Genomic DNA, 118,107 nt, shown 5'->3' on the forward strand with positions numbered 1-118,107 from the left:
TCCTGTTTGCCAGAATCGACAACCCTGAAGTGAAGGTTCAGCCAAGGAGTACTTTACGCCTACGCCATGTGTTTACTTTTGAGGACACTGTTGGAGGCAGAGTTGAAGAGGAGAACAGTGTAAGGCTGTGTCCAAGCTTATGTCATTTCTGACCCTCAAATGAAGTCTTAAAGCAATAGAGCTGCTTTTGGAGGCAAATGTAGTTGATTATGGTTCTCTTCTCTTACACTGAATCATAATGTGAAATACAAAATGCTTTAGATAGATAACTGCTGTTGAGAGATGTGGCCTACATTTAGCATATCTTAATTGGTGCTGGCAATTAATCGACTATGGTATTCAAAGCGGGTGAGCAGACATAATTTTTGTGTAAACAGAGGTAACTATGCAATGAATGATGTTGGGGAAGCTGCAGTAGATGGCTCTACACTACAGCCTCCATGGCTACAGTAGTTAGGTCCCACATGCAGCTAGCTCTCTGGGAAGAAACAGACCCACTTGATTCAGTGAGACAACTGAATGCAAATGCATTTACTGGAGCTCTAAATATATTAATCTAATGCAGCATGCAGAACATTCTACTAGCCTTAGTCATAAAGTATTTACAGGATAGGTCTACCACACCTTGCTTGTTAGTCTGCAGGGCTGCATATTGCAAAATGGAGTAGGTTATGCGTGTTAACATCCAATTAGGCAAGCCCGGCATAGTGGAGGAGAGCAAAAACAAAGCTGCAGAATTTGAGCACTGGGCTTGTGATTTCCAGCTTTGCACATGCTCAGTTGGGGGGGGGGGCTCATCGGAGCACATTGTATTTGCACCACATGACTTGCACAAGTGCATGCTTGCCAAGCAGCTCTCTGGAGCTCACATTAACCAATACTTGTGCAAGCAGGAAATTCAAATAAGATGCAAATGAATGAATTCCTTGAGCTTGAACCAAAAATCGAGTAGTATCAGATTGAGCAGAAAAATGTTCACTAAGGGCTAGTCTGAAGACAAAATGGAAATATCTGTTTTTCTGCTAAGAATATTAGACAATACTTAAATCATTCAAAATCAACAAGTAACTAATTGATCAACATAATATACATTTTAAAACTATTAACACCATCTATCATTGGGCTTGCATAATTAAGGATACAAAAAATAACTACAACAACAATAATATAGGATTACTACTAGCCACTAATCTCACCATATCTGGCCCAGGCTATAGGAGTTTTGAGTCTATTTTTAGTGAGTGCAAACTGAGAAGTCATACAAGGGACAGGGCTTACAGAGATACAACATAAAAGTGTCCTGAGCCTGACATTGTAGTGCAGGGATCCCCAATTTGGCCCGCATGTGGTTTTACTTAGCCTTCTGATTTCATTGTTGGACATAAAAATACATGTAAAAACACCAGGAAATTAATTTTAATTTGTAAAATATGTTAAAGTATTTCCACTCATATTAGACAAATAAATAAAACAAATGTAAGCAAGGTTTGAAATGATTATGTTTCAGTGAAATATGATATCTGTTTGGGCTTCCTGCGGTCAATTTTCAGTCAACAAATGACTTGTAATTATGCCTCGGCCCGCCGACCATCCACTCAAGGGGAGGGGGAAAAAAGAAGAAGTATCCCGCGGCTGAATCTATACTGAACCAAAATATAAACATGCAGCAATTAATGATTTTACTGAGTTACAGTTCACATAAAGGAAATCAGTCAACTGAAATACATTTATTAGGACCTAATCTATGGATTTCACATGACTAGGCAGGGGTGCAGCTATGGGTAGGCCTATGAGGGCATAAGCAATCCACTGGGGAGCCAGGCCCAGCCAATCAGAATGAGTTTTTCCCCACAAAAGGGCTTTGTTACAGAAATACACAGTTTCATCAGCTGTCCGGGTGACTGGTCTCAGACAACCCAACAGGTAAAGAAGCAAGATGTGGAGGTCCTAGGCTGGCGTGGTTTGCTGTTGTGGTATGCGGTTGTGAGGCTGGTTGGACGTATTGACAAATTTTCAAAAACAACGTTGGTTTATGGTAGAGAAATTAACATTAAATTCTCTGGCAACAGCTTTGGTGGACATTCCTGCAGTCAGCATGCCAATTGCATTGCTCTGTGGATTTGTATGACAAAACTGCACATTTTAGAGTGGCCTTTTATTGTCCCCCAGCATAAGGTGCACCTGTGTAATGATTGTGCTGTTTATCAGCTTCTTGATATACTACCGTCAGGTGGATGGATTATCTTGACAAAGGAGAAATGTTCACTAACAGAGATGTAAACACATTTGTGCACAAAACCTTAGACAAATATGCTTTGTGTGTGCATCGATCATTTCTGGGATTTTTCATTTCAGCTCATGAAACATGGGACCAACACTTTACATGTTGTGTTTATATTTTTGTTCAGTATAGTTGATCAATGTCATAGTGCTTTGTTTACTTGCAAATAAGAAACCATGTCCAGCTAAACTTTCCCATACCTAATAAGTAAAGTGCAATGAGCTGTGGGCATTGAACTCCACGGTCCAACCGGCCTCACAACCATTGTGAACAGAGTGCCCCATGGTGGTGGTGGGGTTATTGTATAGGCAGGCATAAGCTACAGTCAACGAACAAAACTGCATTTTATCGATGGTAATTTGAATGCACAGAGATGAGATCCTGTGGCCCATTCATCTGCCGCCATCACCTCATGTTTCAGCATGATAATGCACAGACCCATGTTGCAAGGATCTGTACACAATTTCTGGAAGCTGAAAATGTCATTGTTCTTCCATGGCCTGCATACTCACCAGACATATCACCCATTGAGCATGTTTGGGATGCTCTGGGAAGACGTGTACAACATCGTGTTCCAGTTTCCGCCACTATCCAGCAACTTTGCACAGCCATTGAAGATGAGTGGGACAACATTCCACAGGCCACAATCAACAGCCTGATCAACTCTATGCATAGGAAACATGTCGCGCTGCATGTGGAAAATTGTGGTCACAACAGATACTGTTGGGTTCTGAGCCACACCCCTACTTGTTTTAAAAAAAACATTTTTTTTTAAAGGTATGTGTGACCAACAGATACATACATATCTGTAGTCCCAGTCATGTAAAAGCCATAGATTAGGACCTAATGAATGCATTTCAATTAACTGATTTCCTTATAAGAACTGTAGTAAAATCTTTGAAATTCTTCCATGATGCATTTAGAATTTTTATTCAGTAAAATGTATAAAATTAACTAAATCCACTGAGCAGATAGGGCACTTTCTCATAGGAAAGCAAACAGGCAGGTGCTTGAGCACTGGTTGAGCCGTATCTGTGCACATGCCTGCTCCAGTGGTGTTTTTGCATTTTGTATTTGTTTTAAACATGAGCTGGTAAAAATGTTTAATTAAAAGAGGAGGACCATGTCTTGCCAGTCACTGGTATAGCAGCGGTTGCAAAAAGCTGTACTGTACTGCCAATGTTATGTCAGCACTACTGCCCGTGTCTAAAGGCAGATGCACACTACAAGATGTTGGCCACGATCTAGCTTCCCAGACAACTTTTTGAGATCGGAGATAAAATCCCCATGTCGTTGCCTACTTGGGGCGTCTGTCACCGACGCTCACTTAATGTGAGTGGGTCAAAGATGCAATCTGAGGGCTACCAAACTCATCTTTGAGAAGTTCCGAACATCAATATATTTTCAAACATGTTTGATTTTATCAGCACAAAGTCTGCAATGCTCTTGTAGAGTGAGATGTGCAATGACACGTTTTGAGAATGGTGATCAGCAACAGCCAATGAGAGTTTGCCAGAGGAAGCCAGTGAGATGTTTCACATCACCCAGAATGTGTAGACTCTCGAGCAGGAGCGATGACTACTACTAGTATGCGTTTGTACTTGCCTTTATTAACCAAAGCATCAAATTGTTACAGCTCTGATGATCACAAGCTATGTTATTCAATTCAAAATGTTGGCTAGATATTTGAACTCTGTATGGCAAGCATGAATGTCTGACAAAGTTCACGAGGCTGCTTTGAGCCACAGCTCGTAGCTACATTAAATCTTATCACATTGTTTTCCCGAGAAAGCATGGTATCGAGAATCCTCATGACCAAGTGAAGAATCTTGTAGTGTGTGACCATCTCTGTGCCACATCGTTTAGTGTGTGCACCACTACGTTGGCAACACACACAACACTACTGGAAAGACAGTCATTTAATGTGTGAGGCTGAGCAATAGGAGGATTTAGAAAGTTGTGTAGTGTTCCCCCGGTTGAAGCTGGACGCAGTGATATAGGCTGGTGTGGATAAAATGCCAGGGCCGAATTCTTGTCCCAGTCCGCCACTGCAATTTACCACACTGCTGTCACCGGGCAGCATAGCCCGCGCTGCCAGTGTGCCACCACCAATCCATACCGCGGAAGGCGTCACCACATTTAACGCATCTGCCTGCCTGGTTGGCTAACTGCTGTAGCCAGGCTGCTAGCAAGCTAGTTTCAACCAGCTACGAGACAAATAAAACCAGAGCTATATAACAGCAGCAAGTAAAATGTACAATAACTAATTAGCGATAAGTAACGTTAGCTAGTTACCTAATCCAAATGGTGCCTCTTGTTACACAATACATATAACTAACGAATGCACGGTGACAATTAAGGAATAAAATAATATTCACATAGTTAGGTACTGTACGTTTCGCTGGTGACAATAGGAAGGCTGTCTAATATGTAAGGTTTATTCACATTACTGTCCTATAGCTAGCTACTATAGTATAAACCCATAACTTGTCAACAAGCTTGACAAACGGAGGCCGAATCTTAAAATAATGATGGCACTATTTAACGAGTTAGCTAACTATGTAAACATAGACATTATAAAGCTAACCAGTTCAGAAGTAGTGTTGAAGCACGAATCTTTGTTTAGCACGTTTTCAAACTTCAGAAGTGAGCTGCTTGGTCGCTAGCTAGCTAGGTGACAAGGCAAGCTAAATGTCTAGCGCCAATACATTAAAAGGTGCCCACTTCACAAATGGGCACAAAAAAGTTAAAAACGTCAAACTAAAAACATTTACTTAATTCTAAATGGTTAAATATGTACCTAAACGAAAAGTTAATGTATGTAATTAAAGGGTAAACTATACTTTTAAGGTTTTATTGGCATGATTTGATGGCAAGGTGATTCTAACTCAAGTGTGACAGCGCGCGAGTAGTGATGAAAGGGATGTCGCTAGCATAACCACACGAACCGGGCAAACCAGGCGGCTAGTCTCGCTTGCTACCAAACCGTTTATAACTTCATTTGAGGAATTTATTTGGCCAATATTCTTCACCATTGTTGAAAAACTGTTTAATATAGTATTCTTACCTGCCTAGAGCCTTTTGTTGCTGGGACGATAAGCTAGCAGTAAAATTCCCAATTGTAAGTAGTCGGTGGTAACGCGCATATTCCGCTGGTAATTCTAAAGATTCTGGCATAACCTAAAGACAACAGTAAAAAAAAAAGTAGTCGTTCATGATCTACGACAAAAACCACATGATGTTTTACGTCAGCATATATTTGCATACGACGCCAAAAATATGTTTCAGTCAAGTGCCATGAAAATGTATTTAAAAGTTAGATATGGCAATATACATTTGACAATTGAAGACAATTAAACAAAATGTCTGAATTCCTCTGGTGAGTGGATTATATTCGAACGCATGTTCAAACATTGACCATACTACATATCAAATAACTTCGTGTGTATACCATAACCTACATAAGAAATAAAGTGTCACATCTACGCTGAAATACACAATATAAATTCAATTCATTTTCACATTTTCTCCATTGATTGGTTATATCCAATAAATCTTCATGAATCATGTTTTACTCAGTGGATTCTATGGGTATAGACTGCCAAAACTGTTAATTCATAATGTAGACTACCATGCATTGAAATAAGATATAGCAAAATAAATATAAGGCAGACGAGACTATTTAGGCATAATATGAATACTATAAACCTAGCATTAACAATATTATGGGACATAAATCACATTAGAGATATGTTATATTAAATATATAGACCTGATATGGAAAATTGATTGTCAGGTATGGTCATCAGTGCAATTTACTTTGATGGGAGAAAGGCATCAGCCTAAAGCTCAGTGTTTCAACAATATCATTTTGCAATTTATATTGTCTGTGAACTTAATGTACATGACCAAATTCAACATAATAATGCAACATCAATGTGTCCACTGTCAAGCTCTAGTGAAAACGTGACTGATAGCGACATCTTCTGTCCATACGGAGAATAGCAGGCAAGATGTATATACATTTATACAGTACACACAGCCAAGTCTAGGGATACCACCGTGTCATACAATTTTAACTCTTAAAATGTCTATTTTGATATAAACAAATTGAAGAGGAGTATGTAGCTGACTGTCACTGATGATTAGGCATTGATACTACAATAGGAATGTCACAAAAAAACCCTACAGTCAGTCTTAGGCTACTCCTCTGGATTCAGTGACCTTAAGACCAGGGGTGACATTGAATAAGCAGAGAGGTGGATGGCTACACTTTTGATGAAGCACAGGGAGTTGGCCTCTAACTCTTTTTGTTATGATCTGATGAATTACAGAGGGGGGAAATAGGTGTGATAAATTGGGAGAAGAAGTTCTTTGCACTTCACTGCAGCACGGGTTGGCTCTCCTCATGCATAATTCATGAGGCCAAACTGGATCGCCATGGTGTCTGGGCACATTTACATACAAATGAGCTTTGAATTCATTATTTATACACCCCTCTGCTGCTGTCTTCGGCCAGCGTCTTCTTCCTCAGCTCCACTGATGTAGTGGATGCCAATTATAAATGTCACTACACAATACAGTATCAGTGTTATTGTAAGGCGAAGGAGTATGTTCTCTGCTAGTGTGTTTGAGCACTTAATCAAGTTTGTTGAAGTGATCATTTGCCTTCTTGTTTACAGTAACATTGTCAATTTATTGGTGCGTGGAGCAGGTTGACTGCACTGTGTATTTTCTGCACGGTTGCGTCATCAGTCTTTTGATATTGTGTTTATTCATATTCATGCAAGGATCCACATGGTCTGCATAATAAGGCCTCTCTCACCGGGCATACCCGCCAAAACACACGCACCCACGCTGTTTAATGTTTATGATCGCATGCACTGTATAGGGTCTATTAATAATATTTTATCTACAGTGCCTTGCAAAAGTGTTCATCCCCCTTGGCATTTTTCCTATTTTGTTGCATTACAACCTGTAATGTAAATTGATTTTTATTTGGATTTCATGCTTTGGACATACACAAAATAGTCCAAATTGGTGAAATTAAATGAAAAAAATAACTTGTTTCAAAAAATGTAAAACCAGAAAAGTGGTGGGTGCCAATGTATTCACCTCCTTTGCTATGAAGCCCCTAAATAAGATCTGGTGCAACCCATTGCCTTCAGAAGTCGCATAATTGTTAAATAAAGTCCACCTGTGTGCAATCTAAGTGTCACATGATCTGTCACATGATCTCAGTATATATAAACCTGTTCTGAAAGGCCCCAGAATCTGCAACATCACTAAGCAAGGTGTGCCACCAAGCAAGCGGCACCATGAAGACCAAGGAGCTCTCCAAACAGGTCAGGGACAAAGTTGTGGAGAAGTACAGATCAGGTTTGGGTTATAAAAAAATATCCGAAACTTTGAACATCCCATGGAGCACCATTGAATCCATTATTAAAAAATGAAAAGAATATGGCACCACCACAAACCTGACAAGAGGGGGCTGCCCACCAAACCTCACGGATCAGACAAGGAGGGCATTAATCAGAGAGGCAACAAAGAGACCAAAGATAACCCTGAAGGAGCTGCAAAGCTCCACAGTGGAGATTGGAGTATCTGTCCACTTTAATCCGTACACTCCACAGAGCTGGGCTTTACGGAAGAGTGGCCAGAAAAAAAATCCATTGCTTTTGGTGTTAGCCAAAAGGCATGTGGGAGACTCCCCAAACATATGGGAAAAGGTACTCTGGTCAGATGAGACTAAAATTGATATTTTTGGCCATCAAGGAAAATGCTATGTCTGGCGCAAACCCAACACTTCTCATAACCCCGAGAACGCCATCCCCACAGTGAAGCATAGTGGTGGCAGTATCATGCTATGGGGATGTTTTTCATTGACAGGGACTGGGAAATTGGTCAGAATTTAAGGAATGATGGATGGAGCTAAATGCAGGGAATATCTTGAGGGAAACCTGTTTCAGTCTTCCAGAGATTTGAGACTGGGACGGAGGTTCACCTTCCAGCAGGACATTGACCCTAAGCATACTGCTAAAGCAACACTCAAGTGGTTTAAGGGGAAACATTTAAATGTCTTGGAATGGCCTAGTCAAAGCCTAGACCTCAATCCAATTGAGAATCTGTGATATGACTTAAAGATTGCAGAACCCGTCCAACTTGAAGGAGCTGGAGCAGTTTTGACTTGAAGAATGGGCAAAAATCTCAGTGGCTAGATGTGCCAAGCTTATAGAGACATACCCCAAGAGACTTGCAGCTGTAATTACTGCAAAAGGTGGCTCTACAAAGTATTGACTTTGGGGGGGGGGGTGAATAGTTATGCACGCTCAAGTTTTCTGTTTTTTTGTCTTATTACTTGTTTGTGTCACTATAAAAAATATTGTGCATCTTCAAAGTGACACCAGGCCAAAGAAAAAGTTTAGCAATTTTTTTTGTATGTCCATTGTTACATCAAGATTTTCTCTCCTTTTTGGAATATCTGAGAATATATTATTTATCTTGCTGTCTCCTTCACAACCTTCCTCGACTAACCTGTACCCCTGCACATTGACTCGTTATTGTTATTTTGTGTTACTTTAGTAAATCTTTTCTTAACTATTATTTTTTATTGAAACTCTATTGTTGGTTAATGTAAGTAAGCATTTCACAGTTAGGTCTACATCTATTGTATACGGCACGTGACATTATGTTTTTTATTTCATGTATGCTTTAAAGTCCGACATCTAAACGAAAATGATTTAAATCTCACTTTTTCTTCAGACAATCCACATCTATTTGTATTATCTATGGTAAACAGTAACATCCTTTGTTGGACCCAGTAATACCGTAAACAGGCACAACATCAGATTACCCCAAATCACGTGCTTTTTTATAAATTGTCTAAAGGGAGGCTAATTTAATTGAATGTGATTATGAAAATGTACTCTAATTACCCATGCTCTGATATATTAGAATCCAAATGACTACCCTATTGAAAATATTAGATTGTTTTCCAGGTTCAGTTTGGCCCTTCTAATGTCTTGTTCAAAACTGAAGAATGACTGTGGTAATCACATTCACCAGACCTATAGTCATGTAATCATCTGAGATAATGAAGTCCTTCAAATGTATGTATCCCATATATATAAAATATATGAATATAATATATGCAGTATGTACGTATAGTACAGACATTTCTTTCCCGATCATGAATTATCTGAAAATCCACACTAGGTGGGGCACTAGGTTCAAACTTTACACTCTCAAGCTTATTTTCAGACCTGCCGATGTACGTTTCTCACATTCTCTGACAGTTAAAGTAGAAGTAACAATAACATGTACATTTACAAAATGCTTCTGTACAAAATGCTTCAACCGGATACTGTTCACTGGGAAAAACAGGTCTAAAACATGGTGATTGTGGCATCTTTATGTAGCGCCGTGCCTCAATATGTCCTCGGGAATGTACCTGTAAATTGCCTGGTTGTTAGCGTTGACAGCTCACACAGTAGCGAGCGAAACATCTGCCACTGTATCCTTCCCCAGGATGAGACTTCTCTTTCTTCACTTGACCCAAATACTTGGTAACCTAGTAGTGATCGTGACATGACTTGTCTGAAATCAGATAAAGAAAATCCTTATAGGGTGTATGTTTTTTGTGTGCTTGGGGTTTGTGATAAGAGGGAGAGGGGGAGGGAGGGAGAGAGAGCAGGATACATTTATTTTAAAAACTTTTGACCGTAGTGTATATATACAGTACCAGTCAAAAGTTTGGACACACCTACTCATTCCAGGGTTTTTCTTTATTTTTACTATTTTCTACATTGTAGAATAATAGTGAAGAAACCAAAACTATAAAATAACACATATGGAATCATGTAGTAACCAAAAAAGTGTTAAACAAATCAAAATATATGTTATATTTGAGATTCTTCAAAGTAGCCACCCTTTGCCTTGATGACAGCTTTGCACACCCTTGGCCTTCATGGTCAGCTCGTCATTAATTCGCCCCCACTTGGAGCGAAAAGGCAGACCTATGTACAGGGGCACCTGTCTGTCTGTCTGTCTGATCTGGTCTGGTCTGTCTGTCTGTGTCACTTAGCAGCGTGACCCCAGGGGATCTAACACCTGGCCTGGAGACTTCCTGGGTGCAGATCATGTAATTATACCTCCCCTCAGGACGCGGCAGAAATAATAGCGAGGCAGACACTACTCTCACTCAGCAATTTGACAGAGGAAGAAAGTTTCTGGCTTCACAACGTTTCGGTGTGTGTCAGTTCCATTTGGTTGTAAGTAGGGCTGTGGCAGTCACTACATTTCTTCAGCCTGTGATTGTCAAGCAAATAACTGTCAGTCTCACGGTAATTGACAGTTAATTAACATAAACACATTTAGCATCTCCTGGCTTCCACAAGCCACTGATGCAGACCTTTGGAACATCTACATTCTAAAAAGTCTAATAAATCCATGTAATATAGCCTACACATTCACAATAAATCCATTATTTATTTTAGACAGGTCTAAAGAAGCATGATATGAAGAAAAAGTAGTCTATTTCAGAAGAACAGAATAGCATAATCTGAGTTGTCCTTATGTTAGGTCCTGATCTGGCTATGCCAAATGGCTGTGGGCTACACTAGTTAATTTAGCAGACAAGATTTGCTTAGAATTACGTGGCATTATTTTATATTATGAAGAACACAACTGAACAAAGCTGAATAAAAGAGAAAGGATATTTTCTCCAAACGATTTGAGGGAGTGCGCACATACGGCTATTCTGTGTTGAGTGGTTAACAAAAAATAATTATTCCTATATGCTTAATTTAGAGTTATTAATGTAACTTACGTTGGGCTATATGTTTTCATTTTTAATACATTGTAAGGCTGCATGATGCGACTCTAATGATGATTTGAAGAAAGTCGCTTGAAAGGAACGAGCTTTGCTTTGTTTTTTGCACAGGCTGTACACACTACTGTGTGTCTGTCACTCAACAAGCAGGCGGTATCCCTTTTGTGTGGCCGTAATGCACCCTCATAAGGGCAAATGTTCCATTAGAACAGCATTCTTAAAAGCGACCGCAAATACAATTATGCATGTAATTCTGCATTTTTATAGTGAAAATGATCTTCCCCAAACTTGAAACTCACGCGCTGATTATGTATGCCAATTAGGCTCTACACCCCTTGTAAAGTGGATTAATGAGCTACATTTTAAGAAGTTATTTGGCCACTTTAGTTGTGATACAAACCATATCAAAACATTTAGGCCTATGGTCTAGGCTACATGAGGTGTGCAGACTATGATTAGAAAAAGTTGCAAAAAAAAGCGTTTTTTCTTATGCTGGACATAACTCACAAGTGATAATATATCATTCACAAGTAATAGGCTAATATTGTTACCCATCAGTCTATACTTGATTTAAGCTTGTCTTTACCTATACTAAATAGTTTGTGTGTGAAATTTGTTTTGATTTAGAATGGACCATTATCATGGAAACGAATGGAGGAAGCTTTTTTTGAGTGGTTAATTTTCCTGCCAGCCAGTTTGGTTATATTTACAAAAGGAGTATAGCCTATGTGCTTAATATTGGGAAAGTGGAGAAATAAATATACTAGGCCTAGCTGATGGGATCCTCCTCTTTTTAATAGAGGCCATCACTCTGTTTTCTCGCGCAATTGCGTTGCCTATAGAAATGTTGCGCAACATGAGCTCATGGGCTCTCATGAAGTGTTTGATTAGATTTTCGATTACATTTGCATTGATGTCAGAGTGATTAGAGGGACAATAGTGTGCTGAGTACCAGGCAGTTAGCATGTTTTGTAGGCTACTAATGACCAGCAGCATCAGAGCTTGGAGAAGCCTAACTACTGTGACAGTCACATGGAATTTGATTGCCTTCATGACTCGTGACCGCAGGTGTTGCAGTAATACGGTCACCGCAAAGCCCTAGTTGTAAGTCCTATGCGGTTCACGGATTCAAAAATAATTAAGTATTGCACACTGCTTGCTTACAAAGTTTCAGTGTGTGTGAGTGCATCCCTTTTCAAGTCCCGATAGCTGAGAGAACCACAACAAGGATTAAGGATGTCATCTAGAAGACTCTCAGCTATAGCAAGTACACATTGCTTTGGGGTTGCCATCTGTGTGTACACATTGATTTGGGGTTGCCATCTGTGTGGGTCCTTTAGTAATGAAACGTCTTATAACTGATCATGTAATTGAAGTTCTGCCATTGGTCCAATTGAAGTGCATTTTATTACTTGTAGGAGAAAACAAACACATCCATATGAACAAAGAAGCAGTGTTGAGAGTACCCACCGCAAATAATGGTTGTACTTCAATTTTATTGTTTGAAAAACCAATACCAAGTAAAAAATAAATTACTTCCTTGATTGAAACGTGTTCTGATGAGAGACACTACAGTGGCCTGTTCCACATAGTTAGTCTCTGGAGCTCTGCAAGGTGAATAGACCACAGGCCTAACAACTCATCACAATACTGTAGGCTGAACGTTCCTGTTCTGGAGACCATATTCCGAGACACTTGCAATAACAATAAACATACATTAAAAAAAGAAATATATTTTTCACATATTTAACTCATAATCTTGTTATATTACATGTTTAGCACCTTCTCAAACACCCTTTAAAGACATACATGTATCGTAAAAATACAAAGAGCAAAATGTTTGTACTATAACACTGCAATGGGGGTATTAGTTGGGCTATATGGCTGGTAGCTTGAATGACCCTGTCAAGATATGAAAGCATATATTTATGTTGATATGTTGTTTCCCATGGGTGGGTAAAAATAGCATTATAAATTGATATGGAATAATTATATGTGAAACAAACACACATGCAAATATTACATTATGGGACATTTCATCAAAATAAATAATAATAGTCAAGTTTTGAACAGCTGGAGAATAACTGGTCATATTGAGTCTATTTATAATGTTAGTTGGATAGTTATCAATATAGGTAGTTATATTCACTACAAATATCACCAAGTAGTATATCGTTAATATTATATTTTCAAAATGTTGAAATAATACTTGCTATTCACTCTTGCGTAATATCCTAGCAATAAAAGCTACAATTGAACAAAAATATTACTACTAAACTATACTATATTATACTATAATATACACTAGACTATAATATACTACACTACAGGCCTATGTTCTTCCAGTATTTACTAAGCTCATAAACAAGCACTTGAAGTAAACCGTGACCAGGAATTTGATCATTTGCATGAAATTAGATGAATGAACCACAGAGGTGGTAGGCTGAAAACGAAAAGAAAATAACAATACAATTGTATCTCTTGAAGTAACCGATTAACACACACAAAAATCTGACCACGCTACAACCAACAGTACAGATACCATATCTACACCACCAACCACAACACTTCCAGAAAGAAGAGGAGAAGATGGTCCCTCCCACTCTCTCCTCCAACCTCCTCCACCCTTCCTCTCCCTTATGTCCCTTTGACATTGACATCAGGCACTTAATGATAGTCCTTAGAACCCCCTTTGGATATTTCTCCCTTTAACTGAACAGTCCCAACTCCTCAGTCGTGTGTCCCCGACCTCCTCAAGGCTCTCCTTAGCCTGCTCTCTCTCATGGGACCAACCATTTTCCTCTCCTCCGGCCCCTCTTTCTCTTTCTTCTTCTCCTCCTCCTCCTCCTCTTCAGCCAGGCTCCTGGAGGAGCGGTGGATCCCGGGGGACCTCAGCACCTCGTCGCCCTGGGTCAGGGCTGGGTCCTCAGGCTCGACTGGTCGGGGCGCCGGGTAGTTGGGCTGATAGTACTCGGAGGGGTAGCCCCCCGCGTCGTACCTATAGGGGTCCTCCTCCCCCGCCTCGTCATAGTTCTGGTAGACGTTGGGGGGCAATTGGACTAAGGGAACATTGCGGTGGTCAGATGGGTCACCACCGTTGCCACCCTCTTTAGCCACCGCGGCCACCCCCAAAGCGTGCATTTGTTTGTTTGTTTTCGATTGGGTTAGCGGGACAGGACAGGAAGGAGGAAGAGACACACACGAGGAACAGTGTTAGCGACGACATCAAAGCGGCCAGAAGAGCTAAAGAGGGGTATGGATGAGCTACACTGACAGGGACAGGAGGTCTAATCTCTAATTAAATGTATGTGACAGCTCAACTGAGTAATGCATCAAATGACAATCAGTATTCAACTATTGGCTCCTTATAGAATATAAAAACTGTACACATTCGCTGCAGAAGCATAGAGAAGCCTCGGATAAAATACAGTTGAAGTCGGAAGTTTATATACACTTAGGTTGGTGTCATTAACACTCGTTTTTCAACCTCTCCACAAATTTCTTGTTAACAAACTATAGTTTTGGCAAGTCGGTTTACTTTGTGCATGACACAAGTCATTTTTCCAACAATTGTTTACAGATTATTTCACTGTATCACAATTCCAGTAGGTCAGAGGTTTACATACACTAAGTTGAATGTGCCTTTAAACAGCTTGGAAAATTCCAGAAAATTATTTAATGGCTTTAGAAGCTTCTGATAGGCTAATTGACATAATTTGAGTCAATTGGAGGTGTACCTGTGGATGTATTTCAAGGCCTACCTTCAAACTCAGTGCAATTTCAAAAGCCTGAAGGTACCATGTTCATCTATACAAACAATAGTACGCAAGTATAAACACCATGGGACCACGCAGCTGTCATACCACTCCGGAAGGAGACGCGTTCTGTCTCCTAGAGATGAACGTACATTGGTGCGAAAAGTGCAAATCAATCCCAGAACAATAGCAAAGGATCTTGTGAAGATGCTGGAGGAAACAGGTACAAAAGTATCTATATCCACAGTAAAATGAGTCCTATATAAAATAGATGGCATCATGAGGCAGGAAAATTATGTGGATATATTGAAGCTACATCTCAAGTGTAACGATCGTCGTATGAAGGACTGGACCAAAACGCAGCGTGATAAGTGTCCATGATAAATGTAATACTCAAAACACTCGAACAAAATAACAAAGAAGGAAAACGGAAACAGTCCTGTCAGGTGCAGACACTAAACAGAAAACAACTACCCACAAAACCCAAACGAAAAAGGACAACTTATATACAGTATGATCCCCAATCAGATACAACGATAGACAGCTACCTCTGATTGGGAACCGCACCAACATAGAAATAAAGAAACTAGAATGCCCACCCTAGTCACACCCTGGCCTAACCAAAATAGAGAATAAAAACCTCTCTATGGCCAGGGCGTAACATCAAGACATCAGTCAGGAAGTTAAAGCTTGGTCGCAAATGAGTCTTCCAAATGGACAATGACCCCAAGCATACTTCCAAAGTTGTGGCAAAATGGCTTAAGGACACCAAAGTCAAGGTATTGGAGTGGCCATCACAAAGCCCTGACCTCAATCCTATAGAAAATTTGTGGGCAGAACTGAAAAAGCGAGTGCGAGCAAGGAAGCCTACAAACCTGATTCAGTTACACCAGCTCTGTCAGGAGGAATGGGCCAAAATTCACCCAACTTATTGTGGGAAGTTTGTCTACCCGAAATGTTTGACCCAAGTTAAACCATTTAAAAGGCAATGCTACCAAAAACTAATTGAGTGTATGTAAACTTCTGTCCTACTGGGAAGGTGATGAAAAAAATAAAAACTGAAATAAATAATTCTCTATATTATTATTCTGACATTTCACATTCTTAAAATAAAGTGGTGAGCCTATCTGACCTAAGACAGGGAATTTTTACTAGGATTAAATGTCAGGAATTGTGAAAAACTGAGTTTAAATGTATTTGGCTAAGGTGTATATAAACTTCCAACTTCAACTGTATATGGTGAGCTAAAAAAATGCATTTATGGCTAAATTAGTTTTTGTGTCAGGCAGAATGTGTTTCTACAAAGAGAGGGATGGCTTTATAGGAAACAAGGCAGTAGTCATTGCTGACAGTGGTATAGTGAGGGAGTAGGGCCAAGGGACAAGCCTATCTACCCTAACACCTCCACTACAACCCTTTTGAACGCTGCTCACTACCCATACTGTTTGACTTGAGTAGGAGAAAGTAGCGAGAGAGAGAGAGAGAGGGATGACAGAAGCAGAGAGAGAGTGAGACACACACACATACCACAGGTCAGACAGATGAGACAAAATCATAAAGTCACCATGCTGGTATTACTCACACTGTGGAGTGCATGGAGAACACCGCGGGCCTTTTGAGCCATACAGTGTGCTCACCGTAATGCCTTTTCCTCAGAGAAAATGGCCGATAGAGAAAGACATCATTGATGGGTGTCCATGCACACATGCATTTACAGTTCGGGCACTATAGATTGTATCCACACTCACAATAACCATGTGTATTAGATAACAAACTATTGTTGAATAAATCATGATCACATGACTGTAAAGATGCAGAATTTTCTTTTTGAAACAATGTAGCCAAACTTGATGCAATAGTGTGGTCTGTTCATGCAAATACTGAAACATGACTTATCGTGATAAGACTTTGAGAGTTGATAGATACTTTGTTGGAATAACTATATCGCACATGTCACAAGCATTCACATATATCTGTAGGGTCTATAGACGTTTAAACAAGCAGGCTTGTTTAAATTCAACTCCACAAGCTAAGATACTGGGATACTGAGATGGCAACATTTGAAAAAATATTCTCAGGTGTAAGTCACATTGTAAGTCATTGTTTCCAAGCTGAATTCTGCATCTTGGTTACATTTTGTATTTCAAGGCTTAAATGGCAACAGGAACTAATGGATTCATAAATAAGCCATATGCTCACGGCCATCTTACTGTAAACCATCAGATAATAGAATGGGCTCATTATTTTCCTGAGCTGTCGTAAACAGAGAATAAAGAGCTCCCACTCATTTATTTTAATGAGGTTTGGTCCTGAGGTTAATCAAGTGGGTCTCAATACATTAGAATTCAAAGTCTATTATGCATAAAGTAAATCAGAAAACAAATGACAATTGCTTAAATATATCTCAGTATGGGCAACCAAACTAAACTTGGTTAACTGGTAAGTTAGTCATACTATAGTGTAGGCAATTCTGAGAACTCCCTTTTCAAGATAAGTCAGATAGGTCATGTTGTCTTAGCTTCACCTTGAAATACAGTGTGGATAAGGGTGTGATTCGGGTCAACCCCCTGGCGGATTTAACCCAATGAGACCTCTTTGCTCAGGTCTCCCTTTCAAAGAGCTTTAATTGGATTAAATGAGTTGATGATTGATTGACAGGGTATGATACAATAGGTCATAGACATGGAAACCCATTCTCAGAGAGTGCATTCTCAGGTAAAGGTTATCTACACAACAAGCTGATGGCAACGCCAATGGAGTTCACTATGGCTAAACAATTAGATCTAATGTATCGGACTTTGATATTATAAAAATCTCATGCTGCCTTGTGGTGTTTTGGTGTGTTTACAGTGGTAGGGGAGGATGAGGGTCATAATTACCTCCTACGTTGTAGCCCACGCAAGAGTTCTGGTCACAGTATCCAGGAGGTCCAGCCGACCCCACTGGTCCAGGGATACCCGGCCGCCCAGGAGTTCCAGGGTTCCCCGGCCGACCAGACGGACCCTGGCTACCTGTCCGCCCCTGACCCGTTGGTCCTGGAGGAGAACGGAAAAAGAGTGATGAGAGGGCGGAGAAATGTGGGGAGTGTGTTTTGATACAACAAATACATTTTCAATGAACAATTAAGGTTTTAACATTGAGCTAAATTCCAAAGTTAAATCATTATATGAAACGTTATGGCAAACCAATAAAACATTATAGCAATATTATTGTCTTCATTGTGACTAAGAACACTGCATATGGAGGTAGAATTCATGAAGTTAAAGGGATAGTTCACCCAAATTACAAAATTACGCATTGGTTTCCAAACCCTGTAAGCAGTCTATGGAAAAGGTATGACAGCAATCCATGCTTTGGTTTAGTTTCCCTGGCACTGTTTCCACATGCTAACGTTTTAGCATTTGTGGCGCAAATCCCATTATTGTAAAGCTCAACAGTCACTTATAGATGTTTTGAACATAATGTGTGAAAAATGCTACTATTCAATTCATGGGACCAATGTCCCATGAATTGAATTCAATTTATGCCCAAAAACGATAAAACATTACCATGTGGAAACAGTGCCAAGGAAACTAAACCAAAGCATGAATTGCTGTCATACCTTATCCATAGACTTCTTACAGGGTAAGGAAACGAATACGTCAACTTGTAATTTGGGTGAACTATCTCTTCAAATCTAGTAGTGTGCTTTGAAATAGAAAACTAGCTAGAGTCCATAATTAGGCCACTGATTGGCCAAACATCTCTCCACAAAAGGAAGAGATTCAGCATATTTATCATTTCCCAGCAGTCAGTATAAGCTTTTGTGCCTTTTCATCAGACCCAAAATGCTATTATAACTGAGCTGTCTCCATCAGAAAATGCAAAGGCTATGAATGTCCTTTTTCAAATATCCTTGGAGGCACTGATCTCGCGCATGCCAGACACCTACATGTTCTCCCAGTAGCGCTCCAAGTTCTCTCATGTAGGCCAACCTGGCAACCACTCCAGGAGTTCAATCAACACACTGCGTCAGCTAGACTACAATCAATAAAGGAGTCAAAAGCTATGCCCCCTAATCATGTTTAATTAAACCAGAATGGGCAGCTTAATGAAAAACAACAAACAAAAGTAAATTAAATCCAACTTGGGCTATCCTCTTCGTGTCATATTCTCCCCTTGAATCAAGAGGGAGACGCTTAATCAAAAAACAGATCGGATGACTTCCCATTTTCTAATCCACCCCCTTAACAGATGTTGATTTCCTCTGCAGATGTTCGGTGGCAAAGGAAGTCCCTGGAGAAAAATTGAAGTTGGACATTTTGGGGTGTTTTTCACCAGGCATTGTTTTGGTTACCTGGGGGTCCTACGGGGCCTCTGGGACCCTGGACTCCTACACCTGGGCTTCCCTTGTCACCCTTCTCTCCTGACAAACCTGGACAAACAGAGACAGAGGGGACACACACTTTGACAGAATTCAGACAAGTGGGCATGCTTGTCTCCTTTCCATATTATATGACCTTAAGCACTACACGTGTCATGTCCAATAATGTAGATCTAGCCTAATATGTAATCATCTTTCTGATTCTATTAGTGATGTTTTCTTACATTACCTGCCGGTATCATTTACTGTAATATCTTCTCTTACAAGCTTATGGCACAGGCTACATCTTTGCTCGATAGCTTGAGTTAAATCTGAGTCTCCTCTATTCAGTACCTCTGGCTCCTGGTTGTCCATTCTCTCCGTTGGACCCAGGGAACCCTGGTCTGCCCGCAGGCCCCTGCTCTCCCTGTGGTCCTTGGCCGCCCTGCCGACCGGGCTCTCCTGGGGGTCCAGGAATGGTGCGGACCGAAACGGGTGCACTGGGGATGTGGTTGAGGATGGAACTGTAGCGAGCCATGTGACCTGTGGGACAGACGTCAGACTGAGGTCAGTGGCGCATGAATGGATGCCAATGGCAAAATACATTTACACCATCACAGACAACACTCCCTTTTTCAAACTTCTATAGAATACAATTACACTCAAAGACACAAGACCTGTGCAAACTAACATCAATACACACAAACCCGCACAAACACACACAGGAAGAGGGTCAGCTGCAGGATAAAAAAAATACTCACTCTGTATCAGCTGCTCACAGACCTGCCGGGCGATTGCTTGGACCGATGCCTGGGATTGCAGGTCACCCTGGAGGCAAAAACACATGGTGACACCAAGACCATGGCTACAGATAACACTGTGTGTTTGATGTGTCCAACCTGTTTCATCGATCCCACAGGTGACATTTCCTCCACCATTACTTGGGTAGAAAGCCTGCCAGTCGTGATTTTGGCATCAACTCTTTCGATTGGAAAACATGGCTGTTGTTGACAGGCATAGATGTTGCTTTTTGAGCCTTGTATAAAAACCTTATTACCCATTCGCTGTTCGCTGTTATGGGCGAAACCAATCCATAAAGTACTTAACACTAGAACGATAGCTCTTTAAAAATATAACTGCTGTAAAGTAGAAAATAATTTCTACAGCTGAGTAACACAGCTCTAGAGCTTTAGCTTATAAAGTATGCATGAATAGGTCTTCTACAAAATGTGTTCTGGGTGCAGTACACCGTGTGATATTGCTCTTCAGAAAACTTGTTGTAATGGTAATTGTATACTGTCAGGCTGTCAGAGAACACCTACTGTATACCACCAAGCTGAGGAGCAGCAATTACTTGAAAGGAGGGCATTATTTATCTCCAACATTGATGTTAAGCATCGAACACATACTTCACAGAATTACACTACATGACCAAAAGTATGTGGACACCTGCTTGTTGTACATCGCATTCCAAAATCTTGGGTATTAATATGGAGTTGGTCCCCCCTTTATATATAACAGCCTCTAGCCTCTAGATGTTGGAACATTGTTGCGGGGACTTGCTTCCATTCAGCCACAAGAGCATTAGTGAGGTCGGGCACTGATGTTGTGCGTTTTGGCCTGGCTCGCAGTCGGAATTCCATTTCAATCAAAAGTATTTATAAAACCCTTTTTACATCAGACGATGTCACAAAGTGCTATACAGAAACCCAGCCTAAAACCCAAACAGCAAGCAATGCAGATGTAGAAGCACGGTGGCCAGGAAAAACTCCCTAGAAAGGAAGGAACCTAGGAAGAAACCTAGAGACGAACTCGGCTCTGAGGAGTGGCCAGTCCTCGTCTAGCTGTGCCGGGTTGAGATTAAAACAGTACATGGCCAAGATGTTCAAACGTTCATATATGACCAGCTGGGTCAAATAATAATAATAATCACAGTTGTTGTAGAGGTGCAACAGGTCAGAACCTCAGGAGTAAATGTCAGTTCATAGCCGAGCATTCAGTTTCATCCCAAAGGTGTTCGATGGGGTAGAGGTCAGGGCTCTGTGCAAGCCAGTCAAGTTCTTCCACACCGATCTCGACAAACCATTTCTATATGGACCTCACTTTGTGCACAAGGGCATTGTCATGCTGAAACAGGAACTGTTGCCACAAAGTTGGATGCATAGAATGTTGTCTAGAATGCTGTAGCGTTAAGATTTCCCTTCACTGGAACAAGGGGCCTAGCCTGAACCATGAAAAACAGTCCCAGACCATTATTCCTGCACCAAACTTTACAGTTGGCACTATGCATTCGGGTAGGTACCAGATTTGACTGTTGGACTGCCAGATGGTGAAGCGTGATTCATCACTCCAGAGAACGCATTTCCACTGCTCCAGAGTCCAATGGCCACCACTCCAGTCGACGCTTGGCATTGCACATGGTGACCTTAGGCTTGTGTGTGGCTGCTCGGCCATGGAAACCCATTTCATGAAGCTTCCAACGAACAGTTATTGTGCTGACGTTGCTTCCAGAGGCAGTTTGGAGCTCAGTAGTGAGTGTTGCAACCGAGGACAGACAATTTTTAAGCACTATGCGCTTCAGTATTCGGCGGTCCCATTCTGTGAGCCTGTGTGGACTACCACTTCGTGGCTGAGCTGTTGTTGCTGCTAGACGTTTGCACTTCACAGTTGACTGGGGCAGCTTTAGCAGGGCAGAAATTTGACGAACTGACTTGTTGGAAAGGTGCCACATTGAAAGTCAATGAGTTCTTCAGTGAGGTCATTCTACTGACAATGTTTGTCTAAGGAGATTGCATGGCTGTGTGCTCGATTTTATACACCTATCAACAATGGGTGTGGCTGAAATAGCTGAATCCACTAATTTGAAGGGGTGTCCACATACATTTGTATATATAGTACATTGTACATTATATAGAACAAGATAAGTATCATAAGATATCTAAATTCAATTGAATGTAATAAATGCTCTACTGGCATGAATGGGTGGTTGCCACTGTTGCCAAAGCAATGTATATGAAGTATTACATCAATTACCAATATGTTTGTTATCTCTATGACTTACTCTTTCTCCCTTCTCTCCTTTGTTTCCAGCGGAACCCTGCAACAGAACAAGAGGCAGAATGACAATGGACAGAAAACAATGAAGTACATTTACTGTACACATTTTTTGAGTTGTCCATTTTCTTTGCCATCTTTTTCTTGTCAAGAACTTGCATCAAGAAGTAGACATTTACCCCAGAGAAGTAAAAGCAATTTGGAAAGGTTAACAGAATTACAACAGACATTGAAAGCAGGTATGACAGGTATGAAAAACTCTTCTTAGGAAAAAGCACTGCACAATGAACAGACGCTACCTTCAGTAAGCTAGAAGCTACCTTAGGCAAGCTAGCGTCATTATTTGAACCCTGCCATAACCATTTATCTGCAACGGTCATATAATGACAAATAATAACTATGCAGTACCAGTAATTACATCGTAATTACATAGTAGGCAAGAGTATGTAATTACTGCTAACCTTGTCTGGCTCTCAGCCAGAGAATGTTAGCATTTTGACGTCTGGGGGCACACCAATTAAAAAGGTGTCATCCTACAAATACCTTGATCTTTGGTTGGACGATAAGCTGTCCTACAAAGTTCACGTGAGGATTGTGATTGTGAGGATGTTTAAACTCAAATTGGGTTCTTATTCTTGTAACAAGGCTTTGCTTCCCATTTGAGGCCAGAAAGAAGCAGAATATTGTATATGCATGCAGCCTGTTCTGTGTTAAAGAAACTGGACTCTGTTTATCATGCATCTTTGCCAAGTCACCTCACCCACCAGTGCACCTTATATCAAATGGAGGGCTAGACCTCGCTTTACATACGCAGACTGCTACATTTGTATTTCTTCACCTACAAAGCCCTTCTGGGTAGCCTGCTCTCCTTCCCCATCACCACCAGCAGTTCCCAGACGCGGTCTACTAGATGGTTGCTGCTAAAAGTCCCCAGGGCCATTGCCGAGTTAAGCAAGATTGCCATTCCGATTGTGCACCTGAGGCATGGAAGTCTGCAAAATATGCTTCACCTAGATATACTAGCGCCCCTTAGTGGGTTTAAAACTCTGGACAAAATTCTGTTGAGGAGTGTAAATGTTTCCTCCAGGCCGGATGAGCACCTAATGACGTGTTGTTGTGCTGTTTGTATTGGTATGTTTAAATGTTGAATTGACTGCTGCTGCTGTCTTGGCCAGGTCTCCCCTTGCAAAAGAGACAATGTGTCTCAATGGGTTTCTTCCTGGTTAAATAAAGGCGAAAAATAATTGTATATATACACACACGTTAGTGCCTTGCAAGCCACCAATGTAGCTTAAAATGCATATTGTCATGACATTGTAAGGCAATTTGTTAAAGGTTAACTTAAACCGCCACAAATATATTCTGTTCCATAGTCATGATAGTGTTATTTTAACCTCCGATTAACGAAAAGAGAGGCCATTGAGTGACACAAAAGTCTGTTTTTTTGGCAACAATGTTGAAATAGACAACGACAATATAGAGTTAACAGCCGAAATAAAGGAAACACCAACATAAACCGTTGGGAAACCACGAGCCGGTAGAATAAACAGGATGCATAGATTGTACAGGCATAGATTCTACATGTGTCTGGAATAGGGGTGCGGGTCAGCTGTTTGTTCACCCGCACCCGCCCGCAATTGCTAATAACCCATCCGCAACCGCACATTGGGGCGGCAAGTAACCTAGTAGTTAGAGCGGTTGGGCCAGTAACTGAAAGGTTGCTAGATCGAATCACCGAGCTGACAAGGTAAAAACCTGTCGTTCTGCCCCTGAACAAGGCAGTTAACCCACTGTTCCTAGACCGTCATTGTAAATAAGAATTTGTTCTTAACTGACTTGCCTAGATAAATAAAGGTAAAAAAAATAATTTCAAAAAAAGTGTGACCCACTCAACCCTAACCCAAATATAGAATATGCGCTACAGTCAATGATGACATAATGATTTTTTTTTTTTTACTGTGTGTGCATTTTTTGTTGTTGTTGCCTGATTTAGATACAGTTGAAGTCGGAAGTTTACATACACCTTAGCCAAATACATTTAAACTCAATTCCTGACATTTAATGCTAGTAAAAATCCCTGTCTTAGGTCAGTTAGGATCACCACTTTATTCTAAGAATGTGAAATATCAGAATAATAGTAGAGAGAATGATTTATTTCAGCTTTTATTTCTTTCATCACATTCCCAGTGGGTCAGAGGTTAACATACACTCAATTAGTATTTGGTAGCATTGCCTTGAAATTGTTTAACTTGGGTCAAACGTTTCAGGTAGCCTTCCACAATCTTCCCATAATAAGTTGGGTGAATTTTGGCCCATTCCTCCTGACAGAGCTGTTGTAACTGAGTCAGGTTTGTAGACCTCCTTGCTCACACACGCCTTTTCAGTTCTGCCCAACAATGTTCTATGGGATTGAGATCATGGCTTTGTGATGGCCACTCCAATACCTTGACTTTGTTGTCTGTAAGCCATTTTGCCACAACTTTGGAAGTATGCTTGGGGTCATTGTCCATTTGGAAGACCGATTTGCGACCAAGCTTTAACTGATGTCTTGAGATGTTTCTTCAATATATCCACATAGTTTTCCTGGCTCATGATGCCATCTATTTTGTGAGGTGCACCAGTCCGTCTGCAGCAAAGCACCCCCACAACATGATGCTGCCACCCCCGTGCTTCATGTTTGGGATGGTGTTCTTCGGCTTGCAAGCCTCCCCCTTTTTCCTCCAAACATAACAATGGTTATTATGGCCAAAGAGTTCTATTTTTGTTTCGTCAGACCAGAGGACAGTTCTCCAAAAAGTACGATCTTTGTCCCCATGTGCAGTTGCAAACTACAGTCTGGCTATTTTATGGCAGTTTTGGAGCAGTGGCTTCTTCCTTGCTGAGCGGCCTTTCAGGTTATGTCGATATAGGACTCGTTTTACTGTGGATATAGATACTTTTGTACCTGTTTCCTCCAGCATCTTCACATGTTCCTTTGCTGTTGTTCTGGGATTGATTTGCACTTTTCGCACCAAAGTAAGTTAATCTCTAGGAAACAGAACGTGGTATGACGGCTGCGTGGTCCCATGGTGTTTATACTTGCGTACTATTTTTTGTACAGATGAACGTGGTACCTTCAGGCGTTTGGAAATTGCTCCCAAGGATGAACCAGACTTGTGGAGGTCTACAATTTTTTTTCTGAGGTCTTGGCTGATTTCTTTAGATTTTCCCATGATGTCAAGCAAAGAGGCACCGAGTTTGAAGGTATGCCTTGAAATACATCCACAGGTACACCTCCAATTGGCACAAACTATGTCAATTAGCCTATCAGAAGCTTTTAATGCCATGACATAATTTTCTGGAATTTCCCAAGCTGTTTAAAGGCTTGGGAAATTTCCCAAGCTGTTTCCCTAGAAGACTAATTAAACCCATGCTCAACAGAATAATGTAGTAGATCGATAGAATGAATGCTTCCATCTAGTTGACATCGGTAAAGTTTTCTCTGTCATCTTTCGCGGAGCAAAGACTGGGGAGAAAATACAATGACGCAAACATAAAAAACAGGAAAGATTTTCTGTGCAAAGTATTATTTTTTTGTGCCGGCTATTTGACACATGTGCAGTTAAACCCTAAAGTTTAGGCTTGTGCACTAATACCAGATAGTATAAATTAATGAAAGAAAAACCTCAATGTAGCCTGTATAAATTGCACAATAATTCTACATTTATGGATTTGTTAAGTTATTGTTTCTCTTTATTTAACCTGCCCGCCACCCACCCGCCCTTCAGCCACACAATATTTAATGACCCTAAACATGTCCGCCCCGTCGATATAACCGCGGGGACTGTGGGTTATGAGTCAACATGTGCATTACTAGTCTGGAACTCTTTTGGAGATCTGGGGACTGACTCACACATACACACACACACCCACACACCAAATACATGACACTCAGTTGAGGCTGCTGAGGGGGGAATGGCTCATAATAATGTCTGGAATGGAGCAAATGGCACCAAACACAAGGAAATCATGTTTTTGATGGATTTGATACCAATCCACCTATTCCGATCCAGCCATTACCACAAGCCCGTTCTCCCCAATTAAGGTGCCACCACCCTCCTGTGATGACCCTAAGCATAATGGATGATGATTGCTTAATTAACTCAGGAACCACACCTGTGTGGAAGCACCTGCTATCAATATACTTTGTATCCCTCATTAACTCAAGTGTTTCCTTGATTTTGGCAGTTACCTGAATATACAACGTCACATCAATGTTAAAGTAACATTTAGAAAACATTAACTATCTTCAATTGCAGGTAGAAAATGGTGTGGACAATGTTCTCAAAGACGTTCAGGGACAATGCTCCTGTTGTGTCCTGACACGTCAAAACATCCACTATTTGAATCCCCTACATTTAAAACAATCTCCTGAAGACTCCTTGGCTTCCGGCATCTCTGTCTATCACACCTCTGTCCACCAGACCAGACAGACAACAGGCATGTCGATCCCAAATAGCAAGCAGGCAGAAACAATCCTGTTTGCATTTCAGCATCACACACAGACAGCTTTAGAATGAAGTTGGTGGACTTTGAGTGTCTATTAGTTTAGCAAAGTCCTTTTTCAAGCCTGGTGAACATAAAATACAGTACATCTTTGACATACCTTCTCCTTACAACGTTAGATTTTGTAGATGTATAACTAGATGTATATATAGTTCCTTAAATGATTTCTCTGTCTCCGAATATCCCCTTTTAACTGTTATCCTTTCTCCCAGGTCTTTATACATACATAGAAATACGACATATTCCTGACCATGTGACCTGCCCTAGAATAATGCCTGGCGCTTGTTATAGTTTGTAAGTTTTATTGGTCAAGTCAGGCAGTCAGGAACAACTCTAGGTCCTAATTCTGATATATATATATATACACTGTACTGTAGGACTATGGACAATATATTCATATATGACTTTGCTGTCTCCCAAAACCTACCTCCCGAATACTACACACAACGGGCAAAACCGTTTGAAATGACATCATGCTGACGTGTGTGGTTGTAATGATGTAATTTCATCATTTCTGCTTGCTGGGTATTTCCTTAGCTAGAGGGTCAGCTCCTTAAGTAGTAACATGCATGGACATAGAGAGGTCAGATGACTCACAGGAGGTCCTTGGTCTCCCAGTGACCCTTGAGGTCCACTTGACCCTGGTGAGCCGGGAGCTCCTGGAGTGCCCTGTGGGTGAAGGAGGAGAAAAACACAAACAAACAAAGTGTCACCTCACTGATTAAGCAATCACTCAAAGTTCCAATTTGTAACTTTCGTTTTCCCAGTGGTAACTTGAGGTACTACAAAAACATTTGGCCAAGAAACAAAACAAAAAACTGTTACATTCCCCAAGAAGCACAAACAAGTAACCTACAGGGACAGTACTGTTGACCAGAAAGTATTGTAAGTTGCAGATCACATTTTACAATTCAAAGCTACAGGATTAATGTATTTTATAATACAATTCAATCAAGTTCATTCATCAGTCCCTGATGCTCCATCCACACACAATCTGACTTACCATAGTCCCTGGAGGACCTGTTCGCCCCTGGGGTCCATCTTTACCAGGCAGTCCCTGTGGAAAGGGGTTACATGTACAAATACATACCTATGAGACTGTGCGGTTACCCCAGCTCCTATACCATGACTTTATATTCACATAAAATCTATTCCTTTGGATTAAACAGACAAACAAGACCTTACCCTTGTTCCTGTTTGTCCCTCTCTACCTGGTGACCCAGGAGACCCAGGAATGCCCTGCAACCGTAGAGAGAGAGAGCACATGTGAAAACAGAAAGGCCTGTTAAGGGTGTCAGCATGAATACATTTGTATTGACGGACTCAGTTGGTTGGACCATTATCCTAACTCATTACAGATAATTAATGTTGTGAGGCCGGAGCTGTTTGTAATACACAGTCTCTTGCATGACCTTCACAGCTGTCAAAGCCAAATTCCCTCACTCAGACACAACGAGTACTGAATGCCAATGGCATGACTCAAAGCCTATTACAAACAAAAACATACATCTCCCAACCTCTACAGTTATTGACAGGATCCAACTTAATTGGCTGAGCTCAGAGATTGATTATAATGAAAGTTCATGGCATCTTAGACATGAATCATTACAACAGAGGGGAAATAGCTATTGTTATTCTGTAAAAATGTCTTGTTACGGTCCAGGCAGGCGCTGCCCATAACCACAGATCTAGGATCAGATTGCCCTATCCGCTAATGCTCAGATTTACCATCAATTGGATGGGAAGACAGCTGACCCGTTATTATTGGTTACGACCAACTTCTACCTTCTCCTTTTGCTACCTGTGCAAATCCGACATAACATAAACCAAAGGGGAGCAGTAGCCCTTCACACAAAACTCTCTCACCAGAACTCAGAATGACTTGTTCCTATTAACAGCTACATTACAGAGATAGAAATTAAATATGACATTCAAAGATCTCCCTTTGGTGCAATGGTGTCATTTGAATGTCATTTGAAGACTGAATGCCATTTTGTGATGAGGGAAAGTGTGTCTGAAAAGGCAGGAAGTGAATGGTGGTCTTTACCTGTATTCCTGGAGCGCCAGCTGCACCCTTCTCGCCTCTCTCTCCTGGACCACCCTGAAGTGTGAAAAAACAACAATAGATATCAACAGCAAATATCAAGCTTATTTGGAGGCTATTTCATAAGTTGGGGTCGTCACTATCTGGTCACCATCTGCGTTTGAATTACAAATGCCATTTGTTTCACAAGCTCTTACAGTAGCTGTACCTTAATAACCCTTAACTTGTTATGGCTGCAGGGGCAGTATTGAGTAGCTTGGATGAAAGGTGCCCAGAGCAAACGGCCTGCTCCTCAGACACAGTTGCTAATATTTGCATATTATTATTAGTATTGGATAGAAAACACTCTGAAGTTTCTAAAACTGTTTGAATGATGTCTGTGAGTATAACAGAACTCATATGGCAGGCAAAAACCTGCGAAGAAATCCAAACAAGAAGTGAGAAATCTGAGGTTGGTATATTTTCAACACAGGCCCTATTGAATTCACATTGGGATATGAATGAAGTTGCACTTCCTAGGGCTTCCACTAGATGTCAACCGTCTTTAGAAACTTGAATGAGGCTTCTGCTGTGTTGTGGGACTGAATAAGAGCTGAATGAGTCAGCTTATTGGCAGAGAGCCATTTCCTGGTCACGTGCATTCCACATGATATCGACTTGCTTCTGTAGACACAAAGGAATTCTCCGGTTGGAACTTTATTGAAGATTTATGATAAAAACATCCTAATGATAGATTATATACTTAGTTTGAAATGTTTCTTCGACCTGTAATATAACTTTTTGAAGTTTTTGTCTGAAGTTTTTGTCCAAACACACAAGCGTTTGGATATGTGTACCAACGCTAACAAAAGTAGATACTTGGACATAAATAACAAACATTATCGAACAAATCAAGCATTTATTGTGGAGCTGCGATTCCTGGGAGTGCATTCTGATGAAGATCATCAAAGGTAAGGGAATATTTATCATGTACTTTCTGGTTTCTGTTGACTCCAACATGGTGGCTAATTTGATGAATTTTCTGAGCGCCGTCTCAGATTATTGCATGGTTTGCTTTTTCCGTAAAGTATTTTTGAAATCTGACACAGTGGTTGCATTAACCTCTCTAGGGTCCTACTTGGCCAACATCCAGTGAGATTGCAGAGTGCCAAATTCAAATTCAGAAAACAAAACATATTTTACATAGGTTTAAAGATGAACTTCTTGTGAATCCAACCACGGTGTCAGATTTAAAAAATGCTTTACGGCGAAAGCATACCTTACGATTATTTAAGAACATAGCCCAGTATACAAATCATTACAAACAGTAACCAGCCAAGCAGAAGAGTTACAAAACTCAGAAATAGAGATAAAATTAATCCCTTACCTTTGATGATCTTCATATGGTTGCACTCAGAAGACATTCATTTACTCAATAAATGTTCCTTTTGTTCGATAAAGTCTCTTTATATCCAAAAACCTCAGTTTAGTTCGCATTTTTTCTTCAGTAATCCACAGGCTCAAACGCAGTCAAAACAGGCAAACAAAAATATTCAAAATTGTTTCTGTAAAGTTCATAGAAACATGTCAAACGATGTTGATATTCAATCCTCAGGTTGTTTTTAGCCTATATGATCTATAATATTTCAACCGGACAATAACGTCGTCAATATAAAAGGTAAACAAGAAATGCACTCTCTCGGGATTGCGCATGAAAAAGCTCTGTGACACGTCAGGGTCCACTCATTCAGACTGGTCTTACTCCCTCATTTATCAGAATACAAGCCTGAAACAATTTCTAAAGACTGTTGACATCGAGTGGAAGGAATAGGAACTGCAATTTGAGTCCTAAGTCAATGGATACTGTAATGGCATTGAATAAAAAACTACAAGACCAACAACAACAAAACATTTCCTGAATGGATTTTTCTCAGGTTTTTGCCTGCCAAATCAGTTCTGTTATACTCACAGACACCCTTTTAACAGTTTTGGAAACTTTAGAGTGTTTTCTATCAAAATCGACCTATTATATCTTCTGGGCCCGAGTAGCAGGCCGTTTAATTTGGGCATGAGTTTCATCCAAAATTCAGAATGCTGCCCCCTACCCATACCTATAATTCCATGTGTATAACTTGTATTATCATCTACATTTATGATGAGTATTTCTGTTGAATCGATGTGGCTATGCAAAATCACTGGATGTTTTTGGAACTAGTGAATGTAATGCGCCAATGTAAACTCCGATTATTTTTATATAAATATGAACTTTACCAAACAAAACATACATGTATTGTGTAACATGAAGTCCTATGAGTGTCATCTGATTCATTTTATCTCTATTTGTGCTTTTTGTGACTCCTCTCTTTGGCTGGAAAAATGGCCGGGTTTTTCTGTGGCTTGGTGGTGACCTAACATAATTGTTTGTGGTGCTTTCACCGTAAAGCCTATTTGAAATCAGACACTGTGGTGGGATTAACAACAAGATAACCTTTAAAACGGTATAAGATACATGTATGTTTGAGGACTTTTAATTATGAGATTTCTGTTGTTTTGAATTTGGCGCCCTGCACTTTCACTGACTGTTGTCATATCCTCCAGTTAACGGGATTTCAGCCCTAAGATTAATAACCCTTAAGGACCCTTACTGTCACCAAAATCCTGAATTAACAACAAACAGATCATGTCATCGATATAGAACGTGTGTATGTTATACCATAGAGAAAAATGTACCATGTGTTGAAGCAAAATTAATTTATTACATTCTAATGCTTTTGTGGGTGAAAAATGGTTTTGTTACAGTCACTGGTAATCTTCCGCAGCTGACCAGTAACCTCTTCATACACCCTACAAAGGAGTGATTTGTTACTCGTTCCTTATCTCTAAAAGCTATCCAGGTTGAATGATTTGCCTGTCTGTTTAGGCTCTAAAGATCGGATCATTCCCCTATCTTAGACACATCGGCTGTGAGAACCGGTTAGAACCTGGTTTTGTTTGTTTGAACGTTTAAAGGGAGTAGAGATAATGACCCTTAGCTCTTTTGTAAGCGTGCCTCTTTTTGAGGGTTAAGCAGCTCTTTGTGTAGGTGGAGTATATAAAGACTGAGAGACTTGTAAATAATCAAGATCCTCTCCGGGTTCATCCTGAGAGCGCGATCTTCCTTGCAATTACTTGAAATTACTTGAATAAACTTCTTATTGCTGATAAAGGAGTTCTCCTGATTCCTTGAACAAGTTTTTCTCAACACATAGGTTGGCTTAAACATTGCCTTAGTAAAGTTAAGTCCATTAGATTACGGTACATCCTTCCTCCTTTATGGCTTATGTTCAACATCAGTCCTTGAGAGAGAGAAAGAATCGACCTCTGAGTATTACAACAGCTTTTACAAGGTGGACTTTATAGCAGGCCTAGGTGAATCTGGTACTGTTGCTGTGTTATGTATGTCAGGAAACTAGACTCCTCTAATATGTGCAGTATTATATGGTGTGTGTGAGCCTGTGTATGCGCATGTGTGTGTGTGTCTTACCGGGGGGCCCATGATGGTGCGGCCGCTGGGGCCCTGGGGGCCAGGAGGCCCCTGCAGCCCAGGAGTGCCAGCGTCCCCAACTGGACCTATCGGCCCCTGTCATAGAGACAGAAGAACATCAAATAGATTAGAATATAGTTAACAAAGAGATAAAGTGATCTATTTTTACTACAGATCTAGTTAAATCCCCTATTTTCTACAGCCATTACCTCTATGTAGTATGAAAGTACAATTTTAAACAACAACAAAATACCAATTTGTAAATGTTGAACTGCTAGCTGGTAATATAGTACTATAAACATGTTTTAATGACATATAAGACCATAACACCGGAACCGCAATCTAAGGCTTTCAAAAGTTGACGACATGAATATCAATAGTGTGCTGTGCGAGGTTTCATGGAGGGCGAGCAATATGTTCATAAATCTTTTATTCCATACAACTGTCTTCATCCTTTATACATTATCTGACCCAGCTCTTGGCGGCTGAGGGGGCTTTAGGCTAACTCTGTGATTTAACTGCAAATCAGAGCGCCGTGAGGCCACTCTCTGTCAGTCTTGTCGTGAGCCAACCAGTCGCAGGCCATTGACTTTCATGGGGGCACGCTGCGTCTCGGACGAATATAAAATTCATGAGAGTAGGAAGACAGCATGGGCGCACTGCGAGGACGCCTGCATTACAAAGACCTTCCCATGCTGTAATAACACACCATTCAACCACCAGTGCAATTTTCTGGGACTTTCAAGACCCATGCAATCCCGAGTCGAATAGCGTGTGAGAGAATGAGATATGAATAAAAGATTAGAACTTTGCAGGGGGCATTTTCAGAGAGAGTGGGTTTTCAGCCAAGCATCGTATAAGGGATCTTTTATGGAAGAGAGGTATCCATCAATGTGGGTATGTGTCTGTCCACCCACTCAGTGCTTGTGGAATTCTAACATATCATGGTTTCAGTTTTACAAGCTGCATTGACTTTCATTGGGTTTTTATTTACATGAGTGTGTGTGTGTGTGTGTGTGTGTGTGTGTGTGTGTGTGTGTGTGTGTGTGTGTGTGTGTGTGTGTGTGTACTGTACCACAGCTCCTGGTTCTCCACGGTCCCCTCTCCCTCCTCTGATCCCAGGACCTCCCTGTTGATAACACACAAACACACACCCTCTGTCACACACCGTCAACATACTGTACGTATCACAGACATTAAAGACCCACTCTTTCAACACATCCTAAGCATACTATCACACGCCGGGTGTATGTACTGTAGCTATGTATATTTCCCTCTCCATCTCCAAATGTCTGTTCATCTGGCACTGAATGCAATGAATGAGTTCCTAGCTAGACAACAGCTTTAAGTAACAAATGATGGTGATGAAGGAGAGACGAAGGGTCCTCACAGGGGGTCCAGTGGGGCCGGGGGGGCCTTTGCTGTCCTGTGTGCAGGTGCAGGCCCGGGGCATGGCAGGACAGTCCTCCTCCTTCCTCTGAGAGATGAGAGAAACACCACAATAACATGACTATGCTACTGTGCGACCAAATGACAATACATGGAACACAAGAGGACAATGAGCTAATGATTCCGATAATGACCAAAGCATAATGATGGAAAAAAGAGGATAACGACCACAAGACACAAAATGACATGATCCTACAACATGCAACTACACATTACAACAAAGGTTAGGGTCATTCCATGTCAGTCAGTAGATGAGATCAGTAGTGAGGCTTGAACTCACCAGACCAGGAAGCTCACAGCACTTGTCTCGGCTGGCCCAGGACGTGCTGCAGACAATGTCAAACGACTGCAGTTGAAACTGAGGACAAAAAAGAACAAACACAGACATCTTTTTTATAGTGAACAAAAATATAAATGCAACATGTAAAGTGTTGTAAAGCTTTGTGCACAAATTTGTTTTACATCCCTGTTAGTGAGCCTTTCTCCTGTGCCAAGAAAATCCATCCACCTGACAGGTGTGGCATATCAAGAAGCTGATTAAATGATCATGATCATTACACAGGTGCACCTTGTGCTGGGGACAATAAAAGGCCACTTGTCACACAACACAATGCCACAGATGTCTTATGTTTTGAGGGAGCGTGCAATTGGCATGCTGACTGCAGGAATGTTCACCAGAGCTCTTGCCAGAGAATTGAATGTTAATTTCTCTACCATAAGCCACCTCCAACGTCATTTTAGAGAACACAATTCCATTTTATCAATGGCAATTTGAATGCACAGAGATACTGTGATGAGATCCTGAGTCCCATTGTCGTGCCATTCATCTGCCGCCATCACCTCATGTTTCACAATGATAATACATGGCCCCATGTCACAAGGATCTGTACATAACTCCTGGAAGCTTAAAATGTCCCAGTTCTTCCATGGCCTGCATACTTACCAGAAATGTCACCCATTGAGCATGTTTGGGATGCTCTGGATAGATGTGTATGACAGTGCTTTCCAGTTCCCGGCAATCTCCAGCAACTTCGCACAGCCATTGAAGATGAGTGGGACAACATTCCACTGGCCACAATCAACAGCCTGACCAACTCTATGCAAAGACACGTATGGAGCTGCATGAGGCAAATGGTGGTCACACCAGATACTGACTGGTTTTCTGATCCACACCCCTACCTTTATTTAAAGATATCTGTGAACAACAGATGCATATCTGTATTCCCAGTCATGTGAAATCCATAGATTAGGGCCTAATGAATTTATTTAAATTGACTGATTCCCTTATACGAACTGTAACTCAGTAAAATCTTAGAAATTGTTGGATGTTGCGTTTAGATTATATACAGGTTGTGCTACTTTACTACTAGTCTCTTGATAAAACCAGCAGCAAGCTGCAGAACTCTTAAATAAGGCCTGAGTGAAAGTATGATAACTCTTCAGTATTACACATAGTTAATAGACTCGTTGCACAACTCTTATTGAGGAAGAATCAATAATTGGTCTCTCCAAACAGATTGCTCTGTTTTCTCCTCCTCTGCAGAAAGGGGTCCATTTGAAAAAAAGGTGTGAAAAGTTTTTGTCAAAGGAAGAAAATTATCAAGCCTATCAGAGAGTACATCTCACTTCTTTTCCTGTATGAGGATATCTGGGCTATTTATGGAACTGGGTGATTGGATATGAAAGTTCAGTTGGTAGTGTCTCTGTTGTTTCTATGACTTGTTTATATTTAGTGGCAAATGGACCTTGAAGTGCTGATGTGATTATACTTCACTCAAACCCTCTGTCTTAATGCTGTTATAGGAATTCATAACCTAGGCCGTAGATAGTTTATCCACCAGTGTATTGGTTACTGTATGACACTAAACATCTTACTGTACTGTAAGGCACGTTAGAATTCAGCCCGGCTACACATGTCAAATAAGGTGAATCAAGAGGTTAAAATGCATAGAAATCCAATTACGGAATGTTGACATGGATATTGAATGGGATGTCCTTAGAACTACAGTATATTCTAGTAATTCTATGTCAAAACAGCTGTGTCTGACTATAGGGCTTACCGGTGCAGAGTTGTCCTTCTTCCCCCGGGAGCGCACCATTCGTCCCAGCACCTCCAGGCCATCTGTGGTGATGTTGCCCGCCGCGTTGATGGCCTTCTCCCCAACCAGCTTACAGTCGATGACAGCCTTGGCGTTGGTCTTGCTAATAGCCAGGTGCAGCTACAGGGAAGTTAAAGAACCAGACCTGGGTTAAAATCCTATTTGAAATCTTTCAAATACGTTGAGCGTTTGCCAAAGTCTGCCTGGAGTGCCAGTTTGGCAGGGTTTACACTTTTGTGGCTATTCTATTGGTTCCATTGCGCCAGGCAAGGTCAATCCTAAACACAGCTAAATTATCCTAAATTATTTAAAATAGTATTTGAACCCAGGTCTGTTTGGAACACAGACGCAGTGGGATTGAAACGTCTTATGTGTGAGTAATAAATCACTGGGCAGCATTACAGAGTTGCGGGCGGACATACTTTTTCCCCCAATAGTCCAGAACGCAGACAGCGGTTCAAAGAGACAGAGGCTGTAAAATAAGGTCTGCTCTCAGAATTGCACCAGTCGGTTTTGAAGTCGGGTGATTTAAGACGTTTTTGTGACAAATAAAATATTCACTTTTTTTTTACCCTTGACACATCAAGCTTCTACTGTATGCTTCGTGGAAATGGGATGTCTCATGGGTAAATATATAGGGGAATTTCAAGACATTAGCAAAATCACATTTGGTGATTAGGCCTGGCTCGCAGTCGACATTCCAATTCATCCCAAATGTGTTCGATGAGGTTGAGGTCAGGGCTCTGTGCAGCAATATTCCCTAAACAAAATTGAGCAAATTTCAGGTCGGCTGAGCACGAACCTGAATGTTGTAAAAATTCTGTGCAACTTCCAGCGTGCATTTACTGTGAACACTGAGGCTGTACCCTCTTTAAGTTACAGTTTAAACAGTGGCCAAGTAGGCTACTGTGGCTATTGTATTATAGTGTAGGCCTACCAGATTGGCCTACTATCAAAAACAATAGAGAAAATGCATCCCATAACATTTTAACATGGAAATAGCTGTTTAATCATTCAGCCTACAGTAGCAGCTAATGTGTGGTGTTCATTGTAGGCCTACATTCCATGAGACTTTTGAAAAAAAACATGTAGGGCTTGACATTGACCTGTGACTGAACATTTTGTTGTGTTGTTTGATGCAAGAAACCACTTTACAAAATAAAATCCATTATTATTCCCATACCATTACTACAGAGAATCAGACAAATTATGCTACCCTCTGCCTATTGGCTACTTAGCTTATTCAAGCCTGTCTCAAAATACAACACTGCCCCTTTAAGACAAAAAAAGCTCTTTACCTAGCTTTTCAAAATGTCTAGAAATGTACACCTTTTGTGCCCTTGTAGAAAGCAATCACTCCCCTATTGCTGACTACAAATGATCTGAAACTGGGCTATTAACTCACTAACTAGTAAAGGATATGAACAAAATGTGCACATGTGGCTACATGCAGCTCTTGCTTTGATCTCAAAACAAGCGCATCTACTCACCGATCCATATATGGCAATGGTCTACTGCAGGTCTGATTGGCTATGCTGCACTGGTCTGTGTAGAGTATGGTCTGGGTCATGCACATAGAATCCTACTCCGATGCCTACAACAACATCTCTTGTATAGTTTGTTTTGTTTCGGTGTGTTGCATTGCAAGTGGCTTATATTGCATTGATTTGATCACAATTGCCACAGTAAAGGGAAACGTTGATAGTGTTAACTAACAGGGAAAAGTCTAGAAAGTTGAGGGAAGTTACATTTTGTGCTTCTCTCCGTGGGCTGATATTTACTCTGCACGGCCGTCTGCGGCAGTCTCGGGGGTACTGCACGCCTGCGCGCAGTTTAGAGGGAATATTGCTGTGCAGTCAAGTTCTTACACACCAACCTCGAAAAACCATTTCTGTATGGACCTCGCTTTGTGCATAGGGGAATTGTCGTACTGAAACAGGAAAGGGCCTTCCCCAAACTGTTGCCACAAAGTTGGAAGCACAGAATCAGCTAGAATGTCATTGTATGCTGTAGCACTAACATTTCTCTTCACTGGAACTAAGGGGCCTAGCCTGAACCATGAAAAACAGACCCAGACCATCATTATTCCTCCTCCACCAAACTTTACAGTTGGCACTATGCATTCGGGCTGGTAGCATTCTCCTGGCATCCGCCAAACCTAGATTCGTCTTTCAGACTCCCAGATGGTGAAGTGTGATTCATCACTCCAGAGAACGCGTTTCCACTGCTCCAGAGTCTAATGGCCGCGAACTTTACACCACTCCAGCCGATGCCTGGCATTGCGCATGGTGATCATCACAATAACAGCACTTACAGTTGACCGGGCAACTCTGGTAGGGCAGAAATTTGAAGAACTGACTTGTTGGAAAGGTGGCATCCTACAAGGGTACCAGGTTGAAAGTCACTGAGCTCTTCAGTACGGGCCATTTTATTGTCAATGTTTGTCTATGGAGATTGCATGGCTGTGTGCTCAATTTGATTTGATACACCTGTCAGCAACAGGTGTGGATGAAATAGCCGAATCCACAAATTTGAAGGGGTGTCCACTCACTTTTGGCAATGTAGTGTATCTATTCTACCTCAATATCAAATGTAAATGTGTGTCTTTATGAAACATCACTTTCAGCTTTGTTGAAATTGGTGCATTACTATGCTAAAGCTCTGATAATGATGGAAATGTAGCATTTCCTTTGCATTTACACCTTTGTTCCTACAAAAACAGATTCCTGATTAATCATTCGAATTAGGCAACTTGAATCAGCAAAGTATCTGGCCATCAATCAGGTCTTCTTGAGAGGTAATCTAAAATGTTACCACATTATCACCAAAGTGCTGACAAGATGACACATGATAATACTTATGGATTGGCAGGGCAAATAATTGCAGTAATCACTAGTGATAATTTGCTGAGGAAAAAGGCAACAGTGGTTAATTGAATACAGGCCATAGTCACTTTCATTCATATCAAATCCCCCCTCCCTACATAGTTTAGTTTGTTTGGAAGAGGCTATGATTCAATTATGAGTATATTATTCTGGCAATATTGGAGTGCCAGCTTCATTCCACAAGGTTTGCATTTTAAAAGAACAAAATGAATTTCACCAGATAGCAGGTGAAATATGAAGGGGATTCCTTGTGAATATCATAATGGCACCGTATTACCCACAGTATATGTTACTGCTACAGCCACACACTGTGTACTGGTCCCGTGTGGCTCAGTTGGTAGAGCACGGCACTTGCAACGCCAAAGGTTGTGGGTTATAGTCCCACTGGGGCCACCCATACGTAAAATGTATGCACGCATGGCTGTAAGTAGCATTGAATAAAAGCGTCTGCTAAATGACATATAGTACTATTATTGTGCAGCAAAAAAAGTTGAAGCAATTTGAACAGTCATAACATAAGTGATTTACAAACTGCTCCAAAAAAGGTCTGTGTTTGTTTCAGGTGCTACATCTCACTCAGGGATGATAATGTTAGTTATCTGTAGACGGAGGATGATTATGACATTGGCAAGTGGGTGACCTGAATACACTATCAGATAGCTGTGCCAGTGAAGAGATAAAGCACATCCTCGTTCATTTTAGCAGCAGGCCATGGATGTGGGCAAAGGTATTGTAAGCTCCACTGACAGCCAGACAAGAGTGACTTAACATCCCTCAACAAGCTGGCTTATAGCCAGGAAGCAGGACATTCTCTGAGGTGTTAGGGTGATGTTGTAGCATTTAGCGTTTGCACTGAGGAAGTGAGACAACAAGGAGTGCTTTTGAACTCTGACCTTGTGGAAACTGCCGTAGAAGAGCTTCTTGATTTCAGGTCCCTCGAAGGTCACAGTCTGAAACTGTCCTTTGTAGTCGTGGTTGAAGAAGGTGAGGGTCTTGCCACCGTCTAAAGTTGGAAAGAGAACCGTTTGACAGTATACAGTACAACTCGAATATAGTGAGGAATGTTCTCGTTTCAAATAGAGGAGGCACGGACAGTTTAGTAGACATTGTGCAATCTGAGCAACGGGATACCTTTTGAAAATGTAGCCTACATTGACAAAATATTTGTGCTGCTCACAACTGATAAATGAGCAGAGACACCTGGGGAAATGTCCATTGCTTTGTCTATCTTATGACAGCAACCAAGTCCCAGCCCCATCCCCCGGCATTCTACTCACTGTCCAGGATGACGCCCACCAGGGGCTCGTTGTCCTTGTTAAGGATCTCCCACAATGCAAAGGGCTCTTTGGGGGTTTCAGGCAGCAGGCGGAACAGCATGGTGATGGTGTAATCGGAGGGCAAGCCCTCAGGGTGGATAAACCTGGAGTGGAAAGTTCACAGAACAATAGGCTCTAGTCTGAACGTACTGCAGGTTTTGTTGTACTGTAGCACAGTCACCGAGTTCAACTGTTGTTAAACACATTTTCAAATGCTGTTTCAACTTGCCAGTTAAATTCTTTCAATAGTGTCTTTCAATTTGAAAGAGAGGTTAGGAGCAGGAAGCAATTGTTTCTCCATACTGTATTTGGACCACATTTGCTGCATTATAATTTGAGAATGGAACACAAAATGACTATGCTTTGTGTGATGTGGTGTGGGGATTGTTGCAGATAAAGGAGAGGAAATAGACCAGGCAAGGCCAGCTGTCTGTCATTATCACCACCTCTTCATTGTAATAACAGCATTGTTAGGCCACATGACAGGAAAAGAGTATTCAATTCAGGGGAGTAGGGTTAGTTGTATGCTATAAGGTGATGTTTTTGTTATCATTGGGTAAGTGTTGCCAATACTTAAATACATTGTCATAAAGGTATAATATATATGAAGTGTTGTCTACTTGTGTTAAGCAACCTGTATCATTGTAGTTCCTGACATTTTGTCACTTTGGACAAGAGCATCTACTAAATTCTACATGATTGATGGAAGATAATGCACTGTAATGCCTTTTAGTTAAGATAGTTTCCATACTTGGTGGGCTGGGCGAGGAGGGAGTTGTTGTGCAGCCGAAAGCAGGGGAAGCTGTTGAAGGTGCCAGGCTCCATGGACACTCCTGATACACGTCCATACAGACCCTCCACCAGGCCAAACATCTCCATCATCCTGAAACCTGCAGCCACAACATAAACAACCGTGAGTCGGTGTAAAAGCAGATATATCCATACACAGTTGTCTACTGATAAGTAAAAATAATCTGTTTTATCATGACTTCGGAAACAGGCCATTTCGCGCAGTGTTAATGGTATGGGTTGACACTTCAGAGTCCAGTGTTTGAAATGATCTGTGTCAACTGTACTGTCCCTGTCCAGTTTACAGTGATGTTGTGCATAACAGTTACACTGGGGTCGGAACTAGTCAACGGGTCAGAGAGTAGAGGTCTTGACTGTGCCCTATATGCTAGGAAGCATGAAGAGGTTCTATAAGTAAGCATGCTCCAGTCTCTAACCTGGCAAGGTACTGCCACTCATCGCCACCGAAGGACAAGCTGAAAGACAAAACATTTATGTCACTCCATGGATAAAAATAGACACAATAATATGCCCCTTCCCTGTTTCCAAATAACATGGATGTAGGACTCACTGGCAGTGGCAGCCTCACAAACAAAGGTGACCAGCTTTTCCTCAATTTTCTGGAAGGCATCTAAATCGTCCACAAAGAAAACGTGTCTCTCGCTGGGCTTGCTGGCGATGCTCACCAGCTCCCCGTAGTCCGCATCCGCAAAACCAATGGCAAAGACAATGTACCCTGTGAAGAAGGCAAGCATACTTTATTGCCAATTGTGTGTAATGTGCATGCAAATCTAGGACATTTTGGTGGACTAACATATACAGATACTTTTTTTGTACCACCTTCTATTCAATTGAATTCTCGCATCATGTGCATTACCTTCCATCTGCATCTCTTTGGAGACCTTGTTGACATCGTCCTGAGAGCGCCCGTCAGTCAACACCACCACTACTTTGGGGATGCCCCTCCGGATCCCTCCCCCCACCGTGAAGATGGTGTCTTTCACATGCCGGATGGCTAGCCCTAGAGTAAGAGAATTAGCAGGAGGGATGAAGGGAGGGGTGGAGGGAGAGAGAGAGAGAGAGAGAGAGATAGAGAGGGAGGAGGGGAAGATGAAGAGAGGAGTTACACTCAAAGTGAGATTGACAGCAGGATTTAGCCAGGTTACTTGGTAGAGGATCATGGTTTTGGGTTACCACTATCACTGCAAATGATTCAGCAAAAAAATATACAATGTAGTTATTATTCCCACCCCACCTGCAATTATACACATTACACACAAATACAGCAGAATCAAAGGAGAACACAATGCAACAATTATCATTACCAAGCGAACTTCTTTGTTACACCCGTTTGAAAAAAAGAAAACATTGCTGGATGACTTGGAGAATGCATTATCGCTCCCCTTGGGGTTCCTGGGTTTGGTACTTAGAAACACTGATTAGTGACAGTGTCTCACTGTTCTCCGGAAGCCATGCTTGACAACTCTGGCCTGTCTGATTACAATGACGGATTCTTTTTTGGCAGGTTACAAAAGGAAAGTCAATAAGGGGTATTTCTGTTCATCTGGCGGCTACAGCTGTCTCAATGGGATTCAGTTATCCTGTTAATTAACTGTTATGGGAGTCCCTTTAGAAATTCAAAGAAAAATAAATGGGGACTTAATGTATGCAGAGTAGTTATATGAAAACTCTTCATTGGTAGGGAGTGAATAAGGTTTGACAAAGGTTTGGCTTTAATAAAGTCTACTTGCCTGTCTTGGTGTTCCCTCCCTTGTAGGAGATGCGGTTAATGGCCTCTAGTAGCCTCTCCTTGTTGTCGTAGGAGTTGAGTTTGAACTCGGTTCTAGCATCGTCACTAAACTGGACAATGGCCACCTGGCAGGAGAAAGATACTATGAGTTTAATGAAAACTGGGGCATTGTTCATAAAAGCACAGGTGACACAAGAGTCAAATATAAATGTACCTTCATACATTTTAAGACCATTAATTACAATTTATTTGAGTATATCACTACAGCACTGTAAATGCTAGCTACAGGACCTCACCCATTGGTTGATCTAGGTGTCAATATTTACCTGAGTGCCATCTGGTCCAATGGTGTCAAGGGCTCCTGTGGTGCTGTACAGGAAGCGGATGATTTTCAGGAAGCTTTCATCCCCGATGCTCCAGGAGCCATCCACTAGGAACGCCAGGTCTGCCTTGGCTGCCTTGCAAACTGAGAGAAGGAATGAGAGAAAGGAGCGAGAGAGGAGAGAGTGATAGAAGTAGAGAAAAGTAGGAGGAGGAGGGAGGAGGAAGAGGGATAGAGAGGGATGAGGAGAAATGAGGAAAGAGGGGAGAGGGATGAGGAGTGAGAAAAGGAGAGGAAAAGAGGGGAGAGAGTGGAAGAGTGAGAGAAAAGAATATACAAACAGAGAAAGAGACAGAGGGAGACTGAACAGGACATTTACATTTACAAGGCAATTAGAACATGCTCTTATCAAGAGCAATTTAAATTCAGTGCCCACAATAAGAGTTCCTACAATAGACAGCATATATAATACAAACTGACAAAGAAAGAGAACAATACACACACACACACACACACACATACACACATACACACTCTAGCCTCAAAAGGCAGCAGTGGAAGAATCACAATGGAGAATGGAGAGAGCTTTCTCATTCTCCACAGGTTACGAGAGAGGAGCTGCGATGATTGGCAATTATCTCAACAACTTCCCTCTCGCATATCAGCGCCAGCCAGGGACAGATTGACCAGTAGAATACCTCATTTCCTGTTGTTTACTGTTCTGCTCTGTCATTTTCAAAGGAAACAAAAATAATAACCAAGTTGCTAGTACGTGGGAAGCAAAGTGAACTAAAAGTAGCGTTTGTTGATGTTTCCTAGGCATACAATGACAATAATAAAACAATAACAATTACAGGCTTGGAAGTTCCAACAGAGGGGACTGAGTTCTCAGTTAACTTTTACAAGACTCATCCCGGGAAAGCTGTGTAGGAAAAAAGAAAACTGCTAAGATTATCGTTCTCTAAAACAGCAAATAAAGTTAAACTTTTACACATTTTCTACAAGTTTTTCTACAAGTATAATAATACTATGTTGCATGTGTTTGTTGGAGAATTGTAAATATTCTGAGATATTCTGACTTGAAACTCAAGACACAAGGTCACACAAGTTCCAGCTTATGGTATTATCTCAGACTAAAAAGCTCATATGTGATCGTTTTTGAAAGTCTGAATAGATTTGTGATTATTCTAAAAGCACATTAAACAGCTTTACTATCATTTCAGATGTCTGTAGTCATGACCGTGCAATAGACACTGCATTACATTAACTTGTATTAGATTCACATATTTGTGTCAGAAATCATTTGAGGTTTGAATGTCAGTCAGGGACCGGTTTAAAATTGACCAAGCAACCTGACAGAGTGATTTCCATGGTAACTGCCTGTTCTGAGGGCTCTTTAATTTACTCGAACCTTTCACCAAACAAAATTACAGTGCCTTCAGAAAGTATTCACGCCCCTTAAGTTTTTCCACATTTCCTTGTGTTACAGCGTGAATTTAAAATGGATTCAATTGAGATTGTTTTGTCACTGGCCTACACACAATCACACAATACCCCATAATGTCAAAGTGTCATTTCTTTGTTGTTATTGACATTTTTTACAAATGAATTACACATGAATAGCGGAAAGGTCTTGAGTCAATAAGTATTCAACCCCTTTGTTACGGCAAGCCTAAATATGTTCAAGAGTAAACATCTGCTTAACAAGTCACGTTACAAGTTCCATGGACTCACTCGGTGTGCAATATTAGTGTTTAACATGATTTTTGAATGACTACCTCATCTCTGTACCCCACACATACAATTATCTGTAAGGTTCCTCAGTCGAGCAGTGAATTTCAAACACAGATTCAACCACAAAGACCAGGGAGGTTTTCCAATGCATCTATTGGTAGATGGGTAAAAAAAGAAAGAAAGAAGCAGACATGAAATATCCATTTGAGCATGTTGAAGTTATTAATTACACTTTGGATGGTGTATCAATACACCCAGTCAAAGATACATGCATCCTTCCTAACTCAGCTGCTAAGAAAGCAAGGAAATCGCTCAGGGATTTCACCATGAAGCCAATGCTGACTTTAAAACAGTTACAGAGTTTAATGGCTGTGATAGGAGAAAACTGTGAATGAATCAACAACATTGTAGTTACTCCACAATGCTAACCTAATTGAGTGAAAAGAAGGAAGCCTGTACAGAATAAACATATTCCAAAACATGCATTCTGTTTGCAACAAGGCATTAAAGTAATAATGCAAAAAATCTGTCAAAGCAGATTTGGAAAATCTGTCAAAGCAAACTTTTTGTCCTGAATACAAAGTGTTAGGTTTGTGGCAAATCCAATACAACACATTACTGAGAACCACTCTCCATATTTTCAAGCATAGTGGTGGCTGCATCATGTTATGGGTATGCTTGTAATCATTAAGGACTGGGGAGTTTTCAGGATAAAAAAGAAAAGGAATGGCGCTAAGCACAGGCAAAATCCTAGAGGTTCAGTCTGCTTTCCACCAGACACTGGGAGATGAATTCACCTTTCAGCTGGACATTAACCTAAAACAAAAGGCCATATCTACACTGGAGCTACTTACCAAGAAGACAGTGAACGTTCCTGAGACCGCTGCGCCACTCGGGAGACCGATCAACAACCAATTTGACAGAGTTTGAAGTATTTTGAAAATAATAATGGGCAAATGTTACACAATCCAGGTGTGGAAAGCTCTTAGAGACTTACCCAGAAAGACTCACAGCTGTAATCGCTGCCAAAGGTGATGATTATAACATGTCTTGACTCAGGGGGTTGAGTACTTATGTAATCAAGATATATTAGTGTTTATTTTTCAATCATTTTTTTCAATGTTAGAAATGTTCTTCCACTTTGACATTACAGAGTATTTTGTGTAGAATGTTGACAAAACATTACAATTAAATCCATTTTAATCCCACTTCGTAACACAACAAAATGTGAAAAAAAGTCAAGGGATGTGAATACTTTCTGTAGGCCCTGTATGTTAATTAAGGTTCATGCCACTCTAAGTGAGTTGAACAAAAATACATAGATAATCTACCATAGGGGATATCTCTACACTATCTATTTGCCGATGGGTGGGGACTTGTGAGCATTTGAGTGCAAAATTGCTGCGCTACATCACCCAGGTAGATGTTCTAAATGGACAGTATTTAGTTCCCCTTACTCCATAAAGGAACACGAAGGGCTTTGAGGCCAAGCCAAAAGCACTATAGCTTACTAAACGCAATATACAGACCTAAAGTTTTTCTCTCCAGCAGCCCAACCAAGCATCAGTGTTAACTAGAGAAAACACTGATGACATCGGTACTGGTCTACCAGATAGGAATCGAATGGACCACACTCGGACCAACAGGTATGTGTTTACAACAGGCTTTTTGTCTTACCTTCCTTGGTTGAGGGTATGGTGGGAGGAGGGGTGGTAGTGGGCGGCCTGGTGGGTGCTGGGGTGGGAACAGGGACTGCATGAAAGCAATGACATAAGACACACACAAATCATTATGACATCCTCATTAGTTGTCTGTGTCACCTCACCTAACCACATGTTTGGTGAGGCTTTCATTTACAGTAAAAAAAAAAAATGGCTACAGACAGAAGATACCACATTGATAATAGCATCAAACATAATATATATAACCAGTCAGATGATAGAAGAATCAGAAGGAATTCAGAGAATAAATCTGAGATGGTAGCTTATGCTTAGCAGCATGCCGAGTTGATGATTAAGTTACCCATATACAGTAATTTGCTAGCTTGATCACTACCAACAGCGGCAGTCAAATTGAAATGAATTTAAACATTTTTTTCTAGCTCTGGAACCCTGCTGAAACTCGCATATACTTTACCGCCGTAGTTATTCAGCTACATGAAACTGGGAATTACTTTTGATGGCAGCCTGCAAGGCCGCCTGGGGAAACGCAGGGTAATTTAAAAAAGGCCTTTAGCTCTAATCTGCATCAAAACAAAGCTATAAATCAGTGTCTACACTTAGAGTAAAGCAATTCAATGCAAACAAATGCCTGGTGGGTTAGAGAGAGTGCCTTGATTACTGTTGTGGTTGGCCACAGACCGAATCATGATTCATTCCTGGGAGAGGCATTCAAGTGCCTCCCAGGAGGCTAATAATGTCTTGAAAATATTGTATATGTTGTGATTGTCTGTAAGACATGTTGATGTACTGTATGTTTGGTGTGGATAATGTTGTAACGACGTTGCTACAGTCTAGAGGGAATACTTTTTTTGTTTATGTTTTAACTAAAAACTTTGGGGCGCCAAAATAAATCACTTCGGGGTATGGTTTTGGCCGGCGTGCTGCCGGTTGCCGACCCTTGAGCTAGACTGTTGAGGTGATGTTGGAACTTATGTTGTCACAACATTGTAAGAATCCTTCCTGAGAATAGTAGCAAGACGGTTGTAGGGCTGTTGTAGAGTGTATACTAAGCAGCAGTTGATGGGGACACCTACAGGTTCTCTCTGTGGTGGTGACTGCAGGCCCCTCTGTGTCCTGGAGTTGGGCGTACACACTGATTTTGTACTGCGTGTTAGCCATCAGGTCATTGAAGCAGTGCCGGGTGGCTCCTCCTCCCAGCCTTGCCTCCTGTTTATGTCCATCTAAAATGATGACAGAATAACCATCACAATATGCACTGAGTGTACGAAACAGGAAACTGTTGAGCATGAAAAACCCAGCAGCATTGCAGTTCTTCACACAAACCATGTATTAAGACCGGTGCCTCTTACACAAACTGTTCGGGGTTATTCAAATATCTGGCAACCCGAGCAGTGGCCTTTCCATGAGTAGAATCTCATTATGAGGTCTCCTGTGGAAGTGGAGGGTTCATTTCTCACCCCAGAATTTTAATTTCGGAACCTTCCCCTTAAGGCCTCAATTTAAGCCAATTTCACTCATACACCGAGGTGGTATTTTCTTTGGGTAATTATATATTTATCTAGCCATCATAAATCCTAATTTGGGCTTAATACCGGCTGATAGATCTAATATTTCAGGAGCTCCCAACGGTAATGCTGCGAAATTGCAATGTGCGAAACGCTACACGATAATAATGATGTTTGGGTCTCAGTGTTAAACTTGATGAATTGCTCGCATTATTTTCCTATTTGGCAGATGATACTCATATTGGGATCAACACAGCATTGATAAGACATTGACATTTTAAATGTTTCATTGCTGAAATATTCCATGCCATCTGTTGCATAAATCCCACTATATGCTGACTGTATATTAGGATAAATAGATCATTGAATGTCATGAATTGTCTATAATTAGATTAATGCCAGGTTCTTTCATTAATTCAGGATGCATTTTGTTTTATCATATGGACTGGAATACTAAACTCAGCAAAAAAAGAAACGTCCTCTCTATGTCAACTGCGTTTATTTTCAGCAAACTTAACATGTGTAAATATTTGTATGAACATAACAAGATTCCACAACTGAGACATAAACTGAACAAGTTCCACAGACATGTGACTAACAGAAATTGAATAATGTGTCCCTGAACAAAGGGGGGGGTCAAAATCAAAAGTAACAGTCAGTATCTGGTGTGGCCACCAGCTGCAATAAGTACTGCAGTGCATCTCCTCCTCATGGACTGCACCACATTTGCCAGTTCAGTGCACCTGCACACTGACAGTTGGTTGGAAGTCTCACGTCTGTGAGGTGATAATTATGACTTAGAAGATAAAAGGCGCTTACAATATTTTCCTGAATATAATTTTTTGCCTCATAATGTTCTGCTTTGTGGCAAATACAGTATCTAGTTAACTACAAGCTGAAACAGAAGTATCTGGAACTTCCCCTGTCAGAGCACATTGAACCAGAAACCCAATTGTTTAATTTTTTCAAAAAGTTGCAATGAGGTGCAATTACGGTCATCTGCATAACAAGTATATCTTGGCTAGCCAACGTTCACTTATTTAACCATAGGATATGTAAACGTCAACTAAGCTCGGCTGTTAAAAAGCCATGTAGGCCTAATGTATATTATTCGAAACTGAAACCCAAAATATAGCCCCCAGAGTCTGTCCTATTGATGTTATATCTTATGCTTTATACTGTATATAATATAGCATAATTTAACATGTAATATTGTTCAAATGCTATGATATACAAATGACAATCCCCCAGTTCCTTATACAGTTCTGCTAGGGAAGTGTGAAATCCCTGTCGGTATTACAAGTGAATCTTTCTCCCTGCAGGTTTCCGTGTCCCAACCGAGATTCCCTGCCAGGAGCATAATTCCTGACCGGGATCACATGTGGATTCTAGGGGGGAGCTGACAGCCTTATCCACATGGAGACGTGTGGCCGCATGGTAATCACCTCCTTCCACTAGAGTGGCTGTGTCAGTGTGTGGGGAATACCAATGTGGATTTGGTTGCATATAGTGTACTGTACAGTGTACGTCTACACACAAAAGTAAGGGCATACTGTCAAGGAGAGGGTGTGGATATTGTGCTGCCATGACAAATGACTTGCTTATAGTAAGCTCAATACTGTAAAAAAAACGGTTATTGGTTCAAATGGAACAGGGCAAATTGATGTGTGTATGTGTGTATGTGGTTGTGTGGTGCTGGGCACTCACTGAGCAGCGACTCGATGACCACACGGTACAGAGTGGCGTGGCGGTGGGAACTCCACTGGGCACACATGCTGTTCATCCTCACCTGGTAGGTGTTCAGATTGGTCACTCCCAGGTATACTGTGACAGAGAGACAGGCACATTATCACTATAGATCCAACTCATCACATTGGAAACATTGGGCTTGCGTAGTGGCGCAGCGGTTTAAGGCATGAGGCGTCACTGCAGTCCCTGGGCGGCAGGGTAGCCTAGTGGTTAGAGCATTGGACTAGTAACCGGAAGGTTGCAAGTTCAAACCCCCGAGCTGTCGTTCTGCCCCTGAACAGGCAGTTAACCCACTGTTCCGTCACTAGGCCGTCATTGAAAATAAGAATTTGTTCTTAACTGATTCGCCTAGTTAAATAAAATATATATATTTTATTTAAATCCAGGCTGCATCATGATTGGGAGTCCCTTAGGGCGGTGCACAATTGGCCCAGTGCTGTCCAGGATTGTCATTGTAAATAAGAATTTGTTCTTAACTGACTTGCCTAGTTAAATAAGGTTACATTTAAAAAAACAAAAAAATAAGGTGAGCAGACCCATCATACTGGAAGCCATTTCACAACAGGACTAAGACTGAAAAGAATGTCTATGGATCAGTATTCAGTAGATTGTTGTGCTATACTGCAACATACCGTATATTTTTTTAATAAATTCAATAAGTATTATGAGATCTGTATGTAAAACATTTACATTTGACATTTTAGTCATTTAGCAGATGCTCTTATCCAGACATACAGTAAGTGCATTCATCTTAAGATAGCTAGGTAAGACAACCACATACAGTATCACAGTCAAATATACATGATACGGATATTCCATTCCAGCTAAACAATGGCTAAATAGCATTTTGCTAAATAAAACATTCTAAAATATACAGTGCCTTGCGAAAGTATTCGGCCCCCTTGAACTTTGCGACCTTTTGCCACATTTCAGGCTTCAAACATAAAGATATAAAACTGTATTTTTTTGTGAAGAATCAACAACAAGTGGGACACAATCATGAAGTGGAACGACATTTATTAGATATTTCAAACTTTTTTAACAAATCAAAAACTGAAAAATTGGGCGTGCAAAATGATTCAGCCCCTTTACTTTCAGTGCAGCAAACTCTCTCCAGAAGTTCAGTGAGGATCTCTGAATGATCCAATGTTGACCTAAATGACTAATGATGATAAATACAATCCACCTGTGTGTAATCAAATCTCCGTATAAATGCACCTGCACTGTGATAGTCTCAGAGGTCCGTTAAGAGCGCAGAGAGCAACATGAAGAACAAGGAACACACTAGGCAGGTCCGAGATACTGTTGTGAAGAAGTTTAAAGCCGGATTTGGATACAAAAAGATTTCCCAAGCTTTAAACATCCCAAGGAACACTGTGCAAGCGATAATATTGAAATGGAAGGAGTATCAGACCACTGCAAATCTACCAAGACCTGGCCGTCCCTCTAAACTTTCAGCTCATACAAGGAGAAGACTGATCAGAGATGCAGCCAAGAGGCCCATGATCACTCTGGATGAACTGCAGAGATCTACAGCTGAGGTGGGAGACTCTGTCCATAGGACAACAATCAGTTGTATATTGCACAAATCTGGCCTTTATGGAAGAGTGGCAAGAAGAAAGCCATTTCTTAAAGATATCCATAAAAAGTATAGTTTAAAGTTTGCCACAAGCCACCTAGGAGACACACCAAACATGTGGAAGAAGGTGCTCTGGTCAGATGAAACCAAAATTGAACTTTTTGGCAACAATGCAAAACGTTATGTTTGGCGTAAAAGCAACACAGCTGAACACACCATCCCCACTGTCAAACATGGTGGTGGCAGCATCATGGTTTGGGCCTGCTTTTCTTCAGCAGGGACAGGGAAGATGGTTAAAATTGATGGGAAGATGGATGGAGCCAAATACAGGACCATTCTGGAAGAAAACCTGATGGAGTCTGCAAAAGACCTGAGACTGGGACGGAGATTTGTCTTCCAACAAGACAATGATCCAAAACATAAAGCAAAATCTACAATGGAATGGTTCAATAATAAACATATCCAGGTGTTAGAATGGCCAAGTCAAAGTCCAGACCTGAATCCAATCGAGAATCTGTGGAAAGAACTGAAAACTGCTGTTCACAAATGCTCTCCATCCAACCTCACTGAGCTCGAGGTGTTTTGCAAGGAGGAATGGGGGAAAAATTCAGTATCTCCATGTGCAAAACTGATCGAGACATACCCCAAGCGACTTACAGCTGTAATCGCAGCAAAAGGTGGCGCTACAAAGTATTAACTTAAGGGGGCTGAATAATTTTGCACGCCCAATTTTTCAGTTTTTGATTTGTTAAAAAAGTTTGAAATATCTAATAAATGTCGTTCCACTTCATGATTGTGTCCCACTTGTTGTTGATTCTTCACAAAAAAATACAGTTTTATATCTTTATGTTTGAAGCCTGAAATGTGGCAAAAGGTCGCAAAGTTCAAGGGGGCCGAATACTTTCGCAAGGCACTGTATCAATAAAACATCTGAGAAGAGTAATATTTTACCCACGCATGAAAGTATCCATAAGCAATAATTTCTGATTAAAAACACAAAAGTGAAAAATTGGTGGATATAGCGTTTTGTAAATAAACTCCATTTATTTTGGGGAGCTTGGAGTAAATGATGTCCATATTTTGTATTCAGAGTCACGGAAACGAATTTACTCACAACTGTTCGGTAAATAATCTAAATCGGCATATCTTGGAACATGCACATTTCCCAATGCATATGAATAAATTAATTAACGTTTACACAAGTAGACTGTTACATAATTCTTAACATACAATACAACAATTCATTGACTTTCACAAAGTAACTATACACATAAATGACTGTAAAACAAGGAGATCTTGAACATGACATTGAGCTATCCCCATTGTTTCTTACTGTAGTGCAGGGTTCATTAACATGCTCACTCTGTGTCAGTCAGGCATCAAACTCCACCCAAGAGACACCCCTATCCTGATTGCTATATCTCTATCTATGCCCTTCAAATCACTCTCTACCCAAGCGTGCTTTACTTAATTATCATGCACAAGGTGATATCGTAGTTATGTGCAAACGAATGCGAGTCTCTAGTTTCCACTCCCCCTTCCAATCTGATTATCTGGGAGCTGCCAGCCCTAATAAGACAATGATCTCCGTTACAGTGCTGGGTTGCTGACACTGGTACTACATTAGGCACGCCTGCCTGACCACTTGATATCATTGTGGTGGCTGCAGTCTCCGATGGAGTGAAGCTGTGCTACTCAATAATTCGCACTGATTCAATCTCAGACAGCACCAGTTGACCTACATTTGATCCAAACTATGCTTGCTGGGAAAGTTGGGGATTCAAATTAGAGAGGGAGGCAGGTAGCCTAGTGGTTAACAACGTTGGGCCAGCAACGCCAGAAAAGTTGCCAGTTTGAATCCCCGAGCCAACTAGATGAAAAATCTGTTGATGTTCCCTTGAGCAAGGCACTGAACTCCTTCCTATAAGTCGCTATGGATAAGAGCGTCTGGAAAATGTAGAGGGGCCAACCTGGAAAGAGGATGATGAATAACGGAAGTGTATTTGACAAACATTGTGCCCCAATCACCTTGACAGTGATCAATGTGACCAGAAAGTGTTTAATAAATTAATTAAGTTTGTTATGCACAAAGGGGATAAGTAAGTAATTATGCAGTCACAGTATACACAGTATCCATTCTGGAGTCCTGCTCTACTTGGAGGTGTTGTGTTGAATAATCGATTAATTAACATATATCCATTCTCGAGTCCCATTCTACCTGGGGCTGCTGATAGTCTACTCACGTGTCCTGGCCTTGCCAGTGAGGGCCTCGCTGGAGCCGGTGGTGTAGGAGGCGATGACCCTGACGCCGTACTCTGTACCGCTCATCAGGTTCAGGATCAGCATGGTGTTCACGTCCTCGCCCACAAAGGTCTCCAGAGCAGGTCCCGGAGCTGTGAAAAAGAGAGGGTTTGGTGTGTGTGTGTGTGTGTGTGTGAGAAAGAGCTCACATTCACCACCACACATACTACAGCACACTGCTTGCAGAATTCAAAGGCTACTCTCGCCTAAGGAGCATTTAAGACGTTATTGATTTTTTGCAGCTGACTGTGATTGCTAGAATTTCATGAATACCGCATTGTATTAAGTGTGAATTGGAGTTTGAGTAGTGGGTTGTCAGTCAGAAAACAGCTTTAGACATCATTGTGTGGAATGTTATAAACGTGTTTTGTGTCAAGGCGATTTTTCCCTCTAGCAGATATATAAATAGGGTGGTAGGAATTTCTCTTTTACTAAACATTTCGTGCTTAGAAGGTGATGAACTGACCAGATCACATATGAGTGGGATCACAAGCGTAGGAGGTGGCCCAGAATATCATCCTTTGTAGTTAACACAATATATTGAATGAGGGTTCATGCACTTTCACAACATGTGTTTGTGTGTGTAGTATTAGTAGTATTGGCATTAGTAGTAGTAGTGGGAGTAGTAGTAGTATTAGTAGTATTAGTATCGGTATTAATATCAGCAATAGTAATGGTTGTATTAGTATTAGTAGCAGTACTAGTAGTAATTGTAATTCATTGTAATTTGTAGTAGTAGTAGTAGTAGCAGTAGTAGCTGTAAGAGTAGTAGTTGTAGTAGTAGTAGTAGTAGTTGTAAGAGTAGTAGTAGTAGTAGTAGCTGTACCTTTAGTTGTAAGAGTAGTAGTAGTAGTGGTAGTAGTAGTAGTTGTAAGAGTAGTAGTAGTAGTAGTAGTAGTAGTAGTAGTAGTTGTAAGAGTAGTAGTTGTAGTAGTAGTAGTTGTTGTAAGAGTAGTAGTTGTAGTAGTTGTAAGAGTAGTAGTAGTTGTAAGAGTAGTAGTAGTAGTAAGAGTTGTAGTAGTAGTAGTAGTAGTATGATATATTTGTTTTATATGCAGCATTGATGTGTGTTGTAGGGTTTTTGTGGGTTAGATGGGCTATCTTTGAAATAAGCAGTACTGTGTGTGTGTGTGTGTGTGTGTGTGTGTGTGTGTACCAGAGATGGGTTTGTAGACGACCCTGTAGCCCATAGTTGGGGATGGGGGAGTGTCCCAGGTGATACGGAAGCGGTTGTACCATTCCTCCGACACTCTCAGGTTCCTAGGAGCAGACAGTGGCACTGCAGGATGAATGAAAGAGCAAGGGAAAGAGAGAATGAAATTAGAGATGGATAGAGGGGGGGAAAGTATGGAGACATGAGACAGATAGATATAGAGAAGGAATTAGAGGAAAAAAGAAAGAGAGACAGACAGACGGATAGAGAGAGATAAAGGCATAGTGCGAGTGAGCGATGGACAGAAAGAGAGAACAGAACACACTCAGAGAAAAGGTACATTTTCATCAAGTACAGTAATGAATTGTAGATGAGAAACTCTGTGTACATATGAGTCACTCAGTCTCCTGTCCTAAAAAGAGAAGCACGTTGGCAGTTCTAAACCCAATACACATCTGATGGGCTTTTAGATGACTAACTTTGAGTCACAGCCTCACAGCGTTGGACTGAATTACAACTGGATTCAGTAGTGTTAGCAGAACTTGTCCAGACCTGTTCCATACAATACAAATCACACACACAACCAATGTGACACGTCGTTTGAGGGATTAGCCTAATTTTTCATTCTTAAAGGGGACTGTCATTTTCAGAGCAGGGAAAATAAAAAGCAACTACTCATGTTTGCATTTGAGGAAGAATGTAAATGTGAAATCCATAAAAATGATTTTGCTAAGCTTCTGAAAACCTCCACAGGAGGAATTACCATCTCCTGTCAAATCAACAGTTTATTTAAGCCTACGAGGGCTCCCTGATGTAGAGGTGAAGAGCTTCCATTGGATTATTCAGTATGTGTCAATGATATACAGAGCATGGTTATCTCACCTACGGTGAGGGTTCATGAACTACTTAACTAACTCATTCCCCATGTGCAACACTGGTTGAAACGGTCATTACAACCATTCAACATGATTTGAGCAGTTGTACCTGCTGGGTCTTTAAAGTTCCATATTCTACATGACAGAAGAATACAGAAGCACAGAGGCTTCCATTGTGCCGAAGAGAACAGAACACATATCTCAGAGTCCGAGCCTGTCACTAAAATGTCACCACGGAGAGAAGGTCATGCAGACAGACTTACAGGTGCGTCCCATGCGGCTGACACCGGGGCCATCTCCGTCAGTGTAGACTGGGGTGACCGTCACCTTGTACTCCGTGTCAGACAGCAGTGGCTGCAGCAGCAGACTGTTCTGACCACCGGGGACCATTTTCTAGAACACAGATACACACACAACTGCAAATCACGATACTAGGACTAGGTTCTGGTATTGTCTGGAGTGGAGGCCGGTTAAGGGACATGCTGGGTCGATGTGACTGGTGATTAAATGTACTGGAGTTGCATCAGAGGAACAGATGAAGCTAGTAGGTAGCCTTGCACCAGACATGTCTGTGCTGTCTTTCCAACTCCCAAACTATGGTCATTGTTTGGCATGACATGTAGAGGTGAAGTCTGGGACCAGGCGAGCTAATAGGAGCTCTGTGATGGCTTTGTTTTTAGTGATAACAGAAAGATCAACTGATCTGATTTCTGTTTTCACATCTTTTGTATGTTAAGGGAATCTTCATGTCCTTACGTCATGTGCAATAACGTGTGATAGTGAGTGAATGAACATGCTGTATTGGAGAAAACCATTCAGCAAATGACTGATTGAATTGAATGATTAAGGCCATGAAACAAAATTGAGCAGACACGAGATTAAGTTAATACTGTATCTAGGAGAAACTCTAGTCTAGGACTTTTAGGCAATCAGTGAATAACAAGAAAGAATACCTCCCCCAAATAGTTAAGAACATGTCAGGTCTACACTTGAGCAGAAAACTAGAATTAGAATCATACTGGCTCTGGTTGCGTATTAATCTTTGTATGTACATAATAAACATGAATTAAACAATTATTAATTCATATCCACATCTAATAGCTGACAGGAATATAGATTTAAACAGCAATTCATTGCAAAGTCATATAGGGGGTACTAACAGGCATAGAAATGTACATGAAGTTAGAAATCACAAATAATGCTACGCTTGCCTTGCTACAAAAGAAAACAAGTATGTTTTTTGGGGTACTTTGCCCCCAATTTATGTACAATTTTAATTATAAATAGACATTGAATTTGAAATGAAGGTATAGACTACCTAGACACTGATATCAGTAAATTTAATTGGAAAAATAGTTTAAAAAATATACTTTTAAACTTTCAGGAGTTAGGCTATAGAAGTTAATTGAGTAATGTATTGCACAGTGCATAACTCGACATGTGAACACTGTGAATTCGTAATGCAGGCTGTCTAATTTCAGAATCACCTAGAATGTTTGTCATTTCTGGACTAAAGCCACTCCTCCTCTTCCCTCTCTCTCTCTCTCTCTCTCCCAGGCATCTTCTTTTTCTCTGTCTCTCTCTCATCCACTCTCCATTCCTCCTCTCATTCCTGTTTGCATTCCGAGCGTGTGCGGTCTAGCCTTGCCTCCGTCCCAAAAAGTTTCACAGCCATGACAAGCGGCGAGCGGCGAGCTTGACAAATCAATTTCAGGCAAACGTGATGAAAATAGCAGTTAGCTTTTTCGAAGGGGGGGACCGCAGGACGGAGTGCGACCCGAATGGCCGAGTCCCAATGCCACCGCAGTTGCCAAATTAGATTATTTTTATTATGCGGGCGCTCCCTCATAAACTATTTATAATTTGGGCGGTTCAATCTAGTTTGGAATGAAGTATCTGTGAAGAATGCAAACTATCAATCGCATTGCCTTTGCTACAGAGTAGAGCTGTGGGTTCCACTCTACTGCTTCTACTGCTGGGCTGGCCTTTAGTGAACTGTGATTGGATAGGAGTTGTTCAGGCTATGTGGTGCTGGAAGTTGCCGGTGATTTGAGAAACCAAATGCAAGGCTTCAGCGACTTTTCCGAGTTTTCCTGTACTATAGCATTGGACCAGGAATGAATTGTTGTTTTGTCATTGAAATCCTATTTGAAGACACGATTTCATTGTATTGTTTTCTATTATTATCTTTCAATGAGGCTGTAACATTGGCTTGGGACACCGCATCACAAAATCAGCAAGGTTCATCCAACAGATAAGTAATACTTATCGACTACATTCTCACCGGACTACAATATTCTGATATCAATAGATAAGGAATCTGATTAAACACTATATCACTAGGCATCTGGCATAAAGACTACCATACAACCCCAATCTCTAGGAAGTGTTTATGGAAGTGTTTGTGTTTGTGTGTGTGTGTGTGTGTGTGTGTGTGTGTGTGGTGGGGTGGGGTGGGGGGGGGTACTAACAGACAACGTCTCCTCTGTCTGCATCTTACCGTCTCCTCGGCACGATCGCCCCTGGCGGTGACATAGGCGACGCGGTACTGACGCACATTGCGGTCCTGCAGCTCCCAGGACACCTCCATGCTGTAGGTGGTGTGATCACTAAGCAGGAGGTTCCTCGCACCCAGATGCACAACTGGGAGAGGGAGGGGGGGAGAAGGGTAGAGGGAAGGCGGCATGGAGGAAAGGAGGGAGAGGGTACAGGAGGTTGGAGGAAGGTAGAAAAAGAGGGTAGTGAGGGTGGAGGGAGGGAGAAAAAGGGAAGCGAGGATGAGTTGAGAAAGGGAGGTGGAAAATGGAGATAGGATAGAGACACCAGGTGGTTTTACTATGCAGACTGTGTGGTTGCATGCATACATTTGAATAAACACAATATTAATAGACTAATGATGCAACAGTGCAGAAAGAGAGGGCACACAAACACAGGGATCCTGATGAGATCATAGCTACATACAGGATGAAGAGTTTCAATCCAAAACTACATATCCATTTTCACAAATGTTGGTAAAGTTGCTTTTATTGTTTAAATAAAATATTAAAGAGATTGGTGTATTTTTTCCCTATCTAATCATGGCATGGGGTTGTTCAATGACAGATGTGTTTCAAATCTATTAATTCATGGTTTAATTTCAGAGACAAATATTTTTTTTTTAAACGCTATATTTCCGCCTCAATCTCAGAGAAATAATTAGCACTGCTAGGTTTTACACAGTCAAATAACTACATTTGTCATAAAAAAAACTGTACAAATGATACATTCGTGACACCAACATATATATATATATTTTTTTAAATAAAATATATATATATATATATATATATATATATATATATATATATATTTTTTTTTTAAATAAAATATATTCAGTAATATGAGATCTGTATGTAAAACATTTACATTTGACATTTTAGTCAGTTATCAGATGCTCTTATCCAGTGTGACTTACAGTAAGTGCATTTGTCTTAAGATAGCTAGGTGAGACAACCACATATCACAGTCAAATATACAGGATCCATACGTTCCATACCAGCCTATCAATGGATGTACAGCGTCTTGCAAAACAACACATTTTCTCAAATCTATTAATAAAAAAATCGGAGAAAATGTATATTTCACCGACACATGAAGGAACCCATAAGGAATCATTTCTAATGAAAAAACACAAATGAAGATTTTTTGGGGGGGATATAGCGTTTTGGAAGTAAACTCTTTCCATTGATGAAGGATGAGGTGAATTGCAATTTCAAACCAAGTGAAAAGCACTATATAAATGCAATCCATTATCACTATGATACATTACTATCACTATTATAAACAACAGGACAAGTTGAGGAAATTACTATTAAAAGCTCACAAAATTAACTTTAGAAAAATCGATACAGTACATGACCGAGAAAAATATCTAGTTTACCTGCTGTGGTGGTAGCTCGTGTGGTAGTTGTGGTTGTAGTAGCTTTTGTGGTAGTAGTTGTTCTTGCCACTGAAAAACAGATACATTGGTCGGGTCAATCAATAAATCAATCAATTAATGAATACATTTTGATTTGTATAGTGAGCATTTCAGAAGAAGAATTAGAGGAGATATACACTATATATACAAAAGTATGTGAACACCCCCTTCAAATGAGTGGATTTGGCTTTTTCATCCACATCTGTTGCTGACAGGTGTATAAAATTACACAGCCGTACAATCTCCATAGACAAACATTGGCAGTAGAATAGCCTTACTAAAGAGCTCAGTGATTTTCAACGTGGCACCGTCATAGGATGCTACCTTTCCAACAAGTCAGTTCTTCAAATTGTTGCCCTGCTAGAGCTGCCCCAGTCAACTGTAAGTGCTGTTATTGTGAAGTGGAAACATCTAGAAGCAACAACTGTGAAGTGGTAGGCCACACAAGCTCACAGAAGTGCATTGCAAAAATTGTCTGTCCTCGGTTGCATCACTCACTACCGAGGTCCAAACTGGCTCTGGAAGCAACGTCAGCACAAGAAGTCTTCATTGGGAGCTTCGTGAAATGGGTTTCAATGATCTTCTTGACGATTCTGTACCTACAACTTTGTGGCAATAGTTTGGGGAAGGCCCTTTCCTGTTTCAGCATGACAATGCTCCCCGAACTTGACTGGCCTGCACAGAGCCCTGACCTCAACCCCATCGAACACCTTTGGGATGAATTGGAACACCGAGTGCAAGCCAGGCCTAATCGCCTAACATCAGTGCCCGACCTCACTAATGCTCTTGTGGCTGAATGGAAGCAAATCCCCGCAGCAATGTTCCAACATCTAGTGGAAAGCCTTCCCAGAAGAGTGGAGACTGTTATAGCAGCAAAGGGGGGACCTACTCCATATTAATGCCCATGATGTTGGAATGAGATGTTCGACAAGCAGGTGTCCACATACTTTTGGTCATGTAGTGTAGTTTTGACTTTAATGTCAATGTTTCAGCACAAAGGTGTTTCTCAAGACTAATCTCAATGAACAATGCCTTGTAGCAAACATACAACACATGGGTAAAAAAGTTGTGTTGTGGACATGCACGATTTTAACAAAGAGCAAGCAGTAGCACAGTGGCAACACTAAATCAATGCAATAATCAATGCAATCCCCAATGTTCAATTAACCCTGATTGGAGTGGAGTTTCCCTTAATTACCTGTTGACTCTGTGAGGGTCACGGCGTCGCTTTCCTCCTCGTTTCTAAAGACAGCAATCAGAGAGACTTCGTACTCAGTGATGGGCCTCAGTCCAGTCAGCAGGTGGCTGTTCCTGTTACCATTCACTAGCATCTTCACCATGGAAAGAGAGGGAGGGAGGTAGAGATGGAGAGAGGGGGAGGGATGGAGGGAAGGGGGGATGTAGTGAGAAGTTGAGTCAAAAATGTCAGATATTTCGCTGCAACCGAATGGACTGGAATTCTACAGTCATCAAAAGGGCTTCAAAATAGCACTGTAGCCCATTCCTGCGGTCAATGACCAAAAGCGCCATCTGTGGCCACATGGGTGGAATGTTATTAATCGTTTTCTTAATTTCAAAGTTAATAAAGAAGATTTTTTTATACTCTATATCTGACATGGTGCAGGTGTCTTCTTTTTTTAAGCCCGTAACCATGTGTGTGAGGTGTTTAAACACTCAGGGGTGTGATAGAAAGTATGCCGAGCAGTGTGGGAGAAATCACGTAGCAGAAAATCCGCTAGCAGACGCAATTCATTAGCCGTCAGAGATTCTTTAGCTGATGTGAGACACTAACTGCACTGACAGACTGTCACGTCCTGACCTTAGTTCCTTTTTATGTCTCTATTTAGGTTTGGTCAGGGCGTGAGTTGGGGTGGGCATTCTATGTTTTGTTGCATGTTTTGTATTTCTGTGTTTGGCCTGGTATGGTCCCCAATCAGAGGCAGCTGTCTATCGTTGTCTCTGATTGAGAACCATACTTAGGTAGCCTGTTCCCACCTGTGTTTGTGGGTAGTTGTTTTCTGTTTAGTGTGTTTTTCACCTGACGGAGCTGTTTCGGTTGTTCTCTTTTGTTACTTTGTATTTAGTGTTCAGTTCTATTTAATAAATATGAACACGTACCACGCTGCATCTTGGTCCTCACCTTCTTCCACCAACGGCCGTTACACAGATACACAGACACACAGACAGAGAACTATCCATCCATTCAACTAACCAACAGCAATCAGACACAGACCTCTTTAGTGTCTCCTCCTCTGGTTGGGGTCCAGGTGAGTCTGTAGAGGACCACGTCTTGGGCTGAGTGTTCCCAGGAGACCCTGAAGCTCTCTGTGGAGACTTCACTGGTCTTTAGGTTCAGAGGCTCTGGGACTGTATCTGGATTACACACAAAGGGTAAAGATGCCTCAAAATAGTGGAAGGAGAGCTCCACTTCACTTTGCATATGAGTGGTCATATTCACAGTCTGAACTCACTTTTAGATACACTTTATCACATGTAAGAAACTGTTCACTTACATCAGTGTTTCATTTTCAAATACAGCTAGATCATTTGTTAGCACTTTCCATAGAAATAGAATGCCCACCCATCACGGAACGTTGAATTGAATGGGAATGTCCGTTCTATTAATTATATTTCTATGGCACTTTCTACAAGCCACAGCATTTAAAGCCTTTTTTTGTATTATAAAGGCTGTTGTTGAAAGCCAAGAGCTGCCAATAGCATTGCTTATATGGGTAGAGACAGTCTTACTAGTGGTGAAGCTGTCAGTAAGGGGCTCTGCCTGGCCCTCGTCATAGATAGCAAAGATGGCCACCGTGTACTCTGTCAATGATGTCAGGTTCCTTAGCAACAGGGTGGTGATGCGGCCCACATCCATCTATAGCCACGGAAGAGAGAGGTCAGGGTTAACGGTCAGTGTGAGTCCCTCTATGTGACAATAAAACAGTATATATATTTTATTTAACTCATCTTATAAATTTGGTATCCATTCCAGTGATGCCTACTTTTCTATAAATCAGTCTTCGAAAAGTTATTTCTTTAGCGGGAAAGTCCGCAACATTAACATGATCTATTCATGGGTTTAAAGTCCAGCTGATTTATTGGCCAAGTGCCGTGAGCTCTCACCTCATTGGTCTGCACTCCGTTTGTCTTGACGTACATGATGCGATAGCCGTTGGCCTTCTTGGACGTCGCCTCCCAGGTGAGCCTGGCCGAGCTGTGGTCGACGTCGGAGAAGCGCAGGTTCCGCGCCGGGGTCAGGGGTACTGGGAGATGAGGGGGGGGTAGAGAACAGGAACACGGGTCAACCCTAATATAGTTGTAATTAAACACAATAACCTGAGTCACCCTCCCACAGGTGCATGACACGAGTGACTCTTTTTGATTGAGAGTTGGGGCAGGAGAATGGCCTTTTGCGGACAAAGTACATTCTCTGGCAGAGTTAGAATTTAACAAGGACCTTTAGGTAGGGCTAGAAGTCCTGCTTAAAATTACTCCTGTTCTTTCTTGCTGCGGATTATTCTCTTCAATTTAAATGAGGGTCAGCGTTTAGCTTTAGACGCAGGGAGCATGAAAAGGATGCAGTGAAGGTGGACTGGGTTCATGAGGGAATTGTAAATAAAAAAAAGTTGGAGAGGAGGGTATTAAAGTTTGGCAAGGATCTATTCCTACTATACTCCAATGCTGTCATTTATTAAATGTGACAGATCACTCCAAAACATCTGTTTGTCAAATGTTTACAGATGTCCTAAGTGGTCTAATGTTGAGATGAGTTGAAAACACACAATCTGTTATTTAGATCATGTTACATACCTCCATTCCAAATGAACTGGACATACTAGCAGCATTTGTAGACAGTGTTTATCTTTCCCATTCTTTTGGGGTGGAGATAAATAGGCTGGATCTACACCACATCCAAAAAAGTTTAATTCAGGAGTGAACTGTTTCTTTTTAAGGCACTGTCCTGTTCCCTTAAAACAGGACAACTACTTTCTGAACTGTTTTCAAGCCTCTGTATATCTACAAAACATGTCGTGACACCGCCCTTAGAAGCGCTCAAAGAAGGACAATAACACATTAACTAGCAAGGTGGTGACTGACAGTTGGTCAACGTCAACACTAAATTGATGCAACCGTAATAGCTCTGAAACACAAAATTAGCACAAACGCCGTTTTGTCAGCCTGTTTGTTAGGTCTTGCTCTAAAGCTTGCCAGGGCTTGACATCAAGATGCAGGCAGAAGTATGCAAATTCACTAGGCCTGATGGCTAACAAAACATCTAAATACCTACAGTAAGTATCTCATGCTACAGTAAGTATCCCAGTAAATATGCATCCCATTTTCTGATAGAGATTTACAATTATTGTGACAGCTTTATCTACAAGCACCGCAACTGTTTTACCAGTAAAAAGTATGGACACACTTTCTCATTCCAGGGTTTTTAAGTATTTAATACATACATTGTAGAATAGTGAAGACATCAAATCTATGAAATAACACACATGGAATTGTGTAGTAACCAAAAAAGTGTTATATTTGAGATTCTTCAAAGTAGCCACCCTTTGCCTTGATGACAGCTTTGCACACTCTTGGCATTCTCTCAACCAGCTTCATCTGTTATGCTTTTCCAACAGTCTTGAAGTAGTTGCCACATACGGCGTGCACCTTTTGGCTGCTTTTCCTTCACTCTGCGGTCCAACTCATCCCAAACCATCTCAATTGGGTTGAGGTTGGGTGATTGTGGAGGCCAGGTCATCTCATGCAGCACTCCATCACTCTCCTTCTTGGTCAAATAGCCCGTACACAGCCTGGTGGTGTGTTGGGTCATTGTCCTGTTGAAAAACAAATGACAGTCCCACTAAAAGCAAACCAGATGGGATGGCGTATGGCTGCAGAAAGCTGTGGTAGACATGTTGGTTAAGTGTGCCTTGAATTCTAAATAAGTCACCAACAGTGTCACCAGCAAAGCACCCCCACACCATCACACGTCCTCCTCCATGCTTCACGGTGGGAACTACACAAGCAGAGATCATCCGTTCACCAACTCTCAAATTTGGACTCATCAGACCAAAGGACAGATTTCCACCAGTCTAATGTCCATTGCTCGTGTTTCTTGGCCCAAGCAAGTCTCTTCTTCTTATTGGTGTCCTTTAGTAATGGTTTCTTTGCAGAAATTCAACCTGAAGGCCTGATTCACACAGTCTACTCTGAACAAACGATGTTGAGATATGTCTGTTACTTGAACCCTGTGAAGCATTTATTTGGACTGCAATTTCTTATCCACTGCAGCAGAGGTAAGTCTGTGTCTTCCTTTCCTGTGGTGGTCCTCATGAGAGCCAGTTTAATCATAGTGCTTGATGGTTTTTTGCGACTGCAGTTGAAGAAACTTTCAAAGTTCTTGAAATGTTCCGGATTGACTGACCTTCATGTCTTAAAGTAATGTATTTTCTCTTTGCTTATTTGAGCTGTTCTTCCCATAATATGGACCAAATAGGGCTATCTTCTGTATACCACCCCTACCTTGTCAAAACACAACTGATTGGCTTAAACGCATTAAGAAGGAAAGAAAGTTCACATATTCATTTTTAATACATTCCAGGTGACCACCTCATGAAGCTTGTTGAAAGAATCCCAAGAGTGTGCAAAGCTGTCATCAAGCCAAAGGGTGGCTATTTGAAGAATCTCAAATATAAAATATATTTTGATTTGTTTAACACTTTTTTGGTTCCTATGTGATTCCATATGTGTTATTTCATAGTTGTGATGTCTTCACTACTATTCTACAATGTAGAAAATAGTACAAATAAAGAAAACCCCTGAATTGAGTGTATCCAAACGTTCATATTTTTTGGGTGTGTTTTTTTAATTAAAATGTTACCCCTTTTTCCCCCCAATTTCGTGGTATCCAATTGTTTAGTCTCGTCGCTCCCGTACGGGCTCGGGAGAGACAAAGGTTGAAAGTCATGTGTCCTCCGATACACAACCCAACCAAGCCGCACTGCTTCTTAACACAGCGCCATCCAACCCAGCCGCGTGTCGTAGGAAACACTGTGCAACCTTGGTTAGCGCGCACTGCGCCCGGCCCGGCACAGGAGTCGCTGGTGCGCGATGAGACAAGGATTTCCCTACCGGCCAAACACTCTCTAACCCGGACAATGCTATGCCAATTGTGCGTCGCCCCACGGACCTCCCGGTCGCGGCCAGTTACGACAGAGCCTGGGCGCGAACCCAGAGTCTCTGGTGGCGCAACTGGTGCTGCAGTACAGCGCTCTTAACCACTGCGCCACCCGGGAGGCCAAGTGTCCAAACTTTTGACTGGTACTGTATATGTGTCTGTTTATTCATAATGTATGTGAATCTGTGTGTACACGTGCATGCGTACGAGTGTAGGAGGTGGTTACTCACGCGTGGTCTCCTGACTGGTCATAGGGTCACTGGCCTCCTCTCCGTACATGGCGTACACGGTCACTGTGTACTCTGTGTCTGGAGTCAGGTTCTCCAGTTCCACTTCGTTCACAGTCTCAGCCACTTTCACCTGCACAAACAGTCATCAGAGACCTTAGACAAGGTGACAGACAGGTACGCAGAGAGGTTGGCAAGGAGCAAGATATATACAGGGGGTTGATAGAGACAGAATATCAACCATCAAACAGACAAGGGCAAGGCAGTCACACCGCCAGATAAAGTGGCAGCCAGCCAGCCAGACGTGATACACGAGGGTGTGAAAAAAAAGTGCCTTTTCCTGCATTTTACAGAATGAACCATATTGCCCCAAGATTGCATTTGTTTTAGGCTATTCTATATAGAGGCTGCAGATTGTTACTAAACAACCCAGATATGCACTTAAAACCTGTCTGGATCAATTGACAACAGTCGATGTAACATTTAGCACAAAAACTTCAAGCATCACTTTGAGAAAAAGAGAAAAGAGCCCTGGAAGCCATGTTGTGCCCCAACAGGCTGAGCAAGTGAAACTGTGAACCTGAACTGATTACTGTGCCTGGAGGGAGTGTTCTTTTTTAATGAGCACTAACAGGATGGGTGGAATTTGAGCGGTAGAGGACTTTGCCCTCATTTTCTCTCTCCCTCTCCCCCTTTCATTGTACTAGTTACAATGTATTCTAAACATTTCCTTGCTTTGAGTCTAAATTCCCTCCCTTGCTACTTCTTTATTTTCCTCTGTATTTAAATTTAGCCACTCCGTTTCTTAAATCCTCTTGTCTCTCTTTCTCTCTCCATCTGTGCTTTGGATTATACTTCTTCTTTCCTTTTCTTTCTGACAGTCTTTTCCCCTTCTCTATTTTCCCCTTCTTTATTTGACCATCTCATTCCTCTTCTCGCTCATTCCTCTCATCCTCCTTTCTCTATCCTCCCTTTGCTCTCTTTTTTCTCTCACCTCCTTCTCATCGGCGGCGTCTCCCTCGGTCAGTGGAGCATAGAGGATCATGTAGCCAGAAGCCCCCTCTGCGACCCTCCAGCGGGCTCTCATGCTATTGTGGGTGATGTCAAACAGCTCCAGGTTGTTCACCATGGGTAGGGCCACTGTAACACACAAGGGTTATACAGGGGTCACGCCATAGAATTACTACAACAGCCATCAACATTCAAGTCAACATTCAGGATTACAATTCTATATTAGTCATATTGAGTGTACCAATGAGGGTGCAGTCAAATTGGTCAGAGGGGCTTTGCCCGTTCTAGTCATTTTATTTATTTGGGTCACACACAGCTCACACAGGGTTGAGACAAGGTCCTGACTTAGACCAGTAGACCAGGTTTAGCAAAACCCTCCTTATGGAGAGCTAAAATCAAATCAAATGTTATTTGTCACATGCTTTGTAAACAACAGGTGCAGACTAAGAGTGAAATGATTACCTACTGCATTGCAGGTATTTGCTCCAGCTTTGCTCTGTCTAAGACAGCTGATTGTACTCTAATTAAGGTCCTGATGTGCGGCTGATCAGGGGTTAGCAGTAGGAAGTGGGTTAGGACACAGTTACACTAGCAGTACATTTCACTAGCAGTCCATTATTCATATCCCAGCAGCAGCAGGGCCAGGTGCTCGGAGTGCCAGTAGGGAGTGATTGCTCACAGGTGGGAGAGATTACCTAGCTGAGAAGCTGATTGGAAGTAGCCTCCTGACCCGGCAGGGTTTTCACATTTGTGTCTGAATCCTTTTTCCTTAGGTTGGCATGCCTTTTTGTTTTTTCTTTTGTAGACTATTATCTTTGTCCCCATTTGAACCTAATAACTTGCTTGTGCTGGCCGACTACGGAGTCCCAACTGAGCTCTCCCTGGACCTTGGTGAGTAGGCTATACTGTCTCCACTAGGGACAAAGACATACAACACCCTGCTCGCTTACCTCAAGGTTACAGACTCCTTAGCATGTCCTAGCTTCCCTTGATTGAGTTTATATACACTCTTAGAAAAAAAGGTGCTATCTAGAACCTAAAATGGTTCATCAGCAGTCCCCATAGGAGAACCCTTTGAAAAATATTTTTTGGGTTCCAGGTATAACCCTTTTGGGTTCCACGAAGAACCCTTTTCAGTTTCGTAACATACTAAGAGGAAAAGCAAAGGTAAAATTGTAAACAATTTGGCATAATTCACAATTCACACAGCAAAGCAATCTCCATTCCTGTTAACCTGTTTGACCAAGAGTGGCCATAGCCCCTCCCTTAACCTGTCTATAGAAATACATAAATGGTGGGCCTAAACGCAATACGGGCTACTTAAGCGCCAAAAAGTGAGAGCCTTTACAGATTTACTGGATGTCGTAAATTGTCTTACTTCCTCCTCCATCTGTATGTCAGTCTTGACAGCGGTAGGTTACTCACCATCCCCATTAACTTTGAGACAAGGTCAATTGTGTACTTAGTATTCACAGATATCCATGGGGGGATTTCATTGCCATTCATCAACTTCTAGCCACCACTAAATTAGATGAGATTCAGTTTTGTAACTAGACTTACATGTGGTAGTGCTGCCTCGGAGGGCCTCGCTAGCTGAGCTGGCGTAGATGGCGAACACGGCCACCTGGTACTCAGTCAGGGAGAGGAGGTAGTTGAGCACCACCGTGTCCACTGTGCCCTGCACCACCTTCTCCTCGGGCTGGCCGCCGCTGGCAGGGTAGAACACCACCCGGTACTTCTCCACCGTGCCAGGGGCGTGGGTCCACGACACCCGGAAACTCCTGGCCGTCACTTCCGAGGTCACCAGGTCTCTGGGAGCGGCCATGGTGACTTCTGGGCCTGTGTCGCCTGAGAGATTGTAGAGTGGGAGAAGAATGAGAGAAAGGAAGGGAGGATGTAGAATGGCAGAGGAAATAGAAAGGGTTAAAAGATTTAGTGTGGCAGAGGACATAGAAAGGGTTAAAAGATGTAGGGTGGCAGAGGAAATAGAAAGGGTTAGAAGATGTAGGGTGGCAGAGGTAATAGAAAGGGTTAGAAGATGTAGGGCGGCAGAGGAAATAGAAAGGGTTAAAAGATTTAGGGTGGCAGAGGTAATAGAAAGGGTTAGAAGATGTAGGGCGGCAGAGGAAATAGAAAGGGTTAGAAGATGTAGGGTGGCAGAGGAAATAGAAAGGTTTAGAAGATGTAGTGTGGCAGAGGAAATAGAAAGGATTTGAAGATGTAGGATGGCAGTGGAAATAGAAAGGGTTAGAATATGTAGGGTGGCAGAGGAAATAGAAATGGTTAAAAGATGTAGGGTGGCAGAGGAAATAGAAAGGGTTAGAAGATGTAGGATGGCAGTGGAAATAGAAAGGGTTAGAATATGTAGGGTGACAGAGGAAATAGAAAGGGTTAGAAGATGTAGGGTGGCAGAGGAAATAGAAATGGTTAAAAGATGTAGGGTGGCAGAGGAAATAGAAAGGGTTAGAAGATGTAGGAGGGCAGTGGAAATAGAAAGGGTTAGAATATGTAGGGTGACAGAGGAAATAGAAAGGATTTGAAGATGTAGGATGGCAGTGGAAATAGAAAGGGTTAGAAGATGTAGGGTGGCAGAGGAAATAGAAAGGGTTAGAAGATGTAGGATGGCAGAGGAAATAGAAAGGGTTAGAAGATGTAGGATGGCAGAGGAAATAGAAAGGGTTAGAAGATGTAGGATGGCAGAGGAAATATAAAGTGTTAAAAGATGTAGGGTGGCAGAGTAAATAGAAAGGGTTAGAAGATGTAGGGTGGCAGAGGACATAGAAAGGGTTAGAAGATGTAGGGCGGCAGAGGAAATAGAAAGGGTTAAAAGATGTAGGGCGGCGGAGGAAATAGAAAGGATGGGAGGATGAGGGGATGGATGTGTTTGCTTTCCGGTGGATCTGTCCAAAATCACTGAAGTGTCACTATTTAAACAATGTCTGCTTGTACAAAGGTATACAATGTGACTAAATGTCTATATAATCCCAGGTATTGGAAGCTATTTGGTTTTTACAAATAACCATTCAAATACTGAAATAAAAGTACTGTACTTGTTTTGGGCTGTGTAGTTGAAAATACAAAAATACACAGAAAACAATTTTAAATACCAGATACTCAAATACACATGTATTTGAACCTAGGTCTGGATGTGACATTCTCAATTCTCTTTTCTGAATCTACTACTCTACTTGAATCTGGCTCACCTTTGATGGCCTTGTCAAGCTGTTCGACCCGGTCGCAGACGGTCCTGGTCAGACCCTCCACGATGGAGCTCATGACGCTGAAGTCAGCCACGTTGTAGACGTGCGTCTCCTCTGGAGGAGAGCCAATGGCCTTCAGCTCTTTCTCATCGGCGTTCTTCACACCTTTATAGAGGGTGAGAGAGAGAGGGAGAGAAAGAGAGATGTTTCCCATGCCAATAAAGCCCTTTGAATTGAGAGAGATACAGTGCCTTGAGAAAGTATTCGGCCCCCTTGAACTTTGAGACCTTTTGCCACATTTCAGGCTTCAAACATAAAGATATAAAACTGTATTTTTTTGTGAAGAATCAACAACAAGTGGGACACAATCATGAAGTGGAACGACCTTTATTGGATATTTCAAACTTTTTTAACAAATCAAAAACTGAAAAATTGGGCGTGCAAAATTTTTCAGCCCCTTTACTTTCAGTGCAGCAAACTCTCTCCAGAAGTTCAGTGAGGATCTCTGAATGATCCAATGTTGACCTAAATGACTAATGATGATAAATACAATCCACCTGTGTGTAATCAAGTCTCCGTATAAATGCACCTGCACTGTGATAGTCTCAGAGGTCCGTTAAAAGCGCAGAGAGCAACATGAAGAACAAGGAACACACTAGGCAGGTCCGAGATACTGTTGTGAAGAAGTTTAAAGCCGGATTTGGATACAAAAAGATTTCCCAAGCTTTAAACATCCCAAGGAGCACTGTGCAAGCGATAATATTGAAATGGAAGGAGTATCAGACCACTGCAAATCTACCAAGACCTGGCCGTCCCTCTAAACTTTCAGCTCATACAAGGAGAAGACTGATCAGAGATGCAGCCAAGAGGCCCATGATCACTCTGGATGAACTGCAGAGATCTACAGCTGAGGTGGGAGACTCTGTCCATAGGACAACAATCAGTCGTATATTGCACAAATCTGGCCTTTATGGAAGAGTGGCAAGAAGAAAGCCATTTCTTAAAGATATCCATAAAAAGTGTCGTTTAAAGTTTGCCACAAGCCACCTGGGAGACACACCAAACATGTGGAAGAAGGTGCTCTGGTCAGATGAAACCAAAATTCAACTTTTTGGCGACAATGCAAAACGTTATGTTTGGCGTAAAAGCAACACAGCTGAACACACCATCCCCACTGTCAAACATGGTGGTGGCAGCATCATGGTTTGGGCCTGCTATTCTTCAGCAGGGACAGGGAAGATGGTTAAAATTGATGGGAAGATGGATGGAGCCAAATACAGGACCATTCTGCAAGAACCTGATGGAGTCTGCAAAAGACCTGAGACTGGGACGGAGATTTGTCTTCCAACAAGACAATGATCCAAAACATAAAGCAAAATCTACAATGGAATGGTTCAAAAATTAACATATCCAGGTGTTAGAATGGCCAAGTCAAAGTCCAGACCTGAATCCAATCGAGAATCTGTGGAAAGAACTGAAAACTGCTGTTCACAAATGCTCTCCATCCAACCTCACTGAGCTCGAGCTGTTTTGCAAGGAGGAATGGGAAAAAATGTCAGTCTCTCGATGTGCAAAACTGATAGAGACATACCCCAAGCGACTTACAGCTGTAATCGCAGCAAAAGGTGGCGCTACAAAGTATTAACTTAAGGGGGCTGAATAATTTTGCACGCCCAATTTGTCAGTTTTTGATTTGTTAAGAAAGTTTGAAATATCCAATAAATGTCGTTCCACTTCATGATTGGGTCCCACTTGTTGTTAATTCTTCACAAAAAAATACAGTTTTATATCTTTATGTTTGAAGCCTGAAATGTGGCAAAAGGTCGCAAAGTTCAAGGGGGCCGAATACTTTCGCAAGGCACTGTAGATGAGTAGATTGAGACATCTCTAGATTACATATCACTACACTGGGCAGGTGTCAGAACAGGTGGCTTCACATTCAAACCAGATTTCCCAAATACTGTATAAATGTAAAAGGTGAAAGAATGCCCTCCATCCGTCAAGAAAATTGCATCTGCATTCAATCTGTTTAACTACAGTAGTATATGAGCATGTAGAGAACTAAGATGAGGCTTTGTCTCATACCAATGGCAAACAGCTCTATTCCCGCCTCTCTCAGACTCCGCGCCGGGGGTTGGACATCGTCTTGAGACTTCCCATCTGTGATCAGGATTCCAATTTTGGGAACGCCGGCCCTGGATCCAGACTCGGGTTTGTAACTGTTCTCAAGGATGTACGTCAATGCAAGACCTACAGTGGAGAAGATCAGTATACTGTCTAACTCTTGCATACACAGGAGTTCTTGAGGACTGTCACATACAGTATTAGCGTCTTTGTTGGGTTATTGGGTTCCCTGGCTAAATCTCTAAGATATGGTCAAAATGTAATGGAAAACGGATTGTCAATCAGGTTATCTGGACATGTAATAAAATGTGGTAGAATAACATCATGAGCGTAATTTGTTGCCGGGTGGCTAATGTGTATTATGTGGAGTTCAGTAGTATTACAGAGTACAGAGGAAGAAAGGATTCCTTTCCAGTACCCGTCAGTGTGTTCCCTCCTTTGTAAGGAAGGTTCTTCACAGCGTCGATGACTGCTTCTTTGGTGGTGAAAGTGTTCAGGTGCCACTCAATCCTGGGATCACCACTATACTGAGCCAGACCTGTGTAAAGGGAATCAACACTCAGGGTAGCTTCTCTCAACACACAAACACACGCTGTTACTGTACTGACGAGCATCTAATCATTTATTACCCAGATGAAACGCAGCAGCACAACGACACAGAAACTACAGTACCCGTGACTTGAGTGGGTGGGATAGAAAGGCTAATCATCTAATCATGAGCTCTTTAGCAACGCTGCTTTCTCATGCTTATAATTGTAATGATGATGACAATGATAGGGAAACAATGTCACTGATGATGATAAAGAAACCAGTAAAATGACTCGCCTATCCGTGTCTTGTCAAACTCCACATGGAAGGCGCTAACCAGATTCTCCAGGAACATGCGGACCAGACGGAAGTTTATCCGTCCGATACTCCATGATCCGTCCACCAGGATCACAATATCCGCTATGGCCGGGGTCTTACACATGAACTGCTCTGTAAGGGAAAAAGATACACAGACCAGATTATGTTTAAACCAACATACTAATGACAAAGCATTCAAACAATAGCCTAGATAAAACACACGAATATACAACATACCACTACTGAGTGTAAAGGGGAAAGTAAGGTCACTGAAGAGAGTAACTTATCAAATAATGGTAAACTGAATCAAACAATAAATAACTGAATCAAACAACAAAAAAGCATTTGTAATTCTTTGAAGTGCAGCTTAGGTCCAAAGCATTTGTTTATTCAGTTTAATACATCCTCCCACGAAATTCCCTGAAGGGCAATTTAGTGTATAATTCATGCAAAAATAATGCTAGTGCTCATGAATACACCCAGTCAATGAAGAGAAAATAGGCCTTGATTAGGTGACATTTTATTTAGACACTCTATGCTACATAGCGTTTCACATAATAACATATCTCATTATGCCTCCTCTCACAATCTGTGCCGATCTATTAAAGTAGAGAGGCCTGTCATTAGACCATAAACAGACATGATGACAGCAATGTGCTGGATATTATCCTGATCCGACCTACTCAGATAGCGTGAGTGAAAGCCATTGGAGCCAGAACTCTCTCTCTGTGTGGATTCATAAAGTTTCTGCAGGATATGCACAAATCTGCATTGAATACTGTATGTATTTTAAGTTCAGGAAAGAAACTCTGACTTTCACAGTTCAGAAAACTGTCAGACTTTCAGAGTCTTATAGGAAATAATATACCCAGAATCAAGATTTTTTTTGTTGACAGTATATTTCTCCTATGCCAATTGTTGTGTGTGAGAATTGTGAAATTGGGTGACCAGCAAAGACACAGACAACTAGAATAGGGCAGCAGTTTATTGTTTAAAAGCAAAATACTGTAAAAGTAATCCAGCATTCCATCAGCCTTTATGGTGGATTACAATGATTGATTTCAGATTGTAAATTAGCTGTAGGTGGTATGTGCCACTTTTCCCATCGAGCGTTCAATGCACACAGCTGCAGTGGCACACAAATTCCGTCTGAGCTGAGAGGACCGATATCTTCTGGATGTTTTGCTCTACCTCTGGGGAGAGAGGATATACAGTATATAACATCAATGTAGAGATCATCACTTAAACAATATTTCAATCAAAAAGGTGTGGTTGGGTTCAAATCCATGCAAAAGATAAACATGCTGTACATTACTCTGTTGGTTGGAAAAGATAGAATATATCATTCAATAACCATCTTATCCCCCAGATGTCGAACAAATACTTATCAGGCTGGAACATGTTATGCAATCTAGGGTAGAACTGCATTTTTTAAGAGTTGTTTAATTTGCCATTGACAGAAACAGAGTGGTCTATCACTTCCTACAAGTCTATACCTTCCTGGAATTTCTGTTTCCAAACCAATCAATATCTCAGCATAATAGACCTTAGTAAAGGAAGTAAAACAAAAAAAAGTGTTTTATGTGTGTCAACCTCATAAAATAACCTCCTGTTTCCTGAACATTTAATTGAAGGGCAGGGCACCATTTTGGAGTGAATGAAAGAGCATTGTCTGAGTGCCTTTAATAGCAGGGCAGCAAACATAGCCAGGTGAATAGACGGTGGGAAGATGGGGAGTGAGAGTAGAACAAGACATCTCTAGATGACATAGCACTACACTGAGTAGGTGTCACAACAGGTGGCTTCACATTCAAACCAGTTTTCCTGAATACACTATATATAAGAAAGTATTTGGACACCCTTTCAAATTAGCGGATTCGGTTATTTCAGCCACACCCGTTCCTGACATGTGTATAAAATCGAGCACTCAGCCATGCGATCTCCATAGACAGACAGTAGAATGGCCTTACTGAAGAGCTCAGTGACTTTCAACGTTGCACCATGATAGGATGCCACTTTTCCAAGAGAGGTATAGGAGGCAAGAGGGTGGAGAGAGTGGTAGACACTATACAGACAGGCGGATAGGAGAAGGACACTGAAAAGCAGAGGGGATAGTAAGAATGGAGAAAGGGAGAGGGTTGAAAGAGGGAGAGAGAGATTCTTTTAGAACATAGCTATTAGTGGAGGACCTCAGGCGCTTGTGGATCTGATGGGTCACAGGGTCAACAGTCAAGGCCAAGCCGGGGTCAGGGTTAAGGCGACTGCGGTAATGCCTCGAGGGAGAGGGAGCCAAGAGTTCCCATTCCTCCATGTCAAAGCAGATCCATGCACCGCTCTCTCATCCGCATCCAGATTTATAATGTGTGCAATTTACAAACACAGAGGAGAGAAGTCACCATCGCCTCAAGATAAGGGCCTAACATTCCTCTCCAAAAACATGAAAGGGCAAAGTAGTTGTGTGCATCGGCTAGTAGCAGATTCCAAACGTATGTCCACTAGGCAGATAACCTCAAAGGTCAGCTCATTAATCTACAGTATGAACATGGCAGGGTTAAAGTGATCTATTAGTGAAAGCTACACGTGACAAAAGTGACACGTATGCACAGTACCAGTCAAAAGTTTGGACACACTTACTCATTCCAGGAATTTTTGTAGAATAATAGTGAAGACATCAAAACTATGAAATAACACATGGAATCATGTAGTTAACAAAAAAGTAGCTACCCTTTGCCTAGATGACAGTAGTCACCTGGAATGCATTTCAAGTAACAGGTGTGACTTGTTAAAAGTTCATTTGTGGAATTTATTTTCTTCTTAATGCGATTGAGCCAATCAGTTGTGTTGTGACAAGATAGGGGTGGTATACAGAAGATAGCCCTATTTGGTAAAATACCAAGTCCATATTATGGCAAGAACAGCTCAAATAAGCAAAGAGAAACGACAGTCCATCATTACTTTAAGACATGAAGGTCAGTCAATCTGGAAAATTTCAAGAACTTTGAAAGTTTCTTCTTCAAGTGCAGTCACAAAAACCATCAAGCGCTATGATGAAACTGGCTCTCATGTAGCCCAAATAAATGCTTCACAGATGCTTCACAAATAAATGCTTCACAAGTAACAGACACATCTCAACATCAACTGTTCAGAAGAGACTGCGTGAATCAGGCCTTCATGGTCGAATTGCTGCAAAGAAACCACTACTAAAGGACACCAGAAGAAGAGACTTGCTTGGGCCAAGAAACATGAGCAATGGACATTAGACTGGTAGAAATATGTCCTTTTGTCTGATGAGTCTAAATTAGCTATTTTTGGTTCCAATCTCTGTGTCTTTGTGAGACGCAGAGTAGGTGAACGGATGATCTCCGCATGTGTGGTTCCCACCGTGAAGCATGGAGGAGGAGGTGTGATGGTGTGGGGTGCTTTGCTGGTGACACTGTCTGTAATTTATTTAGAATTCAAGGCACACTTAACCAATATGGCTACCACAGCATTCTGAAGCGATACGCCATCACATCTGGTTTGCGCTTAGTGGGACTATCATTTGTTTTTCAACAGGACAATGACCCAACACACCTCCAGGCTGTGTAAGGGCTATTTGACCAAGAAGGAGAGTGATGGAGTGCCGCATCAGATGACCTGACCTCCACAATCAACAGACCTCCTCCCAATTGAGATGGGTTGGGATGAGTTGTTGCGCAGAGTGAAGAAAAAACAGCCAACAAGTGCTCAGCATACGTGGGAACTCACTAACGTGTCATCAAGACAAAGGGTGGCAACTTTGAAGAATATCAAATATAAAATCTATTCTGGATTTGTTTAACACTTTTTTTTGGTTACTACACGATTCCGTATGCGCTATTTCATAGTTTTGATGTCTTCACTATTATTCTACAATGTTGAAAATAGGGAGTCCCATAGGGCAGCGCACACTTGGCCCAGCTTCGTCCGCGTTTGGCAGGAGTAGGCCGTCACTGTAAATAAGAATTTGTTCTTAACTGACTTGCCTAGTTAAATAAAGGTTCAATAAAAAAAATGAGTAGGTGTGTCCAAACTTTTGACTGGTACTGTATATACACACACATACTCACTTATTCCTATACACTCAGTGTACAAACCATTAGGAACACCTGACCTTTCCATGACATAGCTTTCAACTGGATTCAAATGGTCAATCTATGACGCCTTGTTAATTCCACTTAAATCAGAGAAGATGATGGGGAGGAGACAGGTTAAAGAAGGACTTTTAAGCCTTAAGACAATTGAATGGGTGAATGCAAGACAAAAGATTGAAGTGCCTTTGAACGGGGTATGGTAGTAGGTGCCAGACACATCTATTTGATCGTACCAAGAACTGCAACGCTGCTGTCGACAGTTTCCCGTGTGTATAAAGGATGGTCCACCACTCAAAGGACATCCAGCCAACTTGACACAACTGTGGGAAGCATTGAAGTCAGCATGGGCCAGCTGTCACGATGTTGAAGGTAAGTCAGGTGCAGGAGAGCAGAGATGGGTGATAACAGGCGCACTTTATTCAATTTACGCAACTACTCCAAACTCCCTCTGACAATAATACATGTGATCAGCCAGTGGTCCCTCTGACAATAATACATGTGATTAGCCAGTGGTCCCTCTGACAATAATACATGTGATTAGCCAGTGGTCCCTCTGACAATAATACATGTGATTAGCCAGTGGTCCCTCTGACAATAATACATGTGATTAGCCAGTGGTCCCTCTGACAATAATACATGTGATCAGCCAGTGGTCCCTCTGACAATAATACATGTGATCAGCCAGTGGTCCCTCTGACAATAATACATGTGATTAGCCAGTGGTCCCTCTGACAATAATACATGTGATTAGCCAGTGGTCCCTCTGACAATAATACATGTGATTAGCCAGTGGTCCCTCTGACAATAATACATGTGATTAGCCAGTGGAGCTCCACACCAGCCCTCCTACCCCAGTGGCAAATCTAAGCCTAATAATCTCATAGGGTTGACATTATTCACAGGAGCTGTCTCCGAGGAGCTCTACCATACAGTAGAATGATGATGAAATAATGCAGAATAAACTACACTAAACAAAAATATAAACGCAACGTTTAAAATGTAGGTCCCATGTTTCATGAGCTGAAGCAAAAGATCCCAGACATTTTCCAAACGCACATTTGGAAAATGTATTTCTCTCAAATGTTGTGCACAAATTTGTTTACATCCCTGTTAGTGAGCATTTCTCCATTGCCAAGATAGTCTATCAACATGACAGGTGTGGAATAGCAAGAAGCTGATTAAACAGCATGATCATTACACATGTGCACCTTGTGCTGGGGACAATAAAAGGCCACTCTAAAATGTGCAGTTTTACGTCTCAAATTTTGAGGGGAGCGTTCAATTGGCATTCTGACTGCAGGAATGTCCACCAAAGCTGTTGCCAGAGAATCAAATGTTTATTTCTCTACCATAAACTGCGTCCAACGTCTTTTAGAGAATTTGTCAGTACGTCCAACCGGCCTGACAATCGCAGAGTACGTGTATGGCGTTGTGTAGGTGAGCGGTTTGCTGACATCAAGGTTGTGAACAGAGTACCTCATGGTGGCAGTAGGGTTATGGTATGGGCAGGCATAAGCTCTGGAGCGACGTGTACAACAGCGTGTTCCAGTTCCCGCCAATATCCACCAACTTCGCACAGTCATTGAAAAGGAGAAGGACAACATTCTACAAGCCACAATCAACAGGCTGATCAACTCTATGAGAAGGAGATGTGTTGCGCTGCATGAGGCAAATGGTGGTCACACTAGATACTGACTGGTTTTCTGATCCACATCCCTACCTTCCTTTTAAAGGTATCTGTGACCAACAGATGCACATCTGTATTCCCAGTCATGTGAAATCCATAGATTAGGGCCTAATTAATTTATTTCAATTGACTGATTTCCTTATATGAACTGTAACTCTGTACAATCTTTGAAATTGTTGCATGTTGCATTTATATTTTTGTTCAGTACATAAGGAGGAATCTCCATGCTTTCCTCCCACAGGCATCTCACAGACTACAGTAGAACCAATAATACAAGCCTCAATATAGCAATGCTAGTTTTTTCTTAATGTTATTCTAGTATATGGAATATGTGGCTGAAATATGTAAGGCATTAGATATGAGCAGTGCCTTATTAATAGTGATCGAATGGTGTATGGTTCATCTGTACGGTTCTTACTGGTCCATTGATATCAGATTATGATTGGTCTCTGGCATTCATAATTCTCTAGGGGATTCAGGTGGATTTTTCCTCATGCATTTATCTGAAAACAACGCAGGTATAGGCTAATGTTTTTCGATGGGTAACTTGAAAAGAATCGACTTAAAATCCTCGGCCTTATGAAGGATGTTGTGACAGAAGAATCTCCCTATTCTCCAATAAAATCCTAAATGTGTCTACAGAATGTATGGCCTTCTGTCTGCATATTTTCCACCGTACTTTCTCATACCATAAGCTTATGATGCTTATGAAGATGTTTAAGCTAAGAGGCCACACGGCCCCACTCCCAGTGAGTGATGGGACTACAGCGACTGGGGCAGAGTGGAACAGGTAAAGCCTCACCTCTGGGCATTGGCTTTGTGACTGTGAGGCGATGCAGCATATGAAGAAAGGGCCGCGCTGTCAACCAAGCGAGGATGTTACTCGTTTATCTGTCAGCCCCATACGGTAGAGAACCGAACAATGAGCAGACAATGTGACAACGTTCAGACGTTGTCGTGGGAACCCGGGGGAAATTACTGTAAGTCAAACTTGTCCTGCGAATATTCAAATGCACTTCTGTCGCTAGAAACAATTAACCACAGACTGGAGGAGTTGGGTGATGTGACAGCCACACTGACTCACACAACATCCTGGCAGGTGTTTGTGTGACATCTCAGAAAGTGTACACTCCCTCACTCACCCAAAACCAAAACCAATAACAACAAAGGAAACATCAAACATTTTTCATAAGAAAACTGTCATCAAAAGTTCAAGCCTCAGAGGCTAAACACGTCCACCTAATAAATGATGCTGGTCAACAGAGGCCCATTCCCTCGGGCAATATGGACGTGATCACGTGGCATCTTTTCTCTGGATGGGGTTGACTAGGTGACTATAAAACGTGTGCCCGCCTAACTGCCTGAGAGCATCCGTCACCTGTCACATTCCTAACCCTTCTATTTCTACTTGGGACTCCAAATGACTCTGTCTGAATGTCAAGTTCCATTAATGAAGCTTTTTCTCCACGCTTCATAACTCAGTAAAGCCTGCACTTGCATTAATGGAATGCCAGACTCTCTCTCAGTCTAGGCCACAGCACTATTTTGCTCACTTTCAATTTGGCTTTATCAACAGTGGATCCGTCTGCGATGAGGCATGCTCTGTTGATTCATCGTTCATCGTGATTTGTAGCATGGGGAAATGGCATTGCGTTGAGTTGTTTGTTGATTGCTCATTTTGTACATAATGTATCCGGTAAGTTCGCTGTGGTCTGTATATGCATCAGCTAAAGCAGGGATGGGCAACTGATGGACCGCGGACCACTTTTTTTTGTTAGCCTGCAGATCAATGGTAGAATACACAAGGTGCCATTTGGAAATTTGGTTGTGCATCAGCAGTTTATCTTGTTATGTCAGTCAATGACAGTCACTCAATTAGCCCATGTCAGCTAACATTATTTTTATTGGAATGTTAGTCTAGCGACCAGCTATCTAAATCATGGTCGAATGATCGACCTGGGGGCCACCATTGATCATCAGATATCATGTTAAAAAAGGGAAACATTTGTCTCTACCCTTTGGCAAAAAGTGAAGAATTGCAGGAAATTAGCTGTAAAATTGCGAATTTATCTCTCCACCTCATGACAAAATGAGTAGAATTGCATGAAATTAGTTAACACGGGCCCCCAAAAGGCTAGGGCCGACTCTGACTGCATGTGTGGGTATGGATGTGGGTACGCAGCCCCTCATGATGAGTCCGATTTGCTGTGTCCTCCACCCCCATCAAAGTTGTCCATCCCTGAGCTAGAGCCATGTATAGTAAATGGGTTCCTTTCACCACAAGCTGACAGACCGAGCCAGCCAGGTGAATTTCTTTTGCAATGAAACTGTTATAAAACCTGTTATAAGACCAACAAATGAATGACATAATACCTGTCACTCAATAGGAAGCAGTATCCCAAGAGTCCAGCATAAAAGTTGCAATGCTCCATTTGTCCAACAAATTATTTCCATTTCATAACAGTGTTTCCTGCGTGTCTTACATGAACAGCACTACGGCTGAAGATCAAAAGTACTATACAGTCTGTTACCAAACTAATTAATTACAGGGAATTCTTTGACACTGAACAGAGAATTCCAACAGTTACATGACTTCAGCCTTAAAAAAAAAAAAAACTCTGACTTAGTACTTGGTGAAAACCCATGTTGGCAATCACAGAGGTCAGACGTTTCTTGTAGTTGGCCACCAGGTTTGCACACATCTCAGGAGGGATTTTGTCCCACTCCTCTTTGCAGATCTTCTCCAAGTCATTAAGGTTTCGAGGCTGACGTTTGGCAACTCAAACCTTCAGCTCCCTCCACAGATTTTCTATGGGATTAAGGTCTGGAGAATGGCTAGGCCACTCAAGGACCTTAATGTGCTTCTTCTTGAGCAACTCCTTTGTTGCCTTGGTCGTGTGTTTTGGGTCCTTTTCAATGCCCTGGCTGAGGGAAGGAGGTTCTCACCCAAGATATGACGATACATGGCCCCGTCCATCGTCCCTTTGATGTGGTGAAGATGTCCTGTCCCCTTAGCAGAAAAACAGCCCCAAAGCATAATGTTTGAAGGTGGGGATGGTGTTCTTGGGGTCATAGGCAGCATTCCTCTTCCTCCAAACACGGCGAGTTGAGTTGATGCCAAAGAGCTCCATTTTGGTCTCATCTGACCACAACACTTTCACCCAGTTGTCCTCTGAATCATTCAGATGTTCATTGGCAAACTTCAGACGGGCATGTATATGTGCTTTCTTGAGCAGGGGGACCTTGCGGGCGCTGCAGGATTTCAGTCCTTCACGGCGTAGTGTGTTACTAATTATTTTCTTGGTGACTATGGTCCCAGCTGCCTTGAGATCATTGACAAGATCCTCCCGTGTAGTTCTGGGCTGATTCCTCACCGTTCTCATGATCATTGCAACTCCACGAGGTGAGATCTTGCATGGAACCCCAGGCAGGGGGAGATTGACAGTTCTTTTGTGTTTCTTCCATTTGCGAATAATCGCACCAACTGTTGTCACCTTCTCACCAAGCTGCTTGGCGATGGTCTTGTAGCCCATTCTAGCCTTGTGTAGGTCTACAATCTTGTCCCTGACATCCTTGGAGAGTTCTTTGGCCTTGGCCATGCTGGAGAGTTTGGAATCTTCTGTGGACAGGTCTTTTATACAGGTAACAAACTGAGATTAGGAGCACTCCCTTTAAGAGTGTGCTCCTAATCTCAGCTCGTTACCTGTATAAAATACATCTGGGAGCCAGAAATCTTTCTGACTGAGAGGGGATCAAATACTTATTTCCCTCATTAAAATGCATATCAATTTATAACATTATAGCATTTGACATGCGTTTTTCTGGATTTTTTTGTTGTTATTCTGTCTCTCACTGTTCAAATAAAAAATTAAAAGTATAGATGGATCATTTCTTTGTCAGTGGGCAAAATCAGCAGGGGATCAAATACTCTTTTCCCTCACTGTACCTCAGGTTGCTCTTATGTCTTGTGAAAATACTGTGTTTTCCAGACACCCAAGAGGATTAGGAAAGTTAGCCATTCTTCAAAACACTAGTTTGCACCTGTCATTGCTGCATTTGTGCTGTTTTACAAGGCAAATTGTCACATGTTCATTCACTACTGCACAGATATTTAATCGCATCTTAATCAACAAAAAAGCTAAATAACAACCTCATCCTTCGCTAAACAGCCTCAAAAGACACCACTACCATAACATCTTCTGTCCCCATCTCTTAGCTGTTATTCATGAGCCTAGAGAGAACCTCTCTGTCCTCTAAGCAGCCCTGCTCGTAGGCTACTACAGACCACTAAATGTCTTCTATGCTTAAAATATAATGTGTGGTTCCTGGGGGCGACACTACAGCGCGTTAGGGTTCCCTGAAGAGTGGGGGGAATCAGGAGCAAGCTGTGATTTCATTATCTCGCCGGCCTCTCCGGATACAGTCCAATTACCTCCGTGTGAACAAATGACCATGTAATTAAAGTTAAACAAATGGGTCATGTCATCGCAGCGTAATACTGTCTGGCAGCACCACCTCCCCAACCACCTGCTAGTTAAGGGACATTGAGGAAGCGTAATATCCTCCTTGACCCCCAAGCGACAGGGCGGATGATAAGCTAATGCTATCTGCGCTAACTTGAGCAGGTAGCAGTGTAGCCAGCGGGAACTGAAAGCAGTCTAGCTGAAAGGTAAAGGATATGGTCTGGTACTGGTTGTGGTTATTGGTTCAGATGTACTGGTAACTGCTTATGCCGCTGCATATAGAATATACCTAAAAGCTGGAAGGACAAACATAAACTGGAAAGAAATGAAAAGACGTTAAGTAATGCCTATGATAATGTTATGGCAGTGTAATATACCACATGGCACACGCCCATACCCATATACTCATCTAGAGCCAAAAGGGGCTAAAAATCAACGTGTCATACATAAACTATGCCATTTTATCCCTTCACCGACTGACACCAATTACTTTTCGCTCAAAAATGTGTCAATCAACCATGAGCCTCGGATCCCAAACCCCGGCCACTGCACAACATAAGCGCTGCCATGGCGATGCATGAGTCATCCGGCCTTAATTACCTATATGTGTCCCTTATGACACCACCACCACCTCCGGAAGCGCCGACTCTGCCGAGCACGGCCCCAGCAACTTCAATTAGGGCATAAATATAGGGGCCTAATATCCTTCCTGGGCCCAGTTCAGAGAGGGTAGGCGTGGAGGTAAGTGCTAGGTTGTGTGGGACTGAGGCATCTGCCAGGCCTTGGGCACACCTTTATGCCCTCTGGTATATCTGCACACCCAGGCAGGCAGGGAGCTACAGGGGGTTTACTTAGCAAGCCTGGAGCCGTCCAAGAATGGGCCCCGTGATAACATAGCAAAGGTATTCTGCAAGTGTGGGCAAGGAGATAGCTGTCTGTGTCAACTGTCTACATGCAATGGAGAGAGAGAGGGAGAGAGAGAGGGTGAGAGAGAAGGAGGAAGGGAAAAATGAGAGAAACAGTGAGGAGGAAGAAATTAGAGCTTGACAGGGAAAGAAAGAGTTTGGAGAAAGAAAGAAGATAGAGAGTGAAGGAGAAAGAAAAGCCGCATCATTATATCCAAGTTATTTTCCCCTTCTGTCTTTTACTCATAGGCAATTTGAGCATTTTAAGAGACGGCAGGTGATCCATCGCAGACCTCAAAGCACCACAGGGATCCTTACACCACACTCCATAACTGCAAAACACTTTTTGACACCTCAGCCAAATCATAGCTCTTTATGCCAGAAGCACAGACGATCCAAGTCACCATGAAACACAGACTCCACAGGAGTTTCATAAACACTGTTACTATCTTTGTCTGAAAACAAACTCCTAAATCTACCACTAATAGCCTGTTTCATCCCACCAACAGCTTTTACTATCACAGTTTTTTTGTTTTTTTAATTTAAAAAATATTGACACTGGTTACAGACAAGGAGCAATACTGTGGCAGACACTTTGAGATCAATCCTTTGTAAATAATCAATATTTAGTCCCCAGGTCTCTTTTATCTGTTTGAACTCAACTGGAAGGGTGTGTTAAAATACCTCTGCAACTATTGCATACATAACCTTTACCCTGACAGATGTTATTTCAGTTGGGGCTGAATCCTGCTATACAGTATTAGCCCTGAGACATAAATGTAGACTCCTATAACATTACAGCTTTGTATCAGTGTCATGATGACTGGTTTTAAACTTTGTCATTCCAGTTTTTAGATCCTGGCCGATCGTTTACCATAACAGATTTATAACAACTTCATGCTCATTTTAAAAGGAAAACAGTTTAAGGCTTACCTTGGTTTTATGGAACACAGCAATCACAAGTAGATCATTGCTCCAAAATGCTTCAATATCCAGTGCTTTTGGTTTAATCAGATCCTCTCCGGCTCTGTCTGTTTCAGGACCACAAGACAGTGTCTGTGGTACCTCTGGTGTCTTGGAGTCCGATTACAAGTTTTGTTTACTGGGATCCAATGTAGACTTACTTTGTGGCAATTTACAGCCCTGGAATTTCCTTCAAAGTCCACTTGAAATGAAGCACATTGCAGTTGTTGCTCCAATGAGTGAGTGGGAATGAGGATCACATTCAAGGCCTTTCTTCTTTAGAAAAGTTTGAACAAAAACATCACACGGGCAATGTTTTCTAATTGTCGCATCCACTCCCAATGAAAAATGTACAGCTGTCCACTCCACCACCAGGTATAGCCTCAGCACCAACCAAGAGCCCTTTGGAGCTTCAACTTACCTGTGTGTCTTCAAGCTAATCTTCTCCATGTTGATTTCTTGGTTGATTTGAAGACTGAGCCATGGCAATTTCCAGATTTCAGGTTGGTCACTCATACATCCCATACTTACCTTCAGATATCTCATTGTTCTCCTCTGTGACACTGGTGTCTTTCTGGTTTTTGGGGCGTACATTCTGGGGCTGTACGTTCTTAACGTCAGGCTCTGAAAGTTGGGCTGAAACAAACCAAACACAGTTCCATTGACACATACCGTAGAATACATTTTGTCAGCTATTACCTTTTGATTGAACAAGTTCATGAAATCATAGAATAGGTTGTAAAAGGTCTAAGGCTCTTCTCACCCTCAAATGTTCCTAGAAGTGGCTTGCTCTCCTGAGCACCTTTCACAGCAGTGACCTTGACTGTGTATAACTGTCTGGCGTCAAAGTCTATGATCACTTTAGCTTCCTTCTTTGTCACCTCTAGTTCAGTCACCTCTGCATCTGGAATTGGGAGAAAGTAACAAACAAGAACAATCTTTGTAAATATTAATGAAATTGTTTTCACTTGTGTTCTGATTGTTTATTAAATACATTCTATTGAAAATTAGTTTACCATAATAAAAATATACTTTTTGGGATATTTGGACTATTTTGAAATCTCCTTTTCAGGTGGAATGTCAGGAATGACATTTGATGTTGCAACGAAGGATACCACTGGATACGGCAGTAAATGAACTAGGCAGCGGCTCAGCGGCTCTGCAGGAGAAGTAAAGTGAGGCCTGTTCCAACACACCTGAATTACTTCAAGAAGCAGTATGCACAGTACATGGAGACACTCAGTTGGACTCACTCCACTGTCTCTCTTCAAAAACAACTTAACAGGGCTGTGTGAAAACAGGAGAGAACGCACTCCCCGTGTAGCCTACTGATTCTAAATCAATTCATATAAATCGAGCCTGGCAGACCATTGAAGCACTTAAGGGAATGTGGCTAAAATGTACTATTTATGCATTGACCTTAGGTTTCATCCTTCATGTTTTGCATATCAGAACAGAACTACGGAATTACAATTATCCTGACATTTAACACTCGTCTTTAACTGCGTTCACTGTCACGTACAGTTCCTCCTTTGTTACTATTTTGATATAGCTGCTAAGCATGGCCCGAAGGCAACATGTTGCAAATGGAGGTGTGTAGGCATGTTGTAGAAATGGGGGTGCCAAGTCCTGTCAGGTCTTGCTTAAAGATGATGCGCCCATCATAGGTCATTCACAGGTATTATGGAGGCCTCATCTGACACAACTGGACCTTAGGACGCACCCCTATGAATGACTCAAACAATCTTGACCAATACTTCCGAATGTACCGCAGAATACTTGAAAAGCACTGATATTGTCTTTTTCAGCAAAATGTCTGTGTTGATACAGCACACTCTGTATATATTTATATTTGAGACATTTTGCAGATGTTCTTATCCAGAGCGACTTACAGTTAGTGCATTTATCTTAAGATTGCTAGGTGGGACAACCACATATCACAGGCATAAAAATGTACATTTTCCTCAATAACGTAGCTATCAGTAGAGTCAGAGCTAGTGGTGGGGGGGGGGGGGGGGGCTGTTTTTATGTCCTGCCCAATGCATTCTTCAAATAGTCAAATAGAAGGCGAGGCGGATTATTTAAGATACTGTTTGATGAGGTAGGGTTTCAGATGTTTTCGGAAGATGGGAAGGGACTCTGCTGTCCTAACTTCAGGGGGAAGCTGGTTCTACCACAGAGAAGAGCTTGGACTGTGCTGAGCGGGAGCTGCACTTCCGTATGGGTGGGAGGGCCAAGAGACCTGATGTGGCAGAACGGAATGCTCGGGTTGGGGTGTTGGGTTTGAGCATAGCCTGAAGGTAGGGAGGGGCAGTTCCTTTTGCTGTTCCGTAGGTAAACACCATGGTCTTGTGGTGGATGCGAGCTTCAACTGGAAGCCAGTGGAGTGTGCGGAGGAGCGGGGTGACATGAGAGAACTAGGGAAGGTTGAAAACCAGGCGGGCTGCTGCATTCTGGATAAGTTGCAGGGGTTTTATGGCAGAGCAGGGAGCCCAGCCAACAGCGAGTTGCAGGAGCCCAGATGTGAGAGGACACGCTTCCTGTGTGAGGTAGGGTCGTACTCTACGGATGTTGTAGAACATGAACCTGCAGGACCGGGTCACTGCTTTGATGTTTGCAGAGAATGACAGGGTGTTGTCCAGGGTCACACCAAGGTTCTTTGCACATTGAGAGGGGGGAGACGGTGGAGTGGTCAACCGTGATGGAGAGGAAGAGCAGTTCCGTCTTGTTGAGTTTGAGCTTGAGGTGGTGGACCGACATCCAAGTTGAGATATCTGCCAGGCACACAGAGATTACATGTCGCCACCTTGGTGTCAGAAGGGGGGAAGGAGAAAAGTAGTTGAGTGTCATACGGCATAGCAATGATAGGAGAGACCATATGAGGATATGACGGAGCCGAGTGACTTGGTGTTTAAAGAGAAGAGGAGAGGGCTTAGAACCGAGCCCTGGTGGACACCAGTAGTGAGAGTACGTGGTGCAGACACAGATCCTCTCCACATCACCTGGTAGGAGCGGCTGCCAGGTAGAATGCAATCCAAGAGTGTGCATTGCCTGAAACGCCCAGTCCTGAGAGGGTGGAGAGGAGGATCTGATGGTTCACGGTGACAAAGGCAGCGGATAGATCTAGGAGGATGAGAACAGAGGAGAGACAGTCAGCTTTGGCAGTGCGGAGAGCCTTCGTGACACAGAGAAGAACAGTCTCATTTGAATGACACGTCTTGAGGCCTGACTGGCTGGGGTCAAGAAGATAATTCTGAGAGAGATAACGAGAAAGTTGATCAGAGACAGCACGATCAAGTGTTTTGGAAAGAAAATAAAGAAGGAATACAGGTCTATAGTTGTTGATGTCAGATGAGTCGAGTGTTGGTTTCATGAGGAGGGGAACAACTCGAGCCATTTTGAAGTCAGAGGGAACGAATCTAAGAAGATCTCCAGAGATGGTCTGGAGAAGGGAGGAAGGGATGGGGTTGAGCGGGCAGGTTGTCGGGCGGCCAGACCTCACTACTCGTAGGATTTAATCTGGAGAAAGAGGTCAAGGTTCTGTGTGAGTGAGACCAGTGGACTCAATAGGCTGAGTGAATGAGTAGTCGATGTCGTCAACCTTTTTTTCAAAGTGGATGACAAAGTTGTCCGCAGAGAGGGGGTGGGGGGTGTAGGATTAAGGGGAAGGTGGAAGAGTTTCCTAGGGTTATAGGCAGAAGCTATAGGCAGAGATTTAGAGTGGTAGAAAGTGGCTTTAGCAGCAGATACAGATGAAGAGAAGGTAGAGAGGAGGAAGTGAAAGGATGATAGGTCCTCCGAAGTTTAGTTTTCCTCCATTTTTGCTTAGCTGCCCGCAGCCCTGTTCTGTAAGCTCGCAATGAGTCACTCAGCCGCGGAGCAGGAGGGGAGGGCCGAGCCGGCCAGGAGAAATGGGGACAGTGTGAGTCATAGGATGTGGAAAGGGAGGAGAGTTGGGTTGAAGAGGCAGAATCCTGAGACAGGAGGGAGAAGGATTTAGCAGAAGGGAGAGATGATAGGATAGAAGATGAGAGAGTAGTTGGAGAGAGAGTGAAAAATTGCATGACCACCTGGGTAGGGGCTGAGTGGTTAGGGTTGGAGGAAAGGGAGACAGAAAAGGAAAATCAGAGACCTGGAGGGGGGGGGGGGGGTCGCAGTGAGATTAGTAGGCGAGCAGCCTCTAGTAAAGATGAGGTTAAGCGTATTGCTTGCCTGGTGATTTGGAGGGGATTGGGAAAGGGTGAGGTCAAAAGAGGCAAGGAGGAGAAAGAGAGAGTTGGAAAGAAATGAATTGAAGGCAGATGTCGGGAGGTTGAAGTTGCCAAGTACGAAGAGCAGTGAGCCATCGTCAGGAAATGAGCTTATCAAGGTGTCAAGCTTATTGAGGAATTCTCCAAGGGCACCTGGTGGGTGATAGATTACAATAATGTTAAGCTTGAGTGGACAAGTGACAGTGACAGCATGGAATTCAAATGAGATGGACAGGTGAGAGAGTGAGAAAAGAGAAAATCTCCACATGAGTAGACCTGTGCCACCACCGCGACAACCAGATGCTCTTGGACTATGAGAGAAAACATAGTCAGATGAAGAAAGAGCAGTTGAAGTAGCAGTGTTCTCTGGGGTAATCCATGTCTCCGTCAGGGCCAAAAAGTCAAAGGACTGAAGTGCAGCATAGGCTGAGATGAATTCTGGTTCTTGACCGCAGATTGGCAGTTTTTTTACCGATTCATTCTGCATCATTACAGGGTTAAAACAACAACAACGTAAAGGGTTATTAAGTTTAGGTATTCATTTAAAGTGGTTAAGGTTACGGCTATGGTTTGGGGAAGGCTTAAAACAAAATAATTAAAAACAATGCACTGTTTCCATTAAGTATCATCAAGTACTCTCCCTGCTTGCTAGATAATTGTGAACTGCCATGGGGAAGTGATATAAGCAGCATGCTCTGGCTCTGAGCCTTGTGAGTTTGAGCCCAGTGCTATGCTATTTTTTATTTTTTTGCCCCTAAACAAGCCGTCAGTAGGCTACCCTTACCCTAGTCCAACTATAACGAAAGCTGTTTCAACAGCAATGCTTTGGGTGTATTTCATGCATTAGCCAAGGAACCTATCCAAAAAAGATTTCTAAAATAATTGTCTACTCGTGAGGCTTTTGCATTATTCACAACTCACATAGGACTACCTGCAGTGCAAACTCCTTTCGGCTTGTATCCGCCCCCATTTCCAAAACGCGCCTCTTGTCTGGTTACCAAAGACTCACTCCACCAAACATATTCAAATGATTCAGTCCTATAACGTGCTTATTGAGAACGTGCCTCACACATACAATACAATTTATGGTAGTCTAGTACTACTTTTTTTGGAGGAGAAGTGTGACGCTTAAATACAAATCAAATCAAATGTATTTGTCACATACACATGGTTAGCAGATGTTAACAAGCATTTCGCTACACTCGCGAAATGCTTGTGCTTCTAGTTCCGACAATGCAGTAATAACCAGTAATCTAACCTAACAGGTCTAACCTAACAATTCCAAAACTACAACCTTATACACACAAGTGTAAAGGGATAAAGAATATGTACATAAAGATATATGAATGAGTGATGGTACAGAACGGCATAGGCAAGATGCAGTAGATGGTATCAAGTACAGTATATACATATCAGATGAGTAATGTAGGGTATGTAAACAAAGTGGCATAGTTTAAAGTGGCTAGTGATACATGTATTACATAAATATGCAGTAGATGATATAGAGTACAGTATATACATATACATATGAGATGAGTAATGTAGGGTATGTAAACATTATATTAAGTAGCATTGTTTAAAGTGGCTAGTGATATATTTTACATCAATTCCCATTATTAAAGAGGCTGGAGTTGAGTCAGTGTGTTGGCAGCAGCCACGCAATGTTAGTGGTGGCTGTCTAACAGTCTGATGGCCTTGAGATAGAAGCTGTTTTTCAGTCTCTCGGTCCCAGCTTTGATGCACCTGTACTGACCTCACCTTCTGAATGATATCGGGGTGAACAGGCAGTGGCTCGGGTGGTTGTTGTCCTTGATGATCTTTATGGCCTTCCTGTGACATCGGGTGGTGTAGGTTTCCTGGAAGGCAGGTAGTTTTCCCCCGGTGATGCGTTGTGCAGACCTCACTACCCTCTGGAGAGCCTTACGGTTGTGGGCGGAGCAGTTGCCGTACCAGGCGGTGATGCAGCCCGACAGGATGCTCTCGATTGTGCATCTGTAGAAGTTTGTGAGTGCTTTTGGTGACAAGCCAAATTTCTTCAGCCTCCTGAGGTTGAAGAGGCGCTGCTGCGCCTTCTTCACAACGCTGTCTGTGTGGGTGGACCAATTCAGTTTGTCTGTGATGTGTACGCCGAGGAACTTAAAACTTACTACCCTCTCCACTACTGTCCCATCGATGTGGATAGGGGGGTGCTCCCTCTGCTGTTTCCTGAAGTTCACCATCATCTCCTTAGTTTTGTTGACGTTGAGTGTGAGGTTATTTTCCTGACACCACACTCAGAGGGCCCTCACCTCCTCCCTGTAGGCCGTCTCGTTGTTGTTGGTAATCAAGCCTACCACTGTAGTGTCGTCCGCAAACTTGATGATTGAGTTGGAGGCGTGCATGGCCACGCAGTCGTGGGTGAACAGGGAGTACAGGAGAGGGCTCAGAATGCACCCTTGTGGAGCCCCAGTGTTGAGGATCTGCGGGGTGGAGATGTTGTTACCTACCCTCACCACCTGGGGGCGGCCCGTCAGGAAGTCCAGTACCCAGTTGCACAGGGCAGGGTCGAGACCCAGGGTCTCGAGCTTGATGACGAGTTTGGAGGGTACTATGGTGTTAAATGCTGAGCTGTAGTCGATGAACAGCATTCTCACATAGGTCTTCCTCTTGTCCAGATGGGTTAGGGCAGTGTGCAGTGTGGTTGAGATTGCATCGTCTGTGGACCTATTTGGGCGGTAAGCAAATTGGAGTGGGTCTAGGGTGTCAGGTAGGGTGGAGGTGATATGGTCCTTGACTAGTCTCTCAAAGCACTTCATGATGATGGAAGTGAGTGCTACGGGGCAGTTGTTTAGCTCAGTTACCTTAGCTTTCTTGGGAACAGGGACAATGGTGGCCCTCTTGAAGCATGTGGGAACAGCAGACTGGGATAGGGATTGATTGAATATGTCCGTAAACACACCAGCCAGCTAGTCTGCGCATGCTCTGAGGACGCGGCTGGGGATGGCGTTTGGGCCTGCAGTGAAGGAGAGTCCGCATGTTTTGGTTGCGGGCCGTGTCAGTGGCACTGTATTGTCCTCAAAGCGGACAAAAAAAGTTATTTAGTCTGCCTAGGAGCAAGACATCCTGGTCCGTGACGGGGCTGGTTTTCTTTCTGTAATCCGTGATTGACTGTAGACCCTGCCACATACCTCTTGTGTCTGAGCTGTTGAATTGCGACTATACTTTGTCTCTATACTGACGCTTAACTTGTTTGATTGCCTTGCGGAGGGAATAGCTACACTGTTTGTATTCGGTCATGTTTCCGGTCACCTTGCCCTGGTTAAAAGCAGTGGTTCGTGCTTTCAGTTTCACGCGAATGTTGCCATCAATCCACGGTTTCTGGTTTGGGAATGTTTTAATCGTTGTTATGGGAACGACATCTTCAATGCACTTTCTAATGAATTCGCTCACCGAATCAACGTATTCGTCAATGTTGTTGTTGGACGCAGTGCGGAACATATCCCAGTCGACGTGATGGAAGCAGTCTTGGAGCGTGGAATCAGATTGGTCGGACCAGCGTTGAACAGACCTGAGCGCGGGAGCTTCTTGTTTTAGCTTCTGTCTGTAGGCAGGGAGCAACAAAATGGAGTCGTGGTCAGCTTTTCCGAAAGGAAAAGGAGGCCTGTACTCGTTGAAGCCAATTTGAACAATGTTGACTGTCAACACTGTTACTATAGCCTATCCTATTTAATAAACTGTAGTATCAATCCACAATGGACTACGATGAGAATATTCCGTGCCCCCAGCCGCATTGGCGTTGACGACAATGCGAAGACTGTCAATAACCTACAGAACTTGGAACAACGGCATGCAATATTAATCCATGAAACGCGTTGATTGGCCTGTGAATGGCTAAGCCCTCGTCACACCTCAAATGTATTAATTTGTCAAATCCCAGCCCTTTATTGCCACCGCCAGCTACTGCGCCTATAATTCTGGTTGTGAATATTTCTGACACACCCCTGAACCTATAATCCTACTGCCAGTGTTACTACCCACAATCTAGCGCGGCATTCAATTCCACCCCAATCATAATGGTTTGTGTATGTCTGCGGGTGTTGCCCTCTGTCAAAGCAACTCTTCTTCAATGAACAAAGGCTCACTGACTATCTTCTCTCAGGAGCTCCCATTTCAACCCACACAGAATGACAATTCTGACTGAGAAAGAGAGAGGAGGGAAATAGCATTATTTATTTGTTTTAATACTTTTAAAATACTTTTTAATGCGCTCGATTGAGCTTGCCTGGTGCAAAGAAACCAATGTAATAGTCCCAAACCTTACCAATATGGTACTACAGGCAGACTCGATCAAAAGCGCATAGCATTTAAAAAGACAAAACTAATACTATTTGAACACAGGTCTGGAAGAAACGGTTGAAATATCCTCTATTTTGCAGCTGGCATAAGGAGAAGTTCACCAGAGGAAGCTGGCTTGGTGGGGAGATGTGCTCCTTTAGCAGGGTGCCAGAGCTGGGATAAGATTGTGCCCCCCGCCCTGGCCTGCCTCAGGCAGTTTAGATACAGCTGCTTGTGCTCTGCTCACTGGCGCTTACTCCATCATCTTTATCAACACCAGATCAAGGCCAGGCAAGCCACTGGAGCTGCAGCTTTCCCCCTAGCTGCGGGTAAGGTACTGTAAGGACTCAAAGTAAAAGCCATGGTGGAATGTCATGGAGTCGATCTATACATTGGCAATTTATAAATATCTTACCTTAAGAACAACTTGAGAAGTGAAATGGTAGGCTGTACTACACATTGAGTCAAATTCGCCTAATACAGTGTTTCTCAAGTTGATACACGTCGTTGGCTTACTACGGGTATCAATCACAGTAATTAACATAGATTACAAAATGGATGTTTGGAGTTCATTTCCAAACGTGATTATAAAATGGAGGGAAATCACATACTCTGAAGTACTCCTATTTCTTTACTGCAAGTGTGTGCCAAAAACATTGGCTATCTCACTCTCCTCATTTCTTCATGATCATTACCAATCAGTCTGTGTCTTTTTCAACTCCTACTCCAATTACCATTAATGAACTATAGTCAAACCTCCAGAAGCCATTCACGTCATAGGAGACGGGCTATAACCAGATGACATCATCATCTGACATGTAATTGATATGTAATTCTGTTTTTCTACACTGCAAGTAAGAAGCCGTTTGTGAAACACGGAATATAAGTTAGAAAGCGTAGTCCTTCAGGGCCGAATCGTAACTTGATTGTAACATTGCTGGACCTTACCTGATAGTGTGCTATAAATAAATCTGTAGCTTTCAAAGTCTCCTTTCGGCTCTTTCCATGACACATGCAGCTGGGTTGCGCTCAGGACCTTGAAACGAAGTCTTCGTGGAGTGGCAACTAGACAAAAAAAGACACAAAACACAATTTTTAACAATAATTGAACTCAAGAAACGTTTGTATATAATATTCAATAGTAATATTGAATGCATGGTTAATATGACACCAAGACAGTGGTTGGGGTTCAATCAAGTGTCAAAAACAATGTTCTTTGAAGAAACTGTCCGAATTCAGTAACTAGTAGAGTGCGACAGGTTTGGTGATTTATTTTTTGCCAATAAAAATGCATGAAACTTGAGATTCCCGAGTTAAAAGTGATTATGAAACAGTTAGCAGCTAGATTGAACTCCAGCCAGAGTTTGGCAAGGTAACAGGCACTCCCATCTGTGTTTCAAGTCCTAAAAGATTGTATCTTGGCCAAATAACAAAGATACAGATTCAAAGAGTACCACAGATGTCACAAAAAAGCAGTCACATTCTCTCACTTTGCCATTGATAGCTCTCATGTCTCTTTTGGAGGGGGGGGTCTTTTGTGCAGCACTTATCTCAGCATCAAAGAAGCATCCCTGATCTCATCATGATTGCATTTGGCCGGAGCAGTCGAATTGAGGGTGTATTACAAAGCGTGTGCTCTTTACTTTGAGGCCTTTTCAGAGGAGAATGTGACTTTTTTTCAATTGTAGCAGCGACAAAGGGAAAGGCACTGGAATAGCATCTATTCCTGTCTTCAAGAAGATATCTATCTGCAAGTAGAGCAATATACCACTTCACCACTTCCTCTTGGGTCAACATCCCACAGCTCCGCACAGTAGTTAATACTAGGCATGACCAAATCCCAGAGTAAAATAAAATACAAATAAACATTCCCATCTAATTTGGTAATAATGGAAAGTTCCGCAAACAGTCCCACAAACTTGTCTTGTTTGTGTCCTCATTAGGAACAGGCAAGCTATCTGGTGCCAATGTATTCTTTAAATACCTTCACTATGACTGACATAAATGAGAGCGAAGCTCTACAGTTGAAACATACAGAATAATGATGTGTGTATGAGATTATATTTGGAGACATTGATGTAGGTATGGAAAGAATACATCCAAGCACATAGAATGGAGTAACTCATCGGAAGGTAAAGAGCCCGGAGATGGTACATGGTGCAAACAGGCGAATAATAATACTGTACTGAGCTCACCAACCTGAAAATGGGGGGTGGGTATTCAGCAGGGCTTAACTCTCTCTGAAAAAAAGATCTTCTCTGAAGAATGTCGTTTCCCGAGTGAGAGAATTAGCATGTGTGTTGTTTGTGTTTTTTTTTGTTTTTTTTAAACCTTCAGAGACTTTATGCATCACCATGTACAGTGAGCCAGGAAATTTCCAGAACAGACGTCTCAGACTAGTTGTACGCTCGGTAAACAACATCTCCGAGACAAAGGACTTGCCTGTGTGGAGATGGGCTTAAGTTCTCATATATTTTTCATAGCCATCTTGTGCAAGCAGCCAGCAGGCTGCGGAGGGTTTAAGAGGCCTCAAGTACCCATGGGGAGTTTGGAAGTCAGATACAGTACAGAAAGTTTAATGCATTTTAATTCATATGTAAGAATTAGTTATAAGAAGGGCCATTTTGGGTGAGATGCTGACACTGTAGGGATGGGCACGTGGCCACATGCCATTGGGTGACAGTGGCCTGTGTTCCCAGACATCCCTCCCTTGTCTATCGACCTCAAGGGCTGGATGCTTTCAGTTAAACCTCTAGTGCACTTTGAAGGAAACATCTATTGAAGCCCACTGACTGTACACTTTGAACTCTGACCTGTAAAAAGGACAGGTTGTTTACTTTAAACAAGAGGCCGGCCCTTTTGAGCAGAAGGCTTCTGCCGACACCCAATGGATACTGTCCAAGGTGTAATGCTACAATACAACACAAAGCGGCACTATGCTGTAGCCCAGGTTAGCACAGTACAGAGTGCACTCTTAGCACAGGAATGCTGTGGTTCGTTTCACTTGAGGACTGGGCAACGGTGTCAAGACAAGCCCAGGTAAACAAACTGCAGCTGTTTGAGGGTGCAGTTCTTGTTTGTCTTCACATCAACAAGGATAAGGCCAAAGTCAGATATTGTTTGCAACATTGTATATATGGGCAAAGACCATAAGGGTAGGTAGATCATGTAAAAGCATAATCTTGAAACACCTTAGTTGACTGCAAATGGAAAGTTAATGATGTGATTTTACACACAAAAATGAACTTATATTGCCAGAAAATAGTGACTTTTCCCTTTGAAGTAAAATAATCACAAAGTGAAAGTGACACAAAGACAAATGCTTCGACAAAAGCGGCACATCAAATGGAATGTTAATGATGTGATTTTACACGCAAATATTTACTTATATTACCAGAAAATAGTGACTTTTCCCTTTTGAAGTAAAATAATCACAGTGACAGTGACACAGAGACAAACGCTTTGACAAAAGCAGCACATCAAAAAGACACACACGGGACGACAGAGGATAAGAAGCAGCCTATATGATCGTGTTTACCTTGACCCTGAGCTGGAGCTGGTGCAGGTGAGAGAGAGATAAGAGCCAGACAGAGTAGAGGATTCCATACCCACGTCTTCAGTCCTGTAGCCGGCATCCTTCACACTGGTATAGGAGAGGAGCTCAGAAAACCTGACGAGACATCAAACGGAATGACAATGCCTGATGCCATTGAAAATAAATAGATAAGCTCCATTATTAAAGGACGTCTAGAGGAACAGCTTGACTGGAAGTCGTGTAGTCTTCCAGTCACTGCGATAAACGCTAGTTAATGTTATCTATGCACTGTTGATTATGGTGTTTTACCGGAATTTCAACCCCAAAAAATCTATGTAATGACGTATTAACGTGAAAAACTGATTTGGATTTGCCGAAAGTAATCAACGTAATGGCATTTTGTCTTTCTTTCACCCAACTTTTAACCGTAATCCAATGACATGGTGATTTTTTTTTTTCTTAATTTTTTTTATTTTTTATGTTGAATTCACGTTAGTTGAAAACTTAACCAAATATAAATCAAAACTAGACATTGAACTGAGGTATGTGCCCAGGTCATACCTGCTGAACGGGGCTTAATACAATCTATTTTATTGTGATTGTTCAGGTTCACCATCAGCAATAGTTCTGGTAATTTTGCTTTAAACAGTATGTGTATATAGTCATTTTTAGATATACAGGGTAAAGTTGATGATTTCATTATGAGGACAGAAAGGAGCACTGCATGGCCAAAGCAAGAGGAAAAGAGAAGATCCCACCATAAAAACATCCAAATGGTCAAAATCATTCAATTTGGAGATGGGGGGTGAAATCCGAAATTGTGCTATATATTCATTGGCTATGTCATAGCTCATTTGTAAACAATAAATATTGATATATGACTAGCTCAAACCCTTAATCTGGTGGGGGGCTAGGCTACATTGCCGCCCTAATCTGATAGTGGTAGTGGGATGATAGATACCTAGTCTCACTTATAGCTCAGCTCAGGTGCCTACATAGTACATACAGTACGCCATAGATATACATAATTCACACACACACCACACACACACACACACACAGAGAGTAAAGTCAGCTCAGACCGATCCAGCTCTGAGAGGCCCAGCTCATGAGCTCCATCAACAGCAGATTTTAGTTTATAATGGAAAATGAATGTCTTTATGCAACAAATGTTAGTGCATCGAATCGTATCACATCGAACTGAATCGCATCGATTTGTTCTCTAATCAAACTGAATTGCATGAATCGTTTCAAACTAAAACGTGTCGTTCCTGTATCATATCGGAGCCCATGTATCTAGATAAGTATTGAATTATCTTGAAAGGGAAATATGCACATCCCTAGAAGTTATAGAGCAATTTTACGAATATCATTGATAAACTTCAACTGTAGGTTGATAAAACAGTAGAGTCCCATTTACATTTCAAATAGTTTTGGAAATAAACTCAACAAAGCATCTCAACTTTGGCATAACCGCAATGACACCCATAAATCATTCATAATGATATTTGAAACGTGGCATGCTCCTGCAGAGTACTGTGGCAGTAGTATCTTCTCAAACAAATGGAGGATGTAAAAAATAGATGAGCATGATGTCACACCTTTCTCTCAAACTCATGCAAACACTTCAATAAGAATAATTCGTCATTAGGCTAGCTGGTATTTCAAAGCAGCACTTCAATTCGCCGTGCCTAATCTTTCTCCTCATCTACTCAATGTACTTAAATAGCCTTCTAATCTTGCCATTACGACAAATTGCAGGTGTACAAGTAGGCTAACCTACAGGTAAACCACAGTAGTAGTCCACAGTCCTCGGTGATGGTTCGTGTAGGCCTATAGATTTAGGGAAAAATGGAAAACGACTGTACATTATATTTTAATAATAAATGTGATAAACAAACAGTATCGACGAAGTACAAAAACAGATATAATAAATTGACTAAACCAAATGTGCATATATTGCCAAACGCGCCCCCACGACCACCACTGACAGGTGAGGTTCCGTGTTCCCGACCACTTATACTTTAAACGTGTTGTTATTAAAAACGGACTTTATCCCAAACTAAAGAAAATATCTCATACCTTTTCAAAACATATGTTTACAGGTAATATTGCTCCCAAAGGACCCTTCCTGTGTGTCTTGCTTCGCGGGCTGTTGGCAAACTATCTTCAGCTCCTTCAGTTTCAGACTTGCTATGGTGGGTGTATCCCGTGCTGGTATTCATTCACCCATCCCTTGAGCGATTCATTCCTTCACCTCGTTTAATCTTGACTGAGGCAGAAAAATGTGTTTCGGCGGCAGCCAATATAAAAGAGGTGATAAGCTATGAAATGTGAATTCTGTTCTGACCGCCCCCAGGGTAGACTACATGCTCCTCGTCCGTGAGCTTTTTTTCAGGTATGTCTTTTTTTCCCCTAGCGCTTTCTGGTCCGCACGAGCGCTACCTGCGTGCAAATGTTCATTCCTCCTTTCAGGGGAGAATTTACTGATGTGGCTGAAATATTTGAGATAGCTTAATCAGCCAGCCATTTGGTAACTTGGCATATATTATTATTATTATTTCATGTTATTATTATTATTATATTACGCACACACAGACATAGATGAGTGTTGTTATGTAGGCCTATAACAACAACATTTAACTGTCAACCTTGGTTCATGATTATCTTAGTATTCTCAAGACCTGAAAATGCAACAATTTCAGGTTTAAAGGTTTTAATTGATAATACATCCTCATCTCTGCTCTGTTATTTGTTTGCATTCCATCTATCTGGCCATCACCATCATCAGGGTGCAGCAAGTTGTTCTTGTCTCAACATGCAATGGGACATGTATGAAAGTGTTGTATCAATACAGTACCAGCCAAAAGTTTAGACACACCTACTCATTCAAAGGGTTTTTCTTTATTTTTACTATTTTCTACATTGTAGAATAATAGTGAAGCCATCAAAACTACGAAATAACATATCATGTAGTAACCAAAAAAGTGTTAAACAAATCAAAATATATGTTATATTTGAGATTCTTCAAAGTAGCCACCCTTTGCCTTGATGACAGCTTTGCACACTCTTGGCATTCTCTCAACCAATTGGGTTGAGGTCAGATGACTGTGGAGGCCAGGTCATCTGATGCAGCACTCCATCATTCTCCCTCTTTGTCAAATAGCCCTTACACAGCCTGGAGGTGTGTTGGGTCATTGTCCTGTCGAAAAACAAATGATAGTCCAATTAAGCACAAACCAGATGTGATGGATGGCGTATCGCTGAGGAATGCTGTGCAGAAAAAGCACCCCCACACCATCACACCTCCTCCTCCATGCTTCACGGTGGGAACCACACATGCGGAGATCATCCGTTCACCTACTCTGCGTCTCACAACGACACGGCGGTTGGAACCAAAAATTCATAATTTGTACTCATCAGACCAAAGGACAGATTTCCACCGGTCTAATGTCTATTGCTCCTTTTTCTTGGCTCAAGGAAGTCTCTTCTTATTATTGGTGTCCTTTAGTAGTGGTTTCTTTGCAGCAATTTGACCATGAAGGCCTGATTCACATAGTCTCCTCTGAACAGTTGAGATGTGTCTGTTACTTGAACTCTGAGAAGCATTTATTTGGGCTACAATCTGAGGTGCAGATAATTCGAATAAACTCTGGGGGTTTAACTCTGCGTCTTCCTTTCCTGTGCCGGTCCTCATGAGAGACAGTTTCATCGTAGCGCTTGATGGTTTTTGCGACTGCACTTGAAGAAACTGTCAAAGTTCTTAAAATTTTGACTGACCTTTATGTCTTTAAGAAATGATGGACTGTCGTTTCTCTTTGCTTATTTGAGCTGTTCTTGCCGTAATAATGGAATTTGTATTTTACCAAATAGGGCTATCTTCTGTATACCCACCTTGTTACAACACAACTGATTGGCTCAAAAGCATTAAGGAAAGAAATTCTACAAATTAACTTTTAACAAGGCACACCTGTTAATTGAAATGCATTCCAGGTGACTACCTCATGAAGCTGCTTGAGAGAATGCAGAGACTGTGCAAAGCTGTGGCTACTTTGAAGAATCTCAAACTTAAAATATATCCTGATTTGTTACTACATGATTCCATATGTGTTATTTCACAGTTTTGATGTCTTCACTATTATTCTACAATGTAGAAAATAGTAAAAATAAAGAAAAACCTTTGAATGAGTAGGTGTGTCCAAACGTTTGTATGTACCATCAGTCTGTAATGTATTTGATTGGTTGGGTAAGAAATAAAATAATTTCTGGAAAGTGACTTTGTTAAAATGAACTAACTACCTATCTTGACCACATTAAATGTGTTAATGCCTTTCATGATAAGCCCCTATCTGTGTCAAGTTAAGCGGTCAGTGCAATCCGGTATCTTTTGGACGTCCCTACCCTAAACCCTAACCTTAACCATAACCCTTACCGAGCCCTAACCTCAACCCTCACCGTAACCATTTAAAATGTCAACTTCAATGGGGTAGTGACGTCCCAAGGATCCCGGATAGCACAGACCCAAGTTAAGATACAGAAAGTACCACTCACATTGATCATGTTGCAGCAACCTTAATGCAACCTAGCATCTACTTCAAGAGGCCTGTCAGGTTACCCCCGAATTTGCCACTTTGGTGTTATGAGTGGAATGGCACTCTGGTGCAGCCTACATTTTCTTTGAATGAATATCCAATGAAGTTTAATGCTTCACTCAATAAATATAGTATTTTTTATTGAAATGGTTCCAAACACACAGACTCTACTCTTGCTGTTGAAAAAGATAGTAGTTTTGACTTATCTGAGTAACTTCTAGATACTGGAGCTGTTTTTATTAGACCATCTCACAGCAAACTACTTCCCACTCATCGATGGGCAGTTAACACATCATTGACTAAAGGCAGACTGTGACTGAATACAGTATGTTAGCATGGTTAGCCCCATGAAGTTATAGGGTCTACAAGAGCCCCTTGGGCTACACACCTTTCCCAGTTGACCCAATGTCGAATGTGTTTCTACAAGCACAGAGGGGTAGTTAGGTACGCTGAGTTTTATGCATCGCTATGACAGCAAGGTCATGGTCATGACAGAAGTGATAAAGAATCATCTTTTTTTAAATCAATTACCTGTGGAATCCCTCTTCAACTCTTTTTTTATTGGAGGCCCCTTATATGGGGTTAACATTCCTGCAGTTATAGAATTCACAGTTGTTACTGTAGTTACAGTAGGATATGGTTACACTATCACTTCCTCTTTTTGCTTTTGAATATCTTTGTGCGTTCATAATGCTGAGCTCATCACTAGATGGAGTTTGAAGTAGCTCACAATGTCTGCCCTTGACACAAGCCCTGACCCATCTTAAGAGCATTCCATGCTACTGCACTTAAACCCTTGGCCCCTGAACTCTGATGAGGGCAGCAGAGGGGTTATCTTAACATAAGTTTCCTACACTAACAGGCACGAATCTGGATATTTTAGTCATCTGTAGTGATAGCGACCCTACTAATATTGCAGGAAAAATATAATGCAGCTTGTGGTTTGTTATTGTAATATTATTGTGGCAAAAGTGACATCAATCAAACATGACAAACAAAACAACTTCTCAAAGTACTGGAAAGGTATTTACAGTAAAATGCCTGTAAAAGAGATTTGGATATTCAGTCAATGAGATCCAATTGGGAAATATCAGTTGTATATATGGTACATACTGCCACCTGGTGGTCAGAGCCATATAGTCTGCTTACGTGATTGAATGTTGTTATAGTTCACATGCCATCTACAGATTTTATTGCACAATGCACACTCCTTGACCAGATATTATAACCACTTAATCTAGGAATGCCAATATGATCCTGTTGATCTTGATCTTCAATGTTATTTGAACTTTTATTGCAGTTTAAAGTTCCCGTCAGGGTTCAATAAATGCTCTTACTTTATTGCTATTCGATTGAAGCGGTTACATTTCTATCCATAATATTGATTTTCTGGTGATGTTGCTAAAATAATTTGCTTCCGTTGACGTGAGCCCTGATTTTTAACAATAATAAGATTGATTATTTGCAAGTGATGAATCATGTTATTGCTTTAATATCATAAACATTGATTCAAATACACATTTGCTAACATTTTCCATTAAATTACTTTATTTTTATTAATTCATTGGCTAATTGAAATATTTTCACACTGATCAGACGCTAACACAAATTCAGATACTCTTTGCTGGCCTGGTCTGCACTAATACCCTTTAAAGATCAGTTGACCATAACAACTGTTTAGGGTCGGGCTATATGGCTATATGAAAGTACAACTCCTTTAGTGCTTTGGGTCCTTTATACCTTGTGTTAGACTATGTGATCATGCATTACCCTTGACACATTTGACAAAATGCACAATATCACTGCTATAACCTATCTATGTGCATTAACATAACACACGGATTTGTTGTTTCAAAAGAAATTTTAAAAAAGGATTAACATGTTGATAGGCTACTACTGTTTGATTATTTGAACTTTTATCAGTATTGTGGGTTTCCAAAAAATATTGCAGTGGAATCAGAAACCAAGATGACATCCAAGCCTTTTTATGCTGCCAGAAAGTATGTGATCTGCAGTTTGACAGTATTGTGCTATTTTCAGTCCAATATGAATACAAGGTTTAAGTTACTCCTGCTACCAAACTTTAGCATTCAATGCCAAACATATTCCAAGCAAAGCTAAATCATCGAAAGAAATTCTACTGCTCTCAAAAACACCTCTGCCAAGTCACAAAGTGCAGTGTTGTTGACAATATGTGCCACCTCACTTAATCAACAACACCCTAAGTACTTGTCTTTCTAGGAAGGAACCCTCCATTGGAGCAAACGAGGGAGTGGGTGGAAAAGCAAACAGCAGGCGCACAGGTCAAAAGTCTAAACTGCTGTGGGAGAGCAAAAAAAACACAAGCTGTATCCATGTTAACCACGGAACACTGGCCAGAGTCTCAGACTGATGATGTAAGCACACACGGCTTCACAGTGGGGCTCGTCAGGTTTCTGTTGCTTTTACCCCGCGTCTCAAGTCCATCATGTAGCTAAGTCCATTTGGCTCCATATCAAGGTCGTAAGGTATCTATGGATTTATTTCGGCCAATACAGTCCACATTCTTACTCTTAAGCTTTCGACCACCAAGAGCCAATGGGTTACTGAGGCCTTAAGTTGACTGTAACCGAATACAATACAACCTCATCCTCAGCAATCAGACTCCTCCATAACCTCCATGACCACGGTCCGCGATCCAGTGAGGATGAGGTTGCTGACCGTCTTGTAGTCCAGAGACAGGACGTCCAGACCATTGACAGAGACCACAAACTGGCGCACCTGGAAAACGGACTTTGGTGAAATACTGTACGTAATGAAGAGAATTTATGAGAGCTGCACATAGCAGAGGAAGACTTATTATTGTCTCCCAGTATAACAAATATATTGATTTGACAAAGCTATCAACCTGTAAGCCCTGGAGATGCTCTTTGCACTAAATTTCCCACAATGCCATGGTACTCACTTTCACTCCTACTGCTGCTGCAGGGCCACTGGGGTCCACTGCCTGGATATGACATGGTCTACTCCCCCTGACCACGAAGCCCCAGCCCACCGCATCACCCACAATCTGGAGATAGATTGATCTCATGACTTACAAAGGAATAGAATTGTGAAAAAAGGTTATGGATATCATTGATATTTGGTTGTGTTTCATTGTTTTTGCATGAATAAGAGGGAACACTGTGGTAACGTACTGTAAACGTCCTCTTTATGTATGAACCTCCTGGTCTCCGAAGCTCCTCTGGACTTACATGTCTCTTTAGCACTGCCAATGGAACAAAGACGCTGTTAGCAGATTCTCAGTGTCATCACGAACAGTGGTGTTTAAATTGAATCTGTACAGCAGAGAGGACGTGATACAGCTTTAGGTGAAGACCAGAGAGATTCTAACCTGATTTGGGGTTTGACAGCACAGGTGAAGTAGGGCTAAGCATGGGACCTCTGTTACAATACCCGCTGTTGCCACTACTAAAACTGTTATCTTGCCCCCCGGGCACCATCTTTCTTTCCTTAGATGGAGTGACTGAGAGAAAGAGAAGAAGAACATACAGAGATGTCGCACAGAGAGCATAGACATGTTTTATGATTGAGAGTGATTGACAAAGTGTACTGAGAGGAAAAAGCACGAATAGCAAAAGGAGGCCACCATGTTATTCCTTCTGAAATGTCACACACACAGTCACACACTCCAGTTTCAGAACTGTTAGCTGTGCTGTAGTTCCCAGTAGAACACATCAAACACACACCACATACCCCACTGCCTCCCATTTCATATCTGAGTGTTATGAAAGAACAAAGTGTCTTCTGCTAATCAAAAATAGCCACATAATGTGTTGTATGAACACTCCCTGAGTTGATTGATATTACGGTAACACTTCCTGACAAGCTTATATTTATACCAGCCTATGTGGAAGCTATGGTTACTGTACTTAGTTACATAACAATCACCAGCATACTATTATGATGACAATATAGAATAAAGGTCAAATTCACCCCCAGTCAAACTCAATGTAATAATCCTTTCACCTGTGCTGGGTATCTCTTCTAATTTGTAGTTGCATATAATTGGACTAATCTATCATTTTTCATCAATAAAATGGTTCTCAGTCTCACAAAAAAAGGAATAAACATGATCATTTGAAAATACTTAAGAGCACAAGTAGGAGTAAAAAGAGATCCTCAGCCACTTGTGATACCATTGTATTCGTAGCACTCATATAGGTGAACTCAACACCAATGCTTATGATTTAACAAGAGACACAATATTACATTAGCCATAGCAAGTAAACCCAAACAAGTTCAGTAAACCTACAATCTCCACCTTTCACGTATTTGCCTCGCGCAATAAAAGTTGCCCTTACCAGCTGTCCGAGGTCCCATTGTACAATTCACTTCAAAGGTTTACCAGCCAAAGTGCCAAGTAACTTGGGAAGGTTGCTGTCCACAATCTCTGATGATGTAGTCAGCTGTGGTGCTCCGGTATAAATGTTAACTGTTAACCCCCAGAGAGAGTAAACAGTCTAGGCTGGCCGGGAGGGAGTGGGAGGGGTTGAGGGATGACTTGTTGCCAGGCTATCCCAGGGTAGGCAATAAGAGCTGAGAAAGGCATCTTGGGATCACTAATGCTCTTAATGGAGGTAGGGAAAGAAACAGTGGAGTTTTCCACTGGTCACTGTGGTCAGGCAAGGTGGAGTGGAAGGACAGGACATTCTCTATTACACACACACGCACACAAACTGTAACGATTTTTGTTGGTGGAAGGAGAGGAGGACCAAAGTGCAGCGTGGTACACATCCATACTACCTTTTAATCAAGAATGAACACACAAACAAAAACAATACACGACCAGTTCTGACAGGTGCAACAAACACTAACCAGAAAATAACTAGCCCCAAATCATAGTGGGAAAACAGGCTACCTAAGTATGGTTCTCAATCAGAGACAATGATCGACAGCTGCCTCTGATTGGGAACCATACCAGGCCAAACACAGAAATACAAAACCTAGAACAAAAACATAGAATGCCCACCCCAACTCACGCCCTGACCAAACTAAAACAAAGACATAAAAAAGGAACTAAGGTCAGGACGTGACACAAACACACACGCACACACACATTCTCTGTCATGGTACATGGATGAGAGACATGGTCAGTGGGAAGGTTCAACAACATCCATATCAACAATGACTATATCGACAAACAAACTGATGATAATGGCCTAATGATAATGGCCTTCTGTGAGATAAATCAAGAACATTCCTAGCTGTTGACAGCATCAGGTATTTGCCTCTACAAATATAATATTCAATGTATTTACCCAATTACAGTTGAAGTCAGAAGTTTACATACACTTAGGTTGGAGTCATTAAAACTTGTTTTTCAATCACTCCACAAATTTCTTGTTAACGAACTATAGTGTTGGTAAGTTGGTTAGGACATCTACTTTGTGCATGACACAAGTAATTTTTACAACAATTGTTTACAGACAGATTATTTCACTTATAATTTACTGTATCACAATTACAGTGGGTCAGATGTTTACATACACTAAGTTGACTGTACCTCTAAACAGATTGGAAAATTCCAGAAAATTATGTAATGGCTTTAGAAGCTTCTGATAGGCTAACTGACATCATTTGAGTCAATTGGAGGTGTGGAGATTCGCTCTGTCTCCTAGAGATGAACGTACTTTGGTGCTAAAAGTGCAAATCAATCCCAGAACAACAGCAAAGGAACTTGTGAAGATGCTGGAGGAAACATGTACAAAAGTATCTATATCCACAGTAAAACAAGTTCTATATCGACATAACCTGAAAGGCCGCTCAGCAAGGAAGAAGCCACTGCTCCAAAACCACCATAAAAAAAGCCAGAATACAGTTTGCAACTGCACATGGGGACAAAGATCGTACTTTTTGGAGCAATGTCCTCTGGTCTGATGAAACAAAAATAGAACTCTTTGGCCATAATGACCATCATTATGTTTGGAGGAAAAAGGGGGAGGCTTGCAAGCCGCAGAACACCATCCCAACTGTGAAGCACGGGGATGGCAGCATCATGTTGTCGGGGTGCTTTGGTGCAGGAGAGACTGGAGCACTTCACAAAATAGATGGCATCATGAGGCAGGAAAATTATGTGGATATATTGAAGCAACATCTCAAGACATCAGTTTGACCCATTTGCGACCAAGTTAAAGCTTGGTCGCAAATGGGTCTTACAAATGGACAATGACTCCAAGCATACTTCCAAAGTTGTGGCAAAATGGCTTAAGGACAACAAAGTCAAGGTATTGGAGTGGCCATCACAAAGCCCTGACCTCAATCCTATAGAACATTTGTGGGCAGAACTGAAAAGGCATGTGCGAGCGAGGAGGCCTACCAACCTGACTCAGTTACAACAGCTCTGTCAGGAGGAATGGACCAAAATTCACCCAACTTATTGTGGGAAGCTTGTGGACGGCTACCTGAACCGTTTGACCCAAGTTAATAAACAATTTCAAGGCAATGCTACCAAATACTAATTAAATGTATGTAAACTTCTGACCCACTGGAAATGTGTTGAAAGAAAGAAATAAAATAAAGTGTATTGTATCATTTCAATGACAAACCACGATGATCATCAAACCAAGATATCCATTGACCACACACCAACACTGAGTGCATCATGATCAGTAGTATAACATGATGACCTCTATTCTGTGGCTCCTTTGCTCCTTTAAAATGTCAAACTTGATTTGCCTTAAAGAAAAATGCACCAGCCCCTATAAGAAAATGTCCATCGTTATAATCCACATAATAATTCACATTTTCTGTTGCTGCAGGATTATTTTCCTGCTGTAGCAAATGGGCTCAAATTCAGATCCTACGTCTGTAGACTTAGAGCTCCATTCAATAAATCCCAAATGTAGCACTAAGCTCTTTCCCCGTATGTCCCCAAATAAAACAACACAATGTTCCTGGATATTATATTACTATTAGTAACAGTTAGGCTCTGCACAAAGGTAGATGCCTCCGGATTTCCGAAAACGTAGTGTGTGTGTGTAACTGTGCACACACTCTGCTTAAGTGATAATGCCCTAGAAGACGGTGTTTGGAGAGTATATATATATATCCTCCAAACACTGGCTTTGAGGGGATTATCACTTTTATTTTGATGAATTTATTCATAATATTTCATCCTTCCACAAGATATAGTCCTGACACAAGTCTTGGGTTGCTTCCCAAGCCGGTCGGTCGTTCATTCTATCGATTCAGTTGATTCTATCTTTCTGTTCTGTATCTATGGACGCGACACAGTTGTTAATTCTAAATGTTCCATTGCCATACTGGCGGGCAATGTTCTTATCCTTTGCTTACTAGCTAGCCAGCTACGGCTAATTTACAGTCACTTCAAACAGTATAGCTGGAAAGGCCGCAAACTAGCTGCACTTCGTTTGTTTGACCTTTTTTCAATTGACATTTCTTTGTATATAACCATAAAAATTATGCCAGCTGATTCATGACTGGCTGAGACACAACTGGCTGAGAAATGCTGCCTGTCCGTCTGTCTCGTCCTGACTCCCGGCACGTTCATTACTACGGGACACTAGAGATCGATTTTAAATATTGAAACAATGTTGCAAATGTCAGAGAGATAGATAGCAAGGTTTATACAAATCTCTGCTGTTGAACACTAAATGTTAGTCTAAAAGAAGCGTGAGATAATGTTCAAGTTTATAAATTGCCTGGCTGGGCTGATGAGACAGTGGATTGCGCAGTCAGATGGAACAGAGTAAATAGACATTTTAATGTTGTAGATTTAGACGGCGGTAACTTTTGGAATAGACACCGGCTGGAATATGCTTTCAACTAATCAGCATTCAGGATTAGAACCACCCGTTGTATAATAGTAAATACACTTGCTATGGCAGGTTTGACTGAATTCACACTGTACAGTACAGTACGTACCATACTGTGTGTCCCAACTTCCTTCATGTACTATACTGTCGGTGTCCCAACTTCCTTCAAGACATGTCTCTGTCTGTCCCCAGGTCAAGATGACCATAAAAGCCTGCACTGAACAGTGACAAAAACATAGAAGATAAGCTCAGTTTACAGAGCTGCAAGATGACCATACAGACAACATGACAGTATTACAACATCTGTACACCACATCTGTCATTGGCTTCATCAATAAGTGAATCGATGACGTTGCCCCCACAGTGACCGTACGTACATACCCCACCCAGAAATCATGGATTACAGGCAGCATCCGCACTGAGCTAAAGGCTAGAGCTGCCGCTTTAAAAGAGCGGGACTCTAACCCGGAAGCTTATAAGACATCCCGCTATGCCCTCCGATGAACCATCAAACAGGCAAAGCGTCAATACAGGACTAAGATCAAGTCGTACAACACCGGCTCTGATGCTCGTCAAATGTGGCAGGGCCTGCAAACCATTACAGACTACAAAGGGAAGCACAGCCGAGAGCTGCCCAGTGACACGAGCCTACCGGATGAGTTAAACTACTTCTATGCTAGCTTCGAGGCAAATAACACTGAAACACGCATGGGAGCACCAGCTGTACAGAAAGACTGTGTGATCACTCTCTCCGCAGCCGATGTGAGTAAGTCCTTTAGACAGGTCAACATTCACAAGGCCGCAGGACCAGACGGATTATCAGGACGTATGCTGTGAGCATGCGCTGACCAACTAGCAAGTGTCTTCACTGACATTTTCAACCTCTCCCTGTACGGGTCTGGAATACCAACATATTTTAAGCTGACCACCATAGTGCCTGTGCCCAAGAACACTAAGGTAACCTGCCTAAATGACTACCGACATGTAGCACTCACTTCTGTAGCCATGAAGTGCTTTGAAAGGCCAGTCATGGCTCACATCAACACCATCATCCCAGAAACCCTAGACCCACTCCAATATGCATACCGCCCCAACATATCCACAGATGATGCAGTCTCTTTTGCACTCCACACTGCCCTTTCCCACCTGGACAAAAGGAACACCTATGTGAGAATGCTATTCATTGACTACAGCTCAGCGTTCAACACCATAGTGCCCTCAAAGCTCATCAATAAGCTAATGTCCCTGGGACAAAACACCTCCCTCTGCAACTGGATCCTGGACTTCCTGACGGGCCGCCCCCAGGTGGTAAGGTTAGGTAACAACACATCCGCCATGCTGTTCTTCATCACAGGGGCCCCTCAGGGGTGCGTGCTCAGCCCCCTCCTGTACTCCTTGTTCACTCATGACTGCACGGCCAGGCACGACTCCAACACCATCATTAAATTCGCTGATGACACAACAGTGGTAGGCCTGATCACCGACAACAATGAGACAGCCTATAGGGAGGAGGTCAGAGACCTGGCCGTGTGGTGCCAGGACAACAACCTCTCCCTCAACGTGATCAAGACAAAGGAGATGATTGTGGACTACAGGAAAAAGAGGACCGAGCACGCCCCCATTCTCATTGACTGGGCTGCAATGGAGCAGGTTGAGCGCTTCAAGTTCCTTGGAGTCCACATCACCAACAAACTAACATGGTCCAAGCACACCATGACAATCGTGAAGCGGACACGACAAAACCTATTCCCCCTCAGGAGACTGAAAAGATTTGGCACGGGTCCTCAGATCCTCAAAACGTTCTACAGCTGCATCATCGAGAGCATGGTTGCATCACTGCCTGGTATAGCACCTGCTCGGCCTCCAAACGCAAAGCACTACAGAGGGTAGTGCGAAAGGCCCAGTAGATCACTGGGGCCAAGCTTCCTGCCATCCAGGACCTTTACACTAGGCAGTGTCAGAGAAAGGCCCTGAAAGTTGCCAAAGACTCCAGCCACCCTAGTCATAGTGCTCTCTCTGCTACCACACGGCAAGCGGTACCAGAGCGCCAAGTCTAGGTCCAAAAGGCTTCTTAACAGCTTCTACCCCCAAGCCATAAGACTCCTGAACATCTAATCAAATGGCTACCCAGACTATTCACATTGCCCCCCCCCCCCCCCCCCCCCCCTCTCCACACCACTGCCACTCTCTGTTGTTGCATAGTAACTTTAATTAACTCAACCTACATGTACATACTACCTCAACTAACCGGTGCCCCCGCACATTGACTCTGTACCGGCACCCCCCTGTATATAGTCTCGCTATTGTTATTTCACTGCTGCTCTTTAAGTACTTGTTACTTTTATCTCTTATTCTTATTCTTATTCTCTTATTCTTATCTGTATTTTTAAAAACTGCACTGTCGGTTAGGGACTCGTAAGTAAGCATTTCACCTGTTGTATTCGGCGCATGTGACTAATACAATTTGATTTGATTTAATTTGACAACATGACTTACTGTTTATCAGCACGTGTCCTACATTGGAACCACAAATTCAGTTTATATTTGTCCTTGCTTTGTATCATGTGTAACAGAGTCCATCCCTGCTATAGGCCTACATGATAGCAATGGCAGGCGCACAGTGTCATTTCACAGTAATTTATACAGCGAGGCTTGTTTCAACAGTCAACACGTGCCACTTCTGTTTGTCTTATACATGGTTAATCATTTGCCATTTAAGGTCAGTTGACAGACAGTTGAAGGAATGACACAATTGTCAGGAGACAATGGTTGGTCAGTTGGAAGTGTGGTGTTTCGATCAGGTTTCAGTGTAGCGCTCGACAGTCCCAGGGTTGGTGACCACTGTTATGATGCTTTTGTATTATAGATAACATTGCCATCGTCTGGCCATAGACAGAGTAACAGTGATGCATTCAAAAAATGATTACCATTTTGTTGATCATAATCAGTGGAGGCTGGTTGGGGGAGCTACAGGAGGACGGGCTCATTGTAATGTCTGTAATGGGATAAATGGAACAGTATCAAACATATGAAACCACACGTTTGACTCTGTTCCATTTATGTCATTCCAGCCTTTACAATGAGCCTTTCCTCCCATAGCCGTTCCACCAGCCTCCCCTGATCATAATAAAGTGCTAATAATGCAATCATAGTTTGTAATTCTCTGCTAGAAACTTTTCAGTTTGATAACACTCTTTGAAGTTCAATATATTCTTTAGGCTTTTTATTGGGTTGTAAGAAAAAACAATGTCCTCTACTTTCGCAGACAGTCTCCATCCAAGATCTTTATACTAGTTCGGTGGGAATTATCGAGGACATCTACATTTTATTTATTTTTATTTCACCTTTATTTAACCAGGTAGGCTAGTTGAGAACAAGTTCTCATTTACAACTGCGACCTGGCCAAGATAAAGCATAGCAGTGTGAACAGACAACAACACAGAGTTACACATGAAGTAAACAATAAACAAGTCAATAACACAGTAGAAAAAAAGAAAAAAAGAGTCTATATACATTGTGTGCAAAAGGCATGAGGAGGTAGGCGAATAATTACAATTTTGCAGATTAACACTGGAGTGATAGATGGTCATGTGCAGGTAGAGATACTGGTGTGCAAAAGAGCAGAAAAGTAAATAAATAAAACAGTATGGGGATGAGGTAGGTCAATTGGGTGGGCTATTTACCGATGGACTATGTACAGCTGCAGCGATCGGTTAGCTGCTCAGATAGCAGATGTTTAAAGTTGGTGAGGGACAACAATGGACAAGTTAACTGACAAGCAGTCATGATCCAGCCATGTTTATATTTGTACAGTAACAGTGCTTTTTAACAAAGACTCCTATGACCGTAGTTTACTCAGAAGTAGAAATGATGTTACCACTATTCACAACCAGTACCACTATTCACCAGCAGAGAGAGTACGTTTCAGAATGAGGAGTTCAAGGGTCCCAGCGCAGATGGTAGAACATATGTTTCTGTACATTTATATCAGTGTCGGATTTAGACTTGTGAAATTGAGGACGATGGATGAAAATGATTTGGAAAAATACCTATTTTTAATCTAGCGGCCGACACTACAGCACCACGGTGCAACTTTGTTTGAAGCGGCAAACTGCAATTGCTACATCCATTTTTTGGACTTATTAATGAAGGATATGTTCCAATTGATTCATGAAGAATTTTACTTATAAATGCCTCATGAGTTTAGTTCAACTGTTTAGTTCAACTGCATCAGAACCCAAAATATAAGCTTGTTTAACTCCAATGTTTGTAAATAAAGTAAATGTAAACAGACACTGTTTAGCCTCAAACCATAGTTAACATGATACTTTTGATATCATGGATGGTCAGTCCTTGCATCCATAGCTAAGTCTATACATTTGAGAGTGGTTACATTTCTCTAGCCCCATCTCTCAGCCTTTTACTGAAACTGCGGCAGGGTGTTTCGCTAGATGCTATTACAGTTTTTCTCAATTGCTAAAACACTAAAACCCGTTGGCTGAACAAAGTTCTCAGTTGCCTGGACTCATTTAGCCAATTATGCAGTCTGTTGTCAATACCTTAAACCATTTCACATGGTAAAACACAATTTGCAGATCTCACTTAGACTTTTCAGCAAAACTCTAAACACATTCCACTTCATGATTGTGTCCCACTTGTTGTTGATTCTTCACAAAAAAATACAGTTTTATATCTTTATGTTTGAAGCCTGAAATGTGTCAAAAGGTCGCAAAGTTCAAGGGGGCCGAATACTTTCGCAAGGCACTGTAAATCTAAAGCTCTTTGGTCTTTCATAGGCTTATATCTACATTTCAATACAATGTTCTACAGTGAAAGTAATCTGCTGAGAGGGGTAACAAGTACACTGTAAACACCAATACAATGTTCCACAGTGAAAGTAATCTGCTGAGAGGGGTAACAAGTACACTGTCAACACCAATGCAATGTAGAAAGAGAAAATATTTATTAGGCCAAACATTACTGTTGTATAAAGTAGCATACAACAAAACCATAAACATATGTAAACCAAAAGTATATTCTTTAGAATACAGTAAAGAACACAATTGTGTGTGTGGGGTCCCGGGGGGGCAGTCCAGGAATTGGTAGGGGGGGGCAGTCACCAGTGCTAAGCTACGCTTCATCTCTTCTCCGGCCTGAGTCTGGCCACAATACTTCGTCCACATCACAAGATAAGTTTTCTCTTGCCAAACATCGAGGGAAGTATCTCCTAGCATGGCGTATCCGTCCTTGGACAGAGGCAACCTCTATGTCCCCACATGCGACCTCCATTGCCTGGAGAAGCGGCATGCGGGCATAGGGTTGGCGATCATACACTTTCCAGCGCCAGGCTGAGAAGAAGTCCTCTATGGGATTTAGAAAAGGTGAATATGGGTGGCAAACCAGTTTTGGACCAGAACAGCCCGGTGAAAACGAACATTGGCCCATAAAACCACAAATCTAGCAGGCTCCTGATCTGGATCAGGGACAAGCAATGTGTAAATTTCATCCAGAAAAGTGAGCATATGGCCGGTGTTGTACGGACCCAGTGTGGCATTGTGATGGAGGACCCTGTTTTGAGTGATGGCAGCACACATAGTTATATTACCCCCACGCTGTCCAGGGACATTGGTAGTTGCCCTCTGTCCTATTACATTTCTTCCGCGACGCCTGGTTTTGGTGAGGTTGAAGCCAACCTCATCCACATAAATCAATTAATGGTGAATTACATGGGCATCCAGCTCCAATACTCTCTGTAACAGACAAAAGGCTATACAGATGAGTAAATATGGTATGTCTGAAGTACTGGAAGTAGTGTTGCATACATACCTCTACAAAGTCATGTCGCATATTCTTGCCTCTGTCAGAGTTTCTCTCAAATGGCACCTTGTAAAGTTGTTTCATCGTCACTCGGTGCCGTTGGAGGATGCGTTGTATGGTGGACAGGCTCACAGCATTGATGTTGTTAAATATAGTGTTGTTATTCAAGATATGCTCTCTTATCTCTCGAATCCTAATTGCATTGTTGGCCAAAACCATATGTATAATTGCAGTCTCTTGTACATCTGTAAACAAGCGTCCTTGTCCTCCATGATGTCTTTGCCTTTCCACTCTGTACAGAATTCAAACACAGTGTGTGTTCAGCATAGGAACTGTAAACAATGTACAAAAAAATGTAGTACAGCATGATAACCAACCTCATTCATTCAATGCAGTGCAGTAAATGGATGGCTTAGAGTTACAAATGTTTATGCAATTCTATGCAGTCATACGTATTTTACAGTACATTACTGTAATGCTAACATAGTCATTAGATAGTTGCATACCTGTTCTCATTTCTGAATGTTTGAATTATGGGCGCCACTGTAAATCGACTCAAGTTGGGCTGGACTCTCAGTCCAGCCTCTCTCATGGTCAAACCGTGGTTGATCACATGATCAACAAGTGTTGCCCTAATCTCATCAGAGATGGCTCTCCTTCCTTCTATTCTTTGCCCTTGTCCTCTTCTTCCTCTTCCACTCCCTCATACTCTTCTTGCTCTCTGTCCATTGTTGGCATCCATTGTTCAAAACAGGTAATCTGACCTTTGACCTATTTATAGGCCTATACTACAGTAAAGCAGTGATTGGTTAGTGATCAGTTAAGCTATTAGTGTTTGCACATGTGAGGAGTGTGTGTGTGACCTGGTGAATAAGTGTAGCATTTTGATTGGTTGTGTTTGAAAAAGGAAAGCAAGTCACTTCCTGTTAGATTTTTGTGTTTTAGGTAGAGAATTGTGTGTAGTGTTTTGAAAAAAGTGTTATAATTGACAACTTCAAGTCAAAGGCTGATAAATAGCTTATGGTTTTGGATATTTGGTGTGTAGTTTTGCACTTTGAGTGAGAGGTTTCAAAAATCGTGTGACATTAATTTTTTTTGTGTGTAAGCAGTTGGAAAACACTGTAATAACTATAGAAAAAATGGACAGATGAAGACACATGGGTGCTGAATGCAGTAGAACAGAAGGGAACATTCACGACATATGTATCAAATTGTGTCTGCTTATTGCATTGCTGCAATCGTGTCATCAGCTGTTTATATTAACAGTTTAAACCAGTTAGGTTTCAAACTCTTTGGCTAAACAAACTAATTGGGATTTCAGGAATGTGTAAATTATAAAGCAATGGACCGTTTTTAAATACTGAATGGGAACCTGGAGGAGGACAGAAAAATGCCACCCTCACCTATAGGGTGTGCTGTTGAGACAACTGTAGACCATTGAAAAACAGTGTTTTCATCCAGATTTTGTATTTAGTATCTGGACATTATTATATTTATTCAGTACAGATTAATCTAAAATTATGTTTTTGTCTCATATTTTTTGAACTGTCAACTCTCACAATGCTCAAACTTGTGAATACTGGCTTGGCCTTAAAAATACTAGAAAGAAATTATATTCCCTGAACCAGCCTCAGCGTGCGGGACAAGTTCAAATATGTTTTTTTAGTTACATTGTATTGTTTGCACTAGGTCAGTGGTCCTACGTCAGTGGGCTGTGTGGGTGAAATTGAAGTCAACTCGCCACTACACACTATGAGCAATAAACAACATGAATAATCTGTCCGTAGGCTGTGGGATATGAGTATTATGAGGAATAATTCTATTGGTGTTCTGGATTTTGCATCACTGTTTATTTGGACGAATCATGCATGAGTGCACCTACCTGTCTGGCATCTTTAGAATTTTCAAAATGGAGGGATTCATTTGGGAAATAGACTGACATTTTAAGAGGTGAGGGTGTGTTGACTTGTCTGCTACCAGATAGGATATTTACAAACTTTGTCCAAAGTGCTGTAGTGTGCTCTTTCACTTTGCTCTCAACGAATGTCAGCATAAGCTTATTTGAGTATACTCTTGACCTCACTTCCCACAACCATATTACTGTCCATTTTATTCCTGGACAATTCTCAAAATGTTCAATTAATCTAGTGCGACAACAATGTTTCCTTTTAAGGTCTATCATAGTGGTTGACACATTTGACTGCACAAAGACCGAGGCAGGGTGGTTCCTGAGCAATGGTTACTGCACGAGGAGCAGTGACAAACTCACAAATTCATTATATTCTTCTTTGTCTAAGGTATTTTCTTTAACCATTTCAACTTGTGGTGTGCATCTGGAGTTTGATAAAACATGCAGGATTCTCTGGTCGAAATTCACAGGGTAACATAGTTAGAAACCATATCAAATAAGTGTCCTTATAGTAAAGTTTGTCAACCAGAACCTGAGGGGGAGAGGGACCGTGTCCAATCCAAGACAGGCTGTAATTTTTGTCCATAGAGAGAGAGGGGGGGGGTGAGAGAGAGAGGGAGAGAGAGAGGGGGTGAGAGAGAGAGAGGGGGGTGAGAGAAAGAGA

At 41.8% G+C, this 118,107-nt stretch overlaps 3 protein-coding genes across 7 annotated transcripts in view; all 3 read right to left on the reverse strand.

The window, feature by feature from the left end:
• The window catches only part of LOC110496253 (zinc fingers and homeoboxes protein 2), a 20,945-nt gene extending 15,438 nt beyond the window's left edge, over window positions 1–5,507 (reverse strand). For both annotated transcript variants that reach the window (XM_021572037.2, XM_021572036.2), the window contains exon 1: window positions 5,349–5,507. The gene's annotated coding sequence lies outside the window, so the exon portion shown is untranslated. The remainder of the gene's footprint in view (window positions 1–5,348) is intronic.
• A 7,055-nt stretch (window positions 5,508–12,562) lies between these two features.
• On the reverse strand, window positions 12,563–99,728 carry LOC110496254 (collagen alpha-1(XIV) chain). Of its 4 annotated transcripts, none has more exons than XM_021572039.2 (47): window positions 99,391–99,727; window positions 97,312–97,443; window positions 94,722–94,838; window positions 85,973–86,113; window positions 85,741–85,845; window positions 73,059–73,211; window positions 72,652–72,771; window positions 72,195–72,359; window positions 70,113–70,274; window positions 68,470–68,757; window positions 66,893–67,038; window positions 65,902–66,031; window positions 62,623–62,762; window positions 62,248–62,374; window positions 61,733–61,872; window positions 60,698–60,830; window positions 59,461–59,529; window positions 58,042–58,184; window positions 55,805–55,934; window positions 54,670–54,792; window positions 53,456–53,605; window positions 49,592–49,708; window positions 47,453–47,599; window positions 46,375–46,449; window positions 42,968–43,107; window positions 42,643–42,766; window positions 41,769–41,912; window positions 41,463–41,627; window positions 41,329–41,367; window positions 40,854–40,992; window positions 40,064–40,206; window positions 39,680–39,789; window positions 35,863–36,021; window positions 34,083–34,160; window positions 33,744–33,830; window positions 33,429–33,482; window positions 32,354–32,449; window positions 28,855–28,908; window positions 27,993–28,046; window positions 27,811–27,864; window positions 27,405–27,476; window positions 22,270–22,305; window positions 19,970–20,036; window positions 19,563–19,751; window positions 19,203–19,280; window positions 17,746–17,901; window positions 12,563–14,218 (listed from the first exon to the last, which is right to left on the reverse strand). In XM_021572039.2, the coding sequence occupies exons 2-47, from the start codon at window positions 97,406–97,408 to the stop codon at window positions 13,842–13,844; spliced, it is 5,733 nt and encodes a 1,910-aa protein (XP_021427714.2). In that variant the 5' UTR covers window positions 97,409–97,443; window positions 99,391–99,727; the 3' UTR covers window positions 12,563–13,841. The 4 variants fall into 4 exon arrangements, with proteins under 4 accessions (XP_021427714.2, XP_021427715.2, XP_036808726.1 ...); XM_021572040.2 differs by having other exon boundaries at window positions 12,563–14,170; window positions 99,391–99,726; XM_021572042.2 differs by lacking the exon at window positions 12,563–14,218 and adding an exon at window positions 15,993–16,315 and having other exon boundaries at window positions 99,391–99,728.
• Window positions 99,729–101,491: 1,763 nt separating this feature from the next.
• On the reverse strand, window positions 101,492–106,480 carry LOC118941164 (DEP domain-containing mTOR-interacting protein-like). Its single transcript, XM_036952832.1, has 5 exons — window positions 106,244–106,480; window positions 105,274–105,405; window positions 105,077–105,147; window positions 104,845–104,949; window positions 101,492–104,660 (listed from the first exon to the last, which is right to left on the reverse strand). The coding sequence occupies exons 1-5, from the start codon at window positions 106,260–106,262 to the stop codon at window positions 104,532–104,534; spliced, it is 456 nt and encodes a 151-aa protein (XP_036808727.1). The 5' UTR covers window positions 106,263–106,480; the 3' UTR covers window positions 101,492–104,531.
• Between the last annotated feature and the right edge of the window lie 11,627 nt (window positions 106,481–118,107).

Source organism: Oncorhynchus mykiss, chromosome 18 (genome assembly GCF_013265735.2).
Source record: "Oncorhynchus mykiss isolate Arlee chromosome 18, USDA_OmykA_1.1, whole genome shotgun sequence".
NCBI lineage: Eukaryota > Metazoa > Chordata > Actinopteri > Salmoniformes > Salmonidae > Oncorhynchus > Oncorhynchus mykiss.

Bases quoted from the DNA above. Each gene is read 5' to 3' on its own strand.
- LOC110496254 (XM_021572039.2), bottom strand. From the start codon at position 97,408: ATGCCGGCTACAGGACTGAAGACGTGGGTATGGAATCCTCTACTCTGT. The intron at 62,763-65,901 runs GTGAGTAACCAC...CTCATCTCCCAG, and splicing joins GACCAGTCAGGAGACCACGC to TACCCCTGACCCCGGCGCGG. The intron at 58,185-59,460 runs GTAAACTAGATA...TCCCTCTCCCAG, and splicing joins ACGAGCTACCACCACAGCAG to TTGTGCATCTGGGTGCGAGG.
- LOC118941164 (XM_036952832.1), bottom strand. The intron at 105,148-105,273 runs GTTAGAATCTCT...TTCCATTGGCAG, and splicing joins GCTGTCAAACCCCAAATCAG to TGCTAAAGAGACATGTAAGT. The intron at 104,661-104,844 runs GTGAGTACCATG...TCCGTTTTCCAG, and splicing joins CAGCAGCAGTAGGAGTGAAA to GTGCGCCAGTTTGTGGTCTC.